Source organism: Eumetopias jubatus, unplaced genomic scaffold (assembly GCF_037043125.1).
Source record: "Eumetopias jubatus isolate StellerSeaLion01/CBP00866 unplaced genomic scaffold, mEumJub1_p1.0 scaffold_9, whole genome shotgun sequence".
Classification (NCBI taxonomy): Eukaryota; Metazoa; Chordata; class Mammalia; order Carnivora; family Otariidae; genus Eumetopias; species Eumetopias jubatus.
In genome coordinates this window covers 53,869,498-54,013,676 of record NW_028274815.1, presented here as the reverse complement: position 1 = coordinate 54,013,676, position 144,179 = coordinate 53,869,498, and the positions used below count along the sequence as shown (strand labels likewise).

The following is a 144,179-nucleotide window of genomic DNA, read 5'->3' as shown; positions in this document are numbered from 1 at the left end:
TCATGGATGCGGATGCTAGCAACACCTCCACCACCTTCCTTTCTGTGCCGGCCCCTCCTGGAGCCCACGCTGCTTCCTTCCCATTCAACTTCAGCTATGGTGACTATGATATGCCTTTGGATGAAGAGGAGGATGTGACCAATTCCCGTACTTTCTTTGCTGCCAAGATCGTCATTGGCATGGCCCTAGTGGGCATCATGCTGGTCTGTGGCATTGGCAACTTCATCTTCATTGCTGCTCTGGCCCGCTACAAGAAGCTGCGCAGCCTTACCAACCTGCTCATTGCCAACCTGGCCATCTCTGATTTCCTGGTGGCCATTGTCTGCTGCCCCTTTGAGATGGATTACTACGTGGTGCGGCAGCTGTCCTGGGAGCATGGTCATGTCATGTGCGCCTCTGTCAACTACCTGCGTACTGTCTCTCTCTATGTCTCCACCAATGCCCTGCTGGCCATCGCCATCGACAGGTGAGTAAGGGGGCACAGAGACAATAGGAAAGGGGGCATTGGAACTGTCCCTTCCTTTACAGCAGATGTGGACTGATGAGAGAGATCTTTATTCTCCCTCCATGTAGAGGCATGGGGGGTTAAAAAGTGGGCCCATTGACTGAATAGTAAGGAGAGTTCTAGTTTCCCAGCTGTGGGCAGGGACAGTAGAGCTCCCCAGAGTTGAGCAGTTGGGAAGGCTTTTGATCCCTCTGCTATGGACATGCGCCTAGATGTATCCGGTCAAGGTCTAGAGGTACATAGGTAAGAGGAGCGTGGAGGGACAAGTTCAAGTTCCAGGCGGGTACCTCTTGAATCAACTTAGAAATCCTGAGGAAGATTTTCTCAAAATACAAGCAGCCCTTCCCCAACTCCCAACACCAGTTGATTTTAAAATAAGATTGATGATTTGTTTTGAACAAAATAGAAAAAGGAAAAAAGGTAACATACTTTTACTTGTTCTTTTTTGTTGTTGCATTAATCAGTTTGCTCCTTTCCATACATTTGCACATGACGGTACCGAAGACCTGTTTCTAGTGATGGGAAATCAAAGCAGTAAGAGCAGTCTATGCAGATCTTTCTTCTGTTGTGTTTAGTCTCCTTGTTTAGGACAATCACTTGTGCTAAGAACCAGGATGGGTTTTGTTCCCTCAGGACAATCTTTGCAAGCCTTTCTGCCCGAAGTTTACTCACATTTACGAAGCACCTTGGTATAGTCCAGAGCCAGTTGCCTGGAGGGTAAGGACCAGTGTGTACTTGGATCTGAACAACCCGTCTCTCTCCCAGAACCCAGAGAGCCCGGAGCCCAGATGCCCTCCCAGTTTCATGGCCCTAGGGCTCTGGTGGAATTTAGCCTGCCCCTCGCCATCGGGACATCCCAGGGCAGTGTTCCGGGGAAGAGCACAGCAGATTGAACCTGTTTCCTGAAGCCAAAGGCAGAACAACCAGAGATTGGATAACCTGGAAACAGGCCACTACCCAGGACAGGGGGTCAACCCTGTTCTCAAGAAGAACCCTGGCTTTAAAAGCATTAAAGGTTGGGGCCTTTGTCTCCTTTCTCCTGGGAGGAGTGATAGGGAGTTCGCTGCTTAACCAGCCCTGGCTCTGTCCCCTTTGGAAAGAAGGTGCTCGGAGTTGTCGTCCCTGCAGAGGGCTACTTTGGCCAGGGTCCTCCATAGGAGTCCGGGAGCTCCACGGCATGTTAGCCACCCAGGAACAGACCCTCGGTGAATCAGGAAAGGGACAGTCAAGTAGAGTATCTTTCCCTAAGTCCCTTTCAGGGCGGTCAAGGAAGAGCTCCAGGAACCTTGTCTCTGATCTTTCTGAAAGTAGATACTGAAAGCATAGAGGGTCCTTTCCTGAAGTTTCACTCCAGCAAGACATCCTTGCGGAGGGGGGTGCTCTCAGCCACTAGAAGTGGGGTAGGCTACTGCCTGCTTTGGGGCAGGCCTTGTGTTCCCTGGGTGAGATCCATTTTAGGATGTAAGGGCCCATTGTCGGAAGGAGTCACAAGGCAGGAGGGCGTGGCTTCAAGGGGGACAGAGGCCAGGGTAAGTTAAGGGGCCTTGGGTTATTCTGAACATGTAAGAGGTGATGTCTGTGTCAATCAATCCACCTGAAGCTATTGCATTTTTTCACATTCGTATCCTACTTATGTACCAAACTCAGCTGTCTAAAATCCTGCAGGCATTTCTCTTGCAGTGTGAGTTTATGTAATGCAATTTAGATACAATAAAAAAGTTCACTGGAGAACATGCTTTGCATTGTGGGACTGCTAGTGTTTACAGTGGTGTTGTGATTGGAGACTTGGAAGCCAGACACTGGAGGAAAGCACTGTTGGCCCACACAGGCCGCCTGGGGCCTTGGCCAACTAACTGGCTGCTCCAAGGTGTGAAGTTACTTTAACTGAAGTTTGTGATCCTTGCTTCAAAGTATTTGTATGTGTTTTTACCATCTAATTTCACTTTTGTGGTCAGGACCCCATTGATTTTTGTCTGGCCTTGTGTGTTGTTCAGGATGTGATCAGGGATTTTCAGGTTCTATTTGGTTAGTTTGGGACAACTCATTTTTATCTCGATCTAACAAATACACCCCAGTTATAAAAATGCCTTTATTTTTGTTTAATGAAATTGTAGGGGTAGTGTTAATGGTTATTCTGCCAGGGTTCAAACCCCTGCTGCTGCACCTGTTAGCGGCTGGGCCCCATGTGAGTTCTTTAACATCTCCCTGCCTCAGTTTTCTCCTGTGTACAATAGGAATAATAAGAAGACTTAAGGATGGGTTGCCTTGAGAATTAAAGGAAGTAATACATGTAATTGTTTGGAATAAGGCTTAAACTGGAGTAAGCAACAAATAAACAGTGGCTCTTAGAATTTTTAAATGAACGCTTCCAGGAACAACAACAAAACAAACACAAGTAAACTAATGGAAGTTTTCTATTGAAGTGATTCATTTTCGTTGCCATGATTGTTTTTAGGATGTGATGTTTAAAAAAAGATAATGCAAGGTTTCTTTTTTTTTTTTAAAGATTTTATTTATTTATTTGAGAGAGAGAGAATGAGAGATAGAAAGCGCGAGAGGGAAGAGGGTCAGAGGGAGAAGCAGACTCCCTGCTGAGCAGGAAGCCCGATGTGGGACTCGATCCTGGGACTCCAGGATCATGACCTGAGCCGAAGGCAGTCACTTAACCAACTGAGCCACCCAGGCACCCGATAGTGCAAGGTTTCTAAGAAATGCAGCTATGACGCTGTACCAGAACAGAACTACTTACGTTCTAGCTTCTCTGTTTCTGAGATTGGTTCCGTGGTTCTCGCAGACATCTACGCTAGCTCGGCTCTGTTGTCACGGCTGCTCTCTCCCTTTCTCCAGCATGCCTTTGGTTTAAAGGACGTGTCAGTGCCTACTACACCCCCCCACCCCTGCCCCGCCACCCTGTTCACTTCAGCCCGGGCTCCTTGCCTCATTGCCTCTTGGCTCTGTCCAGCTGCCACCGCTCCTCCCCTCACAGTCTGTGCTAAACATTCATTCATTCAAACAGCGCGTTTTTGTAGAGCAACTATGGTATGACAGAGACCTGGCCAAGCACTGGTACATGACGGTGCAGGAGAGAAAACAGCTCCTCGCCGTCGTGGAGCTTTTACCCACAGGAGTGGAGAGAGATCACAGTCAGGCAAACAAACAAAGGTAATTTCAGAAAGGCTCTGAACAAAAAAGACAAACACTGAAAGTGACAGGTACGTCATCAGGAAAGTGTCCCTGAGGAGAAGGCATTTGAAGGGAACTTTGAAAATAAATAATAAATAAATAAAGCCAGCCGTGTGAAGATTGAGAGAACGCATTCCACACAGAGGAAATTGTCAGTGCAAAGGCCCCGAGATGGGAACAAACATGAAGGGTTCAAAGAACAGAGAAAAGGCTCCTGTGGCCCAGAGAAGGAAGCAAGGTTGCAGCTAAATTAATCCCCCGTCTCCTACGCATCTCCCCTCTCTTGCTCAAAAGACCTCTACTAACTCCATTGTCTACAAAATATGGCTCAAATCCCTTCACCTTTCATTATGATTATTGAGTCCCAGACGGCCTCCCAGGCTCAGGCTAGGTAAACACATTTATGTCCTGTTTTCTAAAAGAGGTTGCAATCTTTTTGAGAACTGTCACGATGGCTTTTGTTACATTTCTATTCATCCAGTGCCAAGCACTTGCTGAGAGTGAAGTTTTACTAAAATCCTAGGTGCCCACAATTCACTGACAGCAAAAAGTTACAAAAGAAGTAAGACTGAGCTCTGGAGGAGCTTACCATCAGGGGGAGGGGGAGGGGGATGGTGGACTAACACTTAGTAAACAGAACATAAAGTAAAGGATGAATTCTAAATGAAATTTATGGAAGGGTGACACCGTTGTGTACTAGAGGAGTCAAAGGAGGCTGCATGGAGGAGGCTGACTTTTAACTGGCCTTCAACTAATGACAGTAAAGGACAGGAGAGGTTTTCCATGAAGGTAGGGCAGTGTTTGCAAAAAGACAGGGTGGGAATGCTTGAGGTGTGAGGTCCCTTGGGGAGGTCTGTGGGATCCTCGGGGGCAAGGGACAGAAGCAGAGTCGAGATCAGAAAAGATAGGGTCATATTCCAGAAGATCTCAAAATCTAGGTACAGGAAGTCAGACCTGATGGAGTGGGGAGCTGGAAAAGATCATCAGAGGACTCTGTCCGCCAAGGTCTGGGTTCCCTCTTGGATGTGGAGACACCTGCACTGGACTCAATGTGTAATCCATAGATCCCAGGGGAAATGACCAGCCAGTCTGCCCACTGACCGCTCTTCTCTTCTGTCTGCATGGGGCCAGCTAAGGCTTGAGTACCTGTGCTCAACCTTAAGAAGCACAAATGCTCCCCAGTGAGTTCATTGATGGGGCTGACTGGCCCGCGGAGCAGGTTCTGAATTCCCCGATGATCTCATGAATGGCCTAGAAGCTGCTGCAACCACCATTTCCATGGTTTGATCTGGGGCTGGGTCCTAGGGATAGAGGGAGCCCAAATATTCTTTGCTTAATCACCCAGCCCACCCTCATCACACAATCACTGCCTGGATGTTTCTTTGTCCAGCAGCCTTCATTCTCTGTTCTCTGGGAAATGTTGGCTCTAAGCGGATCTGGACCTGAGCCATTATACTGGTAGACACATAGGGCAAGCCAAGGACATACACGTAAGTAGAGAAAAGCAGCTGCCGTTGCCCGACTCCTTGGAACATCAATAGGTAGAAATCAACTACGATGGAGAGAAACGAGAAAAAGGATGCTAGGATTCTGGTGGGATGCCAGGAGGGTAGAAAGAAGGGGTGCTGCTTGCTCCAATAGGAAAGGGAGGGAGGGGACAAGTGGCGTATAGGAGACCCAACTGGATTTGGAGCAAGACATGGATGGGTCTGCAGCATGGGTCTGTCAATTTCTAGCTGTGTGGCCTTTGGCAGGTTATTTAACTTCTCCGAATCTCAATTTGCTCATCTGTGAAATGGTCATCTTTGTTCTCTTACCTATTCAATAGACTTAGGGACATGTAATGAGAAAGTAGATTTAAAAATGCTCTGTAAATTATAAGCTGCTTTACGAACATAAGCAAGTATTACTATGCTAGAGTTCTGGAGTTCTGATCCTAGCACAGCCAAGACGGCTGGCAATCCTTGAAACAGTTTTGCAATTTTCCTTTTGGTAAATGTATTTGGAGGGCTTCTTGCACAGCTCCTGGTGCTAACCCTGGGGTTGGAGTCGGGGTGAAGGCCGAGAGAGCCAGGATGGAATAAACATCTGATGGGGAGTCACAGGTTACCCTGAAGATTAATTTTGATGTGAAGATAAATAGATCCAATAAAATAGCAAGTAGCAGAGAACTTGAAAATGAACTTTGCCAATAACAGGTAAAAAAAAAAAATTGCTGTGTATACAGAATAGCTCTGAAAAAATACACTTTCGGTTGCTAACCATTTCTTGTAATTAGAAACCTCTGGTTGTTTATGTGCCGTTGATGCCAGCAGGCTGGGTCTGAGGACCCATGGGGGGTCCCGGAGGACCAGCCAAGAGGGGTCCCTGGCTGCACGCAGGACAGAAGGCAAACACGAGCCAGCACGAGGTGAAAGCAGTTTATTGAAGGTTTAGAGAGAGTGCAGGGGCAGCCAGAGTGCGAGACTCAGAAAGGAAAGGAGGGAATCTCTCCTTTGTTCGAGGTCTGGGGTTTTTACTGGGGACTGTGGTCTAGTATACGTGTTCTCTCAGGCATCCAGGAACTGGTTAGAACAAGGACCAGGGCCCAGGTGTTACTTCTTGGAGCCGGGGGTCTTCGTGTTGAGATGTCTGGAGCCGGTGGTCTGGAATATGCATCTGATGGCTTTGTCGGGTCATTCTCATGTGGCCCTTCCTTAGGTGATAGCTATTCTAAAGAAATCATTAACTCCTTGTCCCTTCCAAGGAGGACATATACTCTTTGCATTATGAGGCATGTGTAAAATGGGGGTGCAGTTCCTAGCAAGACTAGAAGCAGGAAAAGGAGGAAAAAGCAGATTTTGATGGAGTCCTATAGTTTCCCTATCTCACACTGTCTACCTGGAACCTTGCAGTATCTCTGTGAGGCTGGCGAGGCCGATGATATCCCCATATTACAGATGAGTAAATTGAGCCCACAGGACTAACAAAAATGACTCAAATTCACATAACAAGTTTGTGGCAAAGCTGGAATTAGATTCTTGGTCTTCTGACTCCTAGATCGTCATCCTCTCCCGCTTGTTCACTGAAATAAAAAAAACACTCTGATCTTGAAACATCATAAGGACTTAGGAAGTTGCCATTGAGAAAGGAAGGAATAGAATTATGTAGTGAAAATTCATATAGTAAACAAGTAGAAATATAGAAATATTCTTTGACAGAATAATCAATAGAACATGGTGGGGCAGATAAAGAGGGAGAGAGTGAGTGAGAGCAAAGATACTAAACTTTTAGTACTTGTCATGAGTCTGAGTGAGTTTGGTGCACTCATTATAGCGGGAGCACTGTGGTCTTTCTGAAGGGCCCATACACGTGCATTGCCAGGAGCATTGCCAACACCCCGCAGACATTCCCATTCCATCCTTCAGTGCTTGGGAGATTGACAAGAGTGACAGGGACTGTTGCCGGTGGCCGAGGACATCAAGCAGCCAGCTGGGTGTACAGAGGGTGGACCCAACCCATCCAACTTCATCTCACATCTCTAGAAGAGAGCAGGAGTCTCGCTCCAGTGAACTCTCCAAATGACACTCAATGGAGCTGGCTGCCTGTGTTTGGGGGAAGAGGGACACAAATAGCAGGAACATAATCAGGAAAAAAAATAGGAATGAACTTCTTCCAATCAAAATCCCAAGAACGATGACCTCAAAGGCATCGGTTTCAAAGGGAATAGAGTCGGTCTGGCTTTCCTCAGGCTTCTCTCACATTTGCTCTTGGCTCTACCTGGGAGAAGCCATGGGCACGTGAGAATATGACGTTGTTTAGCCATTTCCTCCCACTTCCCTCTCCATCTTTCTCCTTCTCCAACTTCTACCCCCTGCCAGATACAGAAAGTCTTCCAGGAAACCAGAACTCTCCGAGAAGGAGGCTTTCATACCACACAAATGACTCATATCCCCCAGAAAGTGCTCTGTCTTTGTTCCTGGACCACTGTGGCAACAGCAGTGTGGTTTTTTGGGAAAGAACAAAAGCAATATCTTTTACTGTCTGGTGCTTTGTGGTTAAAAAAAAATACATTCAGTGTATATTCTCGATTGATTTTTCACATCAACCATGAGATGAGGTTAAATGTTTTCTATCAAGGGTCCTGTGGTATGTGAGCTTGAGAGTGTCACTCATCTTGTCTCCAGATTCCATTTTTACACCTGAAAAATAAGGTACGTTGTCACGTGCTCTTCCTTCACTTTTGCATACAGAGCAATATTTTTTAAAAATGTGGAATGAAGACAGAACTTTGCCCACGGCTTCCACTGGAAGGGGCAAGTTCTCCTGACAACTCTTTGGAATTATCAGGCCCTCTTAGCTCTAAACGGTGGGGTTATTAGGATGAATGGCCCTGGACACAGGAAGGACCTGGGAATGGTGCCAGGCCAGAAGCCAATGGGAGGCATTACTACTACACTTAATAATAGTTACCATTTATTGAGTATATACCATATTTAAAACTGTCTCCTTCACACATACTTTTCAGTTGCATCTTCTAATATTGTTATTAGACAATATTAGACAATTAAACAATATCACCCAGAACTTCCTCCTCACAGTCGTTGACCCCATTTCTGTTCTTGTCCTAGATATCTGGCCATTGTCCACCCGCTGAGACCCAGGATGAAGTATCGAACAGCCACTGGCTTGATTGCCTTGGTGTGGATGGTGTCCATCCTCATCGCCATCCCTTCCGCCTACTTCACAACTGAAACGGTCCTCATCATCGTCAAGAGCCAAGAGAAGATCTTCTGTGGCCAGATCTGGCCAGTGGACCAGCAGATCTACTACAAGTCCTACTTCCTCTTCATCTTTGGCATCGAGTTCGTGGGCCCTGTGGTGACCATGACCCTGTGCTACGCAAGGATCTCCCGGGAGCTCTGGTTCAAGGCGGTGCCGGGCTTCCAGACGGAGCAGATCCGGAAGAGGCTGCGCTGCCGCAGGAGGACGGTGCTGGTGCTCATGTGCATCCTCACTGCCTACGTGCTGTGCTGGGCGCCCTTCTACGGCTTCACCATCGTGCGCGACTTCTTCCCCGCCGTGTTCGTCAAGGAGAAGCACTACCTCACCGCTTTCTACGTTGTCGAGTGCATCGCCATGAGCAACAGCATGATCAACACGCTGTGCTTCGTGACGGTCAAGAACAACACCATCAAGTACTTCAAGAAGATCGTGCTGCTCCACTGGAAGTCTTCTTACAATGGGAGTAAGTCCAGCGCAGACCTTGATCTTAAAACCACAGGGGTGCCAGCCACGGAAGAGGTGGACTGTATCAGACTGAAATAAGCTGATGGACCGTTCAAAGTTTAAGCAAAGACAGACCTTTGGGACACCGACCAGTGTACTAGGATACAACCATCAACCAAGGACCCTTGGTTTGCTGCAGAGGGCAGAGTGAATGGACAACTGTGTGAACACTGTGCTCAAGGAGCTCAGAATTTCTAAAACTGATGTGACTAGGTACCAGCACCAGTGGCCAACATTAGCTAGATGTCTAATTTGTGCAGAGTAGGCACTGGTGAAACGTATATGTGTTCACAACATTTAACTGGCAGAAAGAAATAGGGATTAAGCCAAGAAAAATATTGGGGCATAGAGAGCCTGAAATGAGAGACTTTCCAGAAGGGAACCGAAGTAGGCATCTAGGACTGCGGTACATGTGTTTGTAAGGTGATGGTCTCTCTGACCATCTCAGCTGCTCATCAGATACTGATGTAGCCCACCTCTAGGATCGTCCTTAGGCTTGAGTTCACTCCTAACATTTGTGGGGTTGGAGCAAGAATACAAGACAGGCTTCTAGTTCTTTCTTCAACCCTTCTATTCTCATCTCTGGTCCTGACTCTCACCGTGAGGAGCCTTACATGCATGCACATGGACACCCCAATATGCATGGGCAATTTCTGTCCAAACCCTCCTCCTCAGCACTGCTCCATGGCTACCCGTTGGGCTTATGGCCGTGCCCATACATGGTGAGACTCGTCATCAGGAGAAGCCACAGAGACCCTGGAAGCCATTTGGTCAAGGTATTAAGGGGTTCCGGGTATTTTGACTTGCTCCAGGGAAGGCCTAGGCTCAGGATGAATATGTTCTCTTGGCTCCATGGACTTCTCATCCCAAGGGGAGGAGTGCAAATGGCAGACATCTAAGAGCCTGTGGGGCTCAGGGCAGGAGCTCAGGTTTTCTGGGTCAAAGGCTGATACTGCTTCTACCTCTCAGTTATTCTGTCTCGGACCTATTAGGCTTCCCCTTATGTCCTTTTCCTTCCCTTGTGTCCATCGCTTGTGAAACATAGAATCTTTGAAAGTAGACACAACACCTCATGGATACAGCTGTCAGCCATTTTCCATTTCCACCAGCTCTCACCCTCAGTTGTTATGATTTGAGGGCGAGATGTGTTTGTCACGGGTGCCTGAAGCCCATCACAGTGATTAATCCTTTGGATTAAGACTTCCTTTTCTTTTAAAATGGATATAGTCTTGGGACAGATGACCTGTCATATTTCCACTCCTCAGTGTCAATGAAGCCATGTGGTCCAGTGGCAGGTGGTGAAGGTTGGTGGTACAGCCCTGGGCACCCAGGAAAGACAGGGACATACAAATGGGTGGTGGGCGCCCAGTGGGATTCAGTGACTCCACAGGCTTATTGAAGGCTCATCCTACTTCCTAACGCACCCTCATTGTTTGGTGTTTCAAATTTTAGAATTTGGACTTGTGGAACCAGAAGATCTGATCCAGCCTTGGCTCTGTCCCCTGTGTGACCCTTGGGAAAGCTTCTCAAAGGGGACAAACATAATACCTGTGATAGCTCCTGATGAGATGGTTGTGAAGAACCAATGAGATAATACGTGGGTAAACTCTTTTCGGCCACATGAGTAATCAAAGGAACGGACCAATAACTGTGTGTAACATGCCTGACAAGGAAAAACCTGTCACCTTGGCTTATGTCTCTAGAAACCTTACCATCTCCCCCCTTTCCATTATTCTTTGTGTGAATTATTCCTTTACTTCTGTTAGCCATGCTATATGTGTCAGGAACGTAAGTTCCTGACAACATGCTGGTGTAACAAGGCAGTGAAACTTGGTGGTAAAAGTGTAACAGGGAACGGCAGTGTCTCCAGTCAGAAGATGAGCTCAGGGTTTTAAGAATTTCAGAATCAGAGCATCTTTATAATCTTGGAAGTGTTGACCATGTTCCTGTGCCTGTTCCCAGCCAGCATGAATCTGGGCAATGTGATATTGTTTCTCAATCTTTTTTTTACTCTCATGGTATGTATACCTAAAGAGTAGATGTGGCCTTTTGCCCTCAAATAATTCGAGAGCAGCACATTTCTAAGGCTATTTAACTAACAATTGTATGGCGTTTCCCCTTCAAATAGAGTCAACTCTTTATTTTTGGCAGCCAAGTTCATTTTTTAAATAGTTACTTTATTTCCCTGGAAGACACATTCAAATACCTATTTATTGCTTCCTATTAATCATCCAGCAGACTTATTCTACAGTGCAATCAGAATACGCTCAGAGAATAAACACTGATTAAACTATTAGCCCAAATCCAACATGCCTTGGAAGGCAATTCTTGTTTCTTATAAAATTACATGTTACATTCTAAAATCGGGAAAGTGAGCTTTGCACCAAAACATAATTAAAGGACATAATATGTTGTTGTTCCATTCACTTTTTCTATTAGAAATGCTAAGCAAGAATCGACTATTAAGTAGGAGCTTTTTATATGTGACAACTACGCTTCTTTTTGCTTTTCAGTCTAGAATGTATCAACTTTTCACTTGTTGAACTGTCTGTAATATTTTTAGATGTTGTGTCTGCTTGTGATTTTACAGTGAATGAAAGTGTTGTGTCGTGAACAAGTGAAATAAAAAAAAGTACACATATAATCATGGACCGTAGTGTGCCTGTAATTTTCATCCCTCTTCCCCATCCTCTTCTTATTTATGGCGTGGTGCTTCTTTCAGTGAGCGCTGAATAGAGGCTGATTCTATGATCAGCAATTGTGAGAACGGTGCTACCTCATAGCCTTTTGCCTTCGAACTTCTCTTCTCTGTCCTAAAGAGATTTCACTGATTTATTCTCTTCTTCCTATAAGCCTGCTCCGGTAAAACCATTAATGCTTTTTAGCATCTGAATGCCAAGACTTGAAATCTGAGGACCCATTTATGCCTCTTACATAAGCTACGGCTAACCCTTTGAATAGGCTTAATGTCTGCACATGTGAAGCGAACCAGGAGATGAACGTGAAGACTCCACACCATGTTCAGATGAGTGGCTGACTCATTGAACTGAGTGGTAGCCTGCCCAGCTGATGTCCTCCCCAAAAACTGGGGGTGAGCCCAACAAGGTGACACTGGTGCTTATGTGTTCCTTTGCTGTTTTCTATGCATTTTCAATATGCAAAGAGATGTGCACATCGTCATATACAGAAGGATAAAGACGTGATTTTTAAAACCAAACCATTTCCTTAACTAAAGCAAACGAGCAGGGTGGATTTACAACAAAGCTTTTGGAAATTTTGCCTAATGATCACACACTTAAAAAATAATTTCTTAAAGACACTAAAACTGGGGCGCCTGGGTGGCTCGGTCAGTTAAGCATCTGCCTTCGGCTCAGGTCATGATCTTGGGGTTCTGGGATCAAGCCCTGTATTGAGATTCTGGTACCCACCCCCCCACCCCACCGCGGGATTGTGCTCTCTCTCTCGCTCGCTCACTCTCTCTCTCATAAATAAAAAAAATTTTTTTAAAAAGACACTAAAACATGGCAAAGTGGCAGTCACCATGCCAAGCCCTCAAGCGTGAAACAAGTTCCATGCTTATGGAAAAGAATGCTAAAGAATTTGTGATGGCCAGAAAATTCTAAATATGAATCCTGTTTCTTGAAAAATCTGATACACTTTGGAATGTATCCATAAAGAATGAGTCCAGTTCTCCTGCCTAGAGTGTAAGTGAGAATATTAAATTCATCGAATTCATTTTACCATCGGTGAAACTGAAACCCAGAATGGAGAAGAGAGGTTCAAGCTCTGATAGCTGGTCACCATGACAGCCAGGGTTAGACGTCAAGGCCCCCAAAGCTGGGTCCACGGTTTTTCTACTCCAGCCTTCATGGGTGCAGGAAGCATTTTTGGAAGGGAAGGATCTTTCCCAAGAATCCTTGAGATGACTAGTCAGCTCCAGTTGGGCCTTCTCTGGAGACCCTTAAGGAGTTAAGCAGAAACATTCCTGGTTCCTTTGCAAGCCGAATTTAGCTCATCTTAATCCCCAGGAACTCACAGCACAGACAGGGAGATCAGGAGGTTTTAGGGGAAGAACTGCTAAAAAACGTTCACCACTGCTCTTTCTTCACATCGCCTAATTGAGGGTGCATAAGAATATAAAAGGAAAGATACAAGGCTGTTGGAGAGAGTGGCAGCCCTGCCCCAGCAAAGCAGGAGAGAAAGAAGCCGTGCTTTGCTGAATGTCCACACTAGAGGGCAGGCCTCTGTGTTCAGGGTTCCATGGCATCAGAAGCCTACTTCCTGCTGCTGCAAGTGAGGACAGAGATGGGGAAGCTTGGATGAGAGAGGACTTGAACTGGACAAGTAGGGTGTAGAGAAGCAAGAGGGCGAATACTGCACAGGAGAAGAGAGATGTCTGTTTCACCTGCTCTTGGAAACAGAAATGGATTTTTTCAGGGGGTGGGGTTGGGGGTGGGGGTAGGCTTCTCACACAAGGAAGGGATTGTCATCCCTGGAACAGGTCACCGAAAAACTGAAAAACACAGGGACATAAGGAGAGACAGACACTAGCCTCCTGAAACAGGTCTGTATGATGGGGTGAGGGATGCCGCTCACAATGGAAGACGATCGGTGAAGGGCTATGGAAGAGGAAGCTGGCGAACACAAATTTGGCTGACTTGAACACTAACAGCCGGGAGCATCTACCGTGCGTTGGGGCTGATCCAAGCAGGGCACAGGAATGTCTCACTACGTCCTCACAGCCCCACCTCTCAGAGCAAACGACCCTCATTTACAGATGAGGAAATCCAGTCTCAGCTCAGGGTTGCTCAGGGTCACTCGAGGAGTGAACGGGGCTCTGAGATTTGAACCCAAACCCATGCTTTTGATCGCACTATGCTGCAGCCTCTAAGTGGTTTTCCTCTACCTTCCTTGTGCTTTCTAGAAAACCAGATAAATGCCTCTCTCCTTGAGTGCAAACATGAGGTGATAAATCATCTTCTAAACTAACTAGATTTGTCTCAAAAACTGAAAATAGCACACTCCCACCAAACATTTGTTTGTCTTTCTATGAAAAGTTTTGTTCGCCCTCAACAGCTGACCCTAATGTGGAGGTCCTTCACATTTGGTGTCATGGGTGCTTCCAGCATCCGGTGGATTATAGCCCCTTCTCAGAATAATGTTTTCCCAAATTTATTAAGTAAAATACATAGGAATGCCAAAGAAATAAATTATATTGAAAAGAGATTAAAATATTTTTAAAGTTTATGATATAATTGTATAAATCTTTATATCAGATTTCTTTGTATTAAATCTTTATTTAATGCCTTAAACAAGATTTAGCATCAGGGCTAACAACCACCATAATTTTGAAGTAGTGATGAATGTGAATGAGTTTTTAGGTCTTTCCCCAAATTGCAAGGTAGCATAAAATATCTGTGATCTCTCTTGGGGACAGTTTCAGGGACTGCTAAGACTAGAGGGGCTTGCTGCCTATGTCATAACTGCGGGAAAGGCTCAAGCTTGGTTACAGGTTAGTGAGAATAACAATGAATTTTTTTCATCCATGTTCCTAGCTCTTGAACTGGTTAAGAAGACCTTCCTGAGGGATGCCAAGGCAAGCGCAGCCTGGAATGGGTACTGGTAAAGGTTTTTTTTTTTTTATTTTATTTATTTGACATAGAGACAGAGAGAGAGGGAACACAAGCAGAAATGGAGATTGCAGGAAGAGGCACACACATTTAGATAGAATTAAATCAGTAGAACTTCACTGGGTGCTCTTTTTGTGAAGACACCTCCGTAGGCATTGTGGTTCTCTCTCTGCCCTGTGCCTTCTCGGGGGCTCCAAACCTCATCCGTGTGGCAGATTCCTCTGAAAAACCAGACAAGCTCTCTCCTTATAACATGAAGATTCAGGACTCTTTTACACAATTATTTAACAAACATTTATTGTCGTAGGTTGTGATATTACAAAAATGAATGACACAATGCTAACTCTTGTCCGTTAATGACCTGACTTAAAGAGATAGGACACTTTGGTTATTGGGAAGCGCAAAGAAAAATCCTATAAAAGCAGCATTGCAGATTTACTTATCAAGCTGACTGCTTTGCTCTCTTTTCTTTTGTTACTTTCTGTTGTTATATTATTTTGTTGCTGCTTTCCTCGCTTTAATCTTTTGGTCTTATCTTCTTGAATTGAACATACACGTGTTTTTGTTATTTTTTGTGTTACTTTATGGGAGTGAGTTTCCTTTGAACAGAGCTTTACTCTTGGTTGGACATATAGAACATCTTTAGCTCTGAAATACCCCTTTTCATTTCATCATTTTTGATATATGTATCTCTTGGGTCATGGTTTCCATATTCTCCTTACGTATTTAAAATTCCCAGGATTTGTTGTTTTCCTTTCTTTCCCATGATATTTATTTCTTTCAGAGTAGACTGTTCAGTTTTCTTTTGCAGGCTCTAGTCTTTTCTTTTTTCTTCCCTTCCTTCCTTCCTTCCTTTCTTCCCACCCCTTTTCCTTTTTGCATAATTGTATAGAGTTTTTCTATTGCTTCTTTTCATTTTGCCCACCTTGGACAATACACTTGATATTATATCTGGTTCTAAGGTGAATGTTTATATAGGTATCTATCTGTCTGTCTGTCTGTCTATCTCTCTACCTATACACAGTTGACCCTTGAACAACACAAGTTTGAACTGTGTGGGTCGACTTCTAGGCAGATTTTTTTGATAAATACAGTACAGTACTATAAATGTATTCTCTCTTCCTTATTTTATAATAACATTTTCTTTTCTCTAGCTTACCTTATTGTAAGAATACAGTATATAATATATACCAGCTATGTGTTAATTGACTGTTGATGTTATTGGTAAGTCTTCTAGTCAACAATACACTATTAGCAGTTAAGGTTTTGGGGAGTCAAAGGTCACACTCGGATTCTTGAATGTGCAGGGAGTGGGGAGGGCAGGGTCAGTGCCCCCCCCCCAGGGTTGTTCAAGGGTCAACTGTGTATGTTACTGTTGTTTATTTCAATAGGTTTTGTGATCCTGTGTCTCCTTCACCGTATTTCCCCAGAAGTCTATCATGTTTGTGTAAAAGAGTGCAACAGGACCACTGATATATTGGAAGGATTAGTGGCCGGAAGGACTGGAATCAGAAAGACTAATAAGGAGCGAACAAAAATACAAAGGAAGAGATTGTTGCAGTGAATGTTTTATAGGGTTACTGGAGATAAGGGAGGAGGCATAGGGAGGGATGATGCTGATGGAAAATTCAAGAGCAGGAGCCGGTTTAGGGCAGAAAATAAGTTTATTATTAGATATGTTGATTTTGAGATACTGATAAAATTTTGATGGACACATCAAAACGAGTAGTTAGAAATCCTGATGAGGAATTTAGGAGAAAAGGGGAAGTTAGAGAGATGTGGCTACCATCCACATTGAACTATCGCAAAGGATCAGATTGTCAAATTAGACTCATAAATTAGAGCTCTTCTTCAGTGTCAAGCTTTGCTAGTCATCTCAAATTTCAAGAGATCAAGAGGCTCAGGTAGAACAGGGCTTGTCTAATACAATGCAGTGACTATGCACGTCCTTCTTTTTGGTGTGAGATGTAGTCTTTCCCCCAAAATAAAAGATGAGGTCTCTAAATGAGGTTTGCAGACCACGATACTGGGTGGAGAGCGCTTAAGCTATGAAATATCACAATTATTTTTTAAAGATTTTATTTATTTATTTGAGAGAGAGAGAAAGAGACAATGAATTGGGGGGGAGGGGCAGAGAGAGAAGGAGAAACAGATTCCCTGTTGAGCATCGAGCCCCACTAGAGGCTGGATCCCAGGGACCCGGGATCATGACCTGAGCCAAAGGCAGACATTTAACCGACTGAGCCACCCTGGCACTCCCATCTCAATTTTTTTTTTTTTTTTTTTTAGATTTTACTTATTTATTTGGCAGAGAGATACAGAGAGAACAAGTAGGCAGAGAGGCAGGCAGAGGGAGAGGGAGAAGCAGGCTCCCCGCCGAGCAGGGAGCCCGATGTGGGGCTCGATCCCAGGACCCTGGGGTCATGACCTGAGCCGAAGGCAGCCGCTTAACCGACTAAGCCACCCAGGCGCCCCTCAATTTTTTTTTAAACACAAATCATTACAAGGATTTTGTGACATTTGTTAGAGGTCATGACTCATAAGAGTCTTTTTTTTTTTACATTTCTTTTTATTTTTTAAATTGAAGTATAATTGACATACAGTGTTATGTTAGTTTCAGGTGTACGATATGATGATTCAACAGTTCTATAGATTGCGCAGTGCTCATCACCATAAGTGTGCTGTTAATCCCCTTTATCCATTTCACCCATCCCCCACTTACTTCCCCTCTGGCACAGATTCTAGTTTTATTTACCACAAGTGATCCTGAAATAGGGATATCCTGCTAAAAGAATTTTACAGATGAGGACTCTTTCCATATAAAATCTTTAGTTGATTCCGGGAGATCCAGTAATCAACAGGCTTACATGGACATTAGACTGGGCCACCTGTCTTCTCATCTTGGGAACATCCCTCTGATTTATAGGGAGAGAAATGGACCACAGACCAGCTGGTTTGACACCTTCTTCCCTTCACATAAACTCAGAAATTGAAGTCTGGAATGGATGAAAAATTGAAAGGACAGAATCTATAGAGTAAAGTAGAATAGTCAGTGAGAAAAAGGAGAGAATGGAACCAGGAATGAAAAGAGAGATAAAGAATATTCAGAGAAGAGGAATGAATTGAGTGTGGCTAAGTTTAGTTTCCTCTCACTCTGCAGTACTCTCTTTTTCCTTGGTAAGAGAACCAAATTATTATTTCAAAGTAAAGACTATATTTCACAGGCCCCCTTGTTGCTAAAGATGATCTTGTGACCAAGTACCTATCAAGAAAACCTAAGAGGAAACTTATGAAAGTATGGAACTTACTTCACTAAAAAGGGAAATGCCTTTCTCTTCGACTTGCAAAATCCTGTAGTTTAGAATGCAGATGTAATGAATCCAGCAGCCATCGCACATGATGAAAATAAGGCTTGCACCACAGGGATGGTTGACCAGAGGGAGCTGGAAGGATATTGGGCCTATGGTAACTCTGTGCCCATACCGAAAGGGGACCGACTATCTCTCTACACTTCTGAGTGAGATAAAAATAAACCATCTAATTCAAGTTACTGTTTAAGGAGTTCTGTTCCTACCTAACTGAGCATGTAGAATGGCTCAATATCAGCTCACTCTGACTATGTTTTGTCTTCCACATAATACCCATCTTTTCAAGAACGGTTATGTTGTTGAACTGCATGAAAAAGATATCAGTATTCCCTGGCATATTAGTACCTTAATAAAAATCTAATCTGAACAATTCTAATTTAATCTCTACCACATCTATAAGGGCTTTTTAATTTTTTTTGTAATTGGCCTCAAGGTGCATCATCTGTATCATAGGCAAGTTTTTCTTTTTATGGATAAGAATTGCTTAAATGTTGCCTTTGGCTATTCTGACATGGAATATAAATATACACTACACTATTAATTCTAGTTAATCAGCTATTTCTATATACTGTATTAAGTAGTTTATAAATGTGATTTTATTTAATCCTCATAGCCCTATGAGGTGTGTGGTAATATTGTGTCTGAGGGTCACTTGTCCAGTAGGTAGTCAGCCTGCCATTCAAAACCAGGCTGGTTTAGGGGCGCCTGGGTGGCTCAGTTGGTTAAGCGACTGCCTTCGGCTCAGGTCATGATCCCGGAGTCTCGGGATCGAGTCCCACATCGGGCTCCCTGCTCAGCGGGGAGTCTGCTTCTCCCTCTGACCCTCTTCCCTCTGGTGCTATCTCTCATTCTGTCTCTCTCAAATAAATAAATAAAATCTTAAAAAAAAAAAAACAAAAAAACAAAACCAGGCTGGTTTGATTTCAGAGCATGAGGTCAGTAGGCTACACTTATGGGGTCTCTTCTACCTTTGTATTTAAAATGACAAGGCCACAGATTGGAAGGGCTACCTCCTCTGAATTATATCAAGATGGAACTACCTTATCTGTTCTTTTCCTTACCCCCTCTATATCTATTAAGGTACAGAGGACTGTTTATGGACAAGGACTCCACCTTTTAGCTCCATCATAATGAGAATTCTGTCTCAGGACACAAAGTTTCTGCGTTTTTGCCCTTGTCCCCAGAGCTAAAAAGCAACAGGTAGGCGGTGGAGCTAATGAATCTGTCAGTTTCCATACACTGCTAAGACCTCAAACTGGCCACCAAGATGGGAGTTCTGAGGCTACTCATAGTAGAGAAGTGAGCACCACTGACTCTTTCACAATTAGGGTTTCTGAAATGTTTATATCAGAGAGCTAAAATGAATAGATGGTTTGTTTGGAGAAGGCTTGCAGAAACCCAACATTAGAACAGTTCTCAGGATAAGGCATTAACATGTATTCCTATAGCTCTTTGACCTTCTTATTTAAGAAGTAGGTCAACCAAAGTCTTTCGTGAATTTCAAGGAAGAACATTTTGAGCATGAGTAAATAGTAAATAACCCAATGAGGACATTTTGTTTTTTAACAGCATTGAAAATATACGGGACAAAGATAGGTCATCTTCTTCTGGACATACATAGAAACTTAGAGAATCCTTGCGTTAGAATAGGCATCTGAATTTTTGTGTCATTATTTTTGGAATTCACCAAGATAAAATGTCTAAAGACTCTTAAATGGCAGTTTGTAAAACAAACCAGACCTCATTCTAGGTGTACTTCCAGACATTTAAAAGAACTTTTGAACCCTAGGGGAGGTCAGGTCTTCAGATGAATGTCCTCAGGAGTCAATCAGTGTATCCATAGCAACGTATCACCAAACCAAATAAGAACACCACCCCCCACCTAATAGTTAGAGGGCAGTGACCTTACATTTGCTTAATGTAATTGTCATTCATTTCATTGTCACCTATTTATAACTTAGCAGAAAGTCCAGGCACGTGATCCTCTTTCTACGTATTACTGAGGCTCCCCGAGGAAGGTCTAGGTTTCACAAATCTCTTCTTGGTTTTTGCTCATCACTTCAGCTGAGTCTCTTGCTTCCACAGTCTGCATCAGCTGTTGCTGGAGTTCGGTGGGCTGTGCCTCTCCACAAGGGGGTGACAGATGGCCAGCATGTTGTAGGGGCTTGTCTGCCTTTCAAAGTCCCTCAGCATGGGAGAAAGAGGAAACCCTCCCTCCTCAGTCTGAGACCAGGCTGCATGCATTTCCTTTGGCAGAATTCTTTCCTCTTGTCCACTTTTACTGCTTTACTAATATTTCTGAAAACCTGAGCTTTTTCAGTCTTTAATGAGACTGATGAGTCTTAATAAGTAGCCCACCTTGTGCTCAGGAAACGCAATTTCTCCTTTTATCCAGCATGAGGTAAAGAGCAGGTGGCCCTAATGTGTGCTCTTGAAACGTGGTCTTCAGTGAGTAAATACATGTGCAGAAGTATATACAGACATCTACTAAAAATAAACACCCGTTTTGTAGGGGTTGTTCATAATCCACAATTAGGGTGTATCTGTTGTGGGAGGAGAGGGCACTGACTAGAAGGACACAAAGATACATCAAATTACCCTATGAAAGCCAAATTAATCTCAGGCTGGAGCATCAGCCGTCAGGTATGGTGTCTTCTCCATGAGCAATGGATAAGAGTGGGTATTTTATGTGGGTATTATATATGCTTTATAGATATATACTGATATATATAGCATACATATACTTTATATACATCATATATAGTTTATATACTGTGGTAGATTGAATAATGGCCCCAGAGATATTGAGGTCTGAATCCCAGGAACCTGTGAATTCGGCCCTCTATAACAAAAGGACTTTGCCCACGTGATTAAGTCAAAGCTGTTGAGATAGGAGATGACCTTGGATTATCCAGGTGGGCCCTAAATGTAATCACCAGTATCCTTATAAGTGGGAAGGTGATGTGACCATGGAAGCCAAGATTGGAATGATGTGCTTTAAAGATGGAGAAGGGGTAACAAGCCAAGGCCGCTAGAAACTGAGAAAGTCAAGGAAATAAATTCTCCCCTCTGAGTCCCCAGCCCTGCCAACACCTTGACTTTAGCCCAGTGAAACTGATTGTTGGATTTCTGACCTCCAGAACTATAAGATGACACCAAACTCTCCTTAAGATTGTTGCCTTGAGTTTACCCTGGAGACTTTAGGTTTCTACCCAACCCCTCGGCTCTGCTTCTAGAATCCGCTTAGGGGAACTCCAGTGTCAGGTCTTGCTGCTTCTCAATCCCAGGCCCTCGACTCTGGGCTCCCTCTGCTGTTGGATTCCAGGCTCCAGTTGCCAACACTGTATTGTCATGCTGAAGACGCCTGCCAAGTTTTCCTTGAGGTACATGGCATTTTTGGAGAATGAGATTATTATTATTTGTGGTAAAATGAGATATTTGGATTACCAGTGGATTTCTTTACATTGTCCTCTCCATACTGCTTACTACAATGGAGATATTCCATAGGAGTTGACAGTCTAAATACTCTTCTCAAAAAAGTCTCCGTCATGGTTTAAAGAAAATCCATCTCCTCCGCATCCTTATGGCTTGGAACAGAAAGAAACTAGCTCGGAAAAGGCAGATCAGCACTGCTGATCCCTTCTTCTTCCGACGTCTCTCTGAGCCATCATCAAGAATCACTTTCCTGGAGAGCTTAGCTCATTTGGAACAGAGACTCCTTCGGCCTTGGTGTGTCCCAGTGGAAGCATTTTATTCATGCAGAAAATGAGCAGAGGCAGCTGCTGGCTTGTTTACATGCTTAGCTAATAAAAGTGCTGTGTTGTTCTCCTTCCGTGCCTAAGGTTCTGCCAGAAGGGAGATATCTCTGGGGCTCACAGAAGAAATGTCAAGAGCAAGCTGTTCAGGCCAGATATTCTGTTTGCAGCTACCCCTTCCAAGGCTTATAGGTGTCACAAAAATTAAACCAATCTCCTTTGTTTTTTTGTCCAAACTTTTACTTTACTTTGCAGATTGAAAAGTTAGGGATTCTATAAAAATAGTCATTGCAGTTGGTGTCATTGTTATCATGTAACATTATTTATTTAACAAATATCTATTTAGGGCTTACTATGTACTAGTACCATGTAGGTTTTGGGGATTCAACAGTGAATGAGACAAAAATTCCAGCCCTTATGGGGCTTATAGCCTAGAACAACCAACCAAACAAGCAAATAAGAGCGCATGTGTAGACATGTAATTTCCGACAGTGGTATTATGAAAAAGGTATTATGAAAATGGTATTATGAATAAAGGGCCAGCAAGTGACAATTCATGGAATGAGACAGAAAGGGGCTGGGGGAGTTTAGGTTGGGAGGTCAGGGACAGCTTGGTTTCTTGGAGACTTTGCTCTGCCAAGACCTGGGAGAAGAGCTTTACCAGCAGAGGGACCAGCAAGTGCAAAGGCCCTGAGGCAGGAGCAAGTTTGGAGAGATGAAAAACAACAAGATGCTTGCATGGCTGGAATGAGTAAGGAGGAAGTGACCAGAATTGACTTTTGTGAGGAGGCCATACATCAGATCATAGAGCTCCTCATAACTGTGTGAATTTTATATTAAATGTGAGGGGAGTGTGCTGGAGAGTTTTGAGCAAGGAATTAATGTGACTTTAAATTAGGCTTTCAAATTAACCACTGTGCCCATTGCACTGGGCCAAGTCTGGAAGCCAGGAGACCAGCTGCAAAACTATCCCTTGCTCTACTTTGTGGAAGATTTCCATTCTATTGATTCTATTTTCACTTATGTTTCCATATTTGTAATTGTTAAGATTTTTTTTGTTCTCTTCATACTCCATTTTATAGCATTCTTTTCTTGTTTCTAACATGAAATTCCTTCTCTTATATTTCAAAGGATATTATTGGTACTTTTTGAAGTCATATTTTCTCTGAATTTTCTCTATTGCTAACACATGTGTTTTATTTTATTTACTTATTATTACTTTTTTGACTTAGTTGTTAACAGCATCGATTCAAGCCACATTGCCTGGTTAAAATAAAGCTTCCCCACTTACTAGTTGGGTGAATGTGGGCAAGTTACTTAATGTCTTTATGCCTCAGATTCTTCATTTGTCAATGGAGATAATAATAGTGTTAACTCAAATGCTGGCTGTGAGGATTAAACAACCAATTGCGTAGAAAGTACTTAGAACAGTGCCTCACTCCTATAGGGGCTCAATAAAGGTCAGCTTTTACTTTTTCTATTTGGTTTGGTCTACCTGTCATACCAGATGCTTTCCACACATGTAAGGGGATTCTTGCCTCTCTGTTCAAACTCAAGACTCTGAACAGCCTCAGGAGCCCTGATTTGATCAAGTCGAGCAGATTTTCTTTGTGATTTCAACAGCCAAGGGCAAAGAGCCCACTCTGGCCTCCAGCTTGTTGTTAAAGCCTGAGAGAGCTTGGAAAGTTCTACTCCCATCTTTCCTAACTTCTTACCCATGAGGTTGTCATCTGTCCATGGGAGAACAAGTCAAGTTTCTTATTCTTCTTCACAGTAAGCTAATACCCAAGGAAGGCATCTCATTCTACTAAGTCAGTTTTCATAAAAAGGATAAAATTCCCCTGAATGCATGAGTAATAGGATGGATATTTCCTCTCAGGAAGAGAATCCAACCAGACTATGTGTAGAAGACAAAGCAATACAATGAAATACAGGGGATGAGTTTGGGGAAATGGAATCAGTGGTGACCCAACCAGTGCCAGGATCAAATAAAGCACATTAAGAAGAGAAGATGAGTGCTATAGCAGGATAGGCCAGGGGTGGGGTGGAGGAGGAGAAATTATTTGGAAAGTTTTATCTGCTGATGATTTTACAGTTTTGGATTGTGAATATCCTAACTATGAGAGAGAAGTTCTTACAATAATATGTCTCAAAAGGCTTAACTCTTGATTCTGCTGTGATTCAGAACAGTAGACACCTGCAAGGCTTGGCATCTTACGGATATCTACCTGCCAGCCCGGAAAAACACTTGGGCACAACCCTGGCCAAGATCACCCCTGGTACATGATGACCTGCAAGAAACCAACTATCAAATGGATACTGCAACAACTGAATACCTCAATGGCAAAGAATGAACCTCAAGTCTTATCTCTCTGTAGAAAGAAAAATTAATTTCAGATGGCTCAAAGACTTAAAAATATTAGCAAGAACTATAAGGATTCTAGAAGAAAACTGAGTATCTTCAAAATCTTGGGGGCAGAAACAGATTGATTAGGACATGAAAACCATAACAAAAAATAAAAATGTAGTAAATTCAATTCATCAAAATTGAATATTTCTGCACATTTGGAGGCACCTTTAAGAAAATAAACAGGCAAGCCACAGCCTGAGAGAAAATATTTGCAAAACATATACCTGACGAGGGCTTGGATACGAAATATATAAAGAACTCCTAAAAATTAACAATAAAATGACAAACAGCCCAATTAAAAATGACAAAAGACTTGAACAGATACTTCATAAAAGAAAATATACAAATGGCTAATAAGCACATGAAAGGTTCTCAACATCATTTGCTATTAAGAAAATGTAAAATAAAACCAGCTGATGCCAATTCCCACCAACTAGAATGGCTAAGATACGAATACTGGCCATATTCTATATTAGCAAGAATGTGGAAGGGCTGCAACTCTTTTTTTTTAAGTTATATTTATTTATTTGACAGAGAGAGAGAGAGAGATCGAGCGCCCAAGCAGGGGGAGCAGCAGGCAGAGGGAGAAGCAGGCTCCCCGCTGACCAAGGATCCCAATATGGGGCTCAACCCCAGGACTCTGGGATCATGACCTGAGTCGAATGCAGGTGCCCAACCGACTGAGCCACCCAGGCATCCCCGAGGGGCTGCAACTCCTGTACATTGGTAGTGAGAATGCTAATTGACAGCCTCCCACACACAAGATGATGACTTCTGGGTCCTTCTCTATAGTTTCCTGTAAAAATGATCCCTCTAAACACCTCCACTGCCACATTCTGGACCGCCAAGCACATAGAGCACACAGCTGGATATGAGTGTCGAGCCCCTACCCTACCACAACACAGAGGAAAGGGTGTCTTAGTTACTATGTATTTCCTAGAAAAATATGAAATTTCCATGTCAATTTAAAGGAAAGCTATGACTGCACAGTCTTTCACCATTTACTCCATTTTCTCCCTTTTCAAACTGCACCGTGATCTCTTCATTTCTGAATCTCCAGAACTTAGTACAGTTTCCAGACTATAATGAGGCACAATAACTATGGGTTTGGTCACTTTCATGTAGAACCCACATAAATGGCAGAAATAAATTGGTTAGAAATGTCACCCGTTCATATTATTCATTTATTCAAAAATATTTATGGAGCTATTATTTTCTGCTTATTGATTTATGATTATTATTTCTTATTTTTTCCTTTTCTCCCTCCTTTTCAAATTTTTATTTACATTCTAGTTAGTTAACATACAGGGCAATATTGGTTTCAGTAGTAGAATTCAGTGCTTCATCACTTACATATAATACCCAGGGTTCATTATTACAAGTGTCCTCCTAACACCCATCACCCATTTCAGCTTATTAATTAAAAAAAACCTAGGGTTTTATGAAGAAAGACCACATACCCGCCATCTCTTAGCTACCAAGCAGAGCAGAATCAGTAATTAGAAGAAATGTGTTTTATGTGAAATTTTTTACTCACAACAACACTGTAGCTGTAGCTGAAATTTACATCACATTCTAAATAAGGGACTAAGTAATTCTTGTATGAAATGTAAGTCTGGTATGAAAATTTACTGCTTATCTATAACACGTCTAGGGAGCCAATTCCTCCCAAGGGGCCATTTGGTTTGCATTCTGGGTCACTGCTGAGAAATTTAGGTCATAAAATTCCTTTATTCCATGTGACTTGTATTACTTAAAGTTTCAGAGTTGGAAGGGACCTTAGAGACTACCTGCTCCAATCCCCCCTTTTTCAATTGAGGAAACGCTCCAGGGAGTTTAACCCCAGATGAAGACCACACAGTTAGTTGAGACTTGGGATATGAATCTGGCCTTGCAACTTCCTGTTCATTGTTTTTCCTTTACCTCAGACAGGTTAAGAAGCGAAATCTTGGGAATGGCTTATTTTGGGGGACTTGGGGGACCAAGTGTCAGCTTTGGGGAGAGTAGGTTTATTGCAGAGCCTTCCAGAAGCCCTGTTTCTCAGAAGCCAAGCTATGCATCTTCTTTCCTCCTTTGCATGTCTAGGTCAAGTGGTGGGAAGGGGGTGTTGGATACTAAAGGATCTAGAGAGAATGAAGTTCAGCAACTTATTTCACAGAAGAGGAACTGAAACCAGAGAGGTTAAGAAACTTTCTTCTTCTTCTTCTTCTTTTTTTTTTTAAAGCAACCATCTTCACCCTCCTTAGTGAGAGCTAATTCTGTTGAAGCTGATTTTGAATATTGCATTTAATCATGATCTCTGGGCTGTGTGCCTTATTGTCACGAGGCTCTCATTTTCCTGATTGATAAATCAGAAAAACAGAGATGTGGTGTGCTGTGATGAGAATTCTGGCAGGAAATGAGATGGCCATTACCACTTGGGGCTCTCCTCTTTCTCTCTCTGCAAGGCTCCTTTTGAAATCTTCTTGTATTGCCTTCCCATCGAGTAATTTAGCAGGGCTTCATTTAAATTGTGCTCATCTGCATTAACTCTCATAATGAGGGAGTATGTTCCCAACTGGACTGGAACAAAGCCTGTGGTTACTTTGTGCCTTCTGCACTGCGTCCATTCCCTGGGGGCCTGAGCCCATCATCAGTCAGAGTAGGAGCAGAGGAAGGAGGCGACTGGCAGGAGCAGACCATGGATAAATGGAATAGCATAATATGTGCCCTGAAGCCTACATCATCGTCAATGTTTGTGAGCTCCTAGTATCACTGCAGAATTATCATGAAGCACGATGCAGCAAGTCCTTTGGTTCAGAGGTGTCATAAGGCCTTATAACTATTAACCAAGCTAACAAGTTATTGTGAGTTATTGTTTTAGTCCATACTTTTGTTTTAAGATCTGAATATTAATTCCAAAGAGATATTTGATCATTTGGGGTTTTTTTTAAAGATTTTATTTATTTATTAGAGAGAGAGAGAGAGAGAAAGCACAAGCAGGGGGAGCGGCAGGCAGAGGGAGAGGGAGAAGCAGGTTTCCCGCTGAGCGGGGAGCCTGTTGCGGGACTTGATCCCAGGACCCTGGGATCATGACATAATGACATGGCAGATGCTTAACCAATGGAGCCACCCAGGCATCCCAATCATATGTAGGAATGTTATGGGGTAGAACCTTCTGGAATTGACATCAGAATGACTAAAATGATAAGGCCCTTGTGTTCATAAATCCTAACACATAGTAATTACAAGCTGAACGTCAGTGATAAGACATGCTTCTCAACCTCCGATAGAATACAAGTAGGTGTTCACAGGGACCTATGTTGTTCCCAACACATCTGACCTGGCCTGGGCTCTGCTATGCAGGTAAAGAAAGGTGCGGTCCCTGTACTGAGACCCCCAGAAGTAGAACATTTGGGGAGAGAAGACAGTTCTGTAATGTCGCTGCATTTGGGGAAGGTCTCTAATTGATTCAGGTGCTTAGCTGAGGACAAAGCTTTCCAGAAAGTGATGTTCTCTCTGCACCCAGCCTGCGAGCTCTTTGCCAGGCTTTAACCAGCAGGAATGTACTAGTGAGCCAGATTCCCTGTCAACAGCTGGGGCAGAAGGGTCTCACCTTTGTTTCCCCTGAGGACCTGGCCTGGAAAATTTTTGTCTAGGTGGAGGTGATAGCTCTGGACAGTTGTCTAAATATGCTATTGAAATTTGAGGGACAAAGAGCAAATAACAGAGGTGAACAGACCTTCGCTGGGTCATTGGTATGTGTGGCTTAGATCACTCAAAGTCTCTGGGACTCCTTGCTCAGTGATTTCACTTCAGTCCTCACATTTTCAAGAATTCTCATGCTCTAGGTCCAGGCTTTAGTTACTGTGGCCCCTTCTGTTATTTTTCAACAAAATCCCTTACCCAGATATAAAAGAAGTGGAGGGGTGTTTCGTCCCTCCCATTTTCCTTGTACAATACAGATGAAATCAAATAATGCATATGCACCCATGATTTCTGATCCTCCCTCTGAGCCGCCTCTTGCCCATAAGGAACATTCTGGAAATTCTAACATTGTTGGCTTAGTATTATTCCTTTGACCACATCCCTTCTACTCTCCTTCTCCTCCCTTTGTTCTTGCTCCCTCCTCTCCTCCCCATGGTCCTTTTTATTACTATGAGGATCTAGTTTCTTAGAGAACAGAAGAAGGGTTAGCTAGACAACTTGTAATGGAAATGAAAGAAAAAAAGCCAATTAAATCTAAGAACGAGGTGAAGTGCTAGAAGAGCCTCTTAGGGTAGATATCAGAGTTTTAAGTTGGGAGCTGAGTATGGGAGGCAGAACGTTCCCAGGGAGTATCTCCCATCCACATGGAAGATATTGAGAATGGAAGAGCTGAAGAGAGAGGGTGCTTAAGATGTTTGAGTCTGGGGGAGACTGGGTGGCTCAGTCGGTTAAGTGTCTGCCTTCAGCTCAGGTCATGATCCCAGGGTCCTGGGATTGAGCCCCGCTTCGGGCTCCCTGCTCAGCGGGAAGCCTGCTTCTCCCTCTCCCTCTGCAGTTCCCCCTGCTTGTGCTCTCTCCCTCTCTCTGTCAGAAAATAAATAAAATCTTAAAAAAAAAAAAAGAAGATTGGGTCTCGACTAAGAAGGTGGTTCCTCAAGAGATGCAACCATATTTCAATTCACTTGAATTGTTTTTAATGACTATTTAGTTGTCTTTCTTTGCATTAGGTGGTATTTTTGGAGTTTGGTCCACGGGTTGGGAGCAATTATATAAATGTTCTTCAAAAGAGAAAAACATGGTGAACCCATCTTTGCACCGAATGCAGAAACCATGTCTGAAGAGAGAAGGGACAAGTCTTTCAGTAACCCATCAGAAGGGTGGCCGGTGCCTTTGTGTGCTGGCCTCACCTCCTGCCTCCGGAGCCACTCGTCTTTGGGAGCTGGGAAAACTGCCTATGTGAGTTGCTCGTGCTTCACGGCTGCTCACAACACTTGGTCGACTGTGCAGAGGTGCAGTCCCTGGCCAAGAGCCAACTCACGCCATCGTCGTCAGCCTGTCCCTCCTCACCCAGCGCCCCTCCTGATAGTGCTCCAGAGACTGCAGGCAGTAAAGTCTTCACTGAACCCAAAGAGTCAATCTCATAGAATGCAGGAAAAGAAAAATATCAAAGAACCTAATAGAAATTTCCCCAAATACATTAAAAAAAAAAAAACAACAACCTGGTGTAGCTGAAAAAGAGACATAAGGAGACCCACAATTGTAGTTGAATATTTCAACACTTCACCCTTAGGACTAGATGGAACAAGTAAGTAAGGATACAGAATACTTGAACGAAGGCGTCACCTACTTTTACCTAGTTAATAATGATAGAAAAATCCCTCACCAAAACAGAATACACTTTCAGGTGCACATTGATCATTCATGAAAATAGGCAATATTCACAAGAAACTTAGAAGAATTTTAATTATATAAAGTGTGCTTTCTGAACAAGTTGAACTTAAACTAGAAATTAAAAAAGTAGAAACATACCTGAAACATCCTCAGGTAACTGAAAATTAAGCAATACACTTTAACCCATGGATGAAAGAAGAAGTCACAGAGGAAATTGGAAAATATTTTGCATTGAAAATAAAAAGAGCAGTAAAAGTGATACTTAGAGGGAAACGTATAGCATCAAATGCTTATTTTGGAAAAAGGATAAAAAGTCTTAAATAGATCATTTAAGCCTCCATCTTCAGAGACTAGAAAAGGAAGAATAAATGTAATAATAATAGGAAATAATAAAAAGTAAGAATTAATAAAAACAAGAGCAGAAGTTAATAAAACAGAAAACAAAAACACAATAGAGAAAAATCAGTGAAAAGCAATAAAACAGTATCTTGTTGCTGTGAAAAGGCACAAAAGTCATGCTGACATTCTCATCTGGACTCTGATTTGCACATATCCCCCACAAGCAGATCTTTACAGATACTTAATTTTGTTACTATTCCTCTCTCAGATTCTATTCCTAGGGGATCGGTCACACCCAGGGCAGCTAATTTAGTTGTTGGAGGAATATACCTTTCCTCTGTGTGCCAATCAGTTCAGGATCAGTGTCCCTGCACAATACTGGCCAAGAGGAATCAGACATTGACAAATCTTAACCACTTTATTGACCTGAGAGATGGTTCTGGACGGTCATATTTAGTGACCCACTTTAGAAGTTACTGAACACACAAACTTCATTTTCGAAGACTTCCTTTTAAAGGGATGATGCGTAAAACTTGCCTATTTTATATTCTATTAATGGCCTCACAGACATTCCAAACTTCTCATGTCCAGAACAGACCTTTGGATCTCCTCTCCCCTCACCCCCGATTCGTTTTGGCTCCCAGTCTTCACCACCTCAGTAAGGGACATTAGTAAACACCTATTGCCCACTTAAGAAAGAGGACACCAACTTGCTTTCTCCTTCTTCATCTCCTTCTTTTAATCCAACAGCCAGACCTGTGTCTCCCATTTCCAGTACAGATCTAGGGTCTCTCCATTCCCACTGCCACCACTGTGGTCCAAGCCACCGTGATCTCTTGCCTGAGCTAGGGCAATAGCCCAATAGCCTCCTCCACGGACTTTTCACATCCCTCCTTGTCTTCTTCCAGTCTGTTTCCCCCACAGCAGCCAGAGTGGTCTTTTAAACACACAAGTCAGGTCAAGATACTCTCTGCTTAAATCCCCACATGGTTACACAATGCACTTAAAAATACCTGAAATTCCTATTTAGGATTGACAAAGTCCTGTGCTCGCTTCAGCAGCACATATACTAAAATAGGATCGACAAAGTCCTGAATGGTCTGACATTTAGTCATATCTCCAAACGGATCTCAATCTGCTCTCCCTTTAGCCAACTGTGTGCTAGTATTGTTGGCTTTTTCTTCTCTTCCTGGAGCATGTCAAGGGACTTTGGCAATCCCTTCTTTGCTAGGAACATGTTCTTGGCCACCATACCAGCTGCCTTGATAGTGTCATCTTCTGGCTGAGTGGCAGCTCTTCTGAGGAGCAGTCCTGACCATATTAGGTAAGTTAGTTTCCCTCCCACCCTCATCACCACCCTTTCACTTCACCCCGTGGGCCCCCTCCTCACAGGCTTCGTAAGTGCCATGACAGTGGAAGTTCACACCCATTTTGCCCGCCATTATATATGTGGCATCTAGCCAAGTATCTGGAAACCAGCAGTTGTTCAGTAAAGACTTCAGGGCTTTTGTGCCTGTTGTTTCCTGTTTTGAAGAACTCTTCCCCTATCTTCACAAGTCCTCCTCCTTCAGGTCTGTCCTCTGGACTCTGCTCACCAGTCACCTCCTCAGAGAGGCCTTCCCTGACCACCCTATAAGGCTTCTTACCATACACACCCATCGCTCTCTTTTCCCTAGTTAAGCCTTCATTATCTTTATTCTTACCATCTGATATTAAGTGAATACTATTGTTGACTGTCCATTTTCCCCTAGGGAATGTGACTCCACAAAGGCAATGACTTCGTTTAGTGCTATATCCCCAGCACTGAAAATACTGCCTAGAACACAGTAGACACTTCATAGATATTTACTGAGCGAATGATGCAGAAAGCCTGGCAAGGTCATGCTAAATTCCATAATGAAATGGTTGTGAAGATTAGAAAATGAGCTGGCACTGAGGCCCAATTAAACCTTAAGCATTTGGGGGTTTAAACCCCTTCCCTTGCCTCCTGGCTCCATCCCTGTGCCGTAAAATAAGCATAGGAAATGATTCAGAGTGTTGATCTCCTTAATTCTTTCTAGTACCCAGTGTATTTTCACTTCACTTTGGCAGCTTTGTGTGAGCTTTGCATTCATCTTTTAGCTGTTGGGAAGAGAGGATAAAGTGAATGGAAGAAGGAACATTTCAATGAGAAAATAGGAGCGTTCTTAGTGGACGCTTGAAGGTGTGTGTCAGTCTTCGCCTTGGAGAGTCACAAATGGCTGGCAAAGGATTGTTGACGTGATAAACAAGAGTCTTCCAAATCGGGTGCATGACAGAGCTATAGTATATTGGTAATAAAAATATATGTTTTAAAAAAGATATGTCTCTGACAAACCTAGAGAGAATTATCTATATTTATCTCAGGACTCCTTTTCCCATTCATAGAACCTAGATCATTTCAATGTATTGGTATTGGTATTTTTCAGAAGGTCACTCACAGGGGATTAAATGTGAGTGCTTGTGCGTTGTGCCATTAATTGAGTCCTTAGAGGTATTTTGGGTTAATATTTGTCAAAACTGAAAGATTATTTTCAATAATCAAAGAGCGTATCTTAAAGAGGTTAATCTATTTTTTCAAAAAATTTTCTGATTTAAAAATTATAGGTTTATGTAAATATATAAAATGTGTGTATAAGAAAATATAGATATATAAATATATATACATATATATATACACATATCCACACACAGAGACACACAAATCAATTGTAAAAAGCTGTTGTAACAAGTCAACACATTTGTGGTTATGAAACTTGGTTGTGAAACACCTAATAATCTGCTTTGTAAAGAATGAAGGGTTATAGGAAAGTATTCCATTGTGTGTATAATATTTTCTTAGAACAAACTGTGTGTTTTGTTCTGTTGTCTTTTGTGTACTTCGACTGACCCATGACTATTTGGTACAAATTTTGAGTTATTTCCTTTGGTAGGAAATAACCAAGACCACACATCTGTAAGGTGTCTGGCCAGGGTCTTGGATATAGCCTCGAGCCCTGAAACCATTTTTCTTGGGGCAGCTCTCACTGGGGTATATAGAATTTGAGTGTTGCCCTGGCCAGTGAGAAGCAATCTCTTAATCACTGAGCTGATGTGCCAAGACCTCTTCTCTTGCCAGGGATAGGTTTGATGTGCAGACCTCAGGGTTATGGGGTCAGTAGGCTGTGTGTGTCATTCAACACCGTGCCCCATCTTCCCTCTCATCATGTGCAATGAAGAACATGAACATTTTGGGAGGTGTGACCCTTCTGTCATTGAGTGGCTGCTCACCAGCTTCAGAAGGAATGCACTGACATTTAGCAAAATCCTTAAGAAGAAGAAATGAGGAAACCAAAGATGAGAAAGTAGCAAGGCTCAGAAACATGAGTGCATGCAATGCTGAATGCCTCTCTGAGTTGCTGTATTCGTTCCTGAAAATCTTTCAAGAGGATAGAAACTGAAGAAAGAATAAAAAAAAAGATAGTGGAATTGGGGGTTTGTTAGCCTGATCAAGCAAGGCTATAGGTGCCATTTAAATAACCAAGCATATTGGGTCAGGTTAATATGCTGATTCTTCCCTGCCCCCGAAGCCTGTAAAACAGATACAAATTTGAACTGTAGGAGCCAGAATACGCACATTAAATATAAAACAATGTTTTAGGACCTGTGGTTCTTAACCAGGAGGTGCAACAGCATCACCTGGGATTCTTTTTCTGAACAAACAGGCCTGGGCCCCCACTCAGGCTTACTTCTTTATAAGGCAGGTTGGAGAATCAGCATTTTAGTTTGGACCTGCCATTGGGTTGGCCCCTCTTCCGTGTTCATCGTTTGGGGCCCTGGGTTCCTTGAAAAGATTTTCCCAGTTGATGTGGCCCTAACTTCCCTATTGGCTCATGGCTCACGTTTGGCCCAAAGTTGGCCCACTGGGCATACACCACACGGGATCTGGTAGCGAGAGGACAGATGGTTTTCGGAGAGGCCAGCAGAGGGAGCTGAGAAACAAGTTTTCCTCTGGCCACGTACCCCTGTGGCTACGGAGGTAGACAGGTACTTTTTCTCTGTCAGATGATAATTTGGAACAAATTGAACCAAGATCCCTAAAATCCTGAAATTTGGCAAGCGAGTGTGCCTGGCATTTCAGCCCCGCTTTGCCTGCCCGAGCCAGCCGTGTGGTCCTTGTCCCTGAGGGCTAAAAGCACGAACATAACACCCTCTGAGCCAGTGTGGACGTCCGTGCTGCCTTACGATCCTCTTCGGGAGGGAGACAAAGACAGCGGAATCACATTGGATTCCGGATTACAAGACAAAAAGACCAATACATTTCCTTTCAGGTTTTTTTTTCTCTAATAAGTTAAAGAATTGCTTTCCTTAGGGTGATAGTGTTATTCTTTTTGAGAGATGCCTTTTTGAAAGGCCTGACGACAAGCTCCTCCATTTGATCCAGAAAGGAAACAGCTAATTATTCGAGACAGATAGGATGAGGCTGATTTTATGCTAGGTCTGCCGATGAGTCAAACAGGTAATTTATAAATGAAAAGGAGAATCAGCCACAGAAAGGAAGGAAAAAACAATAATTCGACCTAGCTTTACAATTGCAAAGGGAAATACTTTTAATCTAAGATACTTAAAAAAAAAAAAAAAAGAAACCCGAATTGTAAAAGAAATGTGCTGATGAATGGGATCTTTCAGTTCCTGAGCAAATGGAATAATAACAATAAGGTTGTCCTAGTGGCAGAACTTTGGATTATTTCCTGGGTATTAGCGGGAAATGATGACCAGAACTAAATGGAACATAAGTATCATTTGATCAGAGTCCCTATTCTTCAGATGGTGAATGAAATAATGATTTTAGAGTGAATCGGGCTAAAAACAGCTACAGGGCTTTTCTTTCTTTCTTCATTCATTCAGATGTCTGCGATGGGTCAGATTTGGCTTTTCTGGTTTCTGTGTAGATAAATGGCAACCTAGGAGCTCTGAGAGTTGTTCTACCTGAAGGACACACTCAGTTTTTGGCCTATAGCTCCCGCCCAGGTGGCTCTGGACACTGCTAGACCACTGCTTCTCCCAGGAAGATGTCTCTGAGTGACAGCTCCTCCTCAGGAGGTCAGAGCCCCCAGGAACCTGGCAGCTTCACAAGGTTGAAATATTTGCTCCCTGACATGAGCTTGGTGGCCTTTTCTAGTTCTTATATAACTGGGTGTCACCTGAGGGCTGGGAGACATAGGTGAAATATCTTCAACGCTCTCATAACTGGGCATCCCTGAGGCAGGGAGAACCTCGCGTTATTCTGAGTGTCCTTGGTCTTCTGTTTCCTCCGATGTTGTCTGAGTTGTCCCATGTCAAATGTGAAACAGCTGCTTTAGTTTCCACCACAAAATATCACTCACACAGGATGGACAAGACTCCTAGCTGAATAGGATCCTGGGAAAACGATGAAGGATGTGCAGGTGAACTCAAAATACAGCCCATCCCTCTCAATGGTACCATTTTTTCTCTCTTCATCCTCCCTATTCTCCACTGGATTTCCTGAGGAGGTCTGGCAGTTTCTCCCCTTATTTGCAGAGCATTTCAGTCTTTTTCTCCTGAGTCTTGGTGCTGGCCTTCATGGAGGTCTGTGCTGCTGGTGGTGGTGGTGATGGTGGTGACCTGGGGAGGAGTAGAGGTGAGCTTTTCCCTAGATTCTCGTCAAATTATTTTCCAAAAATGAAGAGTGCCATTCTTAAGACAAATTTTGGTGCAAACCATAGGTTAATAGTTTATCAACCTCATTATGATGATTTTAGCTCAATTACTGGTATCTTTGAAAGATAACCACTTTCATGTACATGAAGCTCGTTTCACAACCTTGATCTTGATAGGTACATAGAAATGGCTGGTTGGAGAAAGGAAGAAAATTGAGACTATTTAGTAGGAAAAACGTGCACTATAAAAGTGTCCTTATTAAAGAATTATTATTCAGTAATACTGATGAAAAGAAAAAATCCAATCAATTCAGATGGGCACATAAGTAAAATAAAATATGTCATCACTTTCTTTCCCCCCCCACCCCTCCTACCTGCTTCCCTGAGGTAGCCACTTGTGACCATTTCTGCTTTTAATTCTTCTGAGGGTTATAATCATAACTTCCCTGAATGAGAGGGATGACTAAGCTTTGAGCATGAGGGCAGGCTGCGTGCACCAGAAGACTTAACTTGAAACATGTGGGTGGGAAGTCACGTTAGAACCACTCAAAAGCCTTTCACTGTCGGCTGTCTCCTCAAATCTAGTGATGCTTAAACCAGCACCATCAGCATCATCTGGGAGCTTGGCAAACATGCCAACTCCCAGCCTACCCCGAGACTCACTGAATCAGGACCTTGGGGGATGGTGCCCAGAAATGGGTTCTTTCAACCAGTTCCCCAGGCCATTCTGATGCCCACGCAAGCTTAAGAAGCACTGCTCTGACTCAACCACAGAAATTCCATTCCTCTTGCTAGTGACTGGTTTAGGGGTGGGCATGTGACCCTGTTCTGGCCAATGAGATGTGGTAAGAGGTTGGTTCGGGGGGCTTCTGGGAAAAGAGCTCTTGCTCTTAGAAAAGAGGCATGGAAGAATGGGAGCCATCCTCAGTCCTCGCACCGGATGTTGTCACATCTCGGGGGGAGGATGGAAGTGCTTCCGGCATCGTGCCGTCATAGATAAGCTGATGCACTGAGCAGGGCACCTGAGAGATGGAAAGAATCTATAGGCCTCCTCATGTCCCTGAGCTCTGAAATGAACCAACCTGGAATCATCCTACCCTGGACTTATTGTGTGAATGGGGGAAGGAGGGAACAGGAAAATGAGCCTACGCCACCATTTCTTCCACAGGCATCTGTCTGTTCATTTTCATACCAGCCGTCCCCGAGTCCCCAGCCCCTGTTCTTTGCAGGTTTGTCTTGGGCATGTTCTGAGCTGACGTCCCTTTTGCCCAGTGTTCATTCCTCAGATTTCTACCCAGTGACTGTCTTCCAGAGATTCATGAAAACCCTTGGCCTGCTGATCGTCTCTGATGCCCTCCATTCTTCTTTGCCCGTCTATACTGTCATGTAGATGGGATTTGGGGAGTGCAGAGAGAGAGGGGAATATGTTTCGTTTGCCTACTTGCATCAGAAGGCCCAGTTTGTTTGTTTGCTCTTATTGAGATGTGACACCCATTTCAGTAGAAGGGAAGATGAAGTATATAGAGAAAGAGAAGAGCTGTTCCTGTGAGGTCTCCTCTGGAACGGCCATGTAACCCTTGTGGGACACACACCGATGCCATGGAAATTATTCTTAACTCTTATATGCCGTGGTTTTTCCCAAAATGTGGATTCTTCAAGATAGACAGGAATAGTGCAGTGAGGAAGCATGGCAGTGAAGAAGGCCAGCAGGGCTCCAGAGCTTGCCTTTGGTTGCTTTTTGCTTCTACCCTCCCCTGGAACTTGGGCCATCATCCTTCCCTCCCAGCTCAGAAGCTGCAGAATATGGGTCCTTTTCCCTTCATAATCCTACAAAACTGAAGTTTCACCAATTGTCCAGCACACGACAACTGAGACTGTACATATAGTTGTATTCCAATCCTCAACCACATGATGTAAATTTGAGGTAGCACTTACACTGGTGAGAAACCACCATGGGGTCTCTAGGGCCATCTCAGACAAGCATCTGTATTCTATTTTATAGAGTTTTCTGACCTAAACTTCCTTCAACCTGATGTGGTTTTGCAACAGCTGCTATTTCGCTTTACTCTTTCACCCTAGTTTGTCAAACAGTATGTGCGATTCTCTCTCTTTAAATGTCAGAACGTGACATTCTGTTTGTTTACAAGTATTTGCCTTATGTGTATTCCTGACTGCTTCTCTTAGAGTTAAATATATGTTAAACAATCTGTCTTATGCTGTTTCTAACCATGGGCCCGCGTGAAAGAGTACGGCTTGGCAGAGGCGTGATCTGGTGTGATCATGGGGAGGCTTCTACTGGTTCCAGAACCGAGTCAATTCACTCCTTTCTTTTTGAGCTTCAGTTTCTGCCTTTGCAAAAGACAGAGATTAATCACAGCCTCTGACAGTTTTGTGGTGCTGGGGCTTGACAGGGGTGGTAGGTAACAACTGCTGTGTTGTGTAAGTAAAACCAAAGGTCTGAAGCATAAGCAAGGACACCGTCACCACCACCGAGAGTGGTAGCAGCCACTTGATTTAGTTCTTCGCCTAAAAACCGGATACGTGTCCTTATAGCTTTTCTTGTCTACGTGTTTGCTATGTATAATGCACTCACAGGACAATTTTGGTTTCTTTAAAATGGGAGTGAAAATTTGAAGGCGTATTTTAAAGCATTCTAAGGGCAGAGAGTTTTAGGATTCCCCCCTCCACTTACTCACATGTGATTTGACATATTTTATAGTGATATACATGTTCTCTTTCCAAATCCATTAACTGAATTTTCATAGAAAGAGCTCTGTGTTTTTTCTTTGCACTCATATTTCATTGGTTTAAGTCATCAACTTTGTCACGTAATTAAAATAGGAAGCACAGTTTGTGTTACCCTGGGATGCATTTGCTTGGGAACAGATCCAACTGAGATAATATGTACAGTTCACTTGGTGGGAGTGAAAGTGAATGATGTATCACTAGTCATGAGCACTCTGCAGACCCTGGGCACCCGTCAAGAATTTTTACAAAGGACTGGATAGTCTTGGGAAATTGGTTAAGGGCAAGTCCATTAATGGAGGCTCTTGTGTGCTATTCAGATGTATTCCCTTCAAAGTGGTTCTCTAGAGCCTGGCTACTCAAACTGTGGTCTGGGGACCAGCTGCACAGCATCATCTGGAACATGTTAGAAATACAGAATCTCAGGCCTCACCCCAGGCTTCCTGAGTCAAACCCAAGTGATTCAAAATCACAAGGAAGTCTAAGATCACTACTCTAGGGTCTGCTTTAGGGCTTCTGTTCTCACTCCTTACACTCTCCTTGGTGAGCTCATCTACTTTTGAACCTGGTATGAAACAGGTATGTCATAAATATGTGATACTTCTGTTCTGGAAAAATGAGAAAGTTTGTTTTGCTGGACATTGCTTCCAGAGTCAGGTTATGGGCCACCCAAGAAAATTAGTTCTATAACCTTTGTATGAGTTTCTGCTTGCTATTGTAATAAATTACCACAATCTTAGTGGCTTCAAACAACACGGATTGATTCTTAGATAGCACTGGAGGTCAGAACTCCAACATTGGTCTCGCTGGGCTAAAGTCAAGGTGTCAGCAGGATGATCTCCCTCTGAAGATGCTGGGGGAAAATCTGTCTCCTTACCTTTTCCAGTTTCTAGAGGTCATCTGCATTCTCTGGTTCATGGCCCCTATTTCTCTTTTTCCTTCCTTCCTTCCTTCCTTCCTTCCTTCCTTCCTTCCTTTCTTCCTTCCTTCCTTCCTTCGTTCCTTCCTTTTTCTTTCTTTCTTCCTTTTTCTTTCTTTCTTCCTCTTTCTTTCTTTTTCTTTCTTTCTTTCTTTCTTTTTCTTTCTTTCTTTCTTTCTTTCTTTCTTTCTTTCTTTCTTTCTTTCTTTTTCTTTCTTTCTTTCTTTCTTTCTTTCTTTCTTTCTTTCTTTCTTTCTTTCTTTCTTTCTTTCTTTCTTTCTTTCTTTCTTTCTTTCTTTCTTTCTTTCTTTCTTTCTTTCTTTCTTATTTTCTTTCTTCCATTCAAAGATTTTATTTATTTATGAGAGATAGAGAGAAAGAGAGAGCGAGAGAGCAGGGGGAGGAGCAGAGGGAGAGGGACAAGCAGACCCCTTGCTGAACATGGAGCCTGATGCAGGGCTCCATTCCAGGACCCTGAGATCATGACCTGAGCCAACACCAAGAGTCAGCTGCCCAACCGACTGAGCCTCCCAGGTGCCCTTTGTTGCCCCTTTCTCACCTTATTCCATACTTGCATCTATCTCCCCCTGCTTCCTTCTTATAAGGCCTCTGTGGTTACACTGGACTCACCTGGAAAATCCAAGATAGTGTCCTCATCTCAGGATCTTTGACCTAATCATATCTGCAAAGCCCCTTTACCCATTCTCAAGTTCTGCGGATTAGGATGTGAACATTTTTAGGGGGCCATTATTCAGCCTTTTACAACCTTGTTGTCAAATCTTGTTTAAAGGAAATTTAGCATTATTATCATTACTATTTAACAATGCCTGCTATGTGCCAGGAGCTTTCCATACAGGGAAATCCTCACAAGTATAGCCCACAGTAGCTATCATCAACCTGTCCTTGTAGATGAGAAGCCTGGGGTTCAGAAATCACAATGGGATGGAGCAGGGATGGCTCTCATGAATTCAGGTTTACTGACCACCTCTTGGCTCCTGGCTCATGTCACCAACATAATCACCTGATTTATTTCCAAACTTAGCGTGCATGATGTCAGACAGCCCAGGGTTGTCCAGTTACCTGTTATGTCCATTGATCTGAAGTCCATGCTTATTTTGAGAAGGAATCTTTAAATGTAACAGAGAGACCAAAGTGATGGTTTTGGTGAAAAGCCCTAGCAACTTCCTGTGCACTATCATCTGACTAATCAGGGCTCATTTCTAGAAATCACGCACTCAGACAGGGAGGGTCCCCATCTTTAAAATCACAGGAGCCAGCAGAAATACTTCCGCTTGGCAGGAGGTGGTTTAAGAGATGCCACGTTGACGAGCTTCTATGATAAACTGTAGCTCCAACTTTTGGTGGAGCAAAGGAATGAAGTTGGGTCAGAACAGAGATCACAGGCATGGAAATATTTCAAATAGCTTTTCTTAAAAAAATAATAATAACTCTTCTGCTTGCCCTGGAAGCTTTGCTATGGGCAGAGATCAAATTCCCCTCAATTATGTGACCATAATCACTTTGCTATTGGAATCATCCAAAAGTGCATGTTGTTGGTTCAGAAGGACCACAGTGTTCTTTGAAGATTTCTCCACCTCCCAGATTCAAATGTTCTTTAGCAAGGTGGCAAAATCCATGTGGTTTTAAAATGTATAGACTATTTTCTGATATGCTATGCCCCCAAACCCCACCAGATGTTTTGGAATAGTTGAAGGTGATCTTGATAGACTCCTCTGCTTGACCAGTATTATCTTTCTAGAAGGAAATACGTTTTTATAGAAATCCAGCTATGCTCACAGATGTGATTGAATGCAGAAATGCTTAAGACACCCTCAGACTCCAAAGTCTTGTTCTTTTTTCCTTCCGCATGGTCACGAAGCTTCTTGGTAACAACTTTAACTAATACCAGCTTTACATTAACATCACAAATAGTTATGTCTCAAATGAAAATGTGTACAAGTCTTAATTACAATGGCTACTTAAAATTTCATAAACAAAGCCTTTTTTGAACAACAGGTAAAGTATGGTGATTCGTTTTCGTTTTATGAAACTGACCAAAACTCATTTCCTCTTTCTGCCATTAGAACTAACAATCAGAAATTAATTCCTTGCTTTATTTCAAATTTTATACTTTATTTCAAGAGTTATATTGTATATTTTCTGACCATTAAGATTTGCAACAACGCAGTGCCCCTGGGTGGCTCGGTCAGTTAGCCTTCAGCTCAGGTCATGATCTCAGGGTCCTGGGATTAAGTCCCGCATCAGGCTCCTTGCTCAGCCGGGAGCCTGCTTCTCCCTCTGCCTGCAGCTCCCCCTGCTTGTGCTCTCTCTCTCTCAATTTCTGTCAAATAAGTAAATAAAATCTTTAAAAAAAAGTTTTGTAACAACTTTTGGACAAAATACAGATTTCTGACTTGGCCCTTAAGCAAGTTGCCTTGCCGGTTCATGCCTCCGTTTTCTTACCTGTAAAATAGGTGAACGATATTTGCCCTATTTACGTGAGGGGAAAATGGATTTGCAGTGGGCACAGAAGTCAAAGTGTTCTCTTTGCCAGTGTGTGGAATAGTTTAAAGTGAAGTTACACGCTTGTACTGACTCTTCTCTTGCCCCAGCGGGGTCTGGCTTTCACGAAGTCACATGAAATGCAGCTTCAAGGGCTCTTTGTGTAATTATTCAATGTGAACTGTGGGTTTTGTATCTTTGGTGAAATCAGCTGCCTTTGTCACTTCCTGTTCTGGCAGCGCGCTGCTGAGCATCTCGTGATCTCAGGAGTGTAGAGGCAGGCTGGCAGAGCAGTCCAGGAGTGGCTTAAAAATAGAGTTTTCAGACTGTTGGCTCAGTTTTCCTCCCAGCGAATCCCCAGGTAGACAGAAGATGACAGGTTTGCCTGTCTGCAGCTTGGATCCCATTCCCTGTTCTGGGTGTGCAGATTGGAACTCTCCCTTCCTACCCACTTTTCTCCACAACACCACTTCCTTCCTCCCAGTATGTCCAGGCTGATAAAACTGGGTGTGTCATTGTGTGCACAGGTGCAGGCTGCTGGGCGGGTGGGAGGGGGCTCTTTAAACCACACCACGAGTTTGTGGTCCAGAATCGGTCTCCATCCTCAGCATCTCAGCACCACAGAGCTTTGTGGACAGAGGGCGGCCTCCCTCATGCCTTTCCATGCCCCTCCCCAACTGGTCCAAGCTGACTTTGCCGCCTGATGAGCCTTTGAAACAGGAAAGGGCAGGTCCCTCTTGTACCCCGGGTTGAAGCAGATGTAGCATATTTTAACTTGTTAGCTATCAGCTTACTTTCTTAGGAAGGCACATGAAATGCAGCTTCAAGGGACATGTAATCTCACCAGTGGAAATTATCTTCTTTTCGAACATTTATTAAGAGCTCGCCACATGCCGGACACCATGTTGAGTGTTTTCCATGTGGTATCTTATCTGATCTTCTCATCAGTTCTACGAGATAGATATAATTCCCTTCATTTAGCCTATGAGAAGAGTAAAGCCCAGAGAGGTTAGTCAGCATGCACACCGTCACACACTTAGTGGAGGAAGTAGGATTCAAACCCAGGAGGCTGGCTCCGGGTCCTCTGCTCCCCGTAATGCTTCTCACCCCGGCTCAGGCTCCTGAACTCCCTGACCCTCCCACATCACTGTGGGCACATGAGCGCTCGGGGACAGCTTTGTAAAGCACCGCGAAGGACTCAGGGCAAACACGAACACATTTCACTTGGTGCCGACGCCCTCGGGCAGGTGGTCAACAGACACAAGGTTGTCCCTACTCTCCAGACTGGGGAGGTGATCTTGGTCTGGGTTCAGCTGGATGCACATGGGCTTGTATTCCAGCAAAGTGGCGCTACCTCCTCTTTGCTCTCTCTTCTTATGGGGCAACTGTGACAGTGGTTGTGCTTTGCTCTTGGGCTGGCCATTTGCTATGGTTGATAAGGAGTGTGGACCAGCCAGCAAATTCCACGATGCTGGGCCCACTGGCAGGCAGTGGTCACAAGAGGGTTCCTGTAGTCAGAGATTCCCAGCAGATGACAAAGGAGGTCAGTTATAATCTAACAGTCTGTGGCTACCCATTTGCGAGAGGTGGCAACTTCCTGCCCTAAGAATGTGTTCAAGAAAGTGAAGCCCTCTATTTGGGAGCAGGGAGCATATAAGGTTAATCTGCTAGTTGTGGGCCAGGCTAGAGCATCAGGGAATTAATCCCCATTCACATAGCTGGCAAGCAGGGCTTCTCAGCATCCAGTAGCTTCCTTGTGGCTCTTCCCAGTCCTCGGAGGCTGTCTCCTCACGGTGAGCAGGCATCCTGCAGGCCTCTGGGGTCTGCTGTGGCTATACCATAATGGTTGCTGCATCCGAAGCCTCCTTGGGGTTTTTCATTCCAAATGCTTTTCTCAGAAATGGTCCCTCCTGTGGAGCACAAGCCTACACTTGTAGCCGAGAGGGGGAGTCCGTGAGTACGGGCTGACCGCCCCACCCCCACCTGTGGTTCCAGTCTGCACCAGTGACGGCACCAGTGCATTCTATGGCAGAGTGTGCTGATGTGGAATGAGCGCTGCCCAACTAGCCATGTATAAGGGATCAACAGAGTCCTTCACACACCCGCCCTCATGTTGAGCCGGACTCCCAGTGATCAAGTCTGCATACCTGTGTGGGGTATGTAACTTCCCAGAGACCCCGGGTGCAAAATTGAACACCCTTGCTAAGACCACAGGGACCGTGAAGGCTCAGCCTTACACACTGTCAGATCCCAGACAGGATGGGTACAACTCCCAGGTCTCTACCCAGGAAAGAGTTAGGAGATGAAGGATAGAGGAAGCTCAGAAACGGAAAGTGGGTGCCTGTGATGACAGCCCCTCACCAAAACAAGATGGCTACCAGCATTTTCGATAGACAAGAAATGGAGGAGTATCTACTTCTTAAACCAGGGGACAATACTGAAAGTCTAAAAGGGAAAGCCAGGCTCAGCTGGGTCTGAGGAGAACCGGGGCAAATGCACATGAGTGCTGTCTCTCTGGGCACTTGGCTTGGTTGGCCTGCACAGGGCAGGGGGCTTGTGTTCAAGGCCAGGAGGACAAGTCTGGGCTTGAGAGCCCATAGGCAGCCACCTCAGTGTCTGCTGGTTAATGGCAAAAAAGGCTCCACGGAGCCAAGGTGAAGAAGGGGGGTTTGGTCATTCAGGGTGACAGGTGCTCCAGTGGACTGACCACCCTGGGCCTCTTGGGCAGCCTGCTCAGGCCTGTCCCTACTCCAGGACCAGCTCAAAACAGAAAACCAGTGTGCTATCCCAAATCCTGGAGGGGCCTTTGGAAAATTATAGGAATGAGCTACATTTATTGGGAACCTGCTTGCGGTGGTTTGTAATTATGGGGAGAGAGTACAAAGGGGTAGATGCAAACCTAGAGCCGTTATTATAAGGAGTATGACCATCCAGAACATGGTCAAAGAGGAAGATGGGCAACAAGGGCTCCCTTCTTGTCCTGGGCTTCCCTCTAGGGATTAGGGAGCAAGCCCCCCGCCCCTAGGTTCCAAGGGCTTGGAGGGAAAGAAAGGAGACCTGAATGTTGGCCTCTTGACCATCTCAATCTATTTTGGGGATCTGTTGTGAGCTGAGTGCTTTGGAAATGCAGATGCAGGGGCTTGCTGAGGGGCCAGTCAGAAGGCCTAGACTCTTCTGCCATAGGGAGATTCCTGGACCCGTGAGCGTGGAGATCTGAGTAATGGCAGGTGGGAGAAGCTGTGCTTCCACACCCTTGCTCACCTCGCCTTCTTGGCCCAGGTCATCCAGCAGGTTGCTCTGACCTCTCATCCTGGAGGTTGGTGTCCAAATCTGCAGGGCACTTTTAAACATGCCTGAGCGTGGGGGAGGGGAAGGACACAGACACACCACTGCCTATAGTCTGGGATGGACACAAACTGAACATATCAATATGCTTTGGGTGATTTTACTAACACACTCTCTGGTCCCTGGAGTCGTCTGCGGTGGCAGGATGGAGACTCCCGATCCCCACAGGGCTTATTGCTCCAAAGAGATGAATAATCTGGCTCACTCTGGCAGAAGTGAAAGACCCCAGGTGGTTGGACAGGGATACTTCCAACACTGGCAGGAGGGTGGGGTGGGGTCAATAATCTCCCTCTTCCTAATCCAGATACAACAGAGCTCTGCCCCTGTTAGAAGAGCTGCTGGGGTCAAAGAGCAGGACGGTGAGCTGGGCAGGACTGTCCAATGAGTGACCTGAGGAGCTCTCTGCACAGCTGAGGCGGGGGATGGCTTCCTTCTTCCAGTGGGGAAGGTTGAAACCCTCCTGGCCTCAACTTCCCACTATATTGGGGCCTCCAATTTGCCAGGTGTTAGGTTGCTGACATTCCTTCCAAGTTCCCTAAACCTCTGGCCTGTAATTTAGACTGCTTGACATCTGAGCCTATCATGTTGGTTTCTCCTGGGTAAAACTTCTCTCATATTAGCCCCATGAAAAAGGAGAATGACACTGGGCAGCCACCAAGCTGTCTCTTGGTCGTATTAGGCTTGCTTCCACCTCTGGTGACGAGGCTTTTGCACTCACTCTTCCTTGTGCTGGAAGGTTCTTCCACAGATATTTACCTGGCTCAATCCTCACTCTCCTTAGATTTTTCCTCAAATGTCGCCTACCTAATGAAGGCTTTCCTCGCCGGCTATTTCAAACTGCAAGCACCCCTCCTGAAACCTACTTCTTCTCTCACTTCCCATGACATATTTACTTTTCTCCATAGCACTCACCACCAACTATCTTGTTGTACGTATTTCATTTATTTAGTTATTGTGTGCATGTGTGCATGTCTGCTCTTCTCACATAGGCTTCACCAAACCAGACATTTTTGTCTCTCTTGCTTTTGGCCACATTCTCTGCACCTAGGACAGTGTCTGATACATAATAGGAGAACAGTTCATTTGCTATTTGTTGAGTGAATACGTGGCAGGGAACAGAGTGGGCCTCTTACAATGAAGCCTATGAAACTGTTGTGTTTGCTGTTCAAAAGTGGTCAAATATCAGCAACTTCATGTGGTTCAACCAAATATGCAACCCGTAACTGGCCCAAAGGAGGTGTTATGTAGGGGGGCCATTTCCCCCCGATTTGCTTTGTGTGCTCTGGTTCAAAAAACTCAGGTTCTGTTTATAATCCCGTGGTTATAAATGTCCCGTTTAGATAGACATTCCTCTCTCTTACGCCATGACCCAGGGAACAGTGTTCCTCTAGTTAGAACGTTGGCAGTGACAGTGGCAGTCTTGGCCTTCAGAACCAGAAAGATTTCTTTTTTTTCTTTCTTTCTTTGGCTACGATGGGAAAAAAGTAAAGGTTAATAGACTATCAAACTGTGACCAGACATCAGAACCAACACCAGGGACCTTGGCCGAGATGAGATCAGTAACAAGACCTGTCCACCCCATCGCTCAGGCCCCAGAGGAACAAGGCTCGGAGCCAAGACACCTCTAACTGGTCCCCTGAACTCCAACAGAATGTTCAGAGCACAGAAGTCTCTTCCTCTGCCAGAGTTTTTTTGTTTTTGTCTTTGTTTGGATTTCCCGCACACAGCCAAAGGAAAGGGAATCAAATCTTGAACTTGTGCCTTCTAAATTCAGCTTTCTTAAAGATATAGACTATCCAATCCATATGAAAAACATCTTTCTTTTTGGTTTTGGCAAATGCCACGCTCCAGGACACACATGCTGGGGAATCAGCCATGAGCCCAAGCTGCAGCCATGAGCCCTGCACACGGGAGTAGCTGCTAGAAGTGAGTTACTAGGCGAGCGCGCCCTCTGTGTGGGGACCCACTCCAGCGCAGGAGCCAAGTGCGGGGCAGAGGCAAGCGAAACTGGCTGGCCCACATCCGCAAAGAAACACGTTGTCTCCCAACTTTTATGACCTCAGACTGCTTTTTTTCCTCCCTGCTTTTGAATGAGACACGGGTGGGTACCACGGATTACATTTTTTCTTCTTCAGTCTGTTCCAAGGAAAACAACAGTGCACGTGTGCCTACCAATGACACCCGTCCCTGCCTCTAGAGAATGGAAGGGTTTTGGCCAGCCGGACCTGTGTGAGGAGGGTCAGCCTCGGCTGAGCTCCTGCTGACCGTGGTCTCGTGGGCATGCAGGTACTGCATCGCTGAGTGTTTCAGAAAGCCAGAAACCTGCATTCCCATGTGAATCTCCTATTTAAAATCATGCAATTAATTCTAATAAAGAAAAAAAACCCTGTGTGAACAGACAGGGGGAGGGGTGTCAAAAAAGTGGGTGCTCTACGCAGGGGACTTTTAGAGCAGTACAACTCCTCTGTACAATACCATGATGATGGACACGTGTCATTACAGATTTGTCAAACCCATAGAATGTGCAACACCACGAGCGAGTCCTAATGTAAACTCTGAACTTTAGTTAAGAATAATGTACTCACATTGGCTCATCATTATAACAAATGTACCACACTAATGTAAGATGTTGGTAAGAGTGGGAATGCAGAGTGTGTGGTGGGTTGAGGGGGGAGGTGGCATATGGGGACTCTGCTTTCCATTCAATTTTTCTGTAGACCTAAAAGGTGTCTATTAATTTTAAAAAATGGGTGCTCTACTCAGATTGTCAGGATTAGCTCCTTAAGATGCAGTTTTTTAAGGCATTTATTTTTATTTTGATTTATTTTTTCAAGTTTTTATTTACATTCCAGTTAGTTACCATACGGTGTCATGTTAGTTTCAGATGTACAATTTAGTGATTCAACACTTCTATACAATACCCAGTGCTCATCACAAGTGCATTTCTTTTTAGCACAGTGTCCCGCAGGCTTTCTGACCGAGCCATCTAATTCAGATTCAAGGCTCGTGGAAGGAAGAGGGGGTTTCTTAGACTACCAGTGGGGAAAGTGGGGTAGGGGCTTGGATAGGAGTTCAAATCCTTGAGAAGCTGGGGTAGGAAGGAGTGGGATGGTGTGGATTTTGCAGGTGGGTGGTGTAATCAATCAAAATACACCACACTGGCAGGTTCCACGGCAAGGAGAGAATCCCCTGGGGAGGAGGTGGAATTATCATCAGCAGGGGCTGTGGGGACCTACCACGGGGGTAGGGGTTGGAAATGGTCCAACTGAGGGAAGGAGTATTTAGCACAGACGTTATTTAGAATTACTACGCATGGTGACGAATTTTTAAGTAGGTGGCTTTTAGTTTTGTTATACTTTTAAAATTCTCTACGGACCATGCACTCAGCTGCCTGATCAGAGCAGGCCCTTCCCATTGCTTTCAACCTCTTCCCCCACGGCACACTCAGCACTGAAAAACAAAGACATTCGATTCACGGAACCGCCACCATGGTCAAGGTCTTAAAATTGCACCAAGCAACTCTTCAAGGACAGTGGGAGACAGGTGTGATGGAGCCCAATCCTCAGCCACCTCTTTATACGCCAAGAGTTTTTTTGGTTAAATAGTAAAATGGAAAGTCCCTTCTGCTTAAGCTCCAAGAGGCTCAAGATTCATCTTCGCTCATGTCCCTCCCCCAATATACAATTAGTTCTGTTAAAAACAGCATCAGCAACATGTGTAGGTGGCACTAGCAACAAAGTTCCTCTTTGCTCTTGGTAAGGAGAAACTTACGGATCACAGGGGATCGTCAGGGCGCACAAGGAGCCCAGCCCAGAGAAACCCCCCTGGCTTTGTCTCATGAACAGAGACCTCCTGACGAAAGTGGGCACTCGCGTTGTGACTCTCCTGGAGTCTACTCAGACGCTCCAGCTGTGGGGAATCCAGAAAACTGAACTCCCTTTCCCTGCCATCCGTTTCTCTGATGCTGATCCGTGAGGCAGCTAGTGTATTGTTCTTCTGTCCTCTCCAGGCATTGTTACGAATCCTTGCAGAAAACAACAGCCACGGTGGTAATGATGATGAGGATGACAGTACCAACCACCACCTGAAACAGGCAACGGGGAAAGAGAGGGAGGGATTTGATGGCAAGGGCGTCTCTCCAGCAAATCTAATCGCTGCTGGGAAGGTATGGCTGCCTTTTTTTTTTTTTTTTTTTTTTCAGAGCATCGCTTAAAAATTCCTTAGAGCCAGGCACGGGGTAGGGGAACATGGCACTTCAGCGGGAGCGGAAGCACATAGGAAAAGGACAGCTGGAGATTTGGGATGATATTTAGCCCAGTGTGTATCAGCTTTCCCTAAGGAAGGACTTAAGTTTTAGCTGAACGCAGTCTTACAGAAATGCAGATACCCCGTGGCTACATCTTTGGATATTTCAAGAAGCAGAATTTAGGTTTTGGAAAACCAAACCAGCCAATAATCACACAGAAAGATGCCCGACATCATTAGCCATCAGAGAAAGGCAACCCACAATGAGATGCCCCTTAATACCCACTAGATTATTAATACCCACTAGAATGGCTAAAATCAGAAGTACAGATGATAACAAGAGTTGGGGAGGTTGTGGAAGAAATGGAACCCTCCTACATTGCTTATGGGAATGTAAAATGGTGCAACCACTTTGGAAAATGTTCTGACAGTTTCTCAAAAAGTTTGAAAGTGAGTCGCCCGATGACCTGGCAATTCCACTTCTAGGTACATATCCAAGAGAAATAAAAGCATATGTTCACATAAAAACTTGTACATGAATGTATATAACAGCATTATTCATAATAGCCAAAAAGTGGAAACAGTCCAAGTTTCCATCAACTAGTGAATAGACATAGTTTGCTACATCTATACAATGGAATATTATTTGGCCATCAAAAGAAATAAAGTTCTGACACCTGCTACAACATGGATGAAACTTGAAAACATTATGCTAAGTGAAAGAAGACTCTGTGTCACATATTATAGGATTCTATTTATATGAAATGTCTAGAATAGGCAAATATATAGAGATAGAAAATAGACCAGTGTTTGCCCAGGGGTTGAGTTGTGGCGAATGGGAAGGGGCTGTTCATGGGTATGGGGTTTCTTGGCGGGGGGAGAGTGAAAAAAATGTTCTAAAACAGATTGTGGTCATGGTTGCACAACCCTGTGAATATACTAAAAATCACTGAATTGTACACTGCAGATGTGTGAACTGTATGTTATGTAAATCATATTTCAATAAAGTTATTAAAATAACAAAACCAGTGAGATGAAGTACAAATTGTCTCAAAATGCAGAGGATTAGTAATCCAGGTGACAAAATGAAAGACAAGGAGGCAACAAAGTGGAGGGCTAGCATGCAGATAACCAGAAGTTCCGAAGGAGATGCTGGAGCCAGGAGCCTGAAAGTCACAAATCAAGATTGAAGATTCCCCTGCCCCCCATCTGCTGGTTCCTTGCAAAATCATTCAGACACACAGACACCTAGATGTATCTGACCCCTACAAATGGCCCATAAGCACATCCAACAATAACTTGCATTGCACTATTTAGTGAAGAATTTTTTGCTTCAATAGTTGGCAGTGGTTTGGTTTGGTTATAGCTTTTGAAATAAAAATGGAGCACTTAGTAAGGTCAGGAGGGAACTCGCCCCCGAGGGATTCAAGTAGAACTTTCTGGAGGACAGTTTAGACATACATATCAAGTCTTAATGTTTTCTCATCTGCTTTCCCAGCATTTCCACCTCCGAGAACCCACCTAGGGGGTGGAGGGGCCTTGGGGATGGAATGGATTTCCCCAGACATTTAGCTACAAGAATATTAAGAAAACTTGTATACATCTCACACGCTTAGTGATACCGAGATTTGTTGAATAAATTTTGCTCTCACTGTGTAATTACAGACTAAGAGGCCATGAATGATGTTTTGGGAAAATGCTTAATAAGGTAACTATTTATGCATTTTGCTTTGTTTCATTTTTGTCAAGGGAAGATAACAGCTTATAAAACAGCATACACACTAATTTTTCATTTTAAAATACATATACACACATTATATATACACATAAATAGAAAAAGAGTGATGGAGATCGAAATGCGAAAATTCTCCTGACACATTAAATGGTTAACAGTGATTTTTGAGTTCTTTTTTAAAAAATATTTTATTTATTTACTTGTCAGAGAGAGAGAGTGAGCACAAGCAGGGGGAGCGGCAGGCAGAGGGAGAAGCAGACTCCCCGCTGAGCAGGGAGCCCAATATGGGACTCGATCCCAAGACCCTAGGATCATGACCTGAGCTGAAGGCAGACGCTTAACCGACTGAGCCACCCAGGCGTCCCGATTTTTGTGTTCTTTATGCTTATTGAAATCTCTGAAGATCATGCAGGGACTACTGTAATGATAAAAATAACAATAAAAGGGATGTTTTAAAAAGCTCTCCAAAGATCATCACCTCAGAATGGAGTCCAATCCCTCAGCCCACGCATCAGGGGTGGGTCCAGCAGGCCCGGCCCCCTCCGCCCGGCTCCCCCTCCGGCCTTACCCTGGTGCACCATTCCCAGGACTTCTCTGAGAATGGGTCTGTGTTTTAGCAGCCATCTGCCGTTCATCTGCCTGGGGGTCCTCCGCCTGCTCGCCTGCCTTGCTTCGCGCCTGGCTGCTCTCCCTTGAGTCCCCTCTCCTGGGAAGCCGTCCCTGGCCACCCAAGCCAAGCCCACCGTTTCCTGCTGTCACCCTACCCTGTGCGTGCACTCTTTTTATACCTCAAACAGCACTGCCATTATATTTATACTTCTCTCTTTCATTGAGTCATTTGGGGATTAGGCCAGGATCTTAATCATCCTTGTTTACTCAGAATCCAGCCCAGTCCTGGATAAATGTTTATGGAGTGGAGGAGTGAACGAATGAATGAATGTGTCTGCTGAGCTCTAGGCTCAGGGCAGCTGTGCTCCAGGGTCCTACAGGTCTCTGAATGCAACATGCCCCAAACTGAGCCCATCGACTTCTCCCTCTGGCAACTGACTCCCCGCTAGTCGCTAGTCCTTAGCAACCTCGTCAACGACCCTTCTCTGACTTTGTGGTGGGAGCTCCATCCACCTCCAGGGACTGGAGCCAGGACCATGCACATCTGTTTTCTTCCCACAGAAATTCTCCTGGGCAGTCAATCCCACCACCAGAATGGCTCTTGCCTTGTTCTCCCTTCTTTGCCTGCACACTGCTGCTGACCTCTCTATCTCTCCCTGGCTCTCACCTGGCCATCTGCCACAGCCCCTCATCCCGACCCCAGTAATCATGTCTACATGGCTTCTCTTTCCTCCAGGGTAAAGTCAAAACTCTTTACGGAGGCTTACCAGGGGTCCATCCCCAATCCAGCCATCTCTCCATCTCTCTTCCCTCCTACCACTTTCATCCTTTCCCGGAGCAACCTGATGAGTTCTTTCCTACCTCTGTGCCTCTTGCATGCCCTTTGTTTTGTCTGGAAGCTTTCCCAACCCCCTCGCCTCCCTAAGTCATTCATCAAGCCTTAATGTAAACAACATTTTCCCCAGGAAGACTTCCTTCACTCCCCAAGTCCCTATTAGGCACCTCAGACATAAACTCCCAAAGCTTCCTACACTTTGCCCAACATAACCTTTCTCGTGCTGTATTTAACTCTTCCTCTCAATGAACGGTTGAGAGCAGCAACGTGAAAGCAGAAACAAAGTCTGCTTGTTCATGGACATTCCTCCAAAGTCTAGCAAAAATGAAGTCCTTACTCAAGAAATGGTTAATATTCGGTAAGCAAATAGATGAACGGATTTTTGCTTTTGTTTTTGTTACTGCAGATGCTGATTTAAACTTTGGGGCCAGACAGGACATCCAGTTCTTCGTTCCCTGAAAGTCAGGAAGAAGGGGAGAAGCCCCACCACAGACAGCTGCTCTCTAACCCTGCCCAGCAGCTGGCTGACCCAGAGTGGGCTCCTCAGAGGGAAGCCTGCTGGGTTGGGCCTTTCCAGGGGTGCTTTTCATCTGATTGTCTTTCCAAGTCACACCCAACTTCCCCATCAGTCATGAGTTTTTCCAAGACTTACAGGAACCTACCCTAAAGAGCAAAGGAAGTTCTCTGTTTCTAAGTGCTACCTTCAAAATATTTTCAGAGTTCCAGAGTTAAAGGTCCCAGAACTGGAACTCTGGATTGTGTCAATTCCCTGTGGAGATGCTGCTGGGCTGGGGCTCAGGATGGTTATCCACCGCCCCTCCCCTCCAAGCCAAGATCGAAAAAAGAGCGGTGGTGTTTGGTAGTAATGCAGAGTTGGGGCTCCAAAGTCTCTGGTAGGCTGAGTCAGCTTCAAAGGAACCCAGCACCCTGGTGAAGTTGGAAGGTAGCTAAGTGAACTGGGTTCATGTGATGGATTGGAGTCTTGATCAGCAAATAATCACTCCCTTCTCCCCTCCCCCACCACCTCAGGGCTGTGTGTACTTCTTGCCTCCCTGCCTTTGGACTTGGCCACATGATGTGTGTTGGCCACTGCAGTGTGAGCAGACATGATGCAAGCAGAGGCATGAAGTATGCATCTGTGGTTCTTCCCTCTTACGCTCCCTTCATTCGCAGTGAGAATATGCCTTAGGTCACCATTGCTCCTTCAGCTTGGTCCCCGGAATAGAAGTTTTGGACATGATTACTTTCAGACGGTTGTGAGATATCTAAGCAGAGATGTGTATGATTGGGGGCTTGGGGGTGGTCTGGGCTAAAGGTCTCCACTGGCACGATCAGCAGATGCATGGCATTTAAAGACTTGAGGTAGATGAGTTCACCAAAGTGTGGATATGGATGGAAAAGAAGTCCTCCAATATGTAGCAGTCAGAGAGATGAGAAGGAACCAGCAAGGAAACAGAGATGGAGTGGCTGGAAAAGGCAGGCAGACAACCAGGACAGTGAGGGATCCTGGGAGCCAAGCAGAGAGAGAGCTCAGAGTTGGACAGAGTGATCGGTGTGTCCAAAGCTGCTGGTAGGGCACTGAGTTGACATGCAGAATTCAAAGTGATTTAGTGACAGGGTTGCTGTCGATGTCCTTGAGAAGAATATATTCCATAAAATCCTGAGGGCAGAAACATCAACAGAACAGTTTCAGGAGAGAATAATAGCACAGGCATTTGCAAGTGTAGACAATTCTTAACAAAGTGCTGCTCCAAAATGAAGAAAAGAAATGGGGCTGTAGCAGGAGGAGGAAGTGGAATTTAGAGACATATTTTTTAAACAAGTTTGAATGCTAATGGGAATGATCTAAGAGAGAGAAGGAATTGATTCAGATGGAGGAGTGATAGGGGCGCTTGGGTGGCTCAGTTTGTCTGACTCTTGGTTTTGGCTGAGGTCACGATCCCAGGGTCATGAGATCGAGCCCTATGACAGGCTCTGCACTCAGCGTGGAGTCTGCTTGGGATTCTCTCTCACTCCCCCTGCCTCTCTCCCTGCTCATGCTCTAAATAAATAAATAAATAAATAAATAAATAAATAAATAAATAAAATCTTTAAAAAGTAATTGAAAAAAAGATGAAGGAGTGATGTGGTTCATCCACTGTAACTAGGAGAAGTTTGAGTGTGTGGGCTTACATGTAGGACTTAGTCAGATACAGTAGTGGGAGCTTGCACACATTCTCTTCCAGTTGTACCAACTTTTTTCGATAAAACAGGAAGTCAGGTCATCAACAGAGAATGAGTATATGTGAGGCGAAGAAGAAAGTATGACAGAGTCATCCAGGAGGGTTGAAGAATGAATGGACCAAGGATGTGTAGCTTGCATGCTGGTTAGCAGTGACTCTTGTGAGCACTTTTACTTACTATCTAATAAAGCCTCACAACAGACACATGAAGTAGGGCCTATTATTTGCCTCATTTACAGATGAGGAAATGGAAACACAGAGTGGTCAAGAAACTTGTCCAAAGTCACACAGCAAGAAAGTGATGGAACCAGGATTTGAACAGGGGACATCTGGCTCTGGACTCAAATACTTAATCATTAGATTAGGCTGACCCAGTTAAACATATGAAAACCTGTCACAGAGCTGAACTAAATGAAATAAAGTTTGAATTAACATTTGTGGTACAGCCACCATGTGCCAAGCTCTGTACTAGATGCCTTCATAAGTCTCTGCAGTCATGGTTATTATCGACCTCATTTTACTGCTTGAGGACATCAAGGCCCAGAGAAATTCAGTTGTTTGTGAAAAGCTGCAGAGCTAAGGAAGAGGAAGATCTGCGTTTTGAACCGATGTCAGTCTGATTCCTAATCCCATACCCTGTACACAATGCCAAAGAACCATTATATCATGTGAGTGGGTCTACCCAGCTAAAGCTAACTTAGTAGCTAAGAGCATCAGAGCCCTCCCCACACGAGGCTTTAGCCCGAGCTGGTGGAGAATTTACTATTTGGTCCTAATAGCAGGGAGAATTTAAAAGAAGGAAACTTTGGAGAGGGGGTGGAATGCAGGTTGTCTTATTGACCATTTTTGGATGCTTGATCCATTCAGTTGGGAGGAAGGCTTGGAGGTATATGGTGGGACTCTTGGCATTTTGTATTTCTTTTTCTTTCCATCAAAGCTATAGCCTTATATCAGGAGAGCACTTATTCTACTTATATGAGCATTTCCAGAAACGGTTTTCTCAAGAAAGAGTGCTCATAATGCATCATCTATACCAAACAGCCACCCACTTCCTCAAATGCAAGGAAGCAGACAGTTAAAAAAAAAAAAAAAGCCGAGGCGCAGTTGTTTATCACGACCTCGCCTCAGTGAGGCCTGAGATTCTTTCGAACAGGAGCTCTGCTTCTCATGACGCAGAGTGAAGTTATCAACTGGGATATTTCTGGTAAAACTGAAAGCAAGAAAAAGCAAGGTGCACACTTCAGGAAGTACCAGCCCCCGTGGGACTGTTGGAGGCCTTGGGGGGACTTGGGTGCCATTCCCCAGTGACAGACAGATGGATGGACCTTCCTTCTGAAAGAAAGGAGGACACATGCTGGCAAATCAACCTCAAACCCAAGATCACTTGTGAAGAAATCATAAAGGGGAACATACACACAAAACCTAGAGGGAAAGAGCGAAAAAGCGAGAAGGGCAGGAATCGAGGCAGACCTGTCGCTTCAGCAGCTACTCACCTGAAGTGGGAGCAAAATGTCCCTGAAGTTGCCGAGGAACTGGGATTTCAACCTGAAAGTGGAGCCTGGGAAAATAGGTATGGTCAATGTCTTTTTGTTTCCCTTGAGCTTCTTATACTTGAGCACCCACCATTTGCATGTTGGTCTGCAGGGAGCTTTGTCTACTTAAAAATGGATCTCTCAGCAAATGTGAGTTTGGGGAAAATTTGCATTCAGGTTGATATGTTGGATCAAAGTTCCCAGACCCTGGGAGGGGATTCTTTTCTGTTTGGAGGTAGCGTTGGAATGGAGCTCTCTAGTGTGAGGCCACGATGGTGTACTTCAGATGGGCTAAAGCTACAGATCACACACAAAACAGAGTTTTTCTCTCTTTTTCATGAAAGGATAATTTCCCTCCTGTTTGGACACTTGTCCATAATTTGAGAGGTTTTTCATAGGAGCACAGAGAGCAGAGTCTTTTTGAAGTGCTTGATCTGTGAAGAAACTCAAGGGGTCCTGCTGGTGAGGCAGAAGGAGCAAAAAGTAAACAGTGAGGACCAGGCAGGAACATAGAGACAGTTGAAAGTATAATAGAGACACTTTTCGTTAAATGGACAGAATGGGAAAGAATTCTTAGTGAAGTTGTTAAAGAGAAATGCATTATAAGTTAATTAAGGGATGATGGAATGTTTTCTGAGATATTCTGGCCTTTAATCCAAAGCTCTTCTTATTAATGTTAATAGTGACACATTGATCTTAATCTGCTATATAACTGTCATCATAAGTTTCATTATATGGGGTTCTTCTGTTATTAATCGATCACAGTAATTTGGGGGAGAGCAGTTGGGCTGAAAGTGATTTCCCTGTGCTTTACACTCACACCTGCACAGTGAGCTAACTTCCTTGACATTAGGTAAGTGTGGGGGGGGGTGTTTCTCATGGCTTGGAAAAGTTTTGCTTGGAACAAGGTTTAGATGTGGTCTTCTACTGGGGGTTAATGTGTTCCTAAAATAAGTGGTCCACTGCAAAGCCACACAATGAAGAGTTAATGATGTAGGTCTGAGAAGAGATTTGAAAAAAAAAAAATCGAGAGTAATCAGAGAAGCCATTAATCTTGGTGTCCAGGGAGGATTTGTGGTCCCTAATCACACTAGGAATCACTGCATGCTGAGGTCGGTTCCAAGAATAGGTAGTGTGCATACCTCTTACATAAGCAAGAGTTTTTTCTCCCAATTACTATTGATACCAGTGTACTTGGCAAATGCTCATTTTATTATATGTCATAAAAATTAGTTTTTAGAAGTAAAACTTCTATGGTTTTGTTCCTTTTTAAGTGTCCTGCTTCTATCTGCATGGGGTCATTCTAACCTCTCACCATCTGTGTTTGAACAGGTCTTACTCTCCTCTTTAAAAATAGGAAACATGAGATTAATGATTAAATGATTAATTGATTAAATGGTTAAATGATTTTTCCCCCCAGGGATATAGGAAATGACCACATTAGAGCTCAGGTCTGCATGTGCTCAGACCTGGGGTTAGGTTGGGTAAATTTCATGATTTTATCAATGTTTATTAAATCATGGTCCCGTGGATAGCCTATATGAGAGTCACCTCAAGTACTTGCTAAAAATGCAGGTTCCTGGGCATTTTGCTGAATTGTGAAATTAGAATATCTGGATGGGGGCTCATGTGCCTGCAATTTAACAAGCACCCCTCCCTCCATCCCATCTGATGAAGAAGTCCTGCTGTAGGGGCTATAGTCTATGTTAGTGGACTCGAAGAGCTACTATGCATCTAGCATAGAGCACAGTGTCTGGTCCTAGTGGACACACAATAAACGTTTGTTGACTAAATGAATGATTGACTATAAGTGGATGATATAGTTTAGTATTATTTAAAGAAAAAATAATAATTACATCATGAAATATAAAGAAGCCCTTCTCACTATCCATTGTCATTTACAAGTTTGTCACCCCAAGAGATTGGATGCCGCCAGACTATCTTTCATGAGTGTCACACTGATGAGAATTCAGATCACAAGCTGAGTTCTCCTAGGAGAAAGAGTCACTGACTCAGCCACAGGACCACTGGTCCCCTCTCCAGCATCCTTTGTCTAGGTGCGACTGTAAGAACTGGCTTAACGGTATAGCAAAGAATCCCACAGCTATTAAGAAGACGCGTGGAACTGGGAGTCATGTCAGGGAAGTCAAGGACCAGCCTGCGTAGTGAGGAGTAGATCAGGGTTTCTCAACCTGGACACTATTGATATTTGGGGCTGGATAATTCTTAGTGATGGGGACTCTCCTGTGCATTAGAGGATGTTAGCAGCATCCTTGGCCTCTACCCATTAGACAACGGTAGCACTCTCCTACTACCACCAGTTATGACAGCCAAAAATGTCTCCTGACATTGTCAGATGTCTGGGTAGAGACATCTGCCCTAACTGAGAACCACTGGAGTAGATGATCATCCCAAATAGTGGAACCCAAGTATTACCTCACGATTCACTGCTTGGGTCAATTTTCAAGAGACTCTTGGTAAGCTATAACTTCAGGGGGATGAGCAGTAGCCTAGGATGGATACCAGAACCAGCACTTGCATAGGGAACTAGCAAGGCTCTGACACAGGAGCGGATCCCAGCTATTTCTTTTTGCCAGCTGTGTTCCCAGTTTCCCGTAAATCTTGTGAGTGAGGAGCCTGGGCTGGAGTGAAAGTGAAAGTCTGTGAGAGTGGGGGAGGGGATCCCCACTGCACTTCCATCTCAGAGAGCTGAGGGTGGGGGGGGTGGGAGCATGGCAACTGGCTGGCAGGGCTGACCCGAAGACCACCAGCATGGGCGCACCAGTGCTGGGGGAATGTAACCAGGCCAGCCTGCATCTGCCTGGTGATCCTAGTGGACCACCCTAGAGCAAAGGGGAATGGAGAGCAAACAGATTTGACTTCAGGTGGAGCCCAGAGCATGCATTTCTTTGATCCTTTATCATCTTCCATTTAGTCCAACAATGAAAACCACGACAGCCTTCCACTGCTTTCATGCTGTCAGTCAAATCTCCTTTTCCACATATTCGTCCTTCTCACTGAATCGTAAGCTTCAGAGGGCAGGTTCCAGGACACAGCATCTTCTCTTGCACACAGTCCCGGGGGAGTCTGGCACATCCAGCACCCAGCGTGCAGAGGGCATTGACCGTCCAGAGAAAGCCTCCTTCTGACCCGTGGGTTGGGAGCATTTAGTGGGAAGATTACCTGTGAATTTCTGGACCACCTGTATTGCCTTCAGTCTCGGGTCCATCTGATTTTGTTCTCAGTTCCCCCAAGTCCAAATGGGAAGCAGACCCTAGAGAGCATATGGACTCTGAGACTCATAATGAGAGGAACTGTGGACATGGTGTTTTAACGTTTCTTTTCCCCTCTGAAATTTAATGTTGAAATCAGAAACAATTGAGAAAGAAAATTTCATTATTCTAGTGTCCCAAGGAGTAAAGGGTATAATGACAATGGTGGGGCTTCTTTTGCCTACTTGATTTTTGTTTTCTGTTTGATAAATCGTTATTTGTCTGATACACTTTGTCTAGTTTGGCTCTTTAGAAAATCACAGTAGAGGGAATGAAAACGTTTGTTCCTTAAGACTGTAGTTAACTAGACCCAATCCATAAAACCTAAGGTTTTATGCAACGAAGGTTATTATTCTTGTTAAAAGAAGTCAGATTTGAAAATATAGTTTTAGATAAATAGATGCATCAATAGATGCAGAGATACACAGAGATAGAATTCATATATAAAGCAGTCCTATGAGTCAATAAAAATGATAAAAGGAAATAAACAACATGAATAGGAATTTTACAGAAGAGGAATGATACCACCAGTAAACATATGGAAATATGCTTAATTGCAATAATCAGGAAATGTAAGTTAAAAGCATGACAAACTTGTCACCCACCAAACTGGCTAAAATGAAAGTTTGGCAATACCATGTGTTCTTGAGGACATGAACCAAAAGCAACTGTCTCGTACACTGAAGACACAACCATTTTTGAAAAACAACTTAGTGAAATTGATGATGCACCAACCCTCCCAAGCAGCCATTTCACTGCGGAGCTGGTCCCTCTGGAGAAGCTCCTGTGCATGGGAATCAGAAGAGACACGGAGGTTCCAGAGTAGCATTGCTCATAACAACAGGGGACAGGAAGCAAGCCAAATGCCCATCAGCAATAGGTGGAGAAAGAAACTGTAGTATTTTCATTAAATGGAATGCTGCATAAGACCAAAAAGAAATTGTAGTTACATAGTAAAATGAGATTGAATAGCAAACACTTAAACTTCGGCGGAAAGGGAAAGGCGCAGAAGAGCAGAATGGGTGTCATTATATTAAGGTTAAAAACTCTATCTGTTCACGGCCACTACTGTAAGGAACAGCGAGGAGCTGACTAATATAAAACTCAGGGTGATGGTTACTTCCAGAGGGAAAACAAGGGAAATGCATTTGGGAAGCTTCAAAGGTGCCTAAGTACAGTGGTAGGTACATGAGAGTTTATTGTTTAAGTAAAATGAACAAAGAAATGAACATGTGCATAAACCCTCAAAAATCTGGAAGGATGGACACGATTTGTTAGCAGTAGTTAACTATGGGTGAAGGATTTATGGGTGCGTTATGCCCACACACATATGCATTATTATTATTATTAATTATTAGTAGTGTACTCCTCAATCCCCACCACCTATTTCACCCATTCCCCCAACCCTCCTCCCCTCTGGTAACCATCAGTTAGTTCTCTATCGTTAAGTCTGTTTCTTGATTTGTATCTATTTCTCTCCTATTTTTTCCCTTCGCTTGTTTGTTTTTTCTTAACTTCCATGTATGAGTGACATCATATACTTGTCTTCTCTGACTGACTTATTTCACTTAGTGTTAGACATTTTACCGCCATCCAAGTTGTTGCAAATACTGAGGTTTCGTTCTGTTTTATGGCTGAATAATATTCCATTGTATGTATGGGATATATATATATATCTCTCCAGAAGTGCGATTACTGGATCGTAGGGTAGTTCTATTTTTAACTTTTTGAGGAACCTCCATACTGTTTTCCACAGTGGCTACAACAGTTTGTATTCCCACCAACAGTGTAAGAGTGCTCCTTTTTCTCCACATCCTTGCCCCCACTTGTTTGTGTTTTTTATTTTAGCCATTCTGACAGGTGTGAGGTGATATCTCATTGTAGTTTTGATTTGCATTTTCCTGATGCTGAGGGATGTTGAGCATCTTTTTATGTGTCTGTTGGCCTCTGTATGTCTGTTTCAGAAAATTGTCTGTTCATGTCTTTTGCCCATTTTTAAATTGGATTATTTGTTTTTTGGGTGTTGAGTTTTATAAGTTCTTTACATATTTTGGATCCTAACCCTGTTTTAGATATGTCATTTGTAAATGTCTTCTCCCATTCTGTAGGTTGCCTTTTAGTTTTGCTGATTGTTTCCTTCACTGTGCAGATTTTTATTTTGATGAAGTTCCAATAGTTTATTTTTGCTTTTGTTTCCCTTGCCTCAGGAGACCTATCTAGAAAGAAGTTGTCATGGCAATGTCATATTTGAACCTATGTCAAATAGGTTACTGCCTGTGTTCTCTTCTAGGATTTTTATGGTTTCAGGGCTCACATTTAGGTCTTTAATCCATTTTAAATTTATTTTTGTGTATGGTGTAAGAAGGTGGTCCAGTTTTATTCTTTTGCATATGGCTGTCCTGTTTTCTAAAACCATCTGTTGAAGAGACTATTTCTCATTGGATATTCTTTCCTACTTTGTCAAAGATTAATTGGCCATATAATGGTGGGTTTATTTCTGGAATTTCTGTTCTGTTCCACTGATCTGTGTGTCTGTTTTTGTGCCAGTACCCATACTGTTTTGATTATTACAGCTTTGTAATATAACTTGAAGTCTGGAATTATGATGCCTCTGGCTTTTTTTCTTTTTCAAGACTGCTTTGGCTATACAGGGACTTTTGTGGTTCCAAACAAATTTTAGGATTCTTTGTTCTTGTTCTGTGAAAAATGCTGTTGGTATTTTGATAGGGATTGTATTATTATTTTATGAATATTTTCCAGGCTTCTTATGATGAACAAGTATTATGTTATTAAAAATACTTAAAACTAAGGGCACCAGGGTAGGTCAGTCAATTCAATGTCTGCCTTAGGCTCAGGTCATGATCCCAGGGTCCTGGAATTGGGCCCTGAGTTGGGCTCCCTGCTCAGCAGGGGAGTCTGCTTCTGCTTCTTCTTACCCCTACTTGTGCTCTCTTGCTCACTTACTGTCCCTGTCAAATAAATAAGTAAAATCTTTAAAAAAAAATACTTAAAGCTAAAACAATTCCAAAGTGCTTGGTCAAGCATGTTGGCATAAGATATTACAGGGAACACATGCCCTTTGGTGATCTGCAGCCAGCTGCAAAACCTTCATCTGACTGCAGAGGTTGGAGCAAGCCAGGACCCACAGCTGATTATCTGTAGAATTTCTGCCCCTCTAGACCCAGGATGGAGGGTTTTCTTGGAAGAGCTACCTGGCCCCAAAGTCACCAGGCCTCCCCATTTGAGCATATTTCTCATTTTATATGAACACAGAAATGCTGGTTCCCTAGATTGGGAATCCCAAGACCATGAAGCCCGCGGTGAGCTGGTTTGTTTGGCATTCAACTTTGCTTTCTTTCTTTTATTTTTAAATGATTCTATTTATTTATTTGTTAATATCATTAAATGATATTATTATTTCTTTGAGAGAAAGACAGAGAGAGCTCAAGCAGGGAGAGAGGCAGAGGGAGAGCAAGAAGCAGGCTCCCCGCTGAGCATGGAGCTTGACACGGGGCTTGATCCCAGGACCCTGGGATCATGACCTGAGCTGAAGGCAGACGCTTAACTGACTGAGCCACCCAGGCGCCCTGGTTTATTCCTCGTTTGAGTAAAAATGCCTACCCTGTGTTGTCATCGACTTACCTTTAGGCATCAATTAAATTCTTTCCACAGGGTGCATATCTCTTGCTGCCCAGGCCGAGAGCCTCCTGGCCATTTGGGGAAGAGAGACTGATGCTATTCTAAACAGCAGCGGAGTGAGGGGCAACTCGAGTGGTGACGGGGAGTCAAAATCTTGTTTTCTGCTCACTCATTGACAAAGTCCTCCCTGCAGAGGACAGGCAAGGTCGATTTAGATTCTGGACTTTGTGTTAGACTGGGAACCAAGGTATACTTGGATGGGCAGAGGTGAGCTCAGTGGCTTGGTGCATGTATCTCGGAAAACGGGTCTCGAGTGAGATACCCCAAGGTCCTCGCATGGTATACACAGCCATGTGTCTTCTAGTCACGGTACTACTGCTGTCTCTGGCTCACCATTTATAAAGCAGATGCTTTATAACTCCAGCAGATGCTGGAGTGTGGTCCTTTGGGTAAGGAACGTGCGTTATGGGGTTTTGGAAAGATCCTGGGAATGATTGAGAAGAATAAGCTGGTGATGATGACCCTTCACACACAAGATGCTTGAAGGGAAAAAAGTATAACCTCTCGTGAAGCAGTCCCGTGGTTGGCTAACTGGATGCAAGAGAAGGGAGTGTGTGAAGAGCTGACGTGCAGCCCCGGCTGTGGCCACAGCGATTAAGGCCCACTGGCAAGGCTGATGAACCGGGGGCAACACCAGGGGCATCCATGGGGAAGCACAGGCCAATCGAGGGATTCCTTCCAGGGGATGGTATGTAAATTTTGTAGAGTTCCCAGACAGGAACTGAGATATGGAAGTTACAAAAAGAGAAAATCATTTACATTTCTTGTTTTATGCTTTACTTGTCACCATGTTTCTCCTTGAAACTTTTTTCCTTTGATCGTTTTCTAAAAAACCAAATATCACTTTACAAAAAAAAAATTACACCCATAGGTCTGGTAGCCAAATATAAAGACAGTCTTGCTCTCTACTTCTGCAGGGCTTACAGGCTAGTGGGGCACAGACAAGGAGACAATTATAAGACAAGTCTTATAGACTGTGTTGAGAATAGCCAGGGGAGGGTGCCGATGAAGAGGAATTCTGGTCCAGCCACCTCCCCCATCTCTGCCATTCTCTTCTTTAAGATATAGACATGTGCTTTCTTTAGTGAGTCCCAGCCTTGGCATCTTTCTCAGGCTGGCTTTCCTGCACTTAGTTTCTGTTTCTTTGGAGAAGAAAAAAGCTTTGAAATTTTGTATAGCTCCTCCCGGTGAAGGGATTAAACGCAAAGTCCTTAGGATCTGGCCCTGCTCACCTGCCCACTTGACCCTGCCATCTCTGCTTCCCGAGGCAAACACACAGTCATACTCCAGACCTCAGTCATATCTGACCTTTCTCAGCTCCCTGCTCTTTCTCATCTGCCTGGAGCCCTCCCTACTCAGGGCTCCCTTTCTCCCAATTCCTACCCATGCTTTGGTTACAGCGTTGACATTTTGCCCTCTCGGAGACTCTAAGTCTTTCAGTCACTGGAAGGAGAGTAAAAGAATCCTTTCTCAAGCTGCTTAAACAGAGAGGCTTATAGATTAGAGACTGTGGACTTCCTCTGAGGTGAGCTCCATGAACGTTCCTGAACTTGCCTATATGCGTCAACTCCACCAACTTATGGTTTTTGAACCACAGAAATTTGTCCTACTCTGAAATATGCAAAACCAGTGCTCTAGGCCCTCCCTGGAGAGAACAAACTTGAATCGCTTGTAAAAATTGTCTAAGGGACGAATTGCTCATTGGCTTTTCTCGATAGGAGTGTAGGCGGGTGTGTGGTAGAGAAAAGAATTCATGTGTAAGACCCTTCTGCTAATTCTTAGTGAATCCCAGGACAAATTGCTTAGTTTTCAAATAGGATAATAATACATATGTTGAGAGGAAAAAATATTTCGCACACATAGACCATGTTTAGGTGATCAGCAAACACCTGTTTCCTTTCTCTATAGATAATCTCATTTCCAACTCAGATCAAACTGGACACTGTACTTGGACGACATGACCTTTGCATCCTCACAGAACGGGCTCACTGAGTTATGCTTCCATATTGTACGCTCGGTTTTTATCTTTACTGCAAGTAATGACTTCATGAAATTTGCCCCTGATTTGTGTCGTAAAATGAGAACAAGGACTGGACAATGCCATTGCCACCTACGTGAAACTCTGTGTGAGAAAACTCACTGGGAATTCAGCACCCGGAAATACTTTGCCTCCTTGGAGGGACTGGTGCGCTTTCTCCTTTCTGCACAGTTGTGCAAGTTATTGTGTTTCTCTTTTTGTCTTGGCTGCCAGGAAGCTCAGACCTAAGTTGAAGCTCGATCACAGCTTTTGCCTATTCACTTCACACACGTATATTTCCTTTGTCTTTGATATAAATTTATGTGATCATTGCAAATGAGTTTTCTCTTTGACTATGAAAAGCCAATTAAGTCTTTGAGGAAGGGGGGGTAATTATAGGCAATATATTAGCACACAATTCCTCAGATATGCTGTGGCTAGGTTTCCTACTTATTAATAGCAACTGGGCATGACAATTTTTTAAACAATGGTGTCCAAAGAATGCCAAAGCTGAGGATGAGGTTTTTTTTTTAGTTTATAAATGCAAATGCAATTCTACAACCACTTATATTCTTTCCCTGGAGTTGTAGGAAGTGATGGTATCCTCAGTACATTGGGGCCAGTCACTTCTGTCATTCATTCATAAAACGTTTATTTGCTGACTTCGATAGGATAGGTCCTTTTCAGGGAGCCTTCTCAATGTTGTGCTCCTCACGCTGATAGCACACGCTCCCCCACACCTCCATCTTTCTGAAAAAAAGTGTTTTCAAACGTTGGTGCCACCGCATTTTCTCCATAAGCTGTGAGGTGTCAGTCACCAGGACTGTGACTGACTCAGGTCACAGCTGCTTCACTTCCTTGCTTCCTCCTGATGCTACCTGCCCACCCCCCAAATGTGAGCACACAGACCTTAGCTAGTTCCAGATGGGGCTGATGCTTCTCTACTGCTCGACCCTGGCCTGTGGCTTCTGAACCATTCGTGTGCTTCCTTGTTGGTTTGGGAATTTCAAAGTGAAAGAGGAAGTGCTACGGTATAAAGATTTTAAGGCTAAGTAGAATTCTTTTAATATTTTAAGAGAAGCCAGCTGTAGATGTGGTACAGTAGTTTGAAAGCTAGCTTTGGAGTCAGACTGCCTAAGTTTGATCCCACCACCACTAATCGCTTGCTATGGGACTTTGATCCTCAGTTTCTTCATCTGTAAAATGGGCACAATCACAGGGCTAACCAATACGGTTATTGTGAGGATTAAAGGACATGATCTTTGTAAAACGCTTAGCGTAATAGCAAGCATTGGTGTGTGCTGCATAAATATCACTTGTCATCATCACTGCATGGGCATGACGACACTGTAGATACGATATCAACTCCTTCTTTTTTTAAAAGATTTTATTCTGTTTTATTTATTTGAGAGAGAGATGAGATAGAGAGAGCATGAGAGGGGGGAGGGTCAGAGGGAGAAGCAGACTCCCTGATGAGCAGGGAGCCCGATGTGGGGCTCGATCCCGGGACTCCAGGATCATGACCTGAGCTGAAGGCAGTCGCTTAACCAACTGAGCCACTCAGGCGCCCCATGATATCAACTCCTTCTAGCAAGTCAGAGCTGAAAGTCCCGGCCAGCGGTGCTAGCGTTTTGTTTGTCTTGGTCCAGTTAAGTTCTTCTGTCTTTTCTTTAGACAAATGGTCTTTGTAACATCTGCTGATCCACTTTCCTGCCCAGTGTCCGTCCCTGTCCCACAGCAATGGAGCTGGGCTGTTGCTGACTGGCATCTCTTGTTTCTTACTCCTTTTAGCTCCAATCTTTGAAGGTGCAGTCCTTCCTTATGTTTATACGGCTTCTTTTTTCCGTTTTCTTTCTTCTTGCTTTTCTTTTTTGTTGTTTTTTTTTTAAGATTTTATTTATTTATTTTAGAGAGAGAGAGAGAGAGAGAGAGAGAGTGTGAGTGGGGGGAGGGGCAGAGGGAGAGAGAGAAGGTCAAGCAGACTCCAAGCCGAGCATGGAGGCTGACACGGGACTCGATCCCAAGACCCCCGGGATCACGACCTGAGCTGAAATCAAGAGCCGGCTGCTTAACTGACTGAGCCACCCAGGTGCCTCTCTTTTTGCCTTTCTTCCTTTCTTTTTCTCTCCGTCTTTCTTTCTTTCCTTCCTTCCTTCCTTCCTTCTTTCTTTCTTTCATTCTTTCTTTCTTTCTTTTGCCATTTCTTTCCTAAATCAGTAAAGTACCTGAGTTATAACCTTCCAGAAAGCCTAATGGGGAGCTTGTGCTAAGTTCCCTGCAGAATGCCTGTGGGAGAAACGTCGCCGTCTCCGTGTTGTTGTGAGAGGAGAAGTTCCTCAGACTTCCCTTACTTTGGGGAGGAAAAGAGTGACTCTGGGCTGTGTACGGCCTGGAAGACCCTCCCCCGTTATTGAGGAACCACTTCCTCCCGAGGTGCTAGCCTCTCCCTCTGTCCCATGTACTTCTGGCCACTGAAGTGAGGTTGTAAGTTGTTTGTTTGGGCCTCACTGGAGTCGACGTTCAATGGTGATCACTTACATGGGGCTCACAGCCACAGCAGGCTGGTTTTTCCGGTTTACTGTAAGAATTTTACTCTTGTGCCTACCATTCATTTTTAGATCATTATTGTTTGATGTAATTATGAGGGAACAGCAGGCCCCTCAAAGTGAGGCTCCTATTTTCCCTTGGCCTCAATTCTGCTGTTGTGAGTGTATTCCTTCCCCTCTGATATCCTTCTGCATTGTATCCTACGTGCTCGGTTAGTTAGAACCCAGAAACCCATTTTGCTGGTGGGTGAAAAAAAATCTCACCATGCCCACCACCCAGAGTTGTGATGATAAAAGGGACAGAGTATAGTTGTCACCTTCTCGGCGAAGGCCCATTGTGCTATGTCCTGCCACCGACCTGCCCTCTCTTCATTCGGCGCCGACCTCCCGGTGCGCCGTTCTGAATTCTCCCACTCAGTGAGGGTGACCAGCTGTCCTGATTTGCCTGGAACTCGGGGGTTTGTGAGCTCTGAGACTCTCATTGTGAAAAACCAGGAAAGTCACCCTGCTCCTAGTGCTCAGTCTGAGAAAATAAGGTATTTTGAGAACATTGTGAGAGGCGCTCTGTGTATCTATAGAACTGAATTTCGGTGAGGTCACACAGTTTAGGGTAAAAATGAAACAATAGGAACATTTCTTTAAACCTTGAATTGTCCTTTTTTTTCAGTGCCCATGGTTGGAAGAAGTCCTTACAAATTCTTTCTTCAGCCTACCTGCATCTGCTACACTAGCTTCCTCTACCCGCTTTTATGAAATTTTTTTTATTCTTGCTCATACTTTCTCTGGAAGGATTGGGAGCCTCACCTGTCAGCCATACGGTAGGGTACTTCCTTCCAGAATCACACACAAAAACAATCGCTGTCCTGTGGGATCTCTATATCTGCCCCCTAGGTTTGCCATTCTACTTTCTGGATTTTCTTTTTGACTCTACTTCCCTCACCCCCAACACCATGGCCACCACCCATCTCCTCCTGGAAGCCTTCCTGAATTGCCCAAGTGGATTAGTCCCTCCTGTTCTATGAAATTGCACCACTTTGCTCATTTTCCTTCTATTCTGGTTGACATATTTATTGGACGACTGCTATGTGCTGGGCACTTTACTAGGCTAAGGATATAAGAAGATGAAAAAGACTAAGATCTTGACCTCAAATAGCTCACAGTCTCAAGGGGGAGACAGAGGGAAGCAAGGTTCTCCCACTAAAGAGAATCAGAAGTTCCTAAGTGAAGTAACTGCGATTGTGAAATTTATTTTTTTCAAAGATTTTATTTATTTATTTGAGAGCTAGAGAGAGAGAGGGAGCATGAGCAGGGGGAGGGGGAGCGGCAGGCAGAGGGAGAAGCAAACTCCCCGCTGAGCAGGGAGCCTGATGCGGAACTCCATCCCAGGACCCTGGGATTATGCCCTGGGCCAAAGGCAGATGCTTAACCGACTGAGCCACCCAGGCGCCCGCGATTGTGAAATTTAAAACGTTTCTGTAACTAAAGCTTCCTTGCCCCACTTGAACCACAGCCCCTAAATATCTACAAGGGGCAAGTTTTCACTTGGTAATTCGTCTATTCTCTTCTAAGAAGAGACAAATCAAATTTCTGATCCCAGGCTGCTATTCTGATTGACCGCCCATAGAGGACGCCCGCAGACAGCGTAGTTGCATTTCTACCCCTAACATGGTTGTTTCTATTGTTACTCTCCAGAAAGCCCAGGGTTTAACCAGTCTCTAGGCAGCACAGTGTTGTCTTTATATCTTATCCTTCGGTGGCTTGAAATGCCCAGCATCATAATGAAAGCAAATGATAATTTAGTCCCTTTTGTGTCTTTACAGATAAAAAGTGAAGTTCCAGAAAAACATGTTTCTTGAAAGAGAAAAACCCCCCCACAAATTCCAGTTAACTAAGAAGCCAGACCTGAGTGTAGTTGGGGGTTTGGGGGGGGGGGAAGTTTTTAAAAACACACTCCTTGAAGTCAAATAAGCTGGATTTGATGTCCAGCTCAGTCCTTGGTCACCTGTTTGACTTTGGGCAAGTAGCTTTAATCTCCCTGTGCCTCAGGTTTTTCATCTGAAAAATGGGGGCAGTAGTCCTGCCCACTTTATAGACCTGTTATAAGAATCGAATAATGTGTGTACACCTCACTTGGCAATGAACTGGTGTCTTTATTATTGGTAGTATCTCTCCTTTGACGGCCACATCCCCACTAATACTTTCTCCACCCAGCTCAGCTGCTCCTAGTCATAATTAAACTGTGTCACCCCTACAACTGTACCATCCCCGAAAGCCCACTTTTAGGCTTCCCGTGCTGTGGTGCCCAGCTCACCCACTTCAGTCAGTCATTCTCTGGCCTCAGTGAGCTACCATTCCGTTGGCTCTACCACTTTTTCACTGCTGAACAAACGCCCTTTGATCACCTGCTTCTCTCCCACAGTCATCACCACGGGGAATATCCCCTAACCCTGTTTAAACCCAGTGACCCCCCCCCCCCTTCTGGGTGCCTGTACCTAGGCAGCTGAATGTGGCTGAGGAGAATCAGACCACTGAGCCGCCTGGATTTACTTCAGTTTGTGATCAATCATATCGGCTGGACAGTCAACAGAGCCAGATAAGCCTACCATGCCTACCTAGTAAATTTACTTTCCTTTCCCCAAAAGCCTTTTTTTCTCTCTTCAAGTCTTTACCACCTCCTCCTGCCTTCACCCTCACTTTTATATTTCATAGAGGAAAAACACGGGCGGCTGTGTGAAAACCCCCTCCTTTTCCCATCACCCAGTGCTTTCAACCCTTAGACCTGGGCCACGGGGCCCCCATCTGGAGGTCTGGCCCTGCTCTGGTCCCGCTGCAGCTGTGTTCTCCTTCCTGGCGTGAGGCGCCTGGCCAAGGGGACATGCCCTGCTTGCTTCGACACCATGTGGGACCATAAAATTCCCTACACAATTGGCCAGAGCTGTTTCCAGACTCACACGCATGTTTTCCTGGGACCACCCCCCCCGGGTGGTTGATTGCAGGAAGTCCAGAGCCCAGCTAGCGTGTCCGGGCTGACGTGTCCCCAGGCACGTGTGTGAGGCCCCTCACTGTGAGAAACAGCTGGGTGCAGAGAGAAGGGGCGTGGACTGCAAGATAGGGCCTCCATTTGTGTTCTTGGTGGTGGACCCGGTCACGTCTTGTTCTGCAGTAACCTAATTAAACATCAGCGCGCACACCACTCCACCAAGAAAGTCGTCATCAAAATCGCTAACATTTGTACCTTCGCAAGCCAAGGGTGGACTCTGTTCTCTTCTCGCTTGGCTGCTCTGAAAGCTTTGACCTGGTCAGCCATTTTCTCCTGGCGATAATGTCAAGGCTTCCTTGACAGCACACTCCGTGGCTTCCCTTTGCCTCATTAGCCATTTTTCTGGGTCTTCGTGACGGAATCTCCTACTCCCCCGGAACTCTTAACTCTGAAGTGTCCCAGGCAGAACCAGCCACATCATTTGAGGTTCCCAGTGCAAAATGAAAACGTGGAACCTCTTGTGCCGAATATTAAGACTTTCAAGAGGGCGACGGCAGAGCATTAAACCAAGTGCAGGGACGGCATGAACTTGGGACCCAGGAGAACTGCACAGTCTGTATGACGAAGAAGCCAGCCCTGGTCCCAGGCTCAGTTCCCTTGTCTTGGCTCTCTCCTCACTAGCTGGGTGACCTTATCCCTTCTGTGGCTTTACATTCCTTCTGCCCTGTTTCATGCTAGCCCCACCTCTCTGGGGGGTTCTAGACTGCCCACTACCTTCCCCTGGAGGTCTCATGGGCTTCTCTCTCCCAACAAGCCTCTCTGGCCCTGCCCCTCCCCACGCAGTGCACCTGCCTTAGTAAAGGCTCCACCACTCACTACATTACAGAGACTCAACACCCATAGTTCTCTTCTGTCCATCTTCCTCTCTCTTACCTTGCATCTAATCCACTAGGAAAAACTTTTGGATTCATTACCAAGTAAGGCCCCCAATCTGATTACTCCCATCCCTCAGGTACTGGAAATCATGTCTTGCTGAGTCTACTGCGATCATTTGCTAACTAGCCTTCCTGCCTCCACTCTTGTCCCGTATCTTCTATTCTCTGCACTGCGGCCAGACTCCATATCTTCAACAGAGAACTCAGGTTATGTCGTGTCCTTTTGGAAACCTTCTGTATGCGTAGAATGAACTTCAGTCTGAGGACCCCTGCCTGTGGGATCTGAACCCCGCCCCTTTCTCCCCGCCCATCTGCCACTCCTTGGCTCTTCTCACACGGCCCTTCAGCCAAGCCCACCTTCTAGTTCCTTCAACACAGGTGCTCAAGGCTACTGCATGGCCTACTTGCTGCTCTCTCTGAAACACGCTTCCCTGGGTCTCCCTGTTGTCTTTCTTCCACCCCGTTCTGTTTCACTTCAAATACCAGCTCTCTGAAGAGCTCTTTCCTGACCACAGGATCTAATATGGTCTTCCTGCTCCAGTCTGCCTTTATCCCAATATCTGATTTTATTTTCTACATAACACTTTTATACCTGAAATGATATTTATTTGTTTGTGTGTCCGTGGCTTCCAACTGCCACTAGACTGTAAGCTTCCCAAAGGCAGAGCTTCATCTGTTTTGTTCCCTTTGACATTACCACTGCCAACAACAGTGCCTGACATACAGCTGCTGATCAAGGGATTTTTGTGGACTAGCTGGGGACTGGCCTGTGGCCCGCTGGTTTCTTCCATCCCAGTGAAATGAAAAAAGTCAGAGAGGCAGTTGTGACTTTCTTGTGGAGAAAGAGGTAGAATTTTTGGTTTCTGAAGCTAATTAGGACAGCATGTGGATGACAGAGCATTTGCCTATTCCCGAGAGAGATCACAGGGCTCACATTGCCGAGTAGGGTCACAAGGAATACTTCTTGCCCCTATAATCAATCTTCTTGATGACTGAGACTAAAGTGTGGCCAACGAATTCCTTCACCTCAGACTCAGGGGGCTGGGAGCCATGTTCACCAGCCTGCTTCCTTCCCTCTTCTCTTTAACTGGACACTGGCTCTCCTCTTTAGCCTCCAGGGAGCTCCTAACTCAGGCGCAAGGCAGCTTTACTCAGGAAATGTGAATATTAAAGTAATACATCTGTGTTGTCATACAGTCAGATAGTACAGTGGATGGCTGAGCTAGGGAGCAAGGACGAGCAAGGGAGAGGAGGAAAGATCGGAAGCCAGAGAGTAAGAGAGAGAGGTCCTAGTCTCCTGTAATACCCCCAGCTAGCACTTCGTGCCTCCTTCCAAGGAGCAGAATCATCAGTCCAGTGGTCTTCCATTCTAGTCATCTCTCTCCATGCACCCCCTGCTCCACCCTCCCTGCTCTACAAGTGGCCAGGATCCCCTCCTCAGGGCTGGCTGTGTGGACACGTGACCTGTGCTGTTGCACACGGCCCCATGCTCACAGAGTCCTGAGTGTGCTTTAGTGCTCTGCTCTTGCCGTCTTGAAAGTCAATATTTTTTTAAAAAAATATTTATTTGAGAGATGGAGAGCGAGCGAGAGGGGGAATGGGACAAAGGGAGAGGGAGAGAGAGAATCCCCAAGCAGACTCCCTGCTGAGCGAGGAACCCGACGTGGGGCTCTATCTCATGACCCTGAGATCATGACCTGAGCCAAAATCAAGAGTCAGACGCTTAACCAACTGGGCCGCCCAGGCACCCCAAAAGTCAGTCATTTTTGAACAAGGGGCCACACATTTTCATTCTGCACTGGACCCTGCAAATTATAGAGTTGACGGTCTTCCACTTTGTAATCTGGAAACTGGGTTCATCTTTGAGTCCACCCTTGAGCTCAGGGCCTCTTGCTCCTCCAAGTCGTGCCTATCAGTCTATTGGTTCTGCTTCCTGCCCGTATTGCAGATCTGCCCACTTGTCTTCTCTCCATTTCAGGCCCAGATGACACTGCAAACCTCCTAAGCACTGTCCAGCCTCTGGTTTTCACAACCTTTAACTCATTCCCTGTGAGCTCCCCAGTGCCTGCATGTGGCCCTAGTTCCAGTGATCACAGCAATCGCCCCACAGCTCACCAAAACCACGTGCGGGTGGCATCCAGCTCAGGGTGGAAGCTCCCCTTCACCTCCTCTAAATCACTGCTCCGCAAACATGGATGCTATTCGGAATTGCCCAGGGAGGTCTTAACAAATTTTGCTGCCTAGGTTCCCCTCCAGAGGTATTGACTGAAGTGGCAGAGGTGTGGTCTAGCTATTTGGGACCAATTATTACAAGCTCCTAAGGGACTAGCTACGCAGCAAAGATTAGGATCTACTGCCACGAGTGCTTCCAAAGGGCAGGGCCAGCAGGCGCTTCACCTGCTCGAAGCATGCACGGCCCATGGAGTGTCCTGGGAGCACTTGCTTTTGCAAGAACATTGCAGACTCAGAAATTGTAGGCCGCTTCTCTTTCCACGATTTTCACCTGTCCACAGTGTGTCTTCTATCCCCAAAGGGATTAAGGAATGCTTGTCCTCAGTCAGAGCCCAGAGAGGGTGTGGGACTCACTCATACCCACCTGGGTGAGTTGGGGTGCTGGCCTCATCCCAGCCAGTCTTCCCATTCCCAACTCGGGCCTAGCTGCTGCTCTGCCAGGGACTCTGGACAGAAACCACAGGGAATGGGCAAAGCCGGCAGAAACTCAGACCTGTAAATGGGGACCCGTTGTTAAGGGTGAAGGTGGAGGATACACAGCATGAATAAATATGGCTCAAGAGTCATATGGGCATTTGACACATTCTAGAAGACAGTAAGGGGCTTCAGATCCTTCAATTACCCCTGACATTTTTCCTTTCTGTTTCAAATGACTTCAGAGCAGCTTATGATTATACATTTAATACCCAACTAACATCTTTCTCAGGCCTGTATTTAGTGCCCTTCCTTTTGTGTCCTGGATCGGCTTCAGTATGTAAAAAAAATATGTGTGTGTGTGTGTGTGTGTGTGTGTGTGTGTGTACACATGTAGATTTTCAATGGGATCTGCAGTCTTATAAAGGCTAAAGCCATTGCTTTATGGTTCCAAGCACAGGAAAGCTTCTCAGTAAGGAACTCTGCGATCATTAGGTATAATGTGACCGGCACATGGCTCCCATCCTCTGCGCTGCCCCTCCCCCCCAAAAGTAATTATTGGGTGCTGCGTGTAGAGAGATGTGGAGAAACAGATAAGGCTGGCTGGGAAAAAAATCACATGGGTTCCCCAGTGCACAGTCTTTTCCTGACCCAGTCTTTCTGGCCTGGGCCAATCGGAGGGTGACAACAATGGGTTAATTCCTAGAATTGCTTCTTGTTCCTCAACTACAGGCCCTGCTCCGCGACAGAGCCGCATCCCGCTTGCCGACCTGTAAAGCGAAGCTGGCCGTGGCCACCAGGGGGCAGCACGCACAGCCAGGGCTGGGATGGCTCGGCGGGCGCCGCCAGACCCCTGCAGCTGCCGCTGGGAAACTGAGCCGGTTCCTGGCGGCCATTTCCTTCGCTGCAGAATAAGTGACCGTGGGGAGCCGATGATTGACTTTCAGACCCCGCGTATTGTGTCGGAGGAGGGATGTACTGTACTTTCTGATATCTCACGTGGTCCTTCTATCATAAAGTGTAGGTAGCAAAATTACCCCCCACATCCTGACGGCTCTAAGGTGTAACTTGGAACAGCCATAAATATGCAGAACTTAGTACAGCTCATGCAATCAGCGATGCAAACTGGGAAACATCCGTTCTGTGGCAGTTTAAAAATTGCAAACTATTCTTCAAGACAGAAGAGAAATTAAAAAAAAAAAAAATTATGAATTCCATTTGAAGGAGAGACCTGCCATTTCCTTTTCCAAGTGACCCGGGACCCCCAGTCATTTATTTAACTGAAGGCTTCTGGAGGCTAGGTGGCATTATTATCACTTTCCTGATAAATATAATAGGCCTCCTTGGGGCTGTTTCCCAGCTCCCCCCTCTCGGAGGGCTTCCAACACAGTCTTCATGGGTGGCACAGGCTTGGCCTTTGTAACCCTGCCCCCTTGGACAGAACTGACAGGAAACAGAATGAACAGCTGACTTAAGCTGCGCCTGTCTGGTTTTCTCTCAGTCTGAGGCTCACAGAGAACGGGCATTTGGAACTGAGCCCTGCAAATCACAGGGCACTAAGAGGAAGCCCTTGAGCTCTATTAAGAGCTCAAAACTCACAAAATGTACCTTGATTTCTATTCATCCTGAGACATGATTCTTTTCCTGAAATTTCTTTAAGTTTTTGTTTCAAATGAGGTTATCCTTAGAAAATTATATATACATGCACACACGTGCTTTATTTATATATGCACGTGTGTGCCTATATTTATATCCACCTCAGCACTATTGTCATTTGGGGCCAGACAATTCTTTGTTGTGGGGGCTGTTCTGTGCATCATAGAGTATTTAGCAGCATTCCTAGCCAATATCCCCTCCCCATGGTGACAACCAAAAATATCTCTAGACATTGCCAAATATCCCTTGGGGGGGTAAAACTGTCCCCACTCGAAAACCACTTATGGATTGATCTATCTATCTATGTATCTATCTGACTTAAACCAGTTTGATTCAGAATCTGTTTCTTATAGTCAAAAAATTGTTGACTAAGACAGTGAGAAAACATGGGAGAAATTCTGTGAACTGCCCCAGACTGAACACAGCAAGTTAGCAGCAGAACCAGGACTGGATATTAGGTCTCCTGAACACTACCGAGTGGACTACCTACTGTTTTCCACAAGAGAACTTCTTTGCAGGGTCTCTAACCCCACCAACTTGCCTACCATCATGCCCTCCCTTACACTAAACACCAAGTACCACCAGAAATGGGAGATTATGTATATGGAAGGAAACACCCCGGGCTTATTTCCTTACTTGTTTGGGACACCAAAATGAAGAACCTGGATGAGGGTCATGTTCAGACTTTCTTCACAGGAGTGTGGGCTTGTTGCTGGGAATGGCATGTCATGACCTTCCCTAGCGCCCATGAGAGAGACAAGCTCAATGAAGGGCACTACCGCCAACCCTGGGAACCTGATCCCTTACCATCTGGAAAGATTTAGCTTGACGTGTTAATCTTCCCCACATTCCCATGTTTTCTGAGGCCACTCACCTCACCCAAACCACTGTGGATGGTAGAAATAACTGTGTTTTTTTTTTTCCATTCAAAACTCCCATTAGCTATGGAAACTTTTGAAGGTCAGAAGGAGGTGAGAATGCCAAGTAATTCTGTGTAACAAGCATGCAACAAATTTGAGCAGATGAAAAGGATTATTCTGAAATTGACATCTAGTAAAATGTATTCATTGTGGCCTGCAATTATATCAGTTTTGGCAAATGGCTGGAGTCCTGTGACAACCACCATAATCAGGATAAAAAGAGTTCCATCATCGAAAAGAATGTCCTCCTACTGTCTCTTCTTAGTCAACTCTTCTTCACCAACCTAGGCCTGGGCAACCACTCATCTTTTCTCTCTCCCTATAGTTTTGCTTTTTCCAAAACGTCTTCTAAATAGAATCATGCAGTATGGAGCCTTTGGAGTCTGATTTCTTTTACTCAGCAGAATGCATTTGAGATTCATTCATGTTACTGCTTGTCTCAATAGTACTGTTTTTATTGCTGAGTAGTGTTCCATTGTATGGATGTGGCCATTTGTCAACTGAAAGACCTTAGGGTTGCTTCTAGTTTTTGGAGATTATGAATCAGCTGTTTTAAATATGTGCCTATGGATTTTGGCATGAACATAACATCTCTTATCTCTTGGATAAATTTCAAGTAGTGGGACTGCTGGGTTATATGATAAATGTATGTTTAACTTTGTAAGAAATTGCCAAATTGTTTCCTGAAGTAGCTGAACCATTTTGTGTTCCCATGAGCCATGAATGAAGATTCTAGCTGCTTCTCGTCCTTACCAGTGCGCAATATTGTTAGCTTGCTTTAAAATTTTATTTTAGGTATTCTAATATGTTTGTAGTGGCATCTCTTTGTGGTTACTTTATGTTTATCTAATGACTAAGGATGTTTAGCATCTTTTTATTTGATGAAGTGTCCACCCAAATATTTTGCCCACTTCAAAAATCAGTTTGTTTGTTTTCTTACTGTTGAGTTTTGAGAGTTCTTTGTATCTTCTGGATACAACTCCTTTGTCAGGTATGTGATCGGCAAATGTTTTCTCCCAATCTGTGGCTTGCTTTTCATTCTCTTAGTGCCTTTCACAGGAAAAATATTTTAATTTTGATGAAGTCCAATGTCAGATTGTTCTTCTATAGATTGTGTTTTTGATGTCAGTTGTTTTTGACAATCTCAATCCAGGATATTCTACGGATATCAAATATGTTTCATAAATGTTATGGACTCTTTGAGTCTCTCATTCAGCTCCTGCCTGCGAAGGTCTGCAAATGTTTTCTTTCATTTTTCTTCTCCAGCACTGCCCACGTGAACACACCCACACACTTAAGCCTTACAAACACAGATTTCCTGTGTCACTCGGAACCCTCAGCCCACCCTTTCCAGGCTTCCTCCCAAAGATCACAAAAGTCACATTTTCCAAAGTAATTTTTTTATCAGGCAGGGGAAAGTGCTGGAAGATTGGAACGGTCCATGCTATTTTTATGGCCGAACACTCCAGAATGTCATTCTGGATCCCTTTTCTCAAAATCATGCAAGCAGAAATGGTATTCTGGAAACTCATTTCCCACCCCCAACCCCCCCCCAAAAATACATCCATCCCTGGTGTAACAAAGTCAAGCTACAGATCAATGGACTTTAATGTTCAATCAGCTAGTTAGCTATGCTTATCTATTTGTTTTTTGAAACATCTTCCCATATGTTCAAAGGAACAGATGTTCTCAGGGGCTGCTCTTAAGTCTGGGTGCAGTGTCTTCCCACTTGGGTCCAATGCAAAGCCAGCCATTTTGCAGTTGCTCCAATGAGGGAATGCCAGGAAAGTTGGGGGGGGGGTGGAGTTAAAGCACCGAAGAGGAAAAGTATGATTCATTCCTGAGCACATGAAGTCCTTTCTTCCATTTTTTTATCCCACATTAAAATCTTTACCGCTTCTTTTCTAAATGTGCCCCGTGCCAGTTTATTATAAGACATGTATTCTATGTTCAATGAATCTCCATGTAGTGCCTACCTTGAGTTTAGTGAACTTATTGCCTTAAAACAAACCCAACCCAAACATTACAAGTTATTTTTCATCTTGAAAAGGTCTCTGATGCTATAAGATGTGCCAGTCCAGGGGGCCTGAGAACTGGGAGCAAATCCTGCATGTCATGGTGTCAGTCACCAAGTCACCCACTCATGGTTCCCCTTCTTCCACTTCCTGTTTGTCCATTGGTGCTTCCTGCTTCTTTGGCTTCTGCACCAGAAGCTTAGTTTGTCCTTCAGTGACCAAAGTGGCTAAAAGCAAACAAATGGATAAAGGAAAAAGAATGATGTCCTTCTAGTTCTTCTGTGGGCAACAAAAGACTTGGTATAGAGGCTGTGAGAACTGTCAAGTGTGGCCAACCACAAAGGGACCTATCAGGGAAAAGGGCTGTGTCTGACCACCATGAAAGCTTGGGTCAGACAGATGCACTACGGTTGTTCACAGATGCATACAAAATAAATCCTAACATTTTTGTGAGGACCTCGGGCGATGAAAGGGGAACCCCCCACAAAGCATTTTGTTTTCACATGGCTGATAACATTTGACAGCTTTGAAGAGGAAACAGAACTGCAGGATGTTGGTGGCAGAATCACAGGGGAAATTCTGCCTCCTGCAAGGCCTCCCTCGAGTATTGTGAAGCACAGCCTGAAATGGGTAGAAACGCTGGTAAAGGACATCATTTTAGAAAAAAGTGACATCGCAATCATTCCTCACAAGTCAGCAGCTCTAAGCAAGATTTTGACATTGATGTTTTTCTGTTTGATTGTGTTTCATGAATTTTAGAACGATTTCTTCTGTCAAACCCTAAAATGTTACCAGCATTGCACAATATCACGGCAATGGAAATTTTCATCCATTTGACAGCCCTCAACTATGTGACACAGTAGAAGTGTGGAAATGTTCAGCTGTGTCATTTTCTGTGCCTTTGATGTGCCTCACCTGCATGACATCGTTTGTCCTCATACAACCCGAACAGCAAACACTTGATCTGATTCCCAACAACGTATGAGTCTTCCAGTCTTCAGTAGCTGGCTTTTCAAGAACACAGTATTTTCTCAGTCCCCTGTATGTATATGCATTCTTTACCACCTAAGAAATATTCTCCCCTTCTTGACAGTTGATTTTCTCATATGAATCAGTATTGAACTTTATCAAGTGTGAGTTCACAATCTTTTGAAAACATACGGCTTTTTAGTTCCTGGACCTGTTGATGTAATGAACCATTACGAAAGTATTAGAGTAGTTTTTCTAATATTGAAGGATTTTTACATTCCTGGAGTACTCTGGACGCTCGGGATGAGTGACAAAACGGATGAGTGACAAAACAGGCAACTCTCTAACTTTGTGGAGTTTATGGTTGATTTAAAATGATTTTTATAAAAAGAGTTAGGCATGATTCCTTATTTTTCTGTGCAGGGACTGTTCTGCTTTTCAGTACTTCCTTGTGTGTGTGTGTGTGTGTGTGTGTGTGAATTAAATATATACAGTTCTTGATCTTTCCTTTTATAGCTTTACTGATGTACATGTTTTTATGGTACAATGCCATAAATTTTTTTCATTATGAGTTTAGAATTCAATGATTTTTGGTAAATTTATAGTGCTGTGCAGCAATCACCACAAACCCGTTTTAAAACACTTTTTATCACCCCAGTAATTTTCCTTCTGCCTATTTATAGCTGTTCCCTGCCCTCACCTCAGCCCCTGACAACCATGATTTGCTCCCTGTCTCCATGACATTGCCATTTCTGGGGATTCTCATACACGGAATTGGAACATGCTGTCTGGTGCATTCCATCTCTTTCACTGTGCATGTTTCTGAGGTTCGCCATATTGGAGCAAGTGTCTCGGCTTCATTGATTCCTTTGGCCTTTGAGTCATGTTCCATTCCGTGGATGGGCCACCTTGTGTTTATTGTGTTTATCCATCCCCCAGTTGATGGACTCTGGATTGTTTCCAGCTCGACCATGAAGAATAATGCTGCGGGGAACATTTACTTCCAAGAAAGTTGGCGCTTTCACTTCTCATGACTTGATTCTTAGAAGTGGAAATGCTGGGCACTAGGGTAAACTTACGTGTAGATTTTTGGGAAAAGCATCCAGTGTAGGGAGAGTAGCGCCCCTTCTGAAGAGTTTCCTTTTTTCTCTTTATGTAGCCCCAGAGGAGTTGGAAAAGTATCCCCTGCTCTCACTGGTCCAGTGACCCCATTTGAGAGCCAGCAGGAGAGGGCCATCAATTTTTCCTAGCCAGACTCTGAGCACCTGGGGTAAGCTGGAGATGACATGGCCCAGCCAGCCTTCTGGTCTCTGAGCGCTTGCAGAAGTGGCTCTTGCGGTCTCCGTCGTTCCCCATCTCCAGCACTGCTGTTCTGCTCTTCAGAGCTGGTGCAGACTCTTCCTGGGACCTTCCCCTCTGGGTGCGTGGCTCTTCCTCCGCTGATACCGCAATGCAGGCTGGCCAGCCCTGCCTTCCTCCATCATACAGAAATCCTCCTCCCCCCAAAGAGCATGCAGGTAGCATTCTTTTTTTTTTTTTTTTTTTAAGATCTTATTTGTTTATTTGACGCACAGAGAGAGAGCACAAGGAGGCTCGATCTCAGGACCCTGGGATCATGACCCGAGCTGAAGGCAGTCGCTGAACCAACTGAGCCACCCAGGCGCCCTGCATTCTTCTTTACTTTTACTTTCATTTCACAGTTCCCCAGATTCTTACAAAAGTAATTTTTTGTCATTTCAATGGAAATTTGGGTATGGGTTTGTTACGCCATGAGGTTAAACCACCTGAAATTTTAGGTGGTTCTTCCTTCCTGAGCCCCCTCAGAGCATCCTCTTGTGCTCCTTCCGGCATTCCCACTGCCCTTTCTCTCTCCTCAAGGACTGCCTCTGTGTAGCCCCAAAGACCCCGTGCGTGTTCAGGTTCTGTGGTTTCCATGATGTCTCAGCGGGCAGCTTCAAGCCATACGGATGCCGCTCCTTCCCCGAGCGCTTTCTCTTTTATTCTTTCCCAAATAATGAATCCCTCATTCCTGCTGCCTTTCTCTCTAATTGTAAACTCTGCATACATTATAGTCTTAGTAGAAACTGCTGGTGAACAGAGAATAGAAGAATTTGGGGGCCAAGGAGGACCTAAGCAAGCATCTTGTTAAACCATACAGCATCTTGTTAAACCACTTCATTTTATATATGTAGCAACTAAGCTCTGCAAAAGTTCTTCTTGTTAGTAATAACAATAATAATAATAAAGCAAATCTATAACCTGCCCGTGAGGCAGGACAGGGTGAGGTGCCCCAGATGACATAACTAGCTACTGAAATGCTCTCTTTCAAAACTTTTGGAATTCCCTTTGGTTTAGATTATGTAAATTCTAAGATTGGGACAGATTCTCCTTACTGATTTCTCTTTCTTGACCCACTTACTTTAGTCTTAAAAGCTTTGCATTGGGAGACTCAGCCTGAAGGTCATTGAAGAGAAAGCTAACACAGAGCTGTTATAAATAATCTTTGTTGTTGTTTTTATTAAAAAAATGACAGCAAAGAGAAAACATAAAGATTACTCATACGCCCACCTCTCAGGAAAATAACCTTTAACCTCACCCCAGTCTGGTGTGAATCTTGCTATTATGTTTTTCTGTGTTATACCACATTTGTATTTACGATTTTCCAATGGTATACTGTGCGTATATGGGTGTGAATGCGTGTTTTCTTTTTAACAAAATGGAGTTGCCTTGTATGTACTCTTTTGGAATAAGTAATTTTTAACCCAACTACATAAATTCAACATTTTCCCATGTCATTCTAATCCAATAAAGCATCATCTTTAAGTCTCCCCCATAGTATTTTACTTTATAGGGATCCCATACTTCATTCAACCGATTCCATGTTTTTGGACATTTAGCGGTTTACAAATTTTAAACAATAGTACTGTAGTGAATATCCTTATAAATAAACTCAATAGACAAACATTATTATCTCATTAACTAAATTACTAGAAGATTTCTTTCGTTGAAAGAGCATGGATGTGTTTGCAGTTTTTGATGTATAAGGTCTGGTTTAGAGTCGGAGAGATATGTGCAGGAGATGACTGGTCTATAATATTTGGGAGCTAAGATACTGCTCTAGAAGAGATCGACCACACAGCCTGTTGCTTTGTCAACCCTTGCGTAATAGTCACTGTGGCTTTTGTCTTTGTACCCCCCCACCCTGTGTTATCACTGGGACTCCTCAGGGGATCTTCCGTGGCCCAATACTGAAATTCACAAATACTCTACCCAGGCGTATGCCAAACCATCTGTGTTTAATTGAAACCGCCCAGATTATGTCTTTTGCCAAATCCATTTTTTCTTAGTCAGTTAAATAAATGCATTGCTAGAGGCCCATGTTCTTGATATAAAACTGGAATCCTGCCTGAGTTGACAAATTTAGACCTGTTGTATCTAAAATAGGATTACAACACAAATTAAGCAGCTGAAAGATGCTTTGTAGGTTAATCAGAAAAAAATTTAGAGTTGGAATTGCATTCAAGATGGTTTATTTTCATCCTTTGATTTTATAAATGAGGAAATGAAGGCTCAGAGAATTATACCTCTGGTTTGTGTCTGAGCTAGACCTTGAACCCAGGTCTCATGAAGCCCAATCAGATACACCTTCCACTACACTGTGCTGCCTGCCTCTCTACCACAGGGCCAGGGGAGCTAAGATCAAGTGGGCCATCTACGACGCTGCAGGGGAAGCCTACGGACTATCACTTTCTCTAACTTCTGTCATTGCAAACACCGATAATCAGTCACTCCATTTTTCCCATTGAGACTGTACTAGGCCTCAGACGTCCCAGGCAGTCCCCCCAGTTAGAAGGAATTGTCATATAAGACGGAGCCTCCTTGCCTTCCTTGCCACAGCTGTTTTTCAAGGTGGGGTTGTCCATTCCTCTTTCCCCTATGCTGGGGAAGTGCCTGTGTGTGTGTGTGTGTGCGTGTGTGTGTGTACGCACGCGCGCGCGCGTGCACACGGGTACATATCCACGTGTACAAATGCACATACACACACCATCACCACCACTAACAATTTGGGTAAAAGTTGACTTTACAGGAAATACTATCCATAACTGGGAGCATCGGGAGTCCCTCAGTTCTTCGCCTTCATTAAGTGATAAAGTGACAGCCCAGGGCGACGGAGGGGCAGGATCTGTCCGGGAAGAATGTGTCCGTGTGTGGCAGGGCATCTGTGTAGGATCACTCTGCTGTGCTCAGAGGAATAACTAACAGGTCTGGAAATGCAGGCCTGGGAAAATGAGCAAGTTGAAGTTCAGGGCAATAGTTGATGTGTGAAAAAAAAAATAAGCCTAAAGGAAGGTATTTTTAAACACTTAATAGAATCTTGAAAAAGATTTTTTATTATATGCACATTTCAAACACCAATATGGAGGGTAAGTATAATGAACCTCTATGTATATCCATTACTGATATTAAACGGGTATTGAGATTTTGCCACATTTGCTTTAGCCATCCCCCCCTTTTTTTTCTTTTTTTCTTTTCTTTGCTGAGACATTTTAAAGCAAATCCCTGATGCTATGGACTTTTATTCCTCATCCTTAATTATGCATCTCTAAAACATGGATATTTTGCTTCCTAACCACACTGACTGATCACACCCAGCAAAACTCATTAATAATTTATTGGTATCATCTCTCCTCTACCCTTAATCTAATCGCCTCAGTTTTTAATAGAATCTTTTTATCAGGTTATAGAATAAGAGAAATATATCATGACTTGTATGCCAGGCCCATCCCACTGCAAGAATTGTTTGTTGTTCACATTCTTAGCAGGATTGTAGGGTTAAAAAGAACTACTCCTGAAGACCAGGGGAAGGGTGTAGGAACAGAATGGAGTGACATCTGTGGGATGGGTAGCCTTGTGCTTGGTCATGGGGGCCTGTCTTGAGCATTGCCCCTGCTGGATCGCTGCTGGGAAGCATCGGGAGGGACCCCAGAATTCATCCGGGCTTATAAAATGCAAATAGGTCAAGCCTTCAAATGCATTATTTGTTTATGAATGCCAGTGACTAAGTAAAACCTCTTAACTAGAAAAAATGAATGGCAGTGACAATGGAAGCGGCACTACTTCTCCCAAGGCCCTTCTTGCTTCAGCACAGCACGTGAGCACCAAGCGGAACCTCCTGTGCTGTCCCACGGTCCTACATGATGCAAAGTCTTTCCTTGTGCTGATGTCTGGAAAGGCAATTAGCGTCCATCCACAAACAGCCACATTGTCAACACAAGCTACATTTACCACCCGATTGCCAAATCGCCACTTCACCTTGTGCTGAGGAAGAGGCAGCCCGGGCAGTGTAGAGTAGGAAGCATTCACAATTCTGCAAGCTTTTTGTTATTACACTTGGCTTCCTGTTATGCAAAGAGAGAAGGAGGGGGGCCCTTGAAGTGTTGCAACTGATGGAGACACACACCCACAAGAGGCAACTGTGCTCTAAATTCCTAAGAAACGCCCAAGCTCCAAAATGTGGACACCAGAGGGGTGGCCCTGGAAGGGCGCCCTTGGCCGAGAGAATTTGTAAGCGCAGAAGACCTTGCAAGCCCAAGAAACAGGAAGCCCGTTCTCTCCCTCCCTTGCCCTGTCTCCGCCCCCCCTCCCTCTCTGACACCCCCACCCACTTCTTGTCTCACTCTCTCTCTCCTTTATATTGCTACTGAGACCACATTTTTAACCTCTTCCTGCGAAAGACAGCGATCTGGGCTAAGTGTCTTTCCAAAACAGAATTTGTTCTTCTAGGCCGAAATGTTTACTTGTCAAACAATGAAGGGCATTTCTACAGGCTATAGAATATGAGAAAATTCAACCTGCTCAGTTCCTGGGTATGGAGGCAGGTGTTCAGAGGATGACTTTTAGATAGCTCCTTGAATGAGGTTATGTCAATTTGTCCCATGGGTGAGTGTCCTGGGGAAGTCCGTGTGATTTAACTTTAGGTGCACAGAGCAATCCCCTTGGCTGCCCTCAGTCTTATGGCTTGTTGTTTCTTGCAGGTGGCAAGGATTTTCATACTAAAATTAGAAATGAAACTTAGAATTCAAAGAAAAATCCAGGGCAGTAATCACAGGATACATTTTTCCTAAAGTCTAAATGCCAGGTTTTGAAAGTGAAAAGATTTTAAAAGTTCCCCGGGTCCCTGAATAGTGGGTGCTTTAAAATGGAGAGCAGTTTGGGGCGCCTGGGTGACTCAGTTGGTTGAGCATCTGCCTTCAGCTCAGGTCGTGATCCCAGGGTTCTGGGATCGAGCCCCGCATTGGGCTCCCTGCTCAGTGGGGAACCTGCTTCTCCTTCTCCCTCTGTCTGCCGCTCCCCCTGCTTGTGCTCACTCTCTCTCTCTCTGTCAAATAAATAAGTAAAATCTTGAAAAAAAAATAAAACAACCACCATTAGAAAAAATGGAGAGCAGTTTGCCTTGAAGAGGGAAAAGAGAAAAGGAATAAAGGAAGTGAGCCTGGAGGTTCTGAAGTTAGAAGACCTAACTTTCTTCTGGGGAGGGGGTGTGTTCCCGCAGTCTGGCAACTGGACAGGCAGGTCTGTGTTCGTCTGCGTGTGTGTGTGTGTGGGGGGGGGGGGGGGGGGGGAAGGCTATAAGATCCGTGTTAATCAGGGATTCGCCCGGCTCCCCAGCAGCCCCATTCTCAACCTGGGTGGGCTGCCAGCCACAGGCTGTTGTGTGGGCCTGAGTACTGGGCTGGCCTGGGTTAGCTCCTCCCTCCCACACTTCGGCCACGTTGGGCTTTGGTCAGAATCCTTAGGTCTCTTTTAATGAGCTTGGGCAAAGCGCTGGTAAGACATGACAGGACTACCTATGATGTCCATTTTCCTATCAGCGTGTCAGCACAGCCTCGGTGATGGGCTGGTGGTTTCAGCACCATCTTTTGTCACTGTTTTTTTCAAGACCTATTGAGGCTTGCAGAACCTACTGTGGACAGGAAAAGTAGCACAACGTTGTTTATGCATAATATGGGGGCAAAATGGATAGAGGCTGAAGCAGGTGTCTCACGTGATGGGTTGGGAATAGTGGCTTTGGTCCCTTGCCCCGAGGAAGGGGAGTACCTTCTCTTCTTCACTTCCCGCTTACCATCTGACCCTGGCAACTATATTACACATTGATTCCCAACTTAGGTGCCTCTCTTTAACCCTAGAATACATGCTTCTCCGGGGGGGCACTGTAGCTTAGGTAGGGGTATTGGGCTTTGAAATCAGATTTCTAGCAGTAAAACTGGGGCAAATCATTTTACTTCTGTGAGCTTCAGTTCCTTGTCTGTAAGACGGAGATGACCTTGTCTGTAAGACAGAGACGACCTTGTCTGTAAGACAGATATGATGCTTCCCATAAAGAGTTCCTGTGAGATTTAAATGAAACTAGATTTATAAAGTGTTTGCACTGTGGCTGGCACATGATAAATATTCAGTAAATATATCACTATTGATGTGCATCATTATTAGATCAGGGGTTATGTTTTCTATTGGCCACTCTGCTTGAGTGGGCACATGTGAACACATCTAGAAATCCCATGAAGAGGTAAACTGGCCAGTATTTGTTGCATATATGCAATACCTGATAGAGGCTTGCATTTCATTCTAAAATGTTGATTTTATTCACTTAACAAATATTTATTAGGAAACTTCAGTTGGCCAGAGGCTCTTCTAGGAGGTGTGTTTAGATTGGTGAAGAAACTGGTTGAACTCCCTGACCCTGGGACCCTACTTTTTGATGGTTGAGCTTCCATTCCATTTTATTCATCAGTGCTACTCTTTTCTTATTCTGATTTTACCAGAAAGAAGGCCTCAACTAGATGTTCCTCTCTCCTTTAACACTTCGTGATTCACGACTGATTATGAATCCCCCTAATTTATACAAGGAGAGTATGACAGGGCTGAGGTCATCAAGAAATAAGACTGGGATTGGGAAACAGTGGAATGCATTTTGTATGCCGGGGTGCACAATAAATACTTGAAACCCCACAAGTCTCAAGTTCACTAACCTAGAGGGTTTCCTCTATTTTTTAAACCTTGCCTATTACTCAGCACAATGCCCTGCACATAAGAAATGCCCAATTAATTTTTCTGATTGGTTAATAAAGGAGATAAGAGAGAAAGACTAGGTTTTTTTGGTTAAAAATCCATGTTATGAATCTTTTATCAGAACATTATTCAACATTATTTTCTCTCCATAACACACACACACACACACACACACACACACACACACACACTCAGGCACACGTGCACACATACACCTCTCTCCTTTCTTCATTCCTCCCAGTTAACTTTTCTGAGCCAGACACTATGAGGGTGCTCAGGATACTAAAATGAATAAGACATGGTCCTTCTTGCTCTCAAGAACCTCTTTATAGCTCTAGCAACTTATCACCTGCAACCATGCAATAAAAGCACAAAGATGTTTATCCCTGAGGCCATGGGGCTTTCAGCCCACCTTTGGAGTCAGGGAGACCTTTCTGAGAGAGAAAACTGAGATTAGAGACTCAAATACTCCTTTAAAAAGAACGTCTTGCTTTTGAATGGTGCTTTAGATCCTTAAGGGACCTCTTACAGAACGTGGAAGGTTGTATAAGTGTGCACTGTACAAGGGCCTTGGCAGAAAGGGTGAGGAGGGCTGAAAGCCACTGGTGCTCCTCTCATCAAGTTATTACCCTGGTATGTGGCTGCATCCATCCATCCATCCAGAGGCAGAGGAAACCTATTTCTCCACTCAAAGGCCCCATGTGCTCCCCAAGGACAGCTCCTGGCCCAGGGATGTGAAATGCGATCTTTGCTTGGCACAGGATGACAGCCTCTCTCCTCTGATTTTGTCCTTCTAGGTAGCCCTGCTCCACCCCCAAACTCTTGGTGATAATGGATTTTCTTGCTACACTTCCTTTTCCCCATATTTAGACCTACTGCAAGCTCTCTTTAAGGTCCCAAGGAAAATGGTAATAATGTCTTCCATCTCATATCTAAGTTTTTCTCCATAGCCTCAAGTTAAAAATGCTTCCCTCTGTGCTGGTGTCCTGTGCGCCCAGGCTTTTCTTTGGTTTCTGAACATCTGTTGTGTTACTTTTCAGATCTGAGATTTTCATGTCACTCTCATCTCCTGGCTTTCGTTTGCCCCTTTCCCTCTGATCTCTTTCTTAATCCCCAGGCCTTACCTGTCAACACCAGAGCTTGGGCGAAGTCCACAGCTCTTGGTCCAGCTTTACATCTAACCAGGCCCAGAACGGGATTTCCCTGCCTGTTTAAACCCACTTTGTCCTCTGACCTCCTTCCCTGCCTCTACGAACAGGTGTCCCAGACCCATGAGCTGTTTGAGGACAGGGTTGCCTCTAGTTGATCTTATATCCCAGAACCTGACACGGTTCCTGGTACACACTGTGTGCTCAGCCAGGGTACGGCAAACGAACAGGTGGAGAAGGCTGCCTTACCTGAGGTCACCCCAAGCCTCACACGAGTCTTGGCCTCCCACTTCTCGTCTGGTGGTTCCCCTCACAACCGCCTCCCCTATTCTGTCCTTCTGCACTGCCACCATCCAAACTAGGCCTCTGGATTTGCACCTGGAATGTTGTACAGTGCCCAGCTAGTCTTCTCTTTTTCCTTTTCTCCCTCTCTCTCCCTTCTTTCATCCCTTCTCTCTTTCATCTCTTCTGTCTTTTCTCTCATTTAACATAAAATCGAGTCCATTTTAATAATAATAGCCTCCATTTAATGCCCATGTTCTAAGAAGCAGACCGTGGCTTGGACCTCTCCACTTATCATTATTCATTCTTGTAGACTAGCCGCCCACAAGGTACATATCATTATCACAACTTCACGGAGGAGGAAACTGAGCCTCGGAGACAGAACATGACTCACCCAACGCTACATACGTAGAAGCCTGTGCCCTCTGCTACTTCATCCTGCCCTCTCTTTCAGGCACTGTGTTAGCTGTTGGGGATACAAGGATGAGCAAGGCCAAAGGCAGAGCCCCTTTAACTCTTTAGAGCATATGTGGAGAAGGAAGACAGAGTAAGAGAGAGGACTAGGCAGGATGAGAAGTGCTCTGATGGAAGTGTTCCCAGTTAAAAGTGAACAGAGCCCAGGGAGTGACTGAGTCCGGCTGAGCTAGGAAGGCTTCTCATGGGAGATGTGGGCTGAAGTAAGTCTTGAAGGATGAACAAGAGCCTTCCGAGAGGTCAAATTGGGGGTGGGGGGGTAGAATATTCCAGCAGAGAGAATAGCGTGTTGTCAAGAAGGAAAGGCAGTATGCGTGTGGAGAAGGAGCGGGAAATGCGGGAGGAAAACCACAGGACTCTGAACCCTTGGTAGGGAGTTTAGCCTGCATCTTTTAATGATGAAGGTGCTGGAGGATCATCGGAGGCTTTAGGCAAGTAACATGATCAGATTTGTGTTTTAGAAGGACCATGTCATAGACAATGTCACCAATGGACTGGAGGTGAGACTGGTAGAAGAGACACATAAGGGAGCTATTGTGGAAATCCAGGGGGAGAATAGAAGGGCCCACAAAAGCAGGGAGGTGGGTGGGTAGAGAGGAAGGCTGGATCTGAGAGAGAGTTGTTGATTGTGGTGACTGTGGAATGGGGCAGCTTTCTGGTTTGCTTGGTTGGCTGGGAAGACATCCCTCACAGCCCATCATGGAGATCTGTGGAGGAAAAGCAGGTTTGGGCGTGTGTCTGTGGGTGTAAGGTAAGGGGAATGGTGGAGGGGGCAGGGTAAAGTTGCACTTTCACCAGCAACATGGTGACCTTGAGATTCCCATCGAAGTACATGTAGACAGTTGGACAGACAGGTCTGCAGCTCAGGTTTCTGGGGGTGAAGCATATATTATCTACTCCCTTTTCAAAGCCATTTAACATGGTTCCCAGACTAATGCACAGCTTGTATCAACATATTGACAAAATACCCAGCTTTGGATGAACCATTAGCATCTCACCCGTACATTTGGAACCATCTAAAATAGAATCTAAACTGAAGCATAGCTGAGAGCAGATAGAAGAAATATCTCAAAAGTAGACCCTAGAAGATTTTGTGGTTGATTATTTTGGGGGTTAGGGGTCAGAAGATGGGAAGATGAAGAAAGGAAGTGATAATGCTTCCCAAGCTGACTTCTCTGTTTATACTTCTTTTTTGAATTTTCTCTTGCTCCAACTTGTGGCAGAGAGTAGCTAACTTCTACTACAGAAACAGAAGTTTCTGGGCATCTTCTGGGCATGTGGCACTTCTTCCATTTGTCTTCTTCTCTTTCTGGTGCCCTCCCAGACTGCCGACTAAAACTCAGCATACACAGTCTATATTTTCGTCTATATTTTCTCCCGGACCTCCCTCGCCCAGGTACATGAAGTGGTTCCATATAACCTCTCAGATCAAGGCTGAGCTTCTCACTCTGCCACCTGAAGCCACTTCTTCTCAGGGATCTCTAGCTTGATTTCCTATTTGATGAAATGCTGCCCCACCGTTTACAACCCATTTTTGTCTCATGCTTAGTAATGGTAACACTCTGATTCCAGGAAGTGCTGACCAATAGAACTTTCTGTGCTGATGGAAATGTTCTCTATCTGTGTTGTCCAATCCTGTAGCCAAGAGCCACTCGGGGCTACTGAGCACTTGAAATGTAGCTGGTGTGATTGAGGAACTAAATTTAATACACTGTAATTCATTTACATGTACATAGCCACAAATAGCAAGTGGCTACTGTTTTGAACAGCATAGTCAGAGGGGCTTCTTTCTCTCTCTACTAAAGTCAGGGTGGGTTTCTGACTTTACTGAGGCCCTCGCTTCCCACTTCCCCAGAGTGTTCTGTAAACGCTTAGCAACTGCTTTCTGACTTCCTGCCTTGCCTGGCCTGCCTGCAGCCTGCTCTCCAACCCACAGGCTGGCTCAGATCTCCTTCCCACAGGGCTGGGAGCGTGCACTCAGTGTGCAGGGACTGGCTCACAAGTGAAGCTTATCACAGTTATTATTTTCTTTATGAGAAACAGCTCCATTAATAGTAACAGATTTCTTTGTTTACTTTATCTGGGAACAAGTCACACCCACAAAGAAGAGAGACTGTTCAAAGGAATTAACAAGGAAACTTAGCCAAAAACAAGTCGGACTCAAAGCCCACCAGGCTTCCTTCCCTGATATTTGAATCATCTCAGGATAGGTCTGACTGATGAGCGATGCTGAAGGCCAACGTGGGAGACGGTTCTGACATGGGACAGAAAGCTCCCCTGCTTAGTCACTGGTTCACTGGAAGCCCAGCTCTCACCTCCCCAGTGTTTGGGGCTAATTCCAGCAGTGTGGAGGCTTGTCCTGGGCTATCCACACTCCGACTTGTAAGCATGACACACTGTGGGTAGTCATACTACCCACAATGAGGATGGTAACAGGCCCTCCAGAAGCACTGGGTGGATGTCTGGGTGAATGGTATCATTTCTGGAATATAAAAGATGGTTAGTCAAGGCCTTGACCATATGCAGACAGAAAAGGTGGTTGCCTACCAGTCCCAAGGGCATCCAAGTCCCTCTTGGCCAAGTCCGAGAACATAAGATCCTCATACCTCCTCTTGCCTTTGCTAGGCCATTCTGTAAAGCACAGATGTCTCTAGAGGAGGTTTTGTTTTTGTGTATTTGTTTTTGTCATCATTTTTGCCATAACAGAGCATAAAAATTTCACAGAATTAACCACAGAATAATGTTCCAGCAACCAAATTCCATGTTGAGTTAATTCTCTTCAATCTACAGTGTCTTTTGGGCGTCTGTTTCCCCCACCCCCCGTTAGTTTCTCCCACCATGGTTCTAACAATTGCTTTGGGTCTCTGGGGATGGTTCAGGAGGCCTGAGTCCTCATAACCATTGTGTGGCATCTGCTTGTTTCTATCCTTTTCTGGGCTGGCTTCATTTGGTGGCGTCACCCAGAAGCCGAGTGAAGCTCCCTCATTATGGCTCTGTTTGGAGGGTGGCCCTCCCTCCCTAGTCCGATGCTACTTCAGGTGAATGGTCATACTAATGCTACCTTAGGAGAACAGCTGGGCTATGCTGAGGCTCTTGGGGTGAAGGAGGACACCCCTGAATTTGCCAGAATGCCTCACTCCTCCATTTTCTCCAAAGGTTGTGGGTACGAACATTCTTTTTCATCTCTGTCTATTATCTGCCCTTTTCTAGGACAGATAGGCGTCTTCACAAGTTACGGTCTCTGATCTAGAGAGACACAGAGCTGCACACCGTTCTTCAAATTCCTTCCTCCCATTTTATTCCTGCCAAGACCCTCCTATCACTCCTTTAGATCATGTACACAGCCTTAGAGTACGTGACTAGCCTCAGTGTGGTTGTTGTTTGAACTACAGGTGGGAGATCATGAAGACAGTAGTTAACTGAGGAGCAAGATCTAAGATAAAATTCTTAACTGGGGTGTCAGGACACACTGATATAAAGCAAACCCTTTGCAAGCATGCTGCCAACTTGTCATCAAAATGTCGAGTTACTTTTTACTACAACCGGGCTTATGCACTGTTACGATGATGTCTGCCCAAGAGAAGGTTGAACCGAGTATGCTTTGTCCTCTGGTGTCCAACATAGTATGGCCTCTCCAGTCCCTGGTGGGAGGTGAGGGGTGATCACAGGCTACAAGGGATGTGACAGGAACATAGGCTCCTTGTGAGGATCAAGGGAGCAGAGTCGTCTTCAGACAGCCATATAGGACTGAAGGGTAAAACACATAAATAGGGTGATAACTCTGAATACAATTAGTCTGCGATGCCATATAAAATTCTGATATTTGAAAGTATGCCATGAACAGAAATAAAGGTTGAAAGCCATAGGCATAGAAGGAGATAGAAAGAAAGAAATCAAAAGCAATGGGAAAGGTTGTTGATTCAATGCATTCAAGATAGGAATGAAGGAAGAGAGGAAGCTTGATGATGGAGCGACACCTTGAAAGCACAGGGACGTTTAGGAAGCTCTCAGAGATGATCTCCAACCTTGTAGCGGAAGCAACGTTACCTGTTGATAAAATGAACGAGTCACTTTTGCTTCCCTTGGGACAAGTTATATATGTCCAAGTTATATATGTTTATATATGTTAGCTTGTTTAATCTCTACAATGATTCCATAGAGTAGGGACTGTCATTACCCTAGTTTAACAAGCGAGGAAACGGAGGCTCAGAGAATTTGTGTACTGGACTCAAGGGTCTAAGAGCCAGGAAAGGAAGAGCTGGTCTCCAACCAGGCTGGGAGAAACTGGCCAAAGTGAAGTTGGCTGCATTCAGCTGTGTCATGAATGTTCCGGGGACCCACAAAAGCTGAAGAAAGGGGCTATAAGACAGAGACTTCTTCCAGCAAGAACAGGAGTGCAGGCACTCGGGGGTGGCAGCACATGATTGGGGTCTGGTGCTCCCATGTGGTGGACCTCTGTAGAAGGGTACCGCAGAACTGGCAGGGAAAGAAAGGAGGTGGGGCTCAGAAGACATATACCAGCCGGACCACAGGCCTGCAGACCCGTCGCTGTGGAGGGAAGGAAAGGAGACCGCTATCCGGGACTGGGAGTTACCCTGGAGACGAGCTGTGGACACCTGGACCTGATCGGGTGACAGCAGCGCTCTGGTGTGAAAACATGAGGGTCTGGATTCAAATTCCCCTTCTGTGTTCTGCTGGCAGATGCGTTTCCCATTGGGTCCTTGTGTGTCGTCGGCCCAGGGAAGGGCCCACCCGACAGGTCCTGTGGTAGGAAAGCAGCTACGGTGAGGCCCCTGGTGGAGCATAAAGGGCTCTAAATACGCTCAGAGGGCCAGGGACAGAGTGGCAATGGATGACACTTGGCAGGAGCACTCCGGAAGGGCCAGCTTCCTGCACGGTGGGGGCGTGGAGTGGGCCAGGGGCTCGGGGTCTGCTGCGGAGGGACGCTGCGGGGCGCCAGGTCCTGCTCTGGGGACAGTGCCCGGCCAGCTTCCGGCTGCCTCTGCAGCTGCGTAGGACTCCCTGAACCCTCCCAGCGGGCACCGTTTTCTCTTTCTCTTGTCAGATACCGACTCCCACGCAGGAAAAAGGAAGCACCTTTTGTCAGATGCTGCGGCCACTTCCTCTTCGGAAGGCTCCAGCCAGCCTTTCTCTTTGCAGAATGACGGGGCCGGCGCCGGGCGCCGGACTGCGTGTGCGTCGGGCCTCTGGCTGTCGCCGGCTTCCCGGTCCCTGGCCGGCCCGCGCCCGGAGCAGGCCGCTCGGCTGCCTCTCGGCCGCCCGGGGCTTCGTGCCTCCCGCAGGCCGGGCCTCCTGAGCCGGCCCGGCTGGGGCGCAGCCAGCCTCTCGGCCCCTTGGGGCTTCCTCTGTGGCCTCGGCGCCCCACTCTCCCCCACCCCCGCCCCCGCACGCCGCTTCATGTCCCTCAGCCAGCCTGCCTGTCTGTTCCTCTCCATAGCTCGGTCCCGGAGTGTGATGACCGGCGAGCAGATGGCCGCCCTCCACCAGCCGTCTGCCCCCAACCCGCTGGAGAGGCCCATCAAGATGGGCTGGCTCAAGAAGCAGAGGTCCATCGTGAAGAACTGGCAGCAGAGATACTTCGTGCTGAGGGCGCAGCAGCTCTACTACTATAAGGACGAAGAGGAGGCGAAGCCACAGGTACCAGCCAGGCCGTGGGTCCCCACTGGCAGGGCTCCCCTGGCCGGACGCAGGGGGAGGAAAGATCCTCAGGCTTTCACCCTAGGATCCGTGCGAGAGGTGTCCCCTCTCTCCTCCCCACCAGCTTTTAGATCCATAAACTGCGTCGCAGAGAGAACAGGGTGATCCTCGGTGTGCAAAGCCCCAAGGGGAGCACTGAGGAGCTTCCTAAACTCAGCCCTTAAGTGAAGGCTGGTGACACAGTCTTGATGGTGACGCTGAATGTGAGGGCTCAGAGCCAGCGGATTTGCCTTCAGGCAAATTGATTTGTTTGTTCGACCAACATTTACCGAGCATCTATTATGTACCAGATATTGTTTGGGGTACTTGAAATCAACCAGTGAGTAAAACAGATATAAGTCCCTGCATGTGGAACTTAGATGATAAGGGGACAGACAGAAAATAATAAATAAGGAGAGTATGTGGTTTGTTAAAAAGTGATGAGTTCCATGAGATTAAAAAAAAAAAAAGAATGGGTTAAGGGGAGATCAGGCGTTTGGGGAGGCGAGATGATTTTACAAAGGGTGGTCAGCATGATTAAGAAGGAGAGAGGCAGTTAGCCAGGCAGATCTCTGGGGAAAGAGCACTTCATGCTGAGAGGAAAGCCAGTGCAAAGGCCCGGTGGTGGAGCATGTCTGCTGTGTGCTGAGAATACCAAGGAGGTCAGTGTGGGAGCAACAGAGCTAGGGAATGAGAGGATCAAAGGGGATGGAGTCAGAGAGGGGAGGGCGGGGCTCAGGATCACAGTGCAGATAGCAAAGAGGGAGATCACTGCAAAGACATGAAGGTTTATGCTGAGGGCTATGGGAAAGCATTGCAAGGTTCTGAGCAGAAAGGGGACACTTCTTTGGCTTATGCTGTAAAAGGAAGGCTCTGGCTACAGTGTTCAAAATAGATTCAGGGCCAGAGGAAGGAGGCATGAGCATAATCTAGGGGAGAGGTTATGTTGTTTAGAATGTCAGTGAGGGTTGTGGGCTGGAGGAAAGTGATCAGGTTGCTGGTATACTTTGAAAGTACAGTAAACAGGATTTCTAATTGGAGTGGATGGGGCCAGAGCGGACTTTGGTCCTAAGTCTTGGGACTAGTGATTCCTCTTGGCCGTCATGGTGCGTGAAAGTGAAAGGGCGTGCTATTAACAATTACCCTGGGACCCCAGGTGTAACCTGCATGTCTTGGAGCTCTCAGGATGACTGGCCACTCCATCTAGAGCTCATGTCTGTGGAGGTGGAAGAGTGAGCTTGGCCAGAAGGAACTTATTAGGGAAGACAGACTCTAGAACCTTCTGGATCCAGGAACAAAAGCCCCAAGAATGCTAAGGGTATTGAGGGTGGATGGCAGGGTATGTAAAGAAACAAGACAATCATTTTGGAAGAGGACAGTTCTCTTTAAGAATAAGCTTGGGGATCTGTGACATATCAGCAGCACCTGGTTAACCAGGCCCTCCACTTGAGTGTCTGTCACTGCAAAGGCTGGAGAAGGGCCAGAGACCCCACCACAGACTGGGTTCTTGCTCAGTGACCTGTGCATGGTAACCAGACTTCCTTTTACTTTATGAACAACCCAGACCCTATCAGAGCCAAGCAATTATAGGCTAAGGTGGTGGGGACTAGTGCATGAGGAGATGACGCAGCAAGTCTTCCCATCTGCAGAATGAGGGAGGTGGCACTAAAGCATTAGCCTTCCCAAATCAGCAGGAAGGACAACTCGGTGGGGTTTACTTCCCCGAGATGTAGATGATGAGAGGTATAATATGTCCAAGCTTGTATTCCTTCCCTGGCTCTTCTACCAGGAAGCTGGCCAGGTAACTATTTAATTTTTCTGGACTCCTCTTTCTTCTTTTATAGAATGAGACAATCGTATCCGGCCTGCACTTACCACAGGCTCAAATGATATGAAGCATGTGTAAATAAAATGTTTTGTGAAAGCTGATGTCAAAGGTTAAATAAATTATTGGAGGTCCTAGATTCTCTCCTTTGCTTCTGAAGGAAGTCCTTCCAGGGGTAAAGTAGCCTGGGATAATTAGGCAAAGCTTCTTCTAGGAGAAGAAGTTTTTTTTTTTTTTTTTTTTAAGGAACTCTATTACTATAATACATCAGATCAATAGGTTGAGATCAATAAGTCGAATAAGGAAAAACTGCACAACCCCTAAATTGTGACTGAAAGAAGCATTTGGTAAAATTCAATACTCATTTCAGATATAAAAAGTTTTTTAAAAAGCTTTTAGGGATGAATGATAATGTATTAGAAAAAAGATTTTACTGTATATAGATATGGATACCTTGATTACAAAAGTTATATGTGTGCATGGTAGGAAATTTGGAAGATGTGGAAGAACACAAAGCAGAAAATGAAAAAGATCCCATTAGCAAGAAATAGGCACCCAAATTCTCACTTCTTCCAGTTCTTTCTATACGTATACATTTAGAAACTCATCTATTCTAAATGCAAATTAGTATAATAATATTCTTCATTTAAAAATTAACAATAAGTCATGAATTACTATTATTATAGATAAATATTCTTTTACAATGTAATTCTTAATGGTGGCAGAATAATCTACTGTATGGACATTTTATAATTTATTTGATTTTCTAATGAATTTGGGCTGATATTTTTATATTATTATTACAAATAAGAGTTAAGTGGACATCCTTGTAGACTTTTTGTATATTCATCATTATTTTGTTAAGATAAAGGAAATCTATTAAAAATAAAGCATTTATTTAACACCGTTTTGGGATTCATAGACATGTCAAACATCTTGAAATGACATGAAAGTTACAGACATGAGCTAAATTCTTGGGGAAAAATAAAGGTATATTTCTATGCCATGTTTCGCACCATTCATGATTCTGGATGGACTAAAGACTTAAATGTAAAAAAAAATGAGTTCATAAAAGTCCTAGAAGAAAACGCAGCTACCTGCATAATCTTTGGAAGGCAGGTGTTTTTCAAGCATAGTGTAAGCAACAAAGACAGCACAAGGTAAAGGCTAATTTAATTACGTAAAATATCTCTACCTTAAAAACCAATTATCATAATGTGAAAAGGCAAATAATAAGAAGGAAAAATTGTATATGTGCATATAGTACACAAATATTCTTAATATTTAAAGTATTCTTTCAAACCTATTTTTAAAAAAAGTCCAAATAGCTCAATAGAAAAGTGAGCAAATGACGCAAATGGACAATTTACCAAAGAAATGTAATCACCAATATGCGTATATAAAAAAGTTCAGTCTCGGTAATAATTAAAGACATACAATGTAATCTAACGAGACATCACTGTCCCCTTGTCAAATTAGCAAAGCTTTTCTAGAAATTTCGGTGTTGGAAAGGACAGGGAATAGGAATTATAATGCACAGCTGATGGAAATGAAAATCCCGTACCACCTTTCTGGAGGGTAATACATGCCTTTTTAAAAAATGCAAACTCTTTGACCCTGCATTTCTAATTCTAGACATTTAACCAAAGTGGTTGCTTAAGACTGGTGTAGATAATTATTTTTTTAAAGATGTTATTTATTTATTTATTTATTTGAGAGAGAGAGCATGAGCTAGGGGCTGGGGAGGGGAGGTGGGGGTGAGACAGAGGGAGAAGCAGACTTTCTGCTGAGCAGGGAGCCCAATCCGGGCTGGATCCCAGCACCCTGAGATCATGCCAGAGCCAAAGACAGCTGCTTAACTGAATGAGCCACCCAGGTGCCCTAAGACTGATGTAGATAATTAAATTTACCTGTACATGTTTTCACTACAGTACTGTTTATAATAGTGATGTTAAAAACAATACCCTGTTGTAGGGGCTAAGTTATATCAAGGAAATTTTGTATATTTATACAATAGAATATAAGTCTGCTGTTATGCCCTAAATTAATACTTTTTGAAATAGAACGATATCCATAATACTGCTTTGAAAACAAAAGCAAAAAAGGCCAATTCACAACAGAGGATGATGTATCTAACTAATCCCATTGTTGAGGGAAAAAATAATGAATGTGAATTTAAGGGAAAATGGCTGGGAGAGAAATACTCAGACCTGTTAATAGTGGTTATCTCTTCTGAGCACTGGAGGTGCAGACAATTTTTGATTTTCCTCTTTTTTGTCCATTTTCTAATTTTTCTATAAGGCATAAATTAGTTACAAATTTAAAAAGAACACACACAGTTCTATCCCTTAAAAAAAATCTCAGACAGAAACCCCAGTAATCTCGGAACAATCAGGTGAAAAAGGCCCTCATGTACACTGATGATATGCATATAAGCTGGTGCAAACTTTCTAGAAAGCCATTTGGACAAATTTCTAAGAGCCAAAAAAATATCATAGGCTTACAGCGAGTCATTTTAGTTTTAGGAAGTGATCCAAGAGAAATAAGATACGTGCAGTGCTGTTTATAATGAGAAACTTTGAACTTAACGTCCAACAAAGGAGAATGATTAAATAAATGATCGGCCCCTCTCTGATGGACCTCCTGTGCCTGCCTCCCAGGAGGCTCGGGACTCGACAGAAGGCAATCTGTGCATTTTTTCCCCTGAGGTGTCAGCATGGTCTGTCCAGCTTTAATAGCATAATGCTCTGTAAATCTTTGACTTAGCTTGATAGAACTCATTCCAACAGGTTCTTTGTCAGGGAAATTGTTTAAACCAGAACCTCAGCAAACTGCCCTCGAGTCTCTGCTACAGTGATGGTTCTGGACAGTCCTAGCTTCTTTGTTCCCTTGTCTCATCTCCTTTTCAGGGACGTTACCGCAGGTGGCTGGGAAGTGTTTCACAAATGGCTCTCTGGTGGCCGAGCTGATCGTGATGCAGGATTAGCCAATTTCCGTGGTGTAAATACACGAGCCTGGCTGATTCAGGCTGCTAACATGACATCACTGAACACAGAGTTGAGAAGAGATGTGTAAAGCACAGTGTTTTATAGTATTTTAACCACACAGATAGAACAGATGTAAATAACCACATGAACAGAAATCATAGTAAAATATAGTAAATAACTAGGAATCGCTGAACTCTGAGTATTATTACCTTGATTTTTAATATAAAATATTTCATTATAGGCTTATATAATTTAACTTTTGATGATGGCTGTGTTTAACAACTGGCTCACATTGTTCCTGAAAGTGTGACAGTGCATCCTTGTGAGCTGCTGTACGTGGGCTCCAGCACCCCACTGCTCCAGCTATCTGCCCTGCTTCATTGCTGTAGGGTGTGTGGCCTCCTACTTCCATCTTTGCACAGAGTCCACCCCAGTCGACTTGCAATGTGGGGAAAAGTGGCCACTGGAGCCCTTCCTGTCCGGGGCCATTCCTCCCTCCCCATCAGTGTCCCAACCCCCACTACTGTCTCTCTTATGGCTTCCCACTCTCCTCTCTTCATTTATGATGTCCAAGGTTCTTGTGCTCAAGATGAGGAAGGGCTTGCAGTTTATCATTTATGTCTTGGGGTGAATAAGTTTAACTCTGATGGTTACTTCTTCCCCCAAAGTAAGTGGGACTTGTAAGTAAAGTCTTACTTGTCATTCTGAAATCCCACTGACTGGAGTTTGAATCACAGCATTCCAATTAACTAGCGCTGTGATCTTGGATCAGCTAATTAACCTCTCTGACCCTTATTTCCTCATGTCTCCAGTGGGGAAAATAACAGTCTGTCCTTCAGAGAGTTCTTTTTATTTATTTATTTATTTATTTATTTATTTATTTATTTATTTGACAGAGAGAGACACAGCAAGAGAGGGAACACAAGCAGGGGGAGTGGGAGAGGGAGAAGCAGGCTTCCCGCGGAGCAGGGAGCCCGATGTGGGGCTCGATCCCAGGACCCTGGGATCATGACCTGAGCCGAAGGCAGACGCTTAATGACTGAGCCACCCAGGCGCCCCCTTCAGAGAGTTCTTATGAAGATTTAATATGATAATATATTCAGGGCATTTAGCCCAGAGCCTGGCACCTAGTTACTGCTCGATAAATAGTACTTACATATTTTGTACTTTATTTTTACTGTTTTTGGATGAAAGTGATTTGGACATATCAAATAATAGAAGTATTTAGGAGAGGCAGTTACTTCTGAAATTATACTTTCCTTTTCTTCTGCCAGGCAGTGCTCCCTTCTTGTCTAAAAATAATGTGGCTTTTTATTCTAGTGCCATAACTCATGCAAAGAAGCCCAGCTGCACAATCTCAGGGTCATTTTTTTTCCTGAGGCCATTGATATTATTTAAAGATGATGAGGACCTTGTAGGTTTGAGGTTATTTTCAAGTAATAAAATTAGAGAAATGTAGAAAAATACAGAATTCCCTTTTATAGACAGATACTTTTTCTTTTTTCCTCCTTCCCCCTCTCCATCTCTCCCCTTCTCCTCTTTTCCCCCTCATTTTCTTCTTCTTTTTCTTCTACTCTTTTTCTCCTTCAGTCTTAGACATTTTTAATTCTAGACTCTCAAGAAACATTTATTTGTTCAGGCTCCGCAGCCGATCTGAGAGTTAAGACTCTTGCCCTATACTCTCAAAAGTTCAGAAATAACAGAAGTAAGACCAATGAATCACCGAAGTAATAACTAGTAAAAATTTATTTTGCATACACCAAAAAGACAGTTTGCAAACTGGAAGCACTTAAGCCAAAAACGTGGAATGAGGCTCAGGGATATATTGTTATAAAGCAGCATTTTAAGTTGAGAAAGCAGTGACTGTTTTATTTTTTATAGTGATTGGTTATAATATGGGAATTTCCTTAGGGGCGCCTGGGTGCCTCAGTCAGTTAAGTGTCCAACTCTTGATTTCAGTTCAGGTCATGATCTCAGGGTCATGAGATCGAGCCTCACTTAGCGCAAAGCTGCTTGAGATTCTCTCTCTCCTTCCCCCTCTGCCTCTCCCCGCCTCTTGCGCGCGTTTCCTTAAACGATAGGAAACTGGTCAGTGATTATAGTTCAAGTTTTGCTTATGATTTCCAAGATTTGCTTATGCTTATGATTTGCTATGCATAAGCAAGAAATGATCCAGGTCAAGTTTGTCTTGCAAAGTAAGCGAAATTGAGCTTTGTATGACTAAACTGGTTTTGTTTGCTCAGGGACTTTTCCAAGGCTTCCTCTCTGTTTTTGATGCTAATGGGTTTTTTGATGCCAATCCTCTTCATTGACACTGTTCTAAAGACACATATATTTACTCAGCTAGAATCAGACACGCTGCCTGTCATGGCCAGTGAGATATAAATTCTGACAAGCCAAGTCTAGGACAAATAAGCTGTGTCCCTTGGTGCAGTCGCTTAGATTTCCGCAGTATTGATTACCTCGTCTGCCAAGTAGAAGAGGCACATGTCTCCAGGCTTATGGTACAGAGCTGCCGCGGGGACCTAATGAGATATTGCATGTGACGGTGCATGTAAGTGCTAAAGCACTGAGCACACAAGTGACTTGTTTCTCTGATAGCGTAGTCACATCTAAGGGCTCACCTATCCTTCTGCAACCTCACTTCCTGCCATGGGTGCAGGATCCTCCTCCCCACTTCGGGGGGACATGAAGCTGATGGGTCCCGACCACCTCAACTTGAGCTCGCTGCTGAGATGAATTACCTGTCTGTCCCTTACTAGCCCTGTGACATTGGGCAGATTATAGAACCTTTCTGGTTCCCAGGTTCCTCATTTGTAAATGTGCATAATGACACCTGGCTGGGAGGGTTGCCGGAAGGACTAAATGGGTAACATAGTCAAGGTGCTTAGCAAAGGGGCAGATGCTTGGAATGTGCTGCTCAGCAGCTCTTGCTGCTGCTAAGTACTCTATCTTCTTGACTGGCTACCTGTGGTTCCATCCCCTGTGCAATCTCTGGCAGCCGGGCAGGTAGAATGCCCACCGTACTACCTCTGCAAGGCATACCAGTCTCTGCCCTGCTTACAAAGATCCGATGTCTGGTTTGGCCAGGAAGTCAGGTCCTTGGAAAAGTGGGAAGAGGCAAGTGTTGCTGATGGCATCCCCTCCCCTCACTCTTCTGTCAGGACCTTGTTCTTTTCTCTCTAGGCACCTAGCTTGCTCTCAGATAGCTGTCACTTAATTTGTCAGAGGCTTGAACAGCAGAAGGGCCCCGTTCAAAACTGGGATGCTAGCTTTCCATATTCCTCTCCACCTACCTGTCTTCTTCCCTGATCCCATCATTATCCTGTCTGTCCTTCAACTTAATTTTAGGGGACCAAATTGCTGCTTACCTTAAAGGGCCAACTTTTGATCTTTCAGGGTTGCATGTATCTACCAGGAAGTACGATCAAGGAGATCGCCACAAACCCAGAAGAGGCGGGGAAGTTTGTCTTTGAAGTCATTCCAGGTAGGCAACAAAAGTGGGGACAGAGGTACATTATATTCCCGTCTTACTTCTGGATCCTAGAAGTCAAGACTGACTCTGTCAGCCAGCTAACTAACCAACTGAGTAAGAATGCATTGTAGTTCTGTATGTAGTTAACGAACCTATACTAGTTCATTAGCTGGCAGGCCAACTAGGTGGGTGCACGTGTGGTTCAACCCTGTAAGCATCTCGTGAGTGTGTGCTTGGAGACACGTATTCCACCAGGCGCTGGCACACTGTTCTGAAAAGTACATCATCCCTGCTCACTAAAAGGAGCTCAGTTTCCAAGTTGAGTGAGATATTAAAATGAATAGTTACAATGTAAACTGAGCGATGTGAAATTGCCATTTTGGTAGGTCAAAAATGGTCCACGGTCAATAGTCACATATGGTTCAACACGACCTAATACGAAATGACAGCCGCGAATTACTGAGCACTTAGCACATGTCAGGTGCTGAAAGTCCTCTATTGCGCATGTTAGCAGCGTGCTGGAGGGTGCTTCTGCCCAGGCAAGAGTTCCCTTCCTCAAGTGTATCTGGGGCAAGAGGAGTTGATCTTACTCTGTCTCAAGGGGAATTCGGGTTTGTGTGAGCCTAGCACACCGAGGCTGCTTCTCCTTATCTCGTGCTCCTTTGCCAGCCCCAGCCCCGCCAGGAACTCCAGACCCGCTGGTCAGGTGGTGACATAGCAGGGGAGGCCACCAGTCCCCTGAGCGAGCGCCCCTTCCCTTAACCCCCCTCCTTATCACTCGCTCAAGGCAGCACGCGCGTAAGACATGACAAAGACGGCAGTGTAGCCGTGAGGTTAGAGTGCCTGGTCTGGAGCTGGCCTGCCCTGCTCTGAATCCTGGCCCTGCCGCTTTCTATCTGCGTAACTGTGATCAGGTTATTTCCTTTTTTCCTGCCTGTTTCTTTATCTGTGAAATGCGGACAATGATGAGGATAGTGAAGATGAAAGAGAGAAATCGATCTGGCACATTTGGCATAGTGACTGATATACAGTTAGTGCCATGTAGATGTGTGATCTTCGGGGATAACTGGAAGAAATTGTAATGTAGAAATCAATCCTAAAACTGGCTACTGCTATAGAAAACAAAGAAAGACCATTTTTAAAGTTCAGCTCTTCCGGGTGGCCTCCTTCCCAGTGGGCACTCCTTTGCTTTTTTACCTGAGTTCTGTCCAACTCTCTTCCTCCTCAGAGGAAGAGTTTATTTTTTAGTCTCTCATCTCTAAGAAAACCCCACCTCTTTCCCACAAGATTCTTCTAGTCTGAGGACCCGTTTCCCAGCACAGTTCATGGGATACAACCGTCCATGGTAACATGTGTCCCAAAGCCTGAATTTTCTATCAATGGTAACCCTACTGAGAGGCCTGGCTGCAGATTCACTGTGGGCTTTGCACCCCAAGCCCAGTACCCTTGAAGATTGCTATGCTACAGTATCTCATTATCACGTACACTTGCTGCAGGCTCCTGGGTGTGCACGTGCATGTGCGCGCATGCACACACACACACACACACACACACACGTCTCATAAGAACAAACAACAATTCTAAAGCAATAATAAGGTAGGGAACCATTTTCCTAAAGGTTTCCCAAAGGAGCCATCATTCTCAAGTCTTCACCCAACTTAAAGTGAGGCAAGCCTTTGTATTATGATGTAGAGATTTTTCATTCCTCTTTTTGCCATGGTCTTACGCAAGATTATTCTCAGGGACCAATGCTGGCCGAGGAAATGGCCTCCCTAAGCAGGGCCCTTTCTCTGTGATCACCGGTATCAGTTGCACAAAAGCCAGAGAGAAGCCTTTCATTGTAGTTACGCTATGTTTTTCTTTATTTGGGGCAGGCAAAAATTTAGGACAGGTTTCCCTTTCCCTACTTACCTCTAGCAGAATAATTATCTGTTCTCCTTCCACCCAAAGGATGTCATCACGGATACAGAAAGTTATTCCACTTGTTGCATTTCATTCTCATGCTGCCTGGTGAGATGTTACAACAGATTTATTGAGTACCTGCTATGAGCCAGGCACTATCATAGGAACTGGGAATCCAGAAAAGAACAAGCCTGCGTGCAGCTCACAGTCTAATGGAGGACACTGACAACTGACTGCTTATGATAGAACAAGCACAATGGAAAAAATTAAAGCAAAGAAAGAAAAATTCTCGTTGAGGTTGGGATAGTGGCGGGTTACTTACCATTTTATTGTTTATTTTTTTACTTTAAAAAAAGATTCTATTTATTTGAGAGAGAAAGAGAGACAGAGACAGTGAGAGAGAGCACGAGTGGGGGTGGGTGGAGAGGGAGAAGCAGACTGCCCGCTGAGCAGGGAGCCCGACACAAGGCTTGATCCCAGGACCCTGGGACCATGACCTGAGCCGAAGGCAGACACTTAACCAACAGCCACTCAGGCGCCCCTCACTTACCATTTTAAATAGAGCAGGCACTCCAATGTGCCCAACATTAATTGTTTTATAGGGCAGCAAAAGATTTTCAAATTCCCTTTGCTTTTGATCTCTTGAACCTATTTAATATCATGGAGCTTCACCTTCTTTACCCTTTGGGATGACCTGATTTAGAATCCTTCTTGTCATCAGGTCATTGGCTTTTTTGACCAGAAGTGTCAGTCCACTGAAGCCCTGGCCAGTCAGGAGCATCCTGAGAGAGGGGTGTTTCTCATTGGAGTCGAGAGACAAAACTAATGGCAAAACAAAAGATCTTCCAGAAGTCAGGGTAAACTGAAAAGGCATATTTTTGGTAACACAACAGACTGGAGAATAGGCATGGTGGAGAAAGGTGCCAGAAAAATTTTGGCTAAGGTCAAATTGGAAGCAATAGGGGCTAGTGGCAATTATTGGGGAAAAGATCAGGGGCCATGCCTAGAGTTTGGTGGTCACTTACTGGGTGCCAATGGGCAGGCATCTTTGCACCTCTGGACTTGAGTTCCATTGGCTATAGAATGGAAGTGATACTAGAGCCCATTCTATTTCAAAGGGATATTGTGATTCCTCCAGGATTCTTTAGTTCTACCCTGACCACTTTTTACTTCCCATTTTACTTCTGGAGGCACCTAGCTCTCAGGAATGGCCAGGGCCTCCATGGACTGACCTTCCTGGTCAGAAGAGCTGATGACTCAATGATAAGATGGATTCAGAATTGGGTTGTCCCAAAGCATAAAAGAATGTGGGGATATTAATATAGGTTCAAGAGATCAGAACCAAAGGAATTTGAAGGTTTTTTGTTGCCCTGCAAGAAAGTACAGGTTTGGGCACAGCTGCGGTGCTAGAACAAACTCTTTTTCGAGAGAAATGCCCTGACATTGTGAGAAGAATGTGTTGGTGCTTACACAGACACTTTGAAATTTAATAGCCTCTTGTAATTGAAAGGGATTGCTATTATGTTCTTGTCCTTCCTGAGATGATTTCCTTCTCCCTCTCTTCTCCTTCTCTGTCATTTTTCTTTTTGTCACTTTCTTTCATCCTTTCTCTTGGCAACCTCTTCCTGTTCCACCCCCTTGTCACTTCTTTACCCTTTTGTCTGTAACACAGAACCCAGGAAATATTACATATGTCTGTCCGTAATCGTGGGTTTAAAGTGCAAATGGTAAAGAAAGTCCTAACAGACTTCATTTGTCCATCAACTATGTATCGAGGGCCTACCGTTTACAATGTCTTGTGCAGGTAGGAGAGTAGAAATCCCGAATAGGAAACACTGATTTTGTGAGAAAGGCACACATGTGCTCATTGTCTCTCTCTCCTGAGTTGCTGTTCTCCTCCTCACCCCAACAGGTGAACTCATGAGTAGCTTAGGAAAATATCTGTGATGGTGTGAGGGACTACAGTCTTCAAAACTGTATGGGCTGAGCCTCTCTTCTCTAACGCCGACACCGCCCCTTGAACTTCTCTTCCTTTCTGGTAGGAAACGGCTTCTCTCCCCGACAGGAGCCCAAGGCATCCCAATTGCAAACCACGGGTGTTCAGTGGTTTATCTATAGAATTAGAGTTTTGGGTGCATAGGTATTTGGTTCCCTTGAGGTTAAGTAGATAATGCTTTTGTGTTGTTTGGTCGTTTAATTGAACAAAAGAGGCAGCTGAGGTTGTTTCCCTTGCTTCCCTTTGTCTCGGCCGCTTACTGCTCGAAGACCTTCATTAGTATTACTTCTTCCTCCAGCCTCATGGGACCAGAGTCGCACAGGACAGGACTCCTATGTCCTCATGGCCAGCTCTCAGGCGGAGATGGAGGAGTGGGTTAAATTCCTTAGGAGAGTCGCTGGCACGCCCTCTGGAGGTAAGGACTCTGCAGGCTTTCCTGGGCAGGTGTCTGTGACATCTCAAAGATGGGGAGCTAGGAGCTCCAGACACAATCCCTCCTTGAACGGTGTTCAGGGGACACGACGAGAGGACAACTCTGAGGCCATGCTCATTGCCAAGCATCTAGCTTCCCTCCCTGCATGACCTCAAAGAGCCAACTCTAGATTTGCTGGGCCGACTGCAGCCCTTTGCACCTCAGCGGCAAATGTGTGTGATGCCCTGAAGCAACATTCTGCAGCACCAGGAGTCTGCCTGGTTATGGGGTCATGGGGCCTGAAAGGGTGATGGCAAGATCTATGCCAAAAGCTGGGGGAGGCTGATCGGCACAGGAAAGTGAAGCGGCTGGCCAGAACTGGGGTGGTCAGACGGGGGAGAGGTTCAGGAACTGGGTCCCGTTCACAGGTTCTCGGTGAATTCAGGGTGACCACTTTTCTGGGTTCCATGACTCAAGTGTTTGAGTCTTCTGGGAACCCTGGTGTTGGGGCCCCACTAGAGGAGAAACTGCTGTGAAAAAATATCTATAATTAACACACTGTCCACAAGAGCCAAAATATGGAAAGAGCCCAGATGTCCATTGACAGATGAATGGATAAAGATGTGGTATATATGGGTATATATATACACATATAATATAATATACATATACTACTCAGCCACCAAAAAGAATGAAATCTTGCCCTTTGCAATGACATGGATGGAACTAGAGGGTATTATGCTAAGAGAAAAAAGTCAGAGAAAGAGAAACACCATATGATTTCACTCATATGTGGAATTTAAGAAACAAACAGATGAACATAGGGGAAGGGAGGGAAAAATAAAATAAGATGAAAACAGAGAGGGAGACAAACCATAAGAGACTCTTAACTCTAGGAAACAAACTGAGGGTTGCTGGACAAGAGGTGGGTGGGGCGATGGGGTGACTGGGTGATGGGCATTAAGGAGGGCCCTTGATGGAATGAGCACTGGGTGTTATATGTAAGTGATGAATCACTAAATTCTACCCCTGAAACTAATACTACACTATATGTTAACTAAATTGAATTTAAATAAAAAATTAAAAACAAAACAAAACAAAAACATCTGCAATTAACAAACAGGTGAATCCAGTATATATTTTTTCCTCTCATAAAAATATGAAGAACTGCTGATATGGGCGATCTCAAGTGACCACTTTGCTTCAACTTTTTAGGAACGTACTTTGTGTCAACTCCAGGATGACTGTATATAATTATTTATCAACTGTGCTGCCTATTATTTTGCAAGTCATGTTGGGGGAGCTTTTACAGCTCAAATATTAAATATTTATTGGATTGCCCAATGGTTCCTTTAAGCCCTTATGAGCGCCATAACAATTTTGTGGAAATTTGAAAAATATAGGAAAATAATCACCCCTACAACCACCAGAGGAATTATGTTTTCCTTCCAGGTGGTATTCATACATACATTCCTTTTCTTATTTTTTTTTTTTCAGAATGACAAGCATGGGATATATACAATTTAATACCTTTTATTTTATAGCTAAAGGGTTTTTCCCATGTTGTTATATTGATTCATTTCAGAGGTTATTTGGTTACCAAAAATAGAAATCGCGTGCAATGATATTAAGCAACAAAGAGGGATTTACTGGGTTGGTACAGTAGCTACTCAGAGACCAAGGGAGAACTGCCAAGAGGACTCAGGACTGGGGCCAAGAATTGGACCATCAACCCAGCGCTTATCCTGTCGGTTTCTCTGGGGCCATGCAGCTTCACATTCTGCTTTTCTCTGCATGCCTGCCTCCCAGTGTTTGCGTAGTTAGCAGCCCTCCAGTACTCACTCGTGGCCCCGTACAGCTGTGCCAGCCCCAGCTTTCCTGTATTTCCCTTTCAAGCACAGGAGAGGGTGAGCTCAGCCTCTACCACCCCATTCCAAACTCCTGAGAAAGACCATCTACCTGGCTCAGCTGGGGGCAGGAGACCACTTGCAGACTCAGGAGCTGGGGCAAGGAGGCAGTCCTGTAGCCCGGGCCCTGCCTAGCGGGGGCTGGGAGAAAAGACGTTACTGATGGGACACCCAGACTCAGGAGTGCCTGCCACAGCCATCCTGAGCAGCTGCATCCTATTACAAAAAGAGGAGCATGGTTTCATTAACCATTCCCCAGGTCCTAAACACTCTCTTTTTTGCTGTGCTCGTCAGCCCAAGATGAGGTTTTTATTGATTAAAGCTTTCTTCTATGCCATTCAGCCTGGATAAGCTTAGCTGTGAGCCTCCTTATTGCCCCCCGGGTTGTGAGATCGTGAGCCCTTGCCGAGGTTTCCTGCTTTCCTCAATGCAGCGCTCTAGGCAGCCTGTGTTGACAAGGGTAGTAGACTTTGCCTACATTGCCTACATATGCACTTACTCTGAGTCAAATGAGGTCCCTGCACTGTGAGAAGCCTCTGTGCCTTATATGGTGCTGGCTCAGCCTTGCCGCGGTGAGCTGCTGTACTGGGTCCTGCGCCACGCGGGGATTTCTTCTTTCCCCCACCTCACCACCTGAGAAGCCAGTCAAGCATAAATCCTGCGGGCAGGGGAAAGTCCGAGGGACGAGAAATAAGATTGCAGCATATTTATTTATTCAAAGAACAGAACTTGTCTCTGACGTGGCATTTCAGAGGTTTCTAAAGCCTCTTGTGGAATCTGAATGCTGGGTCTTGGGATGAGAAGGCATTTTAAGACAAACGAGAGTCCAGTCTGAGGCCACGAGGCAAGCCCGACATTTGTTCTTTCTGTTTGTAAGTCAGGAAGCTTCTGTCCTGAGGAAGTGGGTGATTAGTCCGAGAAGCCCAGCTGCCAAGGAGTGGGGCCGGGGCTCCCGCCTCTTAGGCAGCTTTGGTCACAGCATGGCCCCACTTGGAAAGTGCCTCTGAGCCAGGTCCACTAGATCTACAGGGCATGCCCCTCAAACATTGGAAAGTCACTGGCAGATGTTGCTGCTGCCTCTCTCCAGCCCTTCCTGAAACTTTCTATGGTTTTTCCCACCCAGAATCCGCTCTCTTCTTACCATTTCCACTACCACCATCCTGGTTGAGGCACCCTGCCGTCTTGTCTGAATCACAGTAGTGGTCCCGAAACCAACTCCCTTGCTTTTCCCCAGACACCCAAGGCACGTTCCTGCCTCAGGGACATTACTATTTGCTCTGTCTGGAATCCTCTGTCTCCAGGTAGCTGTGTGGCTTGGTACTCTGCTTTTTTGCAGGTCTTTGCTCAAATATCACCTCAGCGAGCCTTGCCACATCCCCATCATCCCATTTGACATTGAACCCCTTCCTTGCCCTACCCCCGGCCCTCCTTGTCCCTCTGTCCGGCTTCATTTTTCTCCTATGTACTACCCTCTTAGAACCTGCTAAATTTTTCACTCATTTGTTTGTTGTTGGTCTCCCCTGGCTAGAAGGAAACCTTTAATCTACTTGGCAGGAATTTCTTTCTCTGTTTTGTTCAGTGCTATATCCCAGAATCTAAACAGTGCCTGACACAGTAGATGTGAAGGAATGGCCTTTTCTTCCCATGGTGGTCCTGGGTTCTACTCCCGTAGGCTCTCCTCTTTGCTCAGTGACCATCAGCTGACCTGGGAAATGACTTGGAAAATGGGTTACTGCGTCTAGAATGATCTTGCTCCAAGTGTGTTAATGGTGAGTTTTGGTGAAACTCTTTATGGTTTGTAGACCCCTTAGACAATCTGATAAAAGCTGTGGAAACGCTCCCCAGAAAAATGTTCAGACAGAACAATTTTGTGTTCAACTGCATTCAACTGCAGGTGCTTGTAGTCCCTTTGTACTACCTAGGTACTGAGTCCAAACTGTTTTACAAGTCACTCTTGTTGACAGTTTTGCAGAGCTAAGGCCCTTCTTGCCCCAGTCTCTTTTCTGGCTCCCTGTCTGCCTTGACAAGAAAGAAGGCCCATGTAGTTCCCATGACACACCCCGCTTTTTCCCCTTGGCTCCTCCTGCTTCCTAGCTGCTCTAAACATTCCTCTCACCTTGTCCTGTTCTGGGACCATTTCCGATGTTTCTCCACACGTCCCAGAAATTCTTGGACACCAGCTAGATGTCCAACAACTTAACTCAGTTCCGACGCTATCTACCTAGAGATAGTTCAGATTGCACAGGCAGAGGGCTCGGTCCTGCAAGACATCTCCCCTTCCATGCATTTCAGGTGCCAATTTCAAGGCCAGATTGTCACCTGTGATTCTGACCCAATGGCTATAGATTGGAGGTCCCAATGACCCCCTCCCTGGGTTCAATTAATTTGCTAGAGGGGTTCACAGAACTGAGGAAACCAGTTAGCTTATTAGATCACCAGTTTATTATAAAAGGATATAACTCAGGAATAGCCAGATGGAAGAGAGGCATGGGCAAGGTGTGGCGAAGGCCCTCTCCAAGACTACCAGTCTCCCCCAAATCTTCAGGTATCCATCAACCCAGAAATTCTCCAAATCCCATATCCTTTTGGATTTTATGGAGGCTGTATTGCATCTGCATGATTGATCAAATCATTGGCCATTTGTGACTGAACTCAGTCTCCAGCACCCCCCCCCCCCCCAGCACCGCCCGGAGGTCAGTGGTTGGGACTGAAAGTTCTAACCCTGTAATCACTGGGTTGGTTCCACTGTTAATCAGCCCCTATCCTAGGTGTCTTTCCAAAACTTGCCTCATTAACATAACAAAAGATGCCTTTATCTCTCTCATCGCAGCAAATTCCAAGAGTTTCAGGAGCTGGTGCCAGAAAATGGGTGAAAGACCAAAAATATATTTCTTATAGTAAATCACAATGTCACACCTTGGAAAGCAGCACCGTGGTGTTCTAGTCTTTTCGTTCCTAGCCAGCCAGTTTATCTCTTTTCTCTGCACTGTTCTTTCCTAAGGCCCTGGCTGGGAAAAGTTAGATTAATTTTTTCCCAAAAGTTCTGGATGCAATTCCAAGTGTTCCTGATTTAAGTGGAAGAAAAGGAAGGGAGGTGAGCACATCTGGACTTCGAGTGACTTGTTCCTTTTTCTCTAAACCACCCCCTCCCTGAGTTGGAGCGCTCTGTGCTCCCTGGATCCCCACCCTGAAACCAGGTGTCTACCCCACCCCCAGGGAGCCGGCAGGCCACATTGCAAAATGCTGATTGGTCAGAACCTGCTTTGGCCTCTTGCTCTGGAGGCTGGCCTCTCTGTTTTTTTCTCAGTCCACTGCTGGGTACGTAAGCACTGGACTAAATTGTGCATAGTTCTGCTCTGACCAACCTGGTTGTAAGACCCGGGCCAGGTCCCATGTTTTAGGCATCTTTGTGTGTTTGCCAACACTAGGCGTGGAGTATATAAACAGTGGGTTGTTACATGCCTTGGGTTCCTTTTCTTCCTCTTCTTTCTTAAGTTGTCTGCATCCTTCAGAACATGATTTCACAATCTACAGCAGAGTTTGGCCTGTGGGAGTGTGCTATCTCTGTGATTCATTGTTATTCCATGTGTTCTGATTCTTTTTCTCTGGCTAAACTGGACTTTAGGAAGGATGGGGGTTTTTTTCTTTCTTTTTTTCTTTTACTGATTCTCCAAGAAGGATAATTTTTACTTATTTCAGTAATCCCCCTCTCCCCAGATCCCAACACAAGACAGATACTTTTTTTTTTTAAGATTTATTTATTTTATTTGAGAGAGAGGGAGAGAAAGAGAGCACAAGCGTGGGGAGGGGCAGAGGGAGAGAGAAGGAATCTCCAGCACACTCCGCACTGAGCGTGGAGCCTGACACGGGGCTCAATCCCACAACCCTGAAATCATGAGCTGAGCCAAAACTTAAGAGTCGAACACTCAACCGAATGAGCCACACAGGCGCCCCAAGACAGATACTTACTCTTTTACTCAACAAATATTTCTTGAACGTGTGCCAAGCACTGTGCTAGCCCTGGGGGTACACCAATGTGAAAAAGATTAAGTCCCCTCTTCCAGGAGCTCACAGTCTAATAGAAGACACAGAAACAAATCGACCCCCAAACCATAATATTACAACTGGGAAGTGTACCATGAAGGAAGAATACATACTGCACAGTGGGGGAAAAAGACTTTGTCAAGAAATTTAGGAAAAGCTTCCCTGAACTAGTGATGATTCAGCTTAAATCTGAAGGGTCAGTAGAGGCTAACGAGGCAGAGGTGGGAGAAGAGGAACAGTATCTCAGCCAGAGGAATAGCATATATGAAGGCCCTATGACAGAAAGGAGAACAGGCTCTGGAGTGAGCGGAAGGTGAAAAGAGTGGACATAGCCTTGCTAAAGATGTTGGTCTTCATCCTAAGGTGGCTTGGATGAGGGTGCTGGTGTCCAAGATGGCAAAAAGTAAGCAGGTGTTCACAACGTTTCAGAGGTCATACTGCCCTGACATGGGAGTGCATTTGACGTGGAAGGAGAATGTGGTGTCTGTCGATCGAGTCCTGGATTCCCAGCCTATGAATGAACGGAGGGACCATTTGGCAGGCGGCATCCCTTTACTCCTCCTGGCCATCCTTCCCGGCTCCCGCCTGTCCCCTCGTGCTGAGAGTCCATTTCAAGTCTCCTGGGCATGTCTGGCAGGGTGGCTGGACTGTTTGTTAAAATCTTCTCAACGGGAGGGGGAAATCATCTTAGTTTACCCCACAACCCACCTCCAAGAGCATTCTCTCTGAAGGCTTGACTGAGCTACATGCAACTCTGAAAGCATTTCCAGAGAAGGGTGGGCTGGCTTCATCAACACTAAGTGAAATCCTGTGTTCCTGCCAGACACTTTGATATATGGAGCAATGCTGGTAAGGGCTTGTGTGGGGGATTTTTTTTTTTTTTTTAACCCACCTCCATTCTGTCCCTTGAATGGCAGTTGACAATTAGCTGCTAAGTAAAAGGAGGCACTTCTTTTTATTGCGGGCCCTGACAGCTTTATGTTCACTCTTTAAAAGCCAAGACTCATGTGTGTAAAGGTGAGTGGGGAGGGGAAGTAGTGTGGGAAGGAGGAAGGGAGGGCCAGGGGCAGGTGCCGACAGATCCCGTGATTTCCGTGCTGGAGTCAGACAGAACCTGAGCAGTACTTACAAGTGTGTGTTGATCTGGAAGTGAGAGAGGATGGTTCTTCCAGGCTGGAGAGGAGGGAAGGCCTGAGTCTGGCCCAGCAGAGGCTGTGGTTCCTTGGCCCCCACCATGCCTCATATTCTTAGGATGCCGCGGTGGGACCTGGGCTGTGGCTTTTCTGCCCTGACACTGCTCTCTTGCTGGAATTTCAGGAGGAAAACCCCCAAGCTCCGAAAGAAAGGTATTTCTTCCCTATTTTGTGATTCAATTCTTCCACTAAAAGGCACTCTGCCCAGCTCCCCTTCCCTCTCCTGTGGAGATGGGGACGTTCCTGGACCTGAGCCCCTGGGAAGCAGGTACCAGTGCTGGGTCCCAGGGCCAATGGGAAAGAGGGGACGGGGCGGGGCGGGCCCTTCTGGGGACCGGGGCTGGACCAGAGGCAGGGTGGGGAGGGGCTCTTGTCTTGAACCCCGGAGTGTCTGTGTGGTGAGGAAGGGGGTGCTGAGGTTAGAAAGGAGGTGACAGATAATCCTTCCACTTTCACTTCCCCAGAGCAACCGTGTCCTGGGGCTGCCTAGCAAATCTGAGGAGGAAGCTTAGAAGTAAAGGGGGGAGGATGGCCCACAGGCAGAGACTTAGGCAGCCACCTACCCCTTTCTTCTTCCCCTTGAGACTTAGTGATGTCTGAAATTTCACCTAGACAGTTGTATTCCACTGGCTTTAAACAGAGAGATTAAAGTATTGAATTTAGAATCACGGGGTAAATATGATAGTGGACAAACTCCTAATCTAAGTCTCAGTTTATCCATCTGTAAAATGGAACAATAATACCCATTTTGTAGGGTTCTTATGAGGACTAAGTGAGAGCACACATGAAACCTTCTAGGGCACTTCTTCATAAAATTAACTTAATTAAATGCATTAGTAATTAGAATTATTACATTATATATTATAATTAATCAATTAAGGTTTGTACCCATTAAGATGGCAATGCCTCTATTAATAGTGGCTGGTCCAAAGTGAGGAGCAGTTCTGAGTGGATGACTGGCTGGTAAGGGCAGGAAGAGCAGGGGCAATCGTTCCTTGAAGGAGTGGGTGCAGCCTGGGAGGCGGGGGAGCCTGGGGTGGAGAATGGTCTTCACGTGCCTCCCACCCCGCTGTCTGCTGTCTTCCTCGTTCCCTAGTTTCCTTGGGGGTCTAGGCTCTTTCATATCCACCCAGGATCAAAGGGTGGTGATCAGGACTGAGAAGTCAGAGGTGCAACTCAGGCCTGGGTCTTTGGAGTTCCGGGAAGAATTCCTACTCCAAACTCCTCGTATGTGATCGGAGATGGAGAGTGACAAAGCCTGATGGAAACAAACTAAAGAAAACCAGGATGCCCTTTCTCTCCTGTTGGTCTTGCGGTCTCTACAGCCTGCAGTGGCCTTGTCTTGTTAGAGGGAAGAGCTCTGACTGATTTCTAGGCAGGCGGTGTGCAGTTCAGTGTCTTTGTCGTACGGGTAATACGAAACAGTGGGGGTGCTAAGAAACACACGAGGAGGAGGGAAGGCAGGCCCAGGACACTCCAACATTTAGAGGACAAGGAGAAAAAGAGGAATCGTCCGAGGAGGCTGAGGCAGTGTGGCCCGTGAGATAAATCAAGAACCAAGCGGGAGTGCCAAAAGCCATGCGAAACATGTCTCAAGAAGGAGCCATTTGCTCTGTCTCATGGTGCTGATAGGGCAGCTGAGAGGAAGACTGAGAATTTGACTCCTCAGTTTTAAAAATGTAAAGGCCATTGATCTCTTTGACAAGAGCAAGTTTGGAGAAGTGCTGATCAGAGTACTTTCAGGAGAGAAGGGGCGGAGGACAAGAGGAATGGGAGACGGCTGGTGACGGCTCTTCGAGGACCGGTCCGTCATGTGCCAGACTCCGTGCCAGGAAATAAAAATAGACGGTGAACCAGACGGGCTGTCTGCCTTTGAGGAGCCCACAGTCCGGTAGAAGAGAGTCACGTTTAAAACTAAGCTACGTGAGAAGTGGTAGGATAGAGATATCTACAGGGAGCTCTGTGAGGGCAGAGGAAGGAGACACCAGTTCCCTCTGAGGAGAAGACAGTTGTAACTTCTGCTGCTGGAAAATCAGGTTCCCAGGTGGGCAGAGGGAGGAAGGGTATTAGCTCCAGACTTCTCAAAAGCAAAGACCTTTTTTCATTCTTTTTATCAAAATCTCCATCTACCAAAGAGGCTGGCCCACAGCAGATGCTCAGTTTGTGCTTGCTGACTGATTGTGTGAATTCCAGTGGAAGGAGTTTACAAGAAACAGAGTTGCAAAAGAAACCATCACAATAACTTTGACAGTAGCAGCAAGGACAGAGAAGAGAGATGGTTTAATTTAGAAAGTGCTGATCAGTTTGGAGGGAAAGAGAGGGTGTTGCAGATAATCCTAACACTCACACTTTAGCTAATGAGGTTTGTTGAGTTCAGGTACCTTGTGTTGATGGTTTTCTGTTCTCCGTGCCTAGGAAAATGCCTGATGCTTGACTGCTTGAGTGACTGAATGCTATTGCCTGGTAAGAAGGCTACAGGATAAGCAGTGATTTGGGAGTGTTTGGGGTGGGCCGAGGATGAGATTGGAGAAGACACTGGGAGTACGGCCATTAGATATTGGATGGGAAAGGATAGGTAGATAGATAGATAGATAGATAGGTAGATGGATAGATAGATAGATAGATAGATAGATGGATGATAGATGGATCTGGACCAGACATGTGGATTTACAAGTTACCAGTTTGTAGGTGGTATCCAAATGTATGGAATCATAAGACCTTTGCCAAAGAGAATGTCTAGAGGGAGGAGACAGCGGAGTTTGAATGCCCGGAAGTGACACACTGAAGGAGCAGGTGGAGGAAGGAGCACAGCAAAAGACTGCAGAGGAGCCGGCAGGGAGATGGGACTAGAATGAGAGCAGATGGTTTTGTCATCACGTAGGGAGAAAGTCTTGATGAGGAAGGAGAATCAACAGTATCAAGAGTCTCCAGGGAAGACCAGCAGGGTGTGGAATGAACATAGGCCATGTCTGGCCATTAGGAGGGCACTGGAAATTTTATTGAGTGGATTGGATGGAAAGATGCAGGCTGATGAAACCAGACTGGGATGGGTTGAGAGGCTGGTAAGTGAAGAAGCAGAGCCGGTGAGGATGGAAGCAGCCTTGTTCTTTTATGAGTATACTGATGAAGAGAAGGAAGGCAAGTAGTGGTCATTTGGGAGCTGGGGCAGGAAGTTATTGTTTCATAAATTGGCTGACTTAGACTCACTTGGGCTCTTTCGTTCAAAAAAAGAAAAATTAAAGATACAAAAGGGATGGAGTGAAGTCCCGGAGAGGTGGGAAAGGATGGAACCCACAGGCTGAAAAAACAACATCTTAGAGGAAAGCACAGGGTCCTTTCCTTCCTCTGAGAGCAGACAGACAGACAGAGGAGGAGGGACCAGAAAGGCAGGGACTGGGGATGAGGGAGTCATCATGATGTCCTCCACTTTAGGAAGAGAAGGGAAAGAGGAGCCAAGGTCATCTGCTGAGTCAGAGAAGGGAAGGAGTGTGAGTGCAAGGTGAGTGGGGAAGATTTGGAACCAAGGTTTTACAGAGATTGGGAATATAAACTCCCATGATATGGAATGCTGTGTTCCCTGGGAGCTCTGGGTGACAGGTGAAGGGGTGGGGAGGGTACTGGGAGTCAGCAGAGCTGAGATGATGGAAGAGAGAGGAGGGCTGGGAAGTGGGTTGACTGGTGAGAACGGCATCGCAGTGACTGACTGTGGGACTGGGAGGGATAGAGGATGAGCACAGGCTGAGGCTGGGAGGCTGGGATGGGGAGAAAAATTATATGGCACTTGCTACCCAGAGGGTTGTAAGAAGGAGCTGGATTCCAGGTCACCTGCAAAACGGAACATCTGCCTCTGGACCTCAGGAATGGAGCTCCCATTTGACAGCTCTGACATTTCCACATATATCCCCACATTGTGTTTGGGATATGGTTCTCTGTCAGGATCTGGGGGGGGCCCCTTGAACCTGAGTTTCAGCTGCTCTGAAACACATCTGCCTCCCCCTTTGCGGTGCCCCTCAAGGGATTTTTACAAATGCCATGTGGTCTATGTTTTAAGTCAGATTATTTCAGTCATTTCCTTCCATATCTGTTCAGCTCCTTTCACAGATATATAGGAGCCAAATTCTATACTGCTGTTGACATCCTCTAATTGTTTCTCATTATATTGCACGTTGTCATTTCATTTCCATAATTCGAGTGTAAGTTTATTGAAAGCAGGAACCATGTCCTATGTTCTCTTGTCTGTATTATTCATTCCACACGGCCTGCTGCTGGCACTCAATAAATGCTAGTGTGGAGCTGAATTCTTCACTGAGGAGAGCTCTACTAGTATTTAAAGAAATGCCATAGTAATCATTAACCATGGAAAGCACTTGCTTAAAGATGAAATAATAAGTAATTCAGCAAAACCTACTGACTATCTACCTTGTATCAGGCCCTATGCTGAATACTGGGGATGAAAAGAGAGCATCCCCATGTTTCCAGCATTGGGGAACCTAGTCATGCAGAGGGTGTGGGTACGTACACATAATTACCGTACAGTGTCAAAAGGGATTGGGATATTTGAGAAGGAATATAGGCACACAAAGTAGGGACAGAATCTCTCAGGCTGGGGTCAAGGAAAGCTTGGCAGACGTGATGATATTTGAGTCAGCCAAGGAAGACAAATAGAATTCCAGCAGACAAGGAAGGAGAGATGAACAGACTGGGCAACGAGAAGACCATCCAAGGGCATGAAGACTGGCGAGAGCTGTGGGTTTTGGGAACATCAAGGTGAGGCGCCTTTGGGGGCGTGACCTGAAGTCACACTAGAGACGTAGGTGGGGGTCAGACCGAATGCCAGCCCAAGCAATGCCAGCCCCAACTTTCAAACTTTAGCCACAGAAATATTCAGTTGAACAGTCTCACTGAAATGGATTAAGTCAAACAGACACCAGCCCAGTGGGTTTGGTTGGGAGTAGGGAGTACAGGGGCCCTGCCCCCACCCCATGCTCAGCTCCTCCTAGAATCACTGCCCTCACTTCCCAGCACCTGATGTGATGAGGGAGGGGCTGCAGAGGAAGCCCCTAGGACTTTGAGGGGTAATTTGGAAAATGCTAATGTGACAATTGGGGAAGAAGTGGATGACTATTAAGAACAGGGTTGGGGGGCGGGGGAGTGTGCTTAGGTAAATTGGAGGCGGTTTAGAGAAGTAAGCAGCAGGAGAGCTTTGAACATGTCAGAAGAGAACAGACCACAGATGTGAGAGGTGAGAGAGTAGTCTAGCCTGGCTTAGGGCAGTGGGTGGGAGTGCAGAGGATGTGGTAGATTCAAGAACTCAGTACAACTCTTTATAGGGGTAATCCGCATTAGTTAGAGACTGGAAACAGGGGACCCACCAGAGAGAGAACCAGGGGGAAAACCAAAGGACTTTGGGAAGCAGTGTCCTGGCAATTGAAATGGTCGGTGTAGCAGAGTCCTAATTATGAGAGAGGGAAAATCAGGCAGGACAGAGCTGAAGCCATGACCTGTCTCTGAGCCTCCAGGAACCAAAGGGCCTGGGGTCCTGGTGGGAGAATGGGTAGCCAATGATTGTCCTGATTTAAAAACTAACCTTGTTATACCACTGGGGTGGGGAAATTATAGAGCCAAGTACAGACAGGGTTGGGTTAGAGCTGGTCCACACATGCTTTGCTGGAGGCAGTGTAATTTGGAAAAATATTTTTGGACAACAATTTGCATACCACTGAGTCATAAAAATGTTCAAACCACTTGACCTAGTAATTCTACATATGGGAATTTGCCCTAAGGAAATAGTTCAAAAGAGTGAAAAGCCTATGTCCACCCATCCAAATGTTAATTAATTATTTAAGCAATTAATTAGAAATTATACATTGCACCAAATACATTCCAGGAACTCTGCTAGGTGGATAATCATGTTCACTGTGGCAATTTTAAAAATAGTAAAACATATGGGGCGCCTGGGTGGCTCGGTTAGTTGGGCAACGGACTCTGGATTTAGGCTCAGGTCATGATCCCAGGGTCCTGGGATCCAGCCTCGCATTGTCGGGCTCCTCACTCAGCAGGGAATCTGCCTGAGGATTCTCCCTCTCCCTCTGCTCCTCTTCCTGCTCACGCTCTCTCTCTCTCTAATAAATAAATAAATCTTTAAAAAAAGTAGTAAAACATAGTAAACAACCTAAATTATTAAAAATGCCTCAATGGTTTAATACAGTTTGAGATATCCGTGTGATAGACTGTTATATTTTGATGCTATATGACACAAGCAGAATTCAAAACAGCCTGCTTGCTGCTGTGGTTAAGAGCACATTCTCTTGAGTTGACTGCCTGGGCTTGAATTCTGACTACCATGGCCTGCCACCCGACCTTGGCAAGTTCACTAGTGCCTCTAAGGCTCCGTGTATTTAGTAGTAAGGTGAGTATAACAATTCTGCTACCTCGTGGGGTTGCCGTTGAGATGAAATGAGAACAGGTGTGCAAAGTGCTTAGCACAATTTCTAGCCCACAACAGGTACTCTGTAAAAATGAGTTGTTATTTTTTTTAACATTTTATTTTTTTTAAACTTTATTTGTTTATTTGACAGGGAGCGCACATGAGAGGGGGGAGGGTCAGAGGGAGAAGCAGATTCCCTGCTCAGCAGGGAGCCCGATGTGGGACTCGATCCCGGGACTCCAGGATCATGACCTGAGCCGAAGGCAGTCGCTTAACCAACTGAGCCACCCAGGCGCCCATGAGTTGTTATTTTAAATATGTAAAAATGTGGGTCGAGAGAAAAAGACTGACAGAGACCGCCCCAAATGTATAGCCCCAGGAGATATTATGGGTGACTTGTCTCCTCCCTTTTGTCTGGTATCATTGCACCAAAACTTTTGGGGTTACAGGCAACACAGACAAATCTAGATAGAGGCAAAGCACTTTGACCTATCAGTTCATCCAGTGGAAGTCAGAGTGATGAGCAGGTCCTGTTTTTCTCTTCCCAGCCGTGTTTGGCCAGCGTTTGGATGAGACTGTGGCCTATGAGCAGAAATTTGGCCCCCACCTGGTGCCCATCCTGGTGGAGAAGTGTGCAGAGTTCATCCTCCAGCACGGCCTGAATGAAGAGGGCATCTTCCGACTGCCTGGGCAGGACAACCTGGTGAAGCAGCTCAGAGATGCTTTTGATGCCGGGGAGCGGCCCTCCTTTGACAGGTACCCTGTCCTCACCATGCCCTCCCCCTGCCTCACTTGGGTGGGAGAACCTCTCCCTACCAGCTGAACTATAGGACTCGCACAGATGCTTCCAAAGTCCTGGTTTGCCATAAAGAGAGCCTTTTGTTTTGCTGGTCACTTACATGAGGAATGGTGTGAACTTGAAGCAGGGCCTCGCTGATGTAGGGTTAGGGTTAGTGCCGTGGCAGGAGGGGAGGAAGATGGGACCTAGCTCAAGGCCCACACTGCCAGGCACACGAGGACTGTGGAGGAGCTGAGCTGGCTGTACGAACAGACTCAGTGTGGTAGCAAACGTACCATATCTATGCCCAAGGGCTCCAGTGTTCTCCCTCAGCTTTCCAGAAATGGCCAGAACCAGGACTTCTTGTTAGTTTGGGAGACCACAGTAGCATCCACCTCTGAACTTAGTTCTGAGCCTTTTTGGAGAGAGTACATACATACTGATGTCTTAGCAGTCTGGCGTCCCCCCCATGCCTCCCCTGTGGAGGTTGCCCAGGTTTGGTTGGGGCATACCAGCTGTAATGACATTTCTTCTCACCATCGCCAACCCACCCCACCCCCTCCAGCTACCCAGCCGAGGTTTTCTGTTTTGCCACAGTCACCTATTATAGCCTCCACCCCGATGTTGGACATTCTCCGCCTACAGTGCAATATTCACCCTGGTTGCCTGTGTGTGCTTGTCCTGCTGGCAAGAGAGAGCCATTGTTCTTTCCAAATCAGCAGCCCATAAATCAAGATTTGGTGAGACAGGCCTCAACTCTATCCAGTTTGCAAAGGTTGAAATTCTCCAAGAGGTTATTTAGGACCTAGGAACAGGGCTGATCCTGGCAAAATCATGAACAGCTAAGTGCCATGAACTCCCTCTCCCCATCATCCACCTCAGTCACCAGCAATGCCCATTCTCCCTCTGCAGCATCTCTGATACCGTCTGTTTTCTCCATTCTCACAGCCACTGCCTGAGTTTGGACCACCGCATGTCTGTCTTGGCTGTTGGCATGCAGTAGGTTAACTTACCAAGGGTGCTGTATTTTTACAGGAAAGCAATGGGTGGAGTTGTTACTGGAACTACAGCAGGTTATGGGCATCAAATTTACGGACCTCTCAGCAGCACTATAAATTGCATTTTATTATCAGGCACCTGTTCAATTAAGCTTACCACCTTTGTATTCAGTTTTCTTCTTATGTTTTTAATTAGCTTTGAGTTGATCAAAAGATACAGGCAGGTTGTTGCTAAAGCGATATGAACAGTCAGCCAGGAGGAAGAAAGGTGATTGCAGGGGTTTGTCAGATACTTGCCCTGGGCTTGATTTTATGTACCTATAAAGTCAGCCTGGGTGGTGGAGTCATAGTCTTTGATTCCTGTGAAATATTTGGAGCTGGAAGAAGGAAAGTTACACAGCTTGTCATGACCTCTCTACCCCGCCCTAAGAAGTAGAATTTACACACCTAGAAATAGGAGGGGTTACCTGGGGCTCTTGAGAGTCCTCACGGGGCCAATTCTGGATCTACATAATCCTTGTGGGTACTCATCTAGACCTATGTTGGTCATATGTGTGGTTTGAGATCTCCCAAATTGTCTCACTGGAATGAAGAGAAACAAAGGAGTTTTTATTTGGTAGATTCTAGTGCAGCTATATCTGATTCTCATTAAACATATACATGTAAATTTTAAAATCTCTTTGTGGAGTTTCTGCTGGGCTGGATACGATCCGCCACAAAACTAACACACTTCTGATACCTATATTTCTGTGAGAGACATACAGATGTGCCACATTTTAAGGTCCGTGCTACCAGGGAAGGATTGGCAGAACCATCGGTGGTGCCTGGGCTAATCTCTGGTGGATCAGGTGTTTAACTCAGAAGTCACCTGGCTCCTGACTTGTCTTTAGTTCTTGACTTAAAAAAAATCATTTAAAGGTGGTTCATTGGGTTGAAGGAATAGCAAACTCAGGAAAAATCATGCTGGAAATTTAGACTGCAACAGTGACGACTGATTTGCCCATGTTACAATGGGGGCGCAGATATTAAACTAAAAATTTACAGAAATAATTCTATAATTTCCATCGTGTTAAGTGCTAAAATGGAAAACTAGATGGTACTATGAGAACTTAAAACAGGTGCCTCTTTTTAAAAAGGTTTATTTATTTATTAGAGAGGGGAGGGGCAGGGGAAGAGAGAGTCTTAAGCAGACTCTGCATTGAGCCCAACCCAGGGCTTGATCTCACAGCCCTGAGATCACAACCTAAGCCAAAACCAGGAGTGGGATGCTTAACGGACAGCACCACCCAGGTGCCCTAGAATAGGAGCCTTTTGACGTAGTCTGGTGGATTTAGGGAGACCCCTAAGAAGAAATGACATTTACGCTCAGACACATTAAGCAGGCATGAGGAGTTAGCCAGGACAAGCAGCATTATCTTCCCCTGGTAAAATGAATCAGGAAGCTTTCTCTGGTTTTAAATGTTCCAAGATGATTTACATAGGTAAGTGTGTTCTTTGGTTATAACTTTGAAGCATCTACACTATATCAGTGGTTATAACCCTTTCTTTTTTCTAACGTTGGATATTTTTGCTGTCGTTTCTTCTGATTGAACTATCTAGTAGTTTGTGGGTTTTGTTGTTGTCATTTATCTTCAAAAGATTCTGCTTTTTTTTTTTAATGTATCATTGATACTTTCTTATTTCAAATTGTTGTTGGCAACATTCATTGCTTGGATGTATTTTGTGTGTTGGGGGCTGTGCCAGGCAGGGGACAGTACATCAGAGACTGGAACCCTGGAGGCAGGAGGCCAGATAGGAAGCTGGGGCAGGATCCTGGCAAAAGGCCATTACCTACTGAAATAGAGCAGTGAAGGGGCTTGGGGAGTGTAACTGGATGTGGAGTAAAGGAGAGGCCCTGGATTCGGACTAAGACCATAGAGAGGGTTGCAGTGCTGGGGCATGAGGAGGAGCCACTCTGGGACTTTAGGAGAATGTGGGTCAGCAGGTTGTCGTTCTGCCATTTTCTTGGGAACTTCTCACGTATTTTGACAAGAGGTCTTTGCCCAGGAATATTTTTAGGCAGTGACCCAGCAGGGAAGGCTTTTCCAGAATGCCCACCTTAAGTGAATGGTTCCCACCCCTAATTTCCTGAGGCAACAATGCAGCACAGTCAGGCTCTATGCCAGTTCGCGTTCTCATTTTGAGGCCAAGCGCTCACAGGCTGCAAAGGGGGGCCTTTTCAGGAGACAGCTCCAAACACTGGCTATCAAAAACAAACAAAAAAACTTACTCGGGACATCAAGACAGAGCTTTACAGTCAAGTCCTGATGCCTCCAATGCCTCCCGCCTGCTCCTTCTTCCCAAACTGACCCCTGCTGTCCCTTCTCCAGGAAGCTCTTCTACCAGCCAATTCTATATTCCCCATCCCTGAAACCGAGGAGACACTCACATGGTCTGAACCTCTTACCACATCATAGCTTTCCAAAATAACTACCTGGACATTTGCTTAAGAATACTCATTTTTTTTTCTATGAAGTAAATAAAATTAAAGTAAATAATTTCTTCACTAATGAACTTCAAGCATATGGTAGATTCAGACTTATTTTCTCTCATAGCACTGCAGAAGAAATGCCAGGGGTCAGCAGACTTTGATGAAGGGCCACATGTGAAATTTTGAGGCTTTGCAGGCCCAGATGGTTTCTGCTGCAGCTACTCAGCTCTGCTCTTAGCACAAAATATGGCACAAAATCAGCCAAAGTCAATGCAAAAACAAATGAGCATGACTATATTCCTGTAACACTGTGTGGATGCTGAAATTCAAATTTCATATTTCACAGGGCATGAAATAGGCTTCTTTTGAGTTTTGTTCCCAACCATTTAAAACCATAAAGTCCATCCTTAGCTCAGAGGCTGTACAAATACAGGCATTGGGCCGGATTTGACTCCTGGGCCATGGTTTGCCTACTCCTGCTGTAAGCTGGAGAAGCTGAGCTGAAAAACATGAGCCTCCTTCTTAGGTGAACAGGCAGTCATCTGAATGCCATCTCTGTCTGCTGCAAGGCCTCTGCTTCCCACCCTCCAGGCTGATACCTGTGCTCCCTCCCCATGCTGTAACTCCTTGCCACTCTTCAGATCTTGTCCCCTATGACTCTGCACTGGATGTCCCTCTTTTTCATACTTCCATACAGTCCCAGGTCCTGGGCTTTCTTGTCATGGTACTAACCTCACAATATTGTAATGACTTGGTAACCTGTGAATGTGCACAGCTCTGTGGCTCAGTGTATCCCTCAGGTTCACCGCTGAAATCACAGTGCTTGACAGAGTATCTTCCACCTAGTAGGTTCTCTCAATGCTTACTGACTGAATGCGTGATTGTGCAAATATGTGAATGAATCCCAGAAATGTTCTAAGCTCTCTGAGGATTTAAAGAGATCATGGGCCATAAGGTATAAATGAGTTATCACATGAAAAATTAGAGACTGAGTAGAAAATGCAAAACTGTGAGGCACCAAGTGACTTGGATAAAAAAGAAAGAGATGAAGACAAAAATAAGTTAATAGGATTAATGAAAAGGTAGACCTTGAACTTACCTTTGAGGTAGTCGGTGTAAGAGATAAAGGAAGAAGTGTTGGGGGTCATTTTTCTAGAATATTAGCAAAGGTGGTGTGTTTGGATACATCTTTATCAGACTCTACTCCTTTGCAAAACTCCCTTTGGGAACCTGGGATTCTATTCAATGGATCACCAGGGGGGAGGTGAGGAGTGCTCTGGAGTTTCACTTTCAAAGAACATTGCTTATTTTTTTTTTGCAGAGAGACAGACGTGCACACAGTGGCCTCCCTGTTAAAGCTCTATCTCCGAGACCTCCCGGAGCCTGTGGTTCCCTGGAACCAGTATGAGGGGTTCCTGCTCTGCGGGCAGCTCATGAATGCAGATGAGGCAAAGGTTTGTATCTCATTTGAGTTAGTCGTCCTGTTTTGGAAGAAGGTGTTGGTTATTGAACACTATTCTTGTAGGCAAGCAACAGCGGGTCAGGGAACCCATACCCTTGAGAGAGATACTGTGTCAAACTGGAACTTTGTCAGCAATAAAAGGCCATTGAAGCCAATCATAGAGACAGCCTTGCTGGGATGTGACAATCCAATGCAGAATTGACTATCTTGAATTTACCCAAGTCACTTTAAAATTAATATGCGAAAGAGGAAGCTTCCGAGAAGGGTATCAAGCAATATGGCCTTGCTGAGATCCCCATGGGAAACAAGGGCAGGTTGACCAACCTGGAGGTCAGGTGAGAGGTGAGAATGTTCTAGTTCCATGGTGAATGTGTGTCAGGCACGGGAATTCAAGGAATGCATGTGCCAGAGAAAGGAAAGACAAGGAGATTTCTTTGTTCTTTTCAGCTGCAGCTGCTTATGGGGCTGGGGTCCGCTGCGCAGCATGCTTGTTAGAGCGCACACACGTTCGCCTGCAGGATTTGTGATCTTATGTAAATTCTTTCCTGAAAGGTCTTACAGTCAAACAGTCACCACGCGGGAGTCATGTTAATTAAACAAACCAACCAACAAAAGAAACCAGGAAAACCCATCTAGCAACAGTGAAACCTTCATGGTTTTTAACCAGGATTTGCAAAACCAAATGCCCGAGGAATACGTTTATGTTATACTGCTAATAATTGGGGTCTAACTCCCCACTTTGGGGGGGTTAGTTCTTAGCACTACTGTGTGAAAGCTCTCTTTGGAAATGTGGTGCACAGAAAAAGCCTACAGTGAAGACCTGGATTTAACTTTGATTTTGCCTTTAGGCAAATTAAGCATTTTCTACAAAAGTTTACTTACTTAGAGCAACAGAACATTCTATAATGGTGGAACTGGTATATAGTTGCATTGGTCAATATGATAACCACTAACCACACATGGCTATCGGGCACTTGAAATGTGGCTAGATCAGCTAAAGAACCAAATTCCTAATTTTATTTTATTTTCTTATTTAAATAGTCACATATGTCAAGTAGCTGTTGTACTGGACAGCACAAACTGAGACAAATTTCGTAATAACATCTGCTGTACTTAGGATTGTTTTGAGGACAAGGGATATGAGGTAGGTGAGTGATATTTTTAAATTATTGGTTTAAGGAGAGGTTTATTCTCTATTTTAGAATTTATTACATAGTATACCCCCAGAAAATAATAATTTTGTATATAGAGTTATCATTTTTAAACAAAAGAGCAATAGTACCCTAGACCTGGTAGAAAGCATAGCCTGTGAGAGCTTCTCTCCTGACTCAGGGCAAAGAGCCTCACCATTTAAGTGGATCCTGGTACAAGAAAAACAGTGATTTTGTATTTCAACATCAGGAAATGAAAGGGATGATACGGATACAGCTAACATGCTGGAGCTAGTGTAGCTATTTTCGGACACAAAAGTTAGGTTACATGATCTCATATAGATCTTCCTCAGCAACAAAAGGCAAATGAAGCCAATCATGGTGGCAGCCATCTTGGGATGTAACAATCCAATGAAGAATGGGACTATAATCAAATACCTCAAGCCACTTTAAACTTAGTAGCTGAGTGCATGATTTTGGGCAGGATTTATGAATTTTTTTGTGGGGGTTGAGACAAGGACATGACAAGTCTTAATTAATATAGGCATATCAGCTCATCTTTGTGAACGTAATAACACCTTATGGAATGAGGTTTAAAAGTTGGCTAGAAAGACCAGTGTTTCAGGCAACCTCTCAGCCCCCAGCAGCAGGGAAAGCAAAGGAGGTATACGGATGCAGATCTGACAATAAGACTCCCACCCCTGAACTTCCCCACTTTGGACCTGCCTCTCCCAACTTGCCTCCATCTCAACATATCTTGAGTTTCTAACCTATGGTAATGCCTCTAGGGTCTGTAGTGATTGCCGATAACATCATGACTGTAAAATCTGGGCAGGGCAGAGGGACTGCAGCCTCCCTCGTTGGTGAAAATGTGGCAGGGGTGGTAGCTGGGAGCCGTGAGTCTACAGCAGCCTTTGCGAAGAATTGACTAGTTAAACTGAAGAGGAGGGAATCCCAGTATGAAGCGGGCATTCTGGATACAGAGGGTATGCACCAAGTCACTGCATGCAGGCTGACAGGCCACAGGGTGCATAGGAGGACCTGCTCAGGGTTGAGGGAGCCTGTGCGTCTCATGTAAACTGATGCGTTTTTACAATCATGATGTTATCGGCAATCGCTACAGACCCTAGAGGCAGCTGCAGGTGAAAGGAACTAAGAAAAACTCTCTGTCCTTCCCCTCCCTGGCACATGCATTCCTTGTATGAAGGTCTCATGGAGCTAGAACATTCTGACCTTTACCTGCCCTCCACCCCCTGGATTAGTCAGCCTGTCCTGTGTCCCAGCAGGTTTTAGCAAGGCGTTATTGCTTAAAACCCTTCTTAGAAGCTTCTTTCTTCTCTCAATACTGATATTTTTCTTCTTTTGGGGTATTCAGTTTTATTTATTCATTTTTAAAGATTTTATTCACTTATTTGACGGAGACACAGTGAGAGAGGGAACACAAGTGGGGGGAGTGGGAGAGGGAGAAGCAGGCTTCCCGCTGAGCAGGGAGCCCGATGTGGGGCTCGATCCCAGGACCCTGGGATCATGACCTGAGCCGAAGGCAGATGCTTAACGACTGAGCCACCCAGGCGCCCCTTGGAGTATTTGGTTTTAAATACCAAATGGCTTGGGGTATTTGCTTATGATCCAGTTCTTTACTGGAGTGTTACATCTCAAGCATTCACTAAGCAAACAATGATTGTATGAATTGTCAAATCATCCTTGCCTTAGAGTAGCTCTGAGTTGGGGAAGAGGGTATGATTAGAGACAAAAAAATGTCCTGTAAAAAAAACACGTGAGCCTCTCCATGCTATTTTTTTTGCAGCTTCCTGTGAATTTCTAATTATTGCAAAGTAAAAAGCTTTTCAAAAAATCACAAAAACCATGGAACAGGAGTGACTGCCCGTGCTGCTTCTGCACGGATTCACCAATTATGTTCCCCCTGTTCCAGAGTCTCATTGCCAGCGAGGGATGTTTACGGTGTTCAAATCTCTTCCCAGGCTCAGCAGGAGTTGGGGAAGCAGCTGTCCATCCTTCCTCGAGACAACTATAGCCTCCTGAGTTACATATGCAGGTAAGAGTCCCCCAGCATCAGTTTCCAGCCGTACCAGAAAAAAGCCCCCAATTAGAGTAGAAAAGAGTGTCTCTGTGAACTCAGAGCTTCTGGTCCAGACCTTGGGAAGGTCAGCTGTATTTACGCAGCACTGCAGAGGTTCCCTTTATCCACAAGATGATTTAAAGGATCCACTCAGAGTCTGATTTGGCATGCAAAGTGAACATGCTTCCTCCTTCAGGCCTGCCCCTGTGCTGCCCGGAGTCCTGGGACATGCAGTAGCACCCAGAATCCTTATAATGTTTCTAGAATTATCTCCCATCTTCCTGACTCTGGGGCCATAACTTTGTGCCCTGGAGACATTCATGGCAACACATAGCATGTAGATTAACCCAGGTCTGTCTGAGCTGGGAGCCTGGATCTCCATGCCAGACAGAGCTGAAATTTATCTTCTTTTTAAAAAATAAATTGTTGTAGTATCCAGGTTATAAAAGTGATACATGCTTGATTTGGAAACCAGGAAAATACAACATACTATAAATAAGAAATAAAAATAATATACAATGTCCTCACTCAGCAAAAATCACTCTTACTGCTTGGGGATGTTTCCTTCTGGATGTTTTTCTTTCTATGAAAGATCTTTACATACATCAATATAAATATTCGGGAACAATTTTTTGTATATATTTGTATCCTGCTGGTTTTGACTTAATATTATATTGTGAGCATTTCCCTATGTCATAAAATAGGATTATAGATGACTCTGTAATATTCCATAATGTTTCCTCATTTGAAAACACCACCATTTATTTGATAATTTCTATGTATTTGGAATTTTAAGTTGCTTCAACCTATCCATTTAAAAATGGTTTTTGGAGAAGGTATTTAGAAAGTTCTTTGCCGATATTTTCAGTTTTTGTTTTGTTTTGTTTTGTTTTAATAAGGAAGCTGAGAGCTTCATGCCTCCAATGGGTGCAATTATAGTAAAAATTCATTGCTAGTTGTTGAGCACTCACTGAGAATTTGAGATACTTGGTGCTGTAATCAGAGGATGAGAGCAAAGAGGCATTGTGGGTTCCCCTCTGTGACATCTCCTCAAGATAACGTTTCCATCTCTGGAAACTTGGGTGGGATGAGTGCTGAGAGCCTGAGAGATAAGCCTATAAAGTCAGAATGAGGGGTAGTCTCGTACCCATTTGCGTCCTTCTAGTGTCCTCTTTAGCTCCCTGAATGAGATCCTACCTCCTGCTGATGGGGCACCCCACCCCAAGCCCCCACACCACCCCTAGCAGCTGGGCAGATCCCTCCTGGTTTCTCTTCCCCCTTGATCTTGAATCTCTCAGGGTGAAGTTAAACTCACGTGGGCTGAGCACACTGGTTCCATTCCTGAGACTAGAAAGAAGGAGATGGGATCCATCTCTGAGATCTCAGGGGTACCTGGAAGTGCTTCCTTCTGGCAACTTCCTATTTCCTACTATGGGATTTTCTGGTTGCCCACAGGTTCCTGCATGAAATCCAGCTCAACTGCGGTGTTAACAAGATGAGTGTGGATAACCTGGCTACCGTGATTGGTGTGAATCTCATCAGGTCGAAGGTCGAAGACCCTGCTGTGATCATGAGAGGTACAGCTGGTCCTGTGGGGAAGGAAGGTGCAGAGGAAGTGACAACAGTTACCTAGCTACCAAAGTGTGCTGCAATTTGCCAAGCATTTTCAATTGATTACCTTGCCCCAACTGTGAAATAGCCCTGTGAAAGGAGCAGGGCAGAAATTATGTCCATTTTCCAGATCACAGCAGAGCAGAGAGGTTAAAAATTGACCCAATGGTCACGCAGTACAATAGGCTAGCACAAAAACAGTATTTCTTAGTCTTTTATGACTTTTAAATACCCTTAACCAGAGAAAACAAGTTTGCGAGAAAGCAAGTTTGATTTTATAAGACAACTCACAAAAAAAAGACTACTGGTAAAGTTGTGTCGAAAAGGCTTCTGTGGCTGTGTCTTGGTTCAGTGAGCAAAAGTCCTGGCGTAGAGTACTGATGTCTGCCATGGATTTGGGAAGGCAGTATGGCTGTCACGTATTTACTATGTGTGCAATAAGAGATCAGATGACATATCGAGGACCACATCAGGGGAGAAAGATGTCTTCATTTTCTCTACTATTATATTGCTTATTTTCTGATCAAAGACTGACCCACAGGACTGTATAGGCTGAAAATAACCCTCTTTCACCCCACTCCCATATCGTTCTTCTATCCCTTCTCTTTCACCACAATCTCCTACCCTTAGAAGGGTCCCATGAGGAGCAAAATGAGGTCTTTTGGGCCCTGTGGTTTTAGAGCCAAGTTTAGAGACATCCCACAGGTGGAGACCCTGAGGGCTGCCTGCCTCCTGCCATGGTCCAGGTCTACAGATCTCTTTCTTCTTTCAGGGACTCCTCAAATCCAAAGAGTGATGACCATGATGATCAGAGACCATGAAGTTCTCTTCCCCAAGTCCAAGGATGCCCCCCTTTCGCCCCCTGCTCAGAAAAATGACCCTAAGAAACCTCCAGTAGCTCGAAGCTCTGTGGGCTGGGATGCCACTGAAGACCCTCCAATTTCTAGGACAGACAGCTTCAGTAACATGGTAAGGTGCAGAGAACCTTCTTCCTTCCATCTGACTCTTCCTTTAGTCCAAGTCATTCCATGTAAAAGCTGGTCTAGGGTGGCAGTTTGAGGAGTTTTAGATGATGCCATGACAGTGGGGCACAGATGGTACAGACCCATTTGAATGCATCTTGAAAGCCTGGCCTCTTTCTAAATCTAGTGTCTGTTGGCATCCTGGAGGTGGGGTTAGTGACATGTATGCCAGTCTCCTAATGACTGAGCAGTGGGAGTCCTCACTAAAGCCCACTCTAAAAGGGAAGCCTTGCCAAACACAGTCCAGGAAAGTTCAGTAGGGGAAATTATATATCACATTGTAAGTGTTTTAGCGAGAGTTGTTGAAAATTCGGGGTGAAAGTCCAGAGAGAACTGGTTTCCTGCTGACCCATGAAACGTGATTTCTTTCTCAGAGTATGTGATGTGTTCATGTAATATTTCTCATTCCCTGATAAGCTGTCTCAGCAATGTCACCCTCCTCATTTGTACTGAAGGGTTGGGGCTCACGTTCCCAATGTCAAAAAACTCTGCAACCTCTGAAATGTAGACTAGTTGAGGCCAATAATTTACAAGGCTCAAATATCTTTATATATTTATAGAGACAAATATTTTAAAAAAACCATGAACTTTGTGTAGCAGCTTGATTCTTTATGTGTGCCCAAGAGATGAATTTAAAGTTTCTGGTTGACCCAGTAATGTAAGTTTTCTATAGGACTGTTAATCCTGAGGATGATTAAGAAAGTATTGAAAAAAAGGTAGGTAGTGGTAGTGGTTATGATTCTTCTTAGGTGATGCCTGTACATGATGCATTTTGCCAACACTCTCAAATATTTAGAAATGCTTATACTTCATGTAATGAAATCCTATTAGCGGTCCTTGGAAGTAGACATTGTTAGGCTTATTCGACAGGTTTCTGCTATTTATTGTAACAGTGTGGGCAGCTATGGGTAGGCACTGTTCTGGGAAACTTAAGTAGGTCACTTCCGGGGTCCTCACCATAACTATGTAGGGCAGACTTTGTCATCCACATCTTATCTTTCAGGAGCAGAGTCTCAGGGAGGTTGACCAGCTGGCCCAAGGTGGCAGCACTAGAATGTTACAGAACGGGATTTAGTTCTAGTTCTCACTTTGAGACCCGGTGCTTCTGACTCTGGTGGGGTTGTGGAAGTAAGTGATTAGCTAGAGCGATTGGAAGGAGAGCCTGAGCCTTGATTTTCTGATTTTAGGACTCATTCTTTTTCTTCTTTTTTTTTCTTTTTAATTTAATTTAAAAATATATATACACGGTTCACTTGCCATTTGCAATGACGTGGTTGGAACTGGAGGGTATTACGCTGAGCGAAATAAGTCAATCAGAGAAAGACATGTATCATATGACCTCACTGATATGAGGAATTCTTAATCTCAGGAAACAAACTGAGGGTTGCTGGAGTGGTGGGGGGGTGGGAGAGATGGGGTGGCTGGGTGGTAGACAGTGGGGAGGGCATGTGCTGTGGTGAGCGCTGTGAAGTGTGCAAGACTGTTGAATCACAGATCTGTACCTCTGAAGCAAATAATACATTATATGTTTAAAAAAAAAAGAAGAAGAAGATAGCAGGAGGGGAAGAATGAAGGGGGGGAAATCAGAGCGGGAGACGAACCATGAGAGACGATGGACTCTGAGAAACAAACTGAGGGTTCTAGAGGGGAGGGGGGTGGGGGGATGGCTTAGCCTGGTGATGGGTCTTAAAGAGGGCACGTTCTGCGTGGAGCACTGGGTGTTATGCACAAACAATGAATCATGGCACACTACATCAAAAACTAATGATGTAATGTATGGTGATTAACATAACATAATAAAAAAATATATATATACATGGTTCAAAGAAAATTAAAATGAGAAAAAGATATACATGGAGAAATCCTGCTCCCTCTGCTATCTCCATTCACCCCATCCTTCCCCGCCTTTATTAGTTTCGTACTTATTCTTCCAGTGTTACTTTATGCAAATATAAACAGATATGAATGTAAATCATTTACTTCTTTTTTATGCAAATATAACATATTCTCTTGCTCTCTCTTTACACACACATACACACACAAGCATGCACACGCATGTTACTCTTTATCTTCCATTTTTCCACTTAAGAGTACATCCTGGAGACCTTTTTATGTCAATACGTGGACAGGCCCCTCAGATGACCAGATTATTTTCATTCCTTTGTACAACAAACAAGTCTGCAATGAATAACCTTGACCACGCTTCATTTTGTACTCAGGTAGATGTATTTCTGGGATAAATTCCCAGAATTGGGATTACTGAATCAGAGGGTAAGTAGATTTGTGTGTAATTTTTATTAAAATTGTCAAATAGAGGTTGTGCCATTTTGTACTTCCACCAGCAATGCACGAAAGAGCCTGTTTCCTTACAGTTTCACTAGCAAAATGTGTTTTCAAATTTGGGGAGGTGTCTTATCTGAAAGGTGAAAACTGATATTTCACTAATTTTTTTTTTTTTTTTAGAGAGAGAGAGAGAGAGCACATGAGTGTGTATGTGAGAGGGGGTGTGGGGGCAGAGGGAGAGGGAGAGAGAATCTTAAGCTGAGCACGGAGCCCAAGGTGGGGCTTGATCTCACGACCCTGAGCTCATGACCTGAGCCAAAATCAAGAGTCGGACACTTAACCGACTGAGCCACCCAGGTGCCCTGATATTTCAGTAATTTTAATTTTGATTTGGGTTTCTTTAATAATGAGAGAAGCTGAACATCTTTTCTTATGCGTAAGGGCTTCTTGCATTTTTCTTTTCCTCTGTGGACTGTCTGATCCTGTCCTTTATCCATATTTCTGTTGGTCTTTTTCTTCTCAATTTGTATGAACTTTATATAGGAGTAGCTTGTTGTCTGTGATATGTATTGCAAATATTTTTGCTAGTTTGTCATTTCTTTTTTGCTTTTGTATATGGTGATATCTTTGTTTTATTTTTGTTCTTTTTAATTTGGGGTGGTCATGGAAACCCATGTAGATTGAATTTATCAGACTTGTATTTTATGGCTTTTGGATTTTGACTTCTAGTTAGACAGGCCTCCTTGTCCTAAAGCCATGAAAGAATCCTAGTTTAAGACTCTCTTATAACTAATACACAATTAATTTTTAGAGCATGAGTTAGTTCCTTTTCAGTGCAATAACCTTGTGGGGCGCCTGGGTGGCTCAGTCGTTAAGCGTCTGCCTTCAGCTCAGGTCATGATCCCAGGGTCCAGGGATCGAGCCCCGCATCAGGCTCCCTCCTCGGGGGGGAAGCCTGCTTCTCCCTCTCCCACTCCCCCTGCTTGTGTTCCTGCTCTCGCTGTCTCTGTTTCTGTCAGATGAATAAATAAAACCTTAAAAAAAAATAAAAGTGCAATAACCTTGTGGAAAAACACCACACAGATGATCAATAATGTGATGAATTAGGAGATGGTCTTCTAATTAAGAGTTTCAGGGGTGTGCAGCCAGGAGACACTTTCTTTCAAGTTGCTAACCCTTATCCTGGGGACCTGACACATGGGAAAAACCCACGTGACATCGATGGCCATTTCTTTCTAGACCAGCGACTCGGACACAACCAGCCCCACTGGACAACAGCCGAGTGATGGGTGTCTGGAGGAGAGCAGTAAAACCCCCAGGGAAAAGGTAGGTGATTGGAAGCTGCAGTCACGAAAAAGGACTCAGACACTCCCTAATCGGAAATGCTTCTTGACGTCAGTGTTTCAAGGTGCCAACAGCAGCAAAGTGGAGATCTTTAAAAATGAGTTCTGGTCACCTTCGGAGGTAAAGGCCGAGGAAGGGCACAGGAGAACGATGTCTCAAGGTGTGCCTCACTGTCCCGACTCCCAGCGGACTTCCACCTATGACAATGTCCCTGCCCCGCCCGGGGCCCCCGGGGAGGAGGCAGCTACCGTCTCTTCCCATGCCTGTGACTCCAAGAGAGAAACTCTTGCCAGCCCTAACTCTGAAACCGGGCATGGAAAAAAGAACTCTGGAGAAGAGGAACTTGAATCCTTGCAGAGGGTGGTCCAGGAGCTGCGAAAGGAAATAGAGACACAGAAGCAAACATATGAGGAACAGATTAAAACGTAAGTCACCTGCAGAGGGGCCTCGGGCAGTCACTCGGCTTCCATTTTCAGAAGCAGCAGGGATTGTTCTCTGCCAACGAAGTGATATTAGAAACCTTGAGTTTAGAGAATACAGTAATCTATAGCAGTTGGGCTTAATTGAAGAAAGGGGTAAAGGGAATGATGAGATGACTACATTAGTGAAAACTCTTAAGTTTTGGGTTAAACTCATGAAAAGTGAAGTATGCAGCTTATGCAGCTTAAGCAACTATTTCCAAATAGTGGTTCTTTAAGGGTCGACATGATCTAAAAATTAAGAGGAACTTGAAATTTTTTTCATATTAATGTGATTCATCCCTTCTGAAAATATTTATTGAGCACATACTGTGTGGCACACACTCTCCCAGCTGTTGAGGAATAGCACGGAACAAAACAGACAAAAGTCCTTGTGCTTATAAAACTTTCCTTCTCTCAGGAACAGACAGACAATATGTATAAGTAATTAAAATATATGCTATGTCAGATGGTGGAGTGTGCTACGGGGAAGATAAAGCAGGGCAGGAGGTTGGGGGGGGTCCAGGAAGGGGGTTCCTATGTTAAATAGGGTGGTCAGGAAGGCTTCACTGAGATGGTGGCGTTAAAGCAAGGGCCTGAAGAGAAGAGGGAATAAATCAGGCCCACCTACGGGGGAAGAGCAGGCCAGGTAGGGAGAAGCAAAGGTGCAGGTCTGGTATGTTCATGCACAGGAGGAGTGGTGGTGAGCTGGCGCAGCGGGGAACAGCTGACAGGAGAGAGGGCAGACGAAGGCAGGAGGCCATGCCAGCCACCTTAAAGCCTGTGTGAGACAAAGCTTCTAGCCAGATCTACTTGACTAAAGCTTCACCAAATCACTGGCTTCCCGATGAGCGAAGGGAAGGCCAATACGGAGGCTATTGCCACAATTTCCATGCACATCCCTAAGGTGCTTGGACACAATGTGCTCTCGTGGGTAGATAAACTATTTTCTTGAAATCTTTTTCACACCACTGACTTTTCATGAGTGTAAAGCTCAATCCAGCTTAGCCCATATGAACTACATCACTAATGACGTAAAATGTGAACTAGTGGGGTTCTCAAATTATGGGTACATTTTCAGTCCATTAAGACTCAGGTACGTGAAAGGGAGACTTTTGTGAGCCCTCATTCTTTGTTTCCTACGTAGAGGGCTGCCCGTCTAAAAGCAAAATGTAGATCCTTTGTCTAAGAACCTGAAATCAATCATTTGTAGGACTGCAACCCTCATGTGCCATCTTGTCTGTGATGGAAGCAGCCCCAGAGAAGTTTCCCACTGTACTCTCATGTGAATATCATTGACAGGTTAGGGAAAGATCCAGCTGCCACGGAGGGGCCATTCCTCCTGAAGGGAACCAAGTCCTCTGAATTCACCCATCAAAGGGGTCCTCTGTCCTCAACAGTGAGAGGAGAATTAACAGTCCATAGCGCCTGCTCTGAGCTTCATGTTTCAGACACACCTTCTCATGTAATCCCCCACAGCGATAATATCCCCATTTTACAGAAGAAATGGGGGCTCGGGAAGTATAAAAAGATTCCTCAGGAGGCACACAAACATCAGTAGGGCTGAGATTTGAACCTGGGTCAGTCACGCTCCTGAGCCCACCCAGATTCTACCTCTCACTGGAATCAGTCGTCTGAATCTAGATGTAGTCTCTCAGTTGGGATTTCTCCTAAAGCAAGATGGAAGCAAGAGTAAATTTGGAGAAGAACTGGATTTGTAATGAGAGGGTCAGAAGGAATGAGACTAATTTAGCTGTAGGAAGAGATAGGCAGGGGGAGGCAAGGCTCCAAGAAGGGGCTGTTACCTGGAGAATGGTCCAAAGCCCCTGAAGAAGCCAGGCTGGGCTCGAATGGGAGCTCAAGTTTCTAAAAAAAAAAAAAAGGCCCCTCTGGCACCACCTCACAGAATGAAATTCTTTTTTTTCCTTTTTTTATTGTTATGTTAATCACCATACATTACATCATTAGTTTTTGATGTAGTGTTCCATGATTCATTGTTTGTGCATACAGAGTGAAATTCTGAAGCAAATTTCCAATCACACAATCTCCCCACAGTCCTGAAATTTCCTCTTTGGGCTTAAAAATGGCATTGTACTCTCATCCCTAGGAGTTAATTCAGCATAACCTGACAGAGCAGGGAGCACCTGGGACTAGACTAAGATTTGGGCCAGTAACAGGGAAACTTCTGGGAATTCAGAAACCCAACAGATTCTTTTTTTTTTTTAAAGATTTTATTTATTTATTTGACAGAGAGAGACACAGCGAGAGAGGGAACACAAGCAGGGGGAGTGGGAGAGGGAGAAGCAGGCTTCCGGCGGAGCAGGGAGCACGATGCTGGGATTCCCAGAACCCTGGGATCATGACCTGAGCTGAAGGCAGCCGCTTAATGACTGAGCCACCCAGGTGCCCCCCAACAGATTCTTCACCTGGAGCAGATTCGCAAGTGAGGGTGGGGCTGCCAGGGCCCCTGCTCCCAAAGGGCAGTTCAAACTTCTCCAAATCTCTACCCCTAGAGGGCCTTAATAAGAGAAGGCACTGGTACTCTCCCTGGAAGCAGGATGTGCAGGAACTCGTGTGTGCAAAGGTTTTGGGAATCTGGATATGGGGCTTCAGCGGTCAATCAACATTTCTGTTGAGCAGGACATGTGCAAGGTGCTGTGGAGGTGAAAATATAGATAGATAGATGATAGATAGATAGATAGATAGATAGATAGATAGATAGATAGATTGTGGTGAAAATATAGATAGATGATAGATAGATAGATAGATAGATAGATAGATAGATAGATAGATAGATAGATAGATTAGAGGTGGTTCCTTCTTTCAAAGACTTTATCTGATGGAAGATAAAAAACATAGAACAACATGAAAAATAACAACACAAAAGATGTTATAAGATCATGTTAAATGACAAAAGAGGGGCTCAGACATGCCCTGGGATTTCAGGTTTACTGGGAAGTCTGCGTGTGGGGGGCATGTGGGGGGGGTTGGAAGTTGGATATAGGACTTGTGATGTAGAAAGGAAAGTGGACAGAGTGTGTGAGCAAGGGTGAAGGGAGAGTCTAGAGGTCATACCCTGTTCTTTCATTCTGTTATTTCCTTCCTTGTAGCCTTGAGAAGGAAAATTATGATGTCTGGGCCAAGGTGGTGAGGCTCAATGAAGAACTGGAGAAGGAGAAGAAGAAATTTGCAGCCTTGGAAATCAGCCTCCGCAATGTGGAGCGCTCCCGGGAGGATGTTGAGAGGAGGAACAAGGCCCTGGAAGAAGAAGTCAAAGAATTTGTCAAATCGATGAAAGAGCCCAAAGCTGATGCTTGAGGGTTCCAAGCATACCATGAAGACAGCCCACAGAGGCTCACCCAACACATTCCCTTTCTCGGTGCTACCTGATGACTGAGAAGCAAAATTACTCCCTAGGAGGGAGAAGACATTTAGGGGGAAACATCGCTTTTCCCAGTAAAATAAATCGATGGAATTTGCAGGAAGATGAGGGTGAGCAGGGACATGTGGGGACATTTATGACCCCTGTGGCTGTATTCAAAAGGATTGCATTATTCCACCGTGATCTCAGGCCGAGCTAAATGGAACCTTCCATGGCTGGGTGTCTAAGTCCAATGGAGACATTTGAAACAGGCCACATCCCAGGACCCTGGCAACAGGCTGGCCCCCACCAAGGCTGGACTGAGGCATTAGTTCTTTTTTTTTTTTCTTTGTGGAATAATTCATCTAGTCAGATGGCCTCATGGTGTCCTTGAGACACAGGGGCAGAAAATGATATTTAGCTTTCTTGTACTCGCCTGTGGTGAGCTGTGTTTTGGGGGGACCGCACCTGCTGACCAGAGCCCCATTCCGTAACCCCCTTCCATGATGCACACTCTCCCTGGAAACTCAAAATTATTATTAGACTAAGACAAAACAAGCAATAAACTTTGTATTTATGAAGGCAAAATTGATAAGAAAGGCATATACAAATAAAGCAAAAAGAAAGAAAGAAAAAGAAAGAAAGAAAGAAAGAAAAAGAAAGAAAGAAAGAAAGAAAGAGAAAGAAAGATAGGCAGAGCAGTTGGTAATACTTACAGATACCTTGGTGAGCCTTAGTGAAAAGTGCCCCTTCCTTGAGACAGATGCACTCCTTTCCCGGCACGTGGCATGGTGAGCAGGGTCTGCGCTGGGTTCCAGTCCCGACCTGCCTTTCCATGGCCACAGTTGTATACAGTGGACCTGTGACAGAGGCCTTCTCACCATGATGGGACGTCCTTAGAGGTTGGGTGGGGGGTTTAGATAGTAATAGTCACGATAATATTTTTTTCTGTTACACCAAAATGTAAGTGATTTCACTCCTGAAAGGAACCAGAAGCACTGGGGAACAGCGGGGAGGGGAGCCTTCCCAGCAGACAGCTGACTTGTCCTCCTACATTAAGGCAGTCTAGCAGAGGGCCCTGGTGAGACCCCACACCTCGCTAGGTGGGAAAGTGGACTCTTTCGTGGTGACTGTCATCGTCCTCAGCAGGTGGTCTCCAAGCTCTTTTGACTATGTACCCCATCAGTAGAAAATACTGATGTAGAAATACACCCCCCAATAGATTTCTTTACTTATAAATTATATACATGTACTACTACATTGCTATATCATATATATCCTAAAACACACACAGGACAGACATTGAGTAAGGATGAGCCCTAAACACATATAAATAGATGTTCTCCAAGGTGCCTTCTGCTCTGGAGGCCACTGGCCCGATTTCCCAGCAGGTGTTACCTGTGCTTGTTTTACAGAGGTCGCACTGCTTCCACGCATTTACTTGAACTCTTGAAGCCACCTGGCTTCCTCAGAGATTTGAGATCGATGGTCACCGTGGTGAGAGTTGAGGCCTCCCAGCACATGTTTCCATCATTTTTCCTTTTTCTCCTTTCATTTTCTCACTTTTTCTCCTCTTCTCTTTGTTTTCGTCCCTCTGGTTATTTCCCCGCTGTGTGTGGCCTTGACACATTACCCACAGAGCAAAAGGTACCGACCGGAGGGGGAGTGTGGCTCAGTCCTGCTACTCAGGTCCTGCTGCAGCCACCACCAGCCACCAGACTGCTGGAGGGAGGGGGTGAGACCCAGCACATTCTCTTAGAGACCTGCTTACAGAAGCCTGGGGGTGTGGGAGGGGGGTGATTTGGCACACCATTAAGTAAAGCAATAAAATATTCGATTTCCTGGGGTTTACTTGTTTTGTAATTACAGAGTGGCAAGTGTGGAGACACTTGTTGAACACCTAATTTAGGAGAGTCTGTAGTTCTGCAGGGCGTGGATTCCTCACACTGACTCTTTAGGCGCTGAAACAGAGTTGAGGATGCAAGTAGCCGGCTGCATAATTCTAAAGGGAACATTGCTTGAAGGTGCAAAAAGGAGGACCTGAGGTCAGTGTTTGGAGGCTGGTGTTGCCGGACCTTGCTGGGCCTCGGAGCAAGAGCTCGGGCTGAGTAGAAGGGCTGCATTCGAATTCCAAGCTCCTCCTGGCCAGGGGATGCCTCTTGTTCTATTCCTTCCCCCAAGACTATGAGCTAACAGAGCGGCTGCTCCAGCCTGGGAAGCTGGAGTGTCCGTTCCTCTTCATAATCAAGAGGGGGACCTGGCTGGCGGAAGTTGCCCTGCTTCCTCATGTGCCACTGTCCATAGAAGGAGAACACAAGAAACAGGAGTTTTTCTAGTACCCTAGGCCCTGTGAGTGCAAGGAAGGGCCCGTGAAGATCTGGGGTCTGATGGCACTGGCCTCAGCGCCCCAGAGGCTACATGTGAAGTGGACGACAGGGTAGCGCTAGATCTCGTCTGGACCAAGAAGCCAGTCTTTGGAAAGCAGCTCCCAGAGACTGACCTAGGTCATCAGTGTCCTGTTGGCTCCCACCTTTAGCTCTCCCAGGGGCAAGATCTACTAGATCTGCCTTTTTCCAGCCACCTGCCCCCTCTTCACCTCAGCTCTCGTCCACCTGCACAGATAACGAGAAACTAAAAAAGGTCTGCAACACGCACATCAAAACCCCTGGCCTTCTTCCCTACCAAAATTTGTCATTTGCCTCACAGCCTCAAGTATGGCACATGTCAGCTTACTTTTCTGTCAAGTTTGAGGCAGAGCTGAGGGGTTTCTGGTAAGTTTGTGCACCAATAGGACATTTTGTATTAGGGGATTGGCTGAGATTTCTTTCTTTGTCCGCTTGGGCTGCTATAACAAAATACCACAGACTGGGGGCCTTGTAACAACAGATATTTATTTCTCACAGTTCCAGATGCTGGGAGTCTGAGAGCGGGGTGGAGCGAGGGCCCCCTTCGGGGTTACAGACTTCTCGTGTGTCCCCACATGGTGGAGGGACTTGCGAGCTCTGTGGTGCTTCTTTTCTGTCACTAATCCCATTCATGAGGGCTCCACCCTCCTAATGCCATCATCTCTGGGGGTTAATATTTCTGCACATGAATTGGGGGTGGGCACGCCACCATTCAGAGCACAGCAATTCCCTTTCCAGTGAATTTTGGTCAGAGTCTGAGGCCTGGAGTGTGACATTCCTCAAGCAGAGCCTGGGTAGAGGATGCAAGCACCAGAGATTTTTGTGGTTGCTGCTCTGATCAGTTCCTTAAGCCCTGCTTAGCAGCCCATCCCATTTAAAAAAGCACAAAGCAGGAGACTCCAAGGCAAGTCAAGGCTGCCGAGACGGGCGGGAGAGGAGCACCATACAGCAGCTGTTGGCCGGGTTCCCAGGGCTCAAGACAGGAGGATGTGCGCACACTGACATCGTGTAAACTTCCACATTCCACCGCTTCCTCTGCAGATACCATCAGTGGTCAGGCCATGCGCTCGCCGGGGAGC

At 44.9% G+C, this 144,179-nt stretch overlaps 2 protein-coding genes and 1 long non-coding RNA gene across 4 annotated transcripts in view; 2 read left to right on the top strand and 1 right to left on the bottom strand.

Moving 5' to 3' along the window:
• The window catches only part of PROKR1 (prokineticin receptor 1), a 9,014-nt gene extending 19 nt beyond the window's left edge, over positions 1-8,995 (top strand). Inside the window, exons 1-2 of the mRNA XM_028116109.1 lie at positions 1-466; positions 8,299-8,995. The exon at positions 1-466 is cut by the window's left edge and continues 19 nt beyond it. Coding sequence (XP_027971910.1) covers positions 1-466; positions 8,299-8,995 — 1,163 coding nt within the window. The remainder of the gene's footprint in view (positions 467-8,298) is intronic.
• Positions 8,996-47,792: 38,797 nt separating this feature from the next.
• LOC148163536 (uncharacterized) lies at positions 47,793-56,262 on the bottom strand. The gene is made up of 2 exons (XR_015768947.1): positions 56,145-56,262; positions 47,793-49,089 (listed from the first exon to the last, which is right to left on the bottom strand). It is a non-coding gene; the product is annotated as an uncharacterized LOC148163536 (long non-coding RNA).
• Positions 55,773-142,542, top strand: ARHGAP25 (Rho GTPase activating protein 25). Of its 2 annotated transcripts, XM_028116373.2 has the most exons (11): positions 55,773-56,221; positions 95,271-95,470; positions 103,721-103,808; positions 107,993-108,109; positions 122,226-122,433; positions 127,245-127,377; positions 130,519-130,592; positions 132,072-132,193; positions 133,000-133,196; positions 136,772-137,301; positions 140,445-142,542. In XM_028116373.2, the coding sequence occupies exons 1-11, from the start codon at positions 56,161-56,163 to the stop codon at positions 140,650-140,652; spliced, it is 1,938 nt and encodes a 645-aa protein (XP_027972174.1). In that variant the 5' UTR covers positions 55,773-56,160; the 3' UTR covers positions 140,653-142,542. The 2 variants fall into 2 exon arrangements, with proteins under 2 accessions (XP_027972174.1, XP_027972177.2); XM_028116376.2 differs by lacking the exons at positions 55,773-56,221; positions 107,993-108,109 and having other exon boundaries at positions 95,178-95,470.
• The last annotated feature ends 1,637 nt before the right edge of the window (positions 142,543-144,179 follow it).

Bases quoted from the DNA above. Each gene is read 5' to 3' on its own strand.
- ARHGAP25 (XM_028116373.2), top strand. From the start codon at position 56,161: ATGTCCCTGAAGTTGCCGAGGAACTGGGATTTCAACCTGAAAGTGGAG. The intron at 103,809-107,992 runs GTAGGCAACAAA...TTCTTCCTCCAG, and splicing joins TGTCTTTGAAGTCATTCCAG to CCTCATGGGACCAGAGTCGC. The intron at 130,593-132,071 runs GTAAGAGTCCCC...GGTTGCCCACAG, and splicing joins CTCCTGAGTTACATATGCAG to GTTCCTGCATGAAATCCAGC.